Source organism: Drosophila sulfurigaster, chromosome 2R, assembly GCF_023558435.1.
Source record: "Drosophila sulfurigaster albostrigata strain 15112-1811.04 chromosome 2R, ASM2355843v2, whole genome shotgun sequence".
Lineage (NCBI taxonomy): Eukaryota > Metazoa > Arthropoda > Insecta > Diptera > Drosophilidae > Drosophila > Drosophila sulfurigaster.
The window spans coordinates 4,183,404-4,326,146 of record NC_084882.1 but is presented as its reverse complement, the minus strand read 5'-3'; the positions used below and the strand labels follow the sequence as shown (position 1 = coordinate 4,326,146).

The 142,743-nt window shown below is 38.5% G+C and overlaps 9 protein-coding genes across 13 annotated transcripts; 6 read left to right on the top strand and 3 right to left on the bottom strand.

Moving 5' to 3' along the window:
• Positions 1-2,947: 2,947 nt before the first annotated feature.
• LOC133836227 (protein SEC13 homolog) lies at positions 2,948-4,447 on the bottom strand. Its single transcript, XM_062266592.1, has 2 exons — positions 4,061-4,447; positions 2,948-3,804 (listed from the first exon to the last, which is right to left on the bottom strand). Exons 1-2 carry the CDS (start codon positions 4,345-4,347, stop codon positions 3,039-3,041), a joined length of 1,053 nt encoding a protein of 350 aa, XP_062122576.1. The 5' UTR covers positions 4,348-4,447; the 3' UTR covers positions 2,948-3,038.
• Positions 4,448-5,294: 847 nt separating this feature from the next.
• On the top strand, positions 5,295-6,237 carry LOC133836229 (ATP synthase-coupling factor 6, mitochondrial). Its single transcript, XM_062266594.1, has 3 exons — positions 5,295-5,433; positions 5,651-5,802; positions 5,864-6,237. The coding sequence occupies exons 2-3, from the start codon at positions 5,651-5,653 to the stop codon at positions 6,030-6,032; spliced, it is 321 nt and encodes a 106-aa protein (XP_062122578.1). The 5' UTR covers positions 5,295-5,433; the 3' UTR covers positions 6,033-6,237.
• Positions 6,238-6,400: 163 nt separating this feature from the next.
• On the top strand, positions 6,401-10,633 carry LOC133838216 (uncharacterized). Of its 4 annotated transcripts, none has more exons than XM_062269235.1 (5): positions 6,401-7,238; positions 9,247-9,424; positions 9,494-9,628; positions 10,143-10,294; positions 10,364-10,633. In XM_062269235.1, the coding sequence occupies exons 1-5, from the start codon at positions 7,147-7,149 to the stop codon at positions 10,596-10,598; spliced, it is 792 nt and encodes a 263-aa protein (XP_062125219.1). In that variant the 5' UTR covers positions 6,401-7,146; the 3' UTR covers positions 10,599-10,633. The 4 variants fall into 4 exon arrangements, with proteins under 4 accessions (XP_062125219.1, XP_062125221.1, XP_062125220.1 ...); XM_062269237.1 differs by having other exon boundaries at positions 6,403-7,238; positions 9,286-9,424; positions 9,476-9,628; XM_062269236.1 differs by having other exon boundaries at positions 6,403-7,238; positions 9,280-9,424; positions 9,476-9,628.
• Positions 10,634-23,679: 13,046 nt separating this feature from the next.
• Positions 23,680-25,334, bottom strand: LOC133835752 (uncharacterized). Its single transcript, XM_062265805.1, has 3 exons — positions 24,972-25,334; positions 24,732-24,904; positions 23,680-24,653 (listed from the first exon to the last, which is right to left on the bottom strand). The coding sequence occupies exons 1-3, from the start codon at positions 25,202-25,204 to the stop codon at positions 24,082-24,084; spliced, it is 978 nt and encodes a 325-aa protein (XP_062121789.1). The 5' UTR covers positions 25,205-25,334; the 3' UTR covers positions 23,680-24,081.
• A 2,530-nt stretch (positions 25,335-27,864) lies between these two features.
• Positions 27,865-28,564, top strand: LOC133835753 (mediator of RNA polymerase II transcription subunit 21). The gene is made up of 2 exons (XM_062265806.1): positions 27,865-28,011; positions 28,069-28,564. Exons 1-2 carry the CDS (start codon positions 27,970-27,972, stop codon positions 28,453-28,455), a joined length of 429 nt encoding a protein of 142 aa, XP_062121790.1. The 5' UTR covers positions 27,865-27,969; the 3' UTR covers positions 28,456-28,564.
• LOC133835751 (histone-lysine N-methyltransferase SETD1) lies at positions 28,511-35,022 on the bottom strand. The gene is made up of 6 exons (XM_062265804.1): positions 34,736-35,022; positions 34,259-34,623; positions 33,944-34,193; positions 30,098-33,876; positions 29,400-30,033; positions 28,511-29,328 (listed from the first exon to the last, which is right to left on the bottom strand). Exons 2-6 carry the CDS (start codon positions 34,573-34,575, stop codon positions 29,155-29,157), a joined length of 5,154 nt encoding a protein of 1,717 aa, XP_062121788.1. The 5' UTR covers positions 34,576-34,623; positions 34,736-35,022; the 3' UTR covers positions 28,511-29,154.
• A 316-nt stretch (positions 35,023-35,338) lies between these two features.
• Positions 35,339-36,110, top strand: LOC133835755 (cytochrome b-c1 complex subunit 6, mitochondrial). Of its 2 annotated transcripts, none has more exons than XM_062265807.1 (3): positions 35,339-35,493; positions 35,698-35,795; positions 35,866-36,110. In XM_062265807.1, the coding sequence occupies exons 1-3, from the start codon at positions 35,424-35,426 to the stop codon at positions 36,037-36,039; spliced, it is 342 nt and encodes a 113-aa protein (XP_062121791.1). In that variant the 5' UTR covers positions 35,339-35,423; the 3' UTR covers positions 36,040-36,110. The 2 variants fall into 2 exon arrangements, with proteins under 2 accessions (XP_062121791.1, XP_062121792.1); XM_062265808.1 differs by having other exon boundaries at positions 35,457-35,552.
• Positions 36,111-38,820: 2,710 nt separating this feature from the next.
• On the top strand, positions 38,821-75,897 carry LOC133837564 (uncharacterized). The gene is made up of 2 exons (XM_062268368.1): positions 38,821-39,199; positions 75,165-75,897. Exon 2 carries the CDS (start codon positions 75,166-75,168, stop codon positions 75,769-75,771), a length of 606 nt encoding a protein of 201 aa, XP_062124352.1. The 5' UTR covers positions 38,821-39,199; position 75,165; the 3' UTR covers positions 75,772-75,897.
• LOC133839460 (uncharacterized) lies at positions 63,788-70,925 on the top strand. Its single transcript, XM_062271044.1, has 3 exons — positions 63,788-63,931; positions 68,711-69,748; positions 69,780-70,925. The coding sequence occupies exons 1-3, from the start codon at positions 63,788-63,790 to the stop codon at positions 70,920-70,922; spliced, it is 2,325 nt and encodes a 774-aa protein (XP_062127028.1). The 3' UTR covers positions 70,923-70,925.
• Positions 75,898-142,743: the final 66,846 nt, after the last annotated feature.

The following is a 142,743-nucleotide window of genomic DNA, read 5'->3' as shown; positions in this document are numbered from 1 at the left end:
TTGTCAGCCAAAGCAACTAAGACCCTAGTAAGTAGGCGTTTTGGTCATACAAAAATATTTCTTTAATAACTTCCACAATTCTTATATGATAGCAACCAACTTTTCAGGAATCACTATTGTTATTATTGTCTTAACCAAAATTCGCAGCTTTAAAATTACGCTTTTATTCGATTTTATTGATTTATACTGTCGAAAAAATTAAAGCTCTATCTCTTATAGTCTATGAGATCCAGTGTTTCATACGGACAGACGGTCAGACAGACAGACGGGCATGGCTATCGTCTCAACTGTTGACACTGATTAAGAATACATATACTCTAGCATTCAGTTAACTAAAATATCGATTTCATAGTGAACTATTAATCGCAACTTTTCAGTAAATGGCAAAATACAAAATAAAAGGCTTTAAGTAAAATATAAATGTAAAATTGCTAAAATAGCTAACAAAAATAAAAAGTTGCTAGATTTGTAGCTAATAGCATTTTCAAAAAAGTTGCAAATATTTTGAAAAGTTGCTAGATCTAGCAACTAAATTGCTAAACTGGCAACACTGCTAGTAAGTAGGCGTTTTTGCCCATACAAAAGTATTTATACCCGCTACCCATAGGGTAGAAGGGTATTATAACTTTGTGCCGGCAGGAAATGTATGTAACAGGTAGAAGGTATAGTAGTTATTGTATGTACCAAAATTCGTAACTCTAGCTTTAAAATTAGTCTTGTTATTCGATTTTTTTGATTTGCGGGGGCGGAAGTGGGCGTGGCAAAAATTTGAAACAAACTTGATCTGCGTGCAAACATAACAAATGCTGTCGAATGCTATCTCTTATAGTCTCTGAGATCCACTATTTCATACGGACTGACGGACAGACACACAAATGGACAGACGGACATGGCTAGATCGTCTCCGCTGTTGATGCTGATCAAGAATATATATACTTTATAGGGTCGGAGATGCCTCCTTCTACCTGTTACATACCTTTCCTGCCGGCACAAAGTTATAATACACTTCTACCCTATGGGTAGCGGGTATACAAATTAATAGCAGTAGTTATTTTAAAGCTTTGGTCGCGATGATTGATGCTTACAGTTATAACATGGGACATTGGCCATGTATGTAAGAAGTTATTTATAAATATATTTCAAAGTATATCTGAATATTTCAGCATTTTTTGGTATAGTTAAACGATAATATTACACTGTTTTATTTTTATTGAAATTAAGTGGCGGGTATTTCGAATCAAGTTTGTTTTAGATCGTTCTCATGCCCTCTTTCGCGGCCACTAATAGACGAAGGTCGAATAGCGAGTATAATAAAGAAGCTATAGTAGCGGTTTTACATACTATAATAACTACAGTCTTTATGATTTCGTTGTGATCAGATGAAAATCTAAGATATTATTTAATTGAAATTGTATATGACATCAAACATCAACTGCAGTTGGGGAGTTGACAGTCAGGTATCATTAAATACAAAACAAGTAAGTAAACTACCCTCGACTGTGAGTTACCCGCTACCCATTTTGAATAAAAGCAAAATATTGCGGTATTAATCTCAAAATATACCAAAATAACCACAAAATACAAAAATGTACCGAATTGTATATTTGGTATATTGATATGGTACTACATTCAAAATATACTATAGAGTGCAAAATATACCAGATTGTCTGCTAAATCAAATAGGACCCCTGTAAGTACTTCGACAATTTTTATCTGATCGCAACCAAATTTTCTCAAATACTATAGTTGTTATTCCATATACCAAAATTCGACTCTATCTTTAAAATTACAATTCTTATTTGAGTTTTGTCGATGTGCGGGGGCGGATACAATACTTTGAAACAAACTTGCGTGCAAACATAATAAATACCGTCAATCAGACAGACGGACGCACAGTCGGTATGACTGTGACTAACTCTCTGAGACTGTAAGAAATAGAGATATAATTTTTTTCGTCAGCACTTGTTATGGTTGCAGGCAGATCAAGTTTGTTTCAAAGTTTTTCCACGCCCACTTCCGCCCCGCAAATCCCCAAAAATCGAATAACAAGTGTAATTATATAGCGAATTTCGGCACATTCAATAAAATCCAAATCATTCCTGAAAGTATAGTTGCCATCAGATTAAAAATGTGGAAGATATTAAAGAAAAACTTTTGTATGGCGAAAACGTCTCATGCAGTGGGATCTTAGTTGATTTGGCTGAGAATTTGGTATATTTGCTTCTATATTTTGAATGTAGAACTGTATCAAAACACATTAAATATCCGCCGGTATATTTGTAGTATTTTCGCGGTATATTAATTTGATATATTATAAAATTAATAGCATAATATTTTGCTCTTATTCAAAATGGGTAGAGCTGGTATCTCTTCTTATTTGTTTTATATGGAGGTTCACGGAAAAAACACAATTTCGAATCCGTTGAAAAGATTATGCATATTATATTCGACATCATTAACGTGTTCTACTTTTCTGCGGCACGTGTTTCGTATTTACTCAATGTTAGTATATTGCTTTCTGCTCAATGATTTGAAATCACAAGGAGTAGGGCAATTTGAGTGCTTAAGAGGAAATTAGCATTTGATGCAGTATTATTTTAATTTGACGTTAGATGTAGGCTAATCACCGCCGATATGCAATAATCGGATTTTTATACAAAATTACAAGAAAATAAACATGCGGGCCCAATACTATATTTCCATAATTGGATATTTTTTCATCGACTCACGGAGCTGAAAATTGATTTACTGCCACTATATCTAATAGTAAGAGATCAGCAGCGGCCACACACTTGCACTCGCCACGAAAATATATAGCGACATTGCTCCTTTATTTTGTTGTTCTGGTCGGCAATTTCGAGATCGTTTTTGGCCAATATCGATAACTCACCAATAATATGTTTAAAAAACATATTTTGTTTTTACAAATATAATATTTGAACACAAATTTAATTTATAAACATGTTTTTAATTTGTTAGAAATATTGACCAACTATTGAAAAACGGACTGTGGCATAAACATATTTTGTAAAATGATTTTAGTTTGACAGTTGCGAGTTTGATAAATGAGAATTCGACAAATTCGAACTATGGTCGGAATCTGATGACCCATGCAGATGTGCCGGTTGTTGTGGTTGTTGGGGATGTAAATTGTGCGATTGCTTCGATTGAATAGCTGCACCCGATTCATAATTAATGCGTATCCATTGTCCCTCGCTGTTTTCTTTCCATAGTGATACATTGTTGTCCCCGCCGGTCACTGCCAAAACGTTGCCAGTTGTGGACCAGGAAATACTCCAGACAGCATCATCGAACGTATGTAAAATGCATGATGTCCACTGTGACAAATCGGTATTACTGCTCCAAATGATCACGTGTCGGTCTTGAGATGCTGAGGCTATTTGCAGGCGAGGCAAACCTATTGATGGTGCCCATGCAACATCACGGACCCAGTCAGAATGAGCTTCAAGACGATGCTCTTCAGTCCATCGATCATTGTCTTCTCGCCAAATTTTGATGAGGTTATCGCAACCACCGCTGACCAAGCGTTTTACCAACGTAGTGCGAGAAGTAACTCGTTGATCAAATGCCGGATCTGGTGTCTGAGCCGGACACCAAGAAATAGCATTTACTCCAATGGTATGTGCATTTGGTATTTTCTTAGCATCCCAAGCCCAATACTCAGTGTTGCATGTTACCACTGAAATGGAACCATCCGAACTTGCACAAGCAAGAATTAAGCCATATTCGGGAGGTGCAAAATCCACTGAGTTTACAGAAGAATCGTGATTGTTATATTCGTATCTGTAATGTGGCAATGTAAGCATCAAATAAATAACAAGTGTGTAAAAGTGACACGACGTCCTAGTGCAAGAAACTAACAAAATTGATCATTCATTAGGGAATAGTAATAGTCTAACAAAGTAGATACTTTGTAAAATTAACAAAGAGGCAATCAACTCCAGCCCCAATAATGGAACTTAAATATGTAAGTATGATAAGTACTCTTATCTACATAAATGTAAATGTCTACATATACATGCTCACATGCAATACTCACAGTTTGGTCCAGTCTCTGGGTGTTGTTGATTTCCATATAATTACTTTACGATCATAAGAACAGGAAGCCAATATATTACCGAATTTGGGATGAGCCCATGCTACTTGCCACACTGGACCCTGATGGCCTTTAAGCTCAGCCAGGGACTTATTATTTTTACGCGAATGAAAAATTCGAACGCTTCCATCTGACGAACATGTTGCCAGTAATAGACCATAAAAGTCCAGGGCTGCATGGTGTACCATGTCCTCATGCTCAGTGTCTATCTCCTGTAGCAAACTCACCATGCTGCCTTCAATTAGTTTAAATGAAAGGAAACTTAAAATAATCTTTTTTCGCCCCGGTGTGTTTGACGTGGAAAATAAGTTGAGAGCAGGGTGACCAAACTTAAATTTAAATAATATGGTATTTTATACACAATAATATCCCAACTAAAACCCGATTTTTATCATAAAATTGGGCTCGACAAAAAATAAATGTTTTTATTTCAAAATCAATGTTAATAAATTATTTTATATTCGCATTATTCGTACTTACTTATGATGCAAATATGAACTTTAAAGTCGTGAAATCAAACATGCCAATATAGTTTGTGTAAATCAGATGATTTCCATCGATATCGCACATTTTTCGATAAATATACCAAACTATTAGCCAAAATAGGTCACCTATTCAGATTCATTACCGCACACACATCCGCTTAGGGAATGAAAAGGCGGAAGGTTCTACTTTTCCGAAATTTTTAATGATGTAGCCCTGTCTAAGCATAGTATTAGTAACCACTATTACATTTCGCTTCTTACTAATTTGCTAAAACATTTGCTTCTTGAAAAATTCAGTAGTGACAGTTCTATGATGACAATATCCCAAAAATAATATTTGCAATTGGTTTGGACATTTTTTTTTGAATTTTTAATCCCTAAGACTCCTGCAACTAACCATGTCTAATGCAATTTGTTCTTCACGTATGTAAATATGGGTTCTCAATTTTTAAAATTTTTAAAATTACAAAAAAAATTGTTAAGCATATCGATACTCAGATACTTTAATATATGTGGATCTCAATCAGCAGTTCCACATACGATAAAATATACAACCAATTATTCCGCAGTCATACCGGCAAAGTGAAGAAAAGCATACAGATATTCAAAAATAACGTTTTAGTTCGCTTTTTTTATAAAAGAATCGACTAAGTTGATTTTAAATTGAAACGTGTCCAGCACTGTTTTTAATGCCAGAAATACGTATTCGGAACTGGATTCGAGTTTGTTGGGAATTTTTTTTTTTGGGATTTTCGTGATTGTCGCAGCATTGTCACATTGTAACACTAGGCAATTTACGATAAATTCTTATAACTAATATAAAATCGTAAGGTAAAATTGAGAATTAAAGTAATCTGATAAACTTTATTATACTGATTGAAATTTATGTCGGAGAAATATAATAATGCGTGTAATTTTTATTATTAAGCGTTGCATTAAAAACAGTCATTACATAACCTTTTTAAGGTTATCAAACTATTTGGACGACAGCAAAAATTCGCACAATTGGATATCGAATTAAATTATAATAAAATTCACTTATTTACAGATGCTGTCACAGTCAATTTTAACAGGTGTACGCGTCCTGCGCACTGAAGCCCGTCGCAACATTGCCATAGTCGCACCAGCGCTAAATAAGGCATCCGATCCCATTCAGCAGTTGTTTCTAGACAAAGTTAGGGAATATAAGCAAAAGAGCGCGTAAGTTGTCAGGTGTCAGTGCAATAGCAATATCTAAGGTCTGTAATTTAACGTATTGCAGTGGCGGAAAACTGGTAGATTCCAATCCAGATATCGAGCGCGAATTAAAAAATGAGCTGGAGCGCGTAGCCAAGCAGTATGGAAGTGATGGCAAGACCGATATGCTGAAATTCCCCGACTTCAAGTTCCCCGACGTCAAGATCGATCCCATTACACAAGGCGCCAACTGAACAGCAAAAATCAATTTTTTTTGTTGTCATATAAAAAATTGTTTTAAATAGAGGATGCATCTATGATGAACCCCAGTCAAAATAACTGTCAAAATAAAACATAAAAACTAGATTGGTGAGACAAAAATGACCGACGAGTTGTGATTATATTTATATGTGGGTAATTCTGTAGAGAAAATGTGTGTGGCACTATTTAAAGTAAAAACATACAAAAACATTTTTTTTTTTATTTTGAATTAAAATGAAACACATAGATTTTGATTAGCACTTTAATTAGAGCTAAGATAGATTTTAGCTATAAGAACACCTTTATTTATTTGAAATATCATTTCAGTTTGCGATTTTTTCACTGTAAAACAGATAAATTTCTGATTCACGGCTTGAGCACTTGAATGATACTCATACATACATTACATAGTCAAGCTTTCGTCGTTAATTGTCGATAAAGCTCGAAATCAAGATCTACATGTGTGTCATAAATTATACGACACTCGGTCTCTCTATCTGTATAAATCTTGACATTCGCTAGTTTCATTTCAACCGCTCCACCGAACGCTTCGAAGATAGATTGATTTTCAAAAGCTCAGTCAATGCAATAAAATAGGAAGTGTAATTATCAATCATATTAACTATAGGGGTTTTAAATGCGATTTGCATAAAAGTGTTATTTTGCATTTTAATTGGGCGCTGCTGTTAAACTGTACTACAGGGAATTCAATTAAATATCGCAAGATAATGAATTAGTGTTTAAGTATGTACATACATCCATACAATACTATGCATAAGCATGACTTTCCTTTAAAAATACTTCGATTTCGTGGTTTGCATGCAAATTACGCTAATATTTTGTTTATCAGCTACATGCATATACATACATATACTATATAAATACAACGAAATATTTAAAAATGAATTACAAGACCGTAACAGAATTTTCAGAAAACATTCACATATTTGACAACAATTATATAAATAATTGAATATAAACCAATGTTTTTTTTTAACTTCAGCCTGCTTTACGTGTACCCTTAAATAAATACATCTAAATTGACGTTCTATTATTCTGTAAGATAAAAATTTCAAAGGTCGTCAAAAAATCAACATTCACACCAGAATGTATGTAACTACAATAATAATTGATGTTTGCTTACTCGCAATGGCCATCGTAATGACAACATGCGAAAATATTCCATTAAAGACAAAAAGGTAAAAATATATTTTCTGTTTCTTGAAATGTACCTCATTTATATTTTGATGGTTTTAGTTGAGACTATAAAAATTAGAATATGTATTTAAAAAAACGAGTTATTTGCTTATTTTATTTTTGTTACAATTTGAGCGTTCTGATTTATTTATTTTATTTTTTTAAATAATTGTGATTTGCATTATTAAAGTTAGTCTATAGCTCATTTTAATGTAAACATTTATAAAAACCAGTGGAACTATATATACAAAGATTAAGTAAACATACATACAACTATATGTAAAATCTTATAAGGGTTCATATAGCTTTTGATAAATAATTTTAATTTGTATTTAAATATTTAATATTAAATCTAGTTTTTTTAGTTTCATTTTCATTGAATTACTACTTTTATACCCGCTACCCATAGGGTATTAGAACTGTGTCCATGTGATCTCGACTGTGAGATACCCGCTACCCATTTTTAATAAAAGCAAAATATTGTATTATTTTAAAAATATACCGAAAATACTAAAAATACAAAATGATATGTTTGGTTTCTTCTATGGGTAGCGGGTATAAAAATTGATATTTTTTAAATAATTTTGATAGGGCTATATGATGAGGCAGTTGAATTTATGCATAGATATAGATATAGATATATATATATAGATATAGATATAGGTATAGATATAGATATAGATTAGAGGTCTGCACGAATGCACTCAAAAGTTTCGGTTATTTGAGTACTCTAAGCTTAAGTCACAATTCGGCGCGCCAAACCGGTTTCAACAAAGTGAATTGCGCATTGGTAAGGGTTGTTTTCGTTAAATGCAGAATGAGTGAAAATCAAACCAATGCGTAATGGATAGAATGAGTGAATGCAGAGTAAATGTTTCGAGTATTCGAATGAAAGATATAGATATAGATATAGATATAGATATAGATATAGATATAGATATAGATATAGATATAGATATAGATATAGATATAGATATAGATATAGATATAGATATAGATATAGATATAGATATAGATATAGATATAGATATAGATATAGATATAGATATAGATATAGATATAGATATAGATATAGATATAGATATAGATATAGATATAGATATAGATATAGATATAGATATAGATATAGATATAGATATAGATATAGATATAGACTTTCCTTGAAAGCTGCACTTCGTACCTTGCGGTTTTGCATGAATTAATTAGCCGCCAGCTCATTTTGAAAATTACTGATATTAACACCTACCCCCTTATTGGCAAGGGTGTCCGCGATCTCATTATGTTAATTGGCGTTATGATTGGAGCGTACACTCCAGGCCACTTCTGTAGCCTTGCTCCTGCTTACTAGGAGCTTGTTGGAGTGTTTGGAGACCGGGTTGGGGCAGTACACAACCTCACCCACTCATTTAGCCATCCTCGAACCATCAGTGAAAATGTTGAGAGCTTTTGGAATAAAGAGCCAACAGCACGGTTCCATATATACCAAATTAACAGATGCTTTTGCGGATTCAAACTGGATATCTTGTGTCGAGACAATTGAGAAATATGCGCTACTCCGTTGCTCGTCTTTCGTGGTGATAATTATTTTTCGGTTTTTTACGCAATATAGGAATCGAATTTTTACATCGTTCGAGCGTTTTTTTTATACCCGCTAGAAGGGATTTATAACTATGTGTCTCAAGCAACTTTATCTATCAGACAGAAGGAGGCATCCCTGATCCCATAAAGTATACATACATGTTATTTGAGCGACAACAGCCAAGACGATTTAGCCTTGGGTTAATTTTAATACTTTTTACATACATACGTTCCCGTACTTCAATTGAATTATTATAATGAGCCTACAGGTTGTCAAAATAAAAGATTTTCACACTAAGGTGAATTAATTGGCGGAGCAAATTCGAATGTTGAAATGTTGCAGAAGAACTCTTACTCAGTCAGGAAAAGTAGTACTTACATATATTCTATTATATATATATTTAACTAATTGTATTGCTATTTATCTTTTAGAATACGGCGTGACGATCAAAATATTACTTCAAGCATTAGCAAATTTTTGGAGGATGACATTGGGTGGACGAATATCAATGCCGAAGTCGATGTGGTTACACCAATGGTTTTATTACATCTTCAGAAACTGGGTATAGAGCATTTAGAGCTCCCAGACATGAGGGAAAGCATTTCCATTGTAAGTTAATTTATATAATTTATAGTCCATACACTGATCATTGTTTTTAAGATGCCTTTTTTCATAAAGTATGAGGCTGGCCTGCATTTAAGTAATGGAATTGTCTATAATCTAGCAGGCATACAAAGGTATAACAATGCGTTTATGACATATGAGGGCAAGTCGTTTTTAACTCGATTTTATTTAAAAATTGATAAACTTCAGGTAAGTTATTACAATTTTTATTGCATTATTTAAAAAGTAACTTCAGTCAGTTGCGATTTGAGCTCTCAGTACACAGCTTGAAAACGACACATCTTAGGATCACTTAGTGCGACCGTAATTTTATCATTCCGTTTTCGTGTTAACAGCAGATGTAAAAAGGGCATAAGCTTGTCCTATTCAAGTAGCGAGTTGGGTATTGCGTTGAGTTGCAGATAAAGTGACAATAATATAGTAGCTGCAGTGACGCATGAATATAAAATAAGCAAGAAAGTCACAATCCAATTTTCAAAGACCCTTTACGTTTCACTGAATATACACCTACATGAACAGCAAAAATGTTAGTTTAAATATTTAAATGTGTTTCCACGATCAGACAGACTGTCGCACATGGCTCAATTTGATAAACTTTACAGCTCCGTATAATTGATTCCTACACAGCCTTGGTGTTTATATTACCGAGTACACTTGACTTTACCTTATTACTGGAATGTTATTAATAAATTTTTCTTTGCAGTTTGAGTACAATTTACAACTAAAGGTTATGGCCATTGAAGGGTACGGAAAAGTGATAGGCTCATTAGACGACACAATCATTTATGCTGAGTTGGCTGTTAATGTTATCAATTCGAAGCTTCATCTTTATGATTTTCGAATAATTGAATTCAGGTTGTGTATATTAAAAATTTCAATAGAAAAAAATGTTATATACATATATGTAATTTTTCTCAACGACAGTAATATACATGTTCAATTGAATCAAGCTAGATTGATACGAGACTTAACTGGACTGATTTTGAGCCCCATTACAAATCTTTTCAAAAATCGAATTACAACATCGATTGCTGATGGCCTGAAGGAACAAATGCAGGCAGTCATGGATGATTTTAATAACGAAGATCCTTTGGAACTAAGAAAATTTACTAAAAAATTATTGTCTGGTATTGCAGGCGATTCCGTAAAAAGTGGATAATAATAGTAATAAAATAATTTACTTTAAACAATTTACTACATTCGTCTTCATTTTTTTAAAATCATTAATATACTAGCTGTTACCTATAGAATCTAGTTTATCATCATAAATCATAATCATCATACAATTAATTTTGCATCGGTCATCGTAGGGGAGTAGCAATCGATCCAGCTTGATAATAAAGTTTTTCCAGAATTTTCCTGAATCTATCGAATACTCTATGGTTCTGATATAAACATGGGAACATAGCCCGTATAATTGTTAATGTGCGAAACAGGCAAACTCCAAATGTATTCCGTCAACTTCAAACAATCCAAACGATTTAATTAGGGTCATTGCAAATTAATGGTAATCTTGGGAATATTGGTATTCTATTGTTGCCTCAATGACTTGTGTTAAAAGATTTTTCGCAGCACGTTCTGTTTAGTTTTACGTTTTGCTTAAAATACGAAGATCTTTTTCAACAACAGTTGGTCGAGGAATACTGGAAAAGAAAAAAAATCCCTCGATAACATACATATTTTGGTCTTATGGCAATTGTACTTTCATCTCAAATAATAATCTTAGCCATTGTGTTTTTTGTGGTTTTGATGATGTGTATGCTTTATCTTAATTTCAATGCAGAATGTGCTGTTCGCTAGTGCTGCAAAAACATCGAGGTTTGGCACCATCGAGGTTTCCGATGTTTTAAAAAAAAAACATCGATAGTATCGATGTTTAGAACAATTTTTTTGTAATTATTTGATATACAAGTTTAAAATCTTAAATAAAAGCGAGTTTTTTTTCTAAACCAAAACAAATAATAAATTTAATTCAACGAATAGTAAGCAAATCAAAAATAACAAATAAACAAAATAATAATAACAGCCTTCAAGGCCAAAAGCTCTGCTTTGAGATCTGTTGAGATCGTTGGACTTATAATAAATGTTAATAGTTATAATAATTATTCGATTATCCATTGATTTTTGCTAAGAAACACTATTTTATCCACATTTGAGGGCTTAAGGGATGCCCTTTTTATTTGAAATTATAATTCCAGCTTTGCTGAAAATCCCAAACCTGCTTCGCGCGCTTTTAGTAAATTTTGTGATGGTAATCCATTCAAACAAAACATCGATAGCGCAAAAAAACATCGATGTTTTCTTTAAAAAATAAAAACATCGATAGTATCGATAGTGTGCCGATGTTTTTGCAGCACTACTGTTCGCCCGTAGCAGAGTCGCAGCTATTTCAGACGATTTCAACGCAGCAATATTTCACGATTTTAACCCCGCCAAAATCAATGGTATTAACATCATTTTTTGCGGTTCTTCCGAAAGTATTTAATAAATGCAAATTTAATTCATCAAATAAATTCCATCATATCCACTGTTCACAATTGCTGATTTAATTGTGCCGCCATTTGTAATGGCCTTGACAAACATAAGACATGTCATCTCTATACTTAGCCCACAAATTTGTTGCATTCGAGGGAAAAATGTCTATACTATAATCGCAAACAATGTACAAATTTAATGCAGAATACTTAAGCGTATCATCCCAGAGCAAAATGTTCTCAAGTTAATGTAATAATTGACATGCCTCAAGTTAAGTCGCACACATCAAACGATGTTGGACCTCGAGCATTCACCAACAAAAACCGCAAGTAATAGCTTTCATCGTTACTTTGGCTTCTGAAGCAAATTGGGGTTTCTTATTTACGAAGCTGAAACGATTTCGAAGAGACATTACTTGTGTAATAGCGTGGCATGTCACCACACATCAAAATGCGATTGAGATGGAATTTGATAATGTTACTGGTCGTGCTGCTCTGTCTGCCGCGTGCAATTCATCGTACAACACGTTGACGATTACTGATATCCAAGTTGCATCGTTATTATTAACAGCGACCCATCTGGTACCGTGATATTTCAACATTTGCATTGGTTACACCGAAGACATCCATATCGCTACCTTTGTTAACATACTTACATATATATGTACTTTATCGATTTCACAGAGTTACTATATTCCACGTTGACGAGAGTCTCAAAAGCTTTGGACAATATTTTCGAGTATGGCACAATGATATAAAACAAAAGTGCGTTTTAATGGAAATGGGCCTCCTTCAGCACTATATGACATTGAAAAAAATTTAGCGGCTTGTCTGTTGTTTTGATAGTGTGAGTAAGGGACATCTTACTGTGGATTTTTGCACGACAAGAGTCGATCTCCTGTTGTTCTACAGCGTTAAGCTGTTGCCTGGACAGGGCGTCCGCAACAAGGTTCTCTTTGCCAAACTTCTAAAAAAAATTGCATTCGGATTTGATATCGATACCGCAAATTCTAGAGGTTGATGGTTGGTAAAGATGTCTTGTCCTGTCTTGATTGCCGAAATTAGGAAAATGTCCAAATAATAACAAAAAGCTCTCTTTCGTTCGTAGCATTATTGACTTTTCTGTCCATCAATGTTCTTGAAATTATTGTAATTGGACGCCCCTCTTGAGACAGCACAGCGCCAATACCGTACGCTGAAGCATCGGTCGTTAGCAGAGCTGCCAATTTGGATTTTTCCCGTCAAAACTGGCATTTTTTGAAGGCTAACTGCGGGAAAATTTTGTGAATTGCGGGAAATGTGAAAAACGGGAATTCTGACTTTTTTAGAGATTCAGTTGGCTTTTTCCCAACCAAAAGTACAAAAAGTACAAAATATGGAAATACGCTAATGTTATCACTCGCTTAATGTTTCCATTTCAATTCGATCAAGTGGGCCAACATTAGCAACACAAACAAATTTTGGTTTGAGGTGCTACACTTTAAAGATTCTGGTGAAAACTGCAGATTTTTTGAGTTGGCAGTTGTGGCCATCCAAATATTGTGTTTGCCTTGGTCATACGCGGAAATAGCCAGGTTAACCTAATTAAATCCAAATTAAGGAATGCATTCTAAGCATAAGGTGAAGTGTTAATTTCAAGCAAAAGATATACTCTATTAATATTTATTTTAATATAGAGAAACGGATTGCGAAGGTTGGGAAAATGCTGCGTCGACTTTGAAGTGCCTGTAAAATATCTGCAGAAGATATTAAATTATTTTTTGCAACCTTTTAATGGAAAATTCTACTTGACCATTATTTGACTTCGAAGTGCTTGCAACAGCAAGCGGTATCTGAAATGAGTCTGTGTTCGCAACACTTAATTTGCATCGAAGTTATATTTGAATAGCACTCTTAAATTTACGATGTATTTGTATTCATCAGCATTTACCGTGTTTATTTTATAATGGTTGAATTAAATTAAATTAATATGTCATACGCAAATGAGACAGACTAAGAAGATAACGATAAAATAATGGAAATCTTTATCTTTTAAACAAAAATGAACTTAGTAAATTGTTATTTTTGTAGACATTTTTTCTCTTTTTTGATACATTTGTTTTTAGCTTTTTTTTTTATTTTTTTTAATAATTTTTTTAAGCTTTTCTCTCCATTCCTTCCGTCAAAAACAGCTTTTTTTGCTGGTCAAAAGTTGGCAGCACTGGTCGTTAGATCGAATGGCTTCTTGTAGTCAGGATGTAATTCGCTCTTTGTTGCGTGTAGCTAAACTGTACTACTATATTCCGTGACCTATACTTACTGACATTGAAAATGTCCGAGATAGGTCTTGCTATTGCCGCGAAGTCTTTGATAAAACATCTGTAATAGCTTGCATGACCCAAGAATGGAATGATCTAGAATACTGTATTCGGCTCCGGAAACCAACCCAAGAAAGGTCACGCTCTTCTTAAAAAAAAGTGATTTTTCTACTGACACCCTCATATTTTCCTCTATTAGGCTTTTCTAGCGTCGAGAAAAATCGGACTGTGCCCAAGTTCCCCAAGTGGAAAAGAATTTGCTCAACTTCTGTAACCCATTTGAGCTGCCCTGAGACTAAGCAAAATGCTGCCCCTGCCTTTGTTAACAAGTCAAGGCCTATTATTTCTGTTTGTGCCAAAGATTGAGTGAATTGTGAAGGGATGCTTCCCTTCCCTGCTACTCTTCGTCTGATGACAGGTATCAGAGACATAGCTGCTGTTCGCATCGTCATAGACCTGCGCCTCTGCACTGGAGGCAGCATTGGCATATGCCTTATTCTTAAGCGGGAGCCTGGGTGGTCTGTAGGACCTTAGCGACAGAAGGGTCAAACTCCAACCTATTATTCTGTTGTTTACCACTTTACTGGTCTGTATATTTGCTGGTTTTAGTGTGTCTACTATAGAGCGGATTTTATATTTCAGTTTGTTAAGACTGTTTCTCCTGCTATCGACCATGAGCTTTACAAAATATATCTTGAGCAAGAGTAGGCGCCAAAAGCAAGTCTTCGGAAAAACACGCAATACATCATTACCTAATTTTTCACAGAGGATCTTTGCTCGGGCGGGTTGATTTGACATATTAGCTTTATTGGTCAAAAGTGTAAGTTTTTGCTATACTTCGTTATAATACTGAAGCAGAAGCAGCCCCCTTCTCACTTAACTCTTGCTCAATAAGATGGATTGGCCGTTTGTCATTGTAATTGAAGCCAAGGCTATTAATTATCGCATCAAAGTTTAGCATTGAAAGAAGATAACAAAGAATTCGCAGTGCAATGTATCTTCACTTTTAAAGTTTATTGAAACAATGTCGTTTGTTTTATTTAAAGACTCCTTATTTTTAAATAATAAATATAATAATAAATTTTTAAATTATGCAAATTATGCAATTATCAATGATTGGTGTACAATGATTTGGTTTATTAACTACAGAAGACCGAAGTAAAGCCTATGTTGCATGAATGAGAAGTATATCAGAACTGAATTAAAATTGCTTAAGCTAAATGAAGAGTAACAATATTGGGGATCATGCCATTATATGAACAATAAGACGTAGTCGGCAAACCGACCAAGCATATTTATGCTACAACAATGCTATCCGACTACAGCGCCCAGAGCACATTGGGATGAAATGCCTTTATTTTGGCCAAAACCTAAAAGTTCGTGGTAATATATTAATAATGTTACTATTCAAGCTACGAAAAGATCATAGACATCGAAAATATTTTATTGGTATTTTAATGTGCAGTCCTCGTTTCCACCAGCCGTTGAAAGTCAGCTGTTCTTGCCACGTGGTGCGTGCAAGCTTGCTGACTAGTCAAGTTTCTTAATTTTGGCGTTCTCGTATTTTTAAACAGTTTGACCAATTAAAATACCTTAAATTGGAAATATTTGTATAAGTGTTTAATTATATGTGCTTTTATATTGTCATGTTTTTAATGAAATACGTAAGCAGTAGTTTTGTTGGTTCTAACCTTAAAATATTTGTGTTTCGTGGAGCATATCTAGCAAAATACAACAGGATTCAAATAACAACTTATGTGGAAGTATGAGTTATTATGTGAATATTCAGATAGCATTTAAATAATTTGAGGGAATTTGCGGGGGGGGGTTAAATATTTCAATAGATGCAAGCAAGGTTGCTATTCGTCGAGGTGACTTACTAGAAGTTTGGCTGGATAAAAATCGCAATATCAGCGCTACTTTTGACTGGGTTTGCGTCGATGTAATTCCAAATGATTCCGAAAAACGATTTGAAGGTGATTAAAAACAAAAAAAAAAATAAATAAATTAAAAAAAAAATAAAATAAAAAAAATTCGAAATTCACAAATAATAAAAGCAGTAAATTCTCTAAGTTTCAACTTTCTAGCTTTACAATTACGGTTATGACCAAAATAAAGGCATTTCATCCCAATGTGCAGCGGTCGCAGTGAGAATGGTGAAAAAGCATTTGGAAACTGTCAGCATTTCGTTAGAAATCTGGTGAAAGTGAGCATGAAATATGTGTATTGACAAATGCTCTTAACTAAAGAGTGTAAGAGATGTTGGCCAAGAACGGACTAAAATCATTTCCAATCTCAGAATCTCATAAACTAAAGAGGGTAAGGGATCTGGTGGTGCTTTCTAAGCATATGTTACATACTAAAGTGCGATTAGCACGATCACATATTTGATCGACCGCGACGACCTAAGTCAGGTCGCCTTCTCGCTATCGCAAATTGTAATTAAACACGGTAGGAAATTTCTCGCTTCCTTAGCACCACTTACTGACATCAAATGCAATGCAATAAAAGTTCATTTTAATGTACATTTAATTTGGAACACTTTTCTTTGGGAAAACATATGACTATTTTTAGGATTCTTCCGGCAATTATTCGTACCTTTTAAGCATTCCATAGACATCCATGAACATTACAAAGCTAAGTTAAGATAAATCGGTTTAGAGTTTTTAATACATATATATACATATTATATATCTATATCTTTTATATATATATGTATATGTTTATACAGATAAATTTGTTATATAATAATCAAATCTTAAATATACTATGTTCCACTCCTTCTTGAAGAATATTAAACGCTGTTTAGACTGAACTGCATCATTGAAATTTCCGTTAAGTAGAACCAGTGCAATTTGCAAGAGAGGGACAGCTAATAGAGCCGCGTCATTCATCATGCGGCCCAAAAAATTAAAGTAAATAAACAGAGTATGAAGAAAATCGACAAGGAGATTAATTTGACCACTTCGTACTGAAATATAATCGTTGCAGAGCGAGTTACTTATTATAATATAAAACGGAAGAGTGAATTGATGAATAATAAATAAAATGTATACATATGTATATGTACCTATACTTTTTGAATGCCCTCCGTGTCGCATAATTTATTGAATTTTATTTTCAGTCGATTAGTTTCTATTGCTATTGTTATTCTTCTTCTTACTGTCTGAGTTTGTTTACTTTTTGATACTTAAGCAGATGTTCGCGTAATGCAATTTTGTTTTTGCATCGTAAAACTGAATAAAAAAAGACACTTGATCTAAATAGAGTCTGAATTATCGGTAATATATTAAAAAAAAGTATATTTGGCCTCACGATATATTATAACATTTAAAATATACCATAATGAAATTAAGCCCTCTTCCTATGCTGCTTAAGCAGCAAGCAAAGTCAGGAGGGCTCTAAATTATGTGTCCAAAAAGAGCCGACTTTAAGAGTGTTTTCTGAGTAGGCATTTTCTGAGCAAATTTGGGAGTTGCTACACATAGGCTCAAAAAGATCTCATAAGTGTGAGCATATTCGGAGCTGCGGTAAGCAAGTACCGCTTAAAATAACGGTGTGCAGATCGCTTATCGCAAAATGTTCGAAAATTGACAATTTTAGTTAGTTTGAACATTGAAGTGTAAGTCTGACGTGCTTAAAAAAGTTTAACAGAGTGCTTAAAATTAAGTAAAAGAAAGTGTTTCAACTGAAATTTAAATGACAAAATGTATATATGGGCTAAAATTTAAGATATAATTTGTAAGATTTCCATATTTTTAATATAATAATACACATATGCATAGAATTTTGTTACGCACTGTTTGTCCTCCCTGGGGCCGCGCCGGCTGGCTCATCGGTACTCAGGTGGAGTTCCATCCCTGGCCTGCAGTCCGCACAATCGATAACTCCACCGACACAAAAAAGCTGCTTAAAGATAGAAGAAACGCATCACTAACAAAACAGCGCGATTGAAAATTGCGCTAAACAAAAGGAAATGCAAAAATAAACTATTCACGACGTAAGTACAAAGAAAAACAATAATAAATACACTCACTGATCCATTTTATATTTGAATAGGGCCCAGTTGGACCCCGGCGACCCACCCTGCTTGAGATGGCCACATCGACGTCATCTTCCTTGCGTTGGCCACCACATCAGTGGCTGCTCCTCATCCGGCGTAGTGCTGCGGAATTCCCCTCCCCTCCATGATGAGAAACTCACTCAACCATGTTCAAGGTATTACAATTATATTCTTCAAGAATTTTCCTTAAATACTAACATATAATAAATTTATTTTTTTATTTACAGATATTTATAGATAACAAAGTACCAAATAACGAAGTAGGAACGGAGCGAAGCAACAAATAGCCACAACGGCGTAAAGGACAACTTCTATGCGTCGCGCTTTCAGGAGATTGGCATATATATTTATTTATAATTTTATATACGCACGTTTGTATGCATTTGCATACCTTTACTTACATCGCTTAATCAGCTATATTGACCTGTCTGAAAGCTCTTGGGATAGGTTAAGGGGCGATATGGGTGAGGTGAGAAAAATGCATGTATGTAAATTCATAAAGTAAATATATATATATCTCGCCGCGAATAATTTGTAATTAGTTATGTATGTGTTGTAATGTGTTTTGTCGTCCCTACTCTGTCATTTTTCCAAGAAAATAAATTTAAATTTACTTTTATTTAATTTGGAATTCACTTTACAAAGTTTATAATTTACTGATTAATAAATATGAGCACATCAAAAAGAAAAAAAATATAGAGATCTCGAAAAAAAAGGAATTAATTGCTGATCACGTTTGTACAGTTTAGAATTGTTGATCGAACAATCCGCTACCACGGATAATGGCGATTGGAACGAGGATAGGCCTGGCACTGACTCACCAGTCGGGCTCCTCCTCCTGCCTCAGCGTTGGTGGCTTCGACTCGCTCGCTATCCCACGTCGTCGATGCTGCTCCCGTCAAAGCGCCGTGTGCCTTCTCACGGCGACGGTTGCGCGCGCTTGTCCAGCGGTGATGCTCTGGTCGTGGCTGTTGTTGCAGTGGTTGTTGCTGTCGTTGTTGTTGCAGTTGTTTGTTACAGTTGATATTGCTGCTGTTATTGGTGTTGTTGTTGTTTTTGCAGTGGCTGTGCTGTTATTGTTGTTGTTGTTGCTGCTGCTTCTGTTGTTGTTGTTGTTTTTGCAGTGGTTGTTGCAATTGCTTGTTTCGCTCGTACGTCTGAATGAGACAACAACATCTGCACTCAACTGCTCCACTGTATACAAATGCAGTTTCTCGCAGACCGTTTTTAACTTGCACGATACATTTACTACACTAGTAGTACACTAGTATATAGTGCTTTTACAGGCACCGAAAAGCCACAAATCCGACATTTTTTTTGCAACAAAATTCAGTGATTTTTTCTCGGTGGACCATCTCCAACCTCGATCAAGAATCAACATATTTTTTATATAATGATACATATATACATAGAATTTAAGAATTAATTTTTAAGATTTTTGGAATTTTCCGTATACTTTTTGAGAAAAATAAATTTGAAATTACTTCAAAAAAATGTTTCAATTAAGTGTCTGAAATAAACCTTTTTCGTGGAGATTTAAGTGCCTAAAAATTAAAAATTTTTATGAGTATTTTCTGAGCGTTATCAATGCTTGATTAGCACATATTTCTGTGTCAAAAAAGAGTCATATTAGACTCAGAAATTGACCTCTTAAAGTATGACCGTTTTCACGGGAAAAAACGCTCTGTCCGGACTCTTTTTTTGGGCACTTTATGATATAAAATGCTCATAAAAAACTATCAGAAAACGCTCAAATTGCTTGCTGGGATTATGGTAAAATTATTTATGTATGTTGTAGTGGTTTTCCATTTGAGGTGCGAAGTCATTCTTTAGCCCTGTGTATCGATAGAACCCTAGACAACGATAATCAAGAAGCTCAAATGAACAGATCATCGATGATTTTTGGTTTATTTGAACTGAACGAGAGAGGATTTTCAATCTGTAAAGAAAAAGTAGTCGTTGACTGAGATACATAAGACGAGTGACGCTAATATTTATTTAAATACATATTTATGTAAACACTGCTTATACCAAAATCGCAAAACTCAAACAGCAGGTTAAGTAACATAAAAAACAACCAGGAAGAAGAATATCGAACGGAATACAATCCAGCCAAATTGAGCAATCTAATAAATTGTGCGACCCATAGGGCATCCAAAAAATATTAGTTTAAATAAATTTCGTTTGTTATTCTAATTAATTGACTATACTTCTTCACACTATGCATCATATTACAATACTCGATCTGCAACGATCATATTCTTGTACATAGTGCTCAGATTGATTTAATCGATAAACTAAACAGATAGCCTTTTCAAAATTATTGTCGCATCATTAAATATGCAGCTCCATCAGTCGTCCCTCTCCTACACACAACCGTTTATAGAATGACTCGGCGGAAGGTTCTATTTAACGGAAATTTTCAATAATGCAGTCTAGTCTAAACAGGATAGGTGGAGAGTAATATAGTCATACCGACAACAAAACGACGTTTCGTTTACTTGGCTTTAAAACATTCGATAACATAGTTGATATCTTTGAACAAAAACCTAAACTCATCATCATCATATAATTTCTTTCAAACTTCAAATTTATATATTGAATATTTGTTGGCTACGAATAACCGATTGCTTTTTTTTATTTGCTTCAAAAAAGTTAAACTATCCTAGAATACTCTCATTACGAACTTAGTAAGGAGAGCATCACATTTGATGTAATGGCATATCAAAACTTAAAACGCTCTTTTCTCGAAACACGGTTTTAAAATTGGCACGCATCATAACTCGAAAAATGTTCAACATTTTCGATTAAAATATCGACTATATGTTTAGAACCCGGATACGTAGAGATTGTCGTATGTACATATATATTTTTAGTTGCTAGCCAAAGGCCAAAGCAGCTAGCACTAGTAAATCTACGCTGGGTTATAAATTGACTTATAATCTAAGCCTTATAATAGATAAATAGTTGATCAAAAACTGCCCTCATTTGTTCACCTTTTTATTAAAACATTTGGCAAAACGACAAAAATCAATATTTTTAAAAGTTTAGGACATTCTCTAGCTCTATTGATCTGAATCTGTAAATAAAGATAAATCTTCCCGTCTGTTGATGCTTCTCAAGATGATCTACATATGTACATACATATGATGTAGTACATATATACATACATACTATATACATACATATGTATGTATATCGATTTTATCATTATTTTTTTGCATAAACATGCATATGAACAAATAAAGTATAAAATATACATATGTACATATGTATGTATACTAATAGCCACTTTATGTTCTTTGAAATAGTGAAATTCCCATGTATACATATAAATATTAATAATAATATATACATACATATGTATGAGTACGCACTCACATATGATTTCTTTAGAATGCCTCATGTATTATTTGGTAAGTGACTTTAGTCAACAATTCGTGCTGGGTCTAAACAGTCGTGCATGTTTCTTTATATCGTACATTCATATGTATGTAGATTCGAGTGATTACGTCTTAAATGTATATGTATGTACATACATAGACATACATAAATATAAAGATGTTTATATACATGCATTAGTGTGAGACGCTATATACATTTTTATACGTACAATGCATAACATATTATAAAAATAGACGTCAGTTTCAAAACAAATTGAGTCAATGGCTTTAGTACATACACATTTTCCATTAAATGGTAGTGCAGTGCTGGAAACTGCTGAGGGCAATGGCCATGCGGATGCAGATCAAGAAAATATTCCCTACCATGCACGTGAGAATGCACTACCTTTTAGCTATGGAAGCGTTCCCTTGGGATTCGATACCAATGAATTAAATCATGTAGTCGATATTGTAGAAGATAACGTTATCCTAGAAGCATATCCAAGGAGTCATTCGATAACCAAAACACGTCAACGTCCCAGTATAGCTACATCGTGTCCATTGCTGCGAAAGACGCCTACCCGAGAGGAGTTCGAAGAGATGCTTCTGGAGCGAAAAATGCAAAACGTGGAGAATAAAAAAGATCTAAATAAAATGATATATGTGAATGAAAAAGCTTTGAATGATCCAAAAGAAAATCAGGTTCAATTATTCGATCCAGCAGAAATATCTACCAATGGTAGTGATTTAAACCTACAATTGATTGAAAGAAAAATTTCAGAGGCACCAACTGCTCAGAGATCGAACGGATTTGAACGCTGTGTGAGCCCATATCCATTACCCTTACAAGATATGAGCATTCTTGATGAGACCATTAATACCAAAGAGGTTGAGCCGCATTTAGTGAAATTTGCCAAAGACTCATCTGAATTTTGGTACAAACCCAATATTTCTAGAGAAGAAGCTGTGGATTTATTACGCAACGCGACACCTGGAACATTTCTTATTCGTAATTCAACAACATACCCAAATGCATTTGGTCTTGTGCTACGTGTCGCCAAGCCTCCTCCGGGTGTGGTTACTGGACCTGGATATGGGGATGAACTGGTTCGACATTTCCTATTAGAGCCAACAACGAGGGGAGTTCATCTAATGGGGTGCAGGACTGAACCAATATTTTCATCTCTATCCGCTTTTGTGTATGAACACTCTGTTAAACAAATGTCTCTACCTTGTTCGCTTGTAATCCCCGATCAGGATATTTTGCCAACTAATAATCAAGAAATTATATTTAAGCACAAACAGCTTATGGCGCAAGGTGCTGCTTGCAATGTACTCTACTTGTATCAGAGTGAAATGGAGTCGCTTACTGGGAATGACGCAGTTAAAAAATCTGTCTTTCAGATGCTTTCTGAGTCAAAACGACCAATTCCTTTGGAAGTGCATTTCAAGATATCTGCCGAGGGAATTACCTTAACAGATAATTCTCGCAAGGAATTTTTTCGTCGACATTATCCCGCGAGAAACATATCATACTTTGGTATGGATCCCAATAATCATCTGTGGAGTGTTACTGCATTCGATGAGGGATTGCCGCGCTCGGTTCATAAATCAATATTTGCCTTTATAGCTAGACCTATGACGGGTACCAAAGACAATCAGTGTCATATCTTTTGTGATTTGACTTTACGGCAGCCAGCTTCAGCCATTGTTTCATTTGCTCACAAAGTTTTGAGCCTTCCTAATTTCAATAGCAAAATGTTGTAATTATTTATTTGGAATGTTTAATAATTCCTGAAAACGAATTGATCCGCATGTAATGTCCAATCTGGCCAAACAACTTCTTTTGATATACCGTTGCGTAGATATTGTAATTCTAGCGTGAATCAAAAAACTGATACAGTAAAGATTTCTATTCAATATAAATAAGTGCAATATAAATAACATTTTATTATATCGTTGTCAATAACTTAGCCGTTTATTAACTAATTGGTTCAATGTTTATATATATTCTGGTATCACATAATCAAATTATATGAAAGCAACTCTACAAAATAAAAGTCTTTTTGCTTACTTATCACTAAATTCTAATTAATAAAGTTAAGCTTATGTCGGAGTGCGCGCGAGAAGCCATGCGATAATATTGGGCGAAAACGAGTGATAAACCAATGCACATACATATTTTCATATGCTATCACTCGAAAGATGTCAAAGTGAGAAGCGATGCGATCACAGTTTGCCATTTTCTAGTTTCTCTGATCGCGCGCACTTTGACATCGGCCTTAAGTGCAGATGCATACCATAGATGTACAATAAAGATATCGATTCGATGTATACAATAATTACTGTTTTTTACTAACTACAAATAAAAAAATGCGCAGGAATACTAATAGGTAAGAGAGGTAAACATTTCTAAAAGAAGTATTTAAATGTTTGTGTTTTCTTTAACACGTGTGACCCGTTTTGTGCGAGGTGGTGGAATTGGTGTAATGGAAATTTGTAAGTTTGACAAGTGATCCCCCCTGCTGTTATCTTTAGATTTTCCAATATCATCGATTGATAAAATAGTATTAAAGGCTTTGGTAGGGCTTTGAATAACTCTAGACGAATTAACTTCATCTTTCTTGCATAACTTTCTTAATAAGAATTGCTTCCATTCTGCAACCCTATGTGGATAATTTTTATAGACAACCCATATTAAAATGCCAATAAAAAGTAATATTAGTGCAAGGCAGGTAATGAAGATTTCCGGGCTAACACTAACATTGTTAGCATCAACTTGATCTTTCTTGGGACTTTGATGATGTGTAGTAATCCGAGTGGTGGGTCGAGCAGGACGAATTGGAAGACGTGCATCTGTAGTTATTGCTATATCTGAACATGATCGAAACTCTTCTTGGGGACCGCAACCAACTGCTCCATTGCCATCGTCACAAATGCCCCAATTATTTCCGGCTACATAACGCCATTGCAAAACACATTGATTGCATAAGATTTCTGAAATGAAGAAGATACATTTGCACATTTAAATGGCATAAATGATGAACATAGTAAGTATTAATAGAAAAAAAATACCAGGCAATTGAGCTTTAATTTCATAAATGCGACTGCCATTTCGAGGATAGAATCGAGTATCTAAGTCTGTTGTACTCCGCACTAAAGGTGAGCCGCTAATTATCTCTAGCAAATTTTCATCAAGACATGACTGCTTAGCGCTTGGCTTTGGACACAACCTAAACTCGAAGTATCTACAAAGAATAATTCATAAATTAAAATTTTTTTTTTTGAATCTGAAATATTGTTATGATTACTTACCCCATGTGACTAGCCGTCAATTCCACGCGAATTGTTATTTCTGAGCTTGGAAAATAGCTTCGAACAATTACAGCCTGCCCCCCATTGACCTCCATTTTCATGGGGTCGTGGCTCAGGTAAGTCCCATGCATCTCCACACTCTCCGCATTTCCCACCATTTCGCTTCCACTGACGGGTGAAGCCTCCGCAGTATAATTCATGATCATTATAATCTGGTGGTGTTTGAAACCCATACCGCCAAGCCGACGCTCGGCTTGGAGGTTCTATAAGTCTTCCATGAGCATCCACGAGACAATTATAGCTTAAGAAAACAATATGCAATAAGAGAAAACATAGGTGTGTCTTCGACCTGATGTGGTCAATGCTGCGAGAAGGGACTCGAACGATCATCCCTCCAACTATAAAAAAATAAAAAGATACAGTATAATTACGAAATAATTAAATCTTACTATGTGGATATTTTTAAAAGTTGATTCACTCATTTCAGAACAAATGAAAACAAAAATTCAACAAAACTGGTTCAACACACAAACATTAAAAATGTATTATGTACATATTTCCGCAAATGGAAGAACCCGTCTGTCTGCTAAACAAAAAGGCTTTTTTTGTGGTATTGAAAGAGGATATACATATGTACATACATATATATGTATGTACCTATTAAAAGATGGTATTACTGATACAAAAACAAAAGAAAATAATTATATAAAATTATTAAAATTTACTTTTGCTTTCATTGTTCACTTTCACCTAAGCTACTATGTATAATATTAACAGTACATACTCAAATATTCATTATACTATTATTATTATATGTATGTAGATTTACTTATGCATATGTATGTATGTATATACATTGCATGTACTTACATACCACGATTAGGTTTTTTTATGCAAATACATATGACTAATGTTATAATAATATTTAATCCTCCAATTTTAAAGTAAATACATAAATGAATATAAATACCTAACATATGTACATATATATTTTATAAAATAAAAGAGCATATTAAGCAGTTATGTATATTTGTATGCATACATACATAAATCTATATGTACATATGTACATACAAAAACGCTAAAAGAGATACTCACTCGATTTTAACAGCCAATTGGAATAAGCACCTCGATAGAGCTGTGAAACCTCCTAATTCTTGAAGATACTTTAGCTAGTATGTATTTCATAAATTGGGCTATCAAAATGTGTGGTAGGCACCATCAGCCGCTTAATACAAAGTAGATCAGTTCAACAAATTTGACTTTCACTACCCAGATCTTAATTAACTGAAGTTATCACATTTCACAAAATTCATTTTTGGTCTTCAGACCTCGAAGCACAAACCAATACTAAGCAAGCCGGGAGTCAAGCGTACGAGTTTCAAATAATTTTTTGGCTCTTGGAGCTGTTGAACTGGTTTGGAGAAATTTTTATAACTGCTGAAGAGCATTGTGACGCTCGGCTGAATGAGTGAGCTAGAAAGTTGTACATACGTACATATGAACATATACATACATACATACGAAACTATCTTCATATGCACTCAGATTGTGAGCTTCATATTGAGAGTGGTCATGGTTGCAAGCCCAAGGAAGGAACCAAAAGTTAAATAATCATTTATTTTGCGCTTCCAAAAGAGCTGGGCTTAGATAACTTTTAATATGGCCGACATAACATCTCCTATTTTAGTCATACACATTATTTGGCAATTAAAAATGTAAGTTTTATTTTATTAGGAATATTGTGCCTTGATCAAATAAGCTAAGACAGTTGCCAAGTAACAGTCAAACACATATAATAAAAACAGAAGAGAACATAGTAATTGAATAAACCGAATGGAACAGAATACAGTCGCAGAAAATTAAGAAGCGGGTATTCCACTACCGAGCAAAGAAGGCTGTAGCTATCTTGCTATATCAACATTCTATGCCCTCAAGTAGTCTTCTTACTTATTTCTATGTACTTAATATATGTATGTACACAGTATGCACTCAAGTGGTCTAAACGACATAATTGTGATGATTGTGGTAAAATCGTTTTCTATATCAAGCGAAAGTAGCTTTTTCGTTATTAAAATATGTCTACTAAACAGCCTATGAACAAGGAGGAAACAAAATGAATCGAATTAAAAGTATATATCAATTTTATTTATTATTCATCAATTGACTCTACTTACATATGTATTTCCGTTTTACATCATAATTAGCAACTCGCTCTGCAACGATCATGTTTCTATAACAAGGTGCCTATTTGATTGTCTTGTCTAATTTCTTTAAACATTTTCTTATGTCTATTTCCTTTAATTTTTACGACTTTGGTTTTTTTTTTAAGAATTGCCAAACAATTTTAAATAATTTTAAGGCGCCAAAATTTGCAAATGAAATACTAACTGATTTCTATCGATATTGCTCTATGTCGATAAATATACCAAAATATTAGCCAAAATACGGCTACATTTTGCCAAATGATCAATGATGCAGCTCGAATACCGGTTTCTATGATACACTTCAGTGTAAACAGCTATAGAGTTGGCACGGAAATGGTAGAAACAAAAATATATGGCTACGATTGCACTATCGACACTATTGACATTTTTTTTTTATAGTAGGTTGTTTATCTTTTCGCTTATGGAACTGCTAATTTGATATCCATATACATTTAATAGGAGTATCGATACGTCTAACATATTTTTTTGTACTGGGAACTGCGGAACTAAACAATTCTGAAGTTTATGAGAATTGTGAATAATAATTAAATTTGTAATTATTATATTAACGGTTGTGAAACAATTCATTCTTACAATTTATTTTAATTTTAATGTTAATGGTGAAAGTAAGGTGTAAACACAAATATACAGAAAGTAACTATCGGTAATGTCTGAAAACATCAACTCTAACTGAAATAGATAACAATCGATACTCTCGATAGCACGAACTCTGTATTTAGTTGAGAACTTTTATTTACAATTCATAGTAGTTCAAAGTAAGGTGATTAGTGATGGCGGACAGACTAACCCAATTGCAAGATACTGTAAACCAAGTATGTAATACATTTAAAACAATAAGTGTTTGTAAAACGTGCTGTTTTTTAATTTAGCAAGCTGAGCACTTTTGCAATGCTATTGGTGTCATTCAACAAACTTCGTACCCAAGCAAATTTGCAAATTTTGATAGAACAGGCTCCCAGACGCCAATTCAAAACTCGCCACAGGAGGATTACGCGCAACTTTTTGCTCAACTGATTGCGCGTTGTGCTAAGGACATTGATACGCTAATTGAGTCTTTACCTAATGAAGACAGTTCAATCGAACTGCAAAACTCAAGTCTTAAACGGCTAGAAATTGAAAACCAAGAAACTGCTGAGCAACTTGAGCATGTCGTTTCAAAGGGAGAACTTTTGCTTGAAAAAATCCAGAGTGCCTTGGGAGACATTGCGCAGGCCCAATTGGATATGCAAATTACATTGAAGCCTAGTTCGCAATAAACATTTGATATATTTTTTAATTGTCTAATTAAATTCTTAATTGTTTTAAAACATGTAAGACATTAACACAAAACATACAAAATATAACTTTAATGGGTTGTCATTCTCATTATCAAATGTAATTTTTCTCAAAATATATAAAATCCCTAAAACAACATCAAGACTGAATGCGATCCAATATATAGTATAATGTGCTAGTCTTATATGCGACACTAACGTTTGGTACCCATGCGTGCAGCTGCAAATTTTGAATAAATAAAAAATGTAATGTCGTAAATGAATCTCTGTAACTTGCAGTTAAAAAATAATAATATAAGAATATTGATTTTGTATAGAAATAATGTACAGAATTTGTTTTATTTAACTTAACAATATACAGATAATGGGCATTTTATGGTAAATTATACATTTTAATATATAATAATAATCTATATTAGTATATGTACAAGCCACAAGGAATACTATTACAATAAATATTTGGAAAGGACCGAAAAAATTATTATATTGTGAACGAAGCATTACAAATAAAAGTGATACACTATTTCGACGAAGTGAATCGTTTAGTTCTTGGGGTAGTGAATTAGATACACAAATTTTCATTTACTTTTTTAAAAAAAAGAAATTGTATTATATGTAATGGTACATATTTAATAATAATATCGCAACCAACAAAATGACTTATACACTCTGTAATTAGTCTTAGTTAAGTGTACCCCTACAGCCTTGAGCACCACATAAACAAGGGATTTTTTCCTCCTCCAATGGAAATTTGTAGTCATACGTAATTTCTTCATTGATTCCAATGGGTTGCTTTGAATATATAACTATTTTTTTTTCAGACTCTATAGTAATGACTTTAGCGTAACAGTTTGGCTGAAATCCAAAACAAAAAAAATGTTGGCAATTAGATTATTTTTGATTTGATGAGTATGCCGGATACTTACATTGCAGCTGTGATTTATAAATCTTGCTAAATTTCCGCATTTTGTGGCATCGATAATAGTTTCCATATCGATTCGGAATAAATATGAACTGCCAATGCCAATCGCTTCGTATTTGGTCTCTCTAAGATCAGCAACAACTGGACGAATCATTTGTCCTACGTATTCAATGACCATTTCATCAGCAGCTATCGGTTCCATGGCAAATAATCCCCAGTCATGAATAGCCGATTTGGCAAATTTAAGTTGTTTTTTACGGAATTTTAGTTGATTGAATTTTAACAGCTCAGACTCGCCCATTGATCCAAAAGCCGTCAATAGACGTCTTTGATTTGAGCGTGCTTCACGTGAAATTCCTTGCATTTTTGATATCAATTTGTTGTGGTGATGATTCGTTAACGCCGTTGGCTCGTCGCAACGATCATCATTTTGAGAATCATATGTGTTTGCCTTAGTATGATGATATTTGTGTTTAGCTTTTTCTCGTACGTCCAACTTATAGAAGCCTTCAGTACGAGCACATCCAGTTTTGTGGCGCATTAGTTCGTCTTCTTTCCGACGTTTCTTGTTTGGAGGTGGCCAGAATGCTCTGTCCGTACTACAATGATTGACCCAATGAGTATTGTTTAAAAAGGTACTGAAATTGAAAATGAGTAGTTCTGATTATTCGTGCTAAAAACAATTAAAAAAAAAACACTTACGCGTATGGTTCCTTTTGCAAATGCTCACTATAACTCATTTTTATGTATTTAATATCCTCAAAATCTATGCCTTTTGTGAGGAATGTGTACAATATGACCATCTCGTCATTTTGATCTCGCGTTTTAAACATTTCACATGGCACAAACTTGGCAGTTTGACGGGCCAAGTCAGAAAGTGTTGTTTTCATACTGCCATCCGTATCCACCTTTTTATTCGTTTGTCGCCCTGTAATTTCCTTTCTTTTTTTTTGAGCACGAGCAGAGTCTTTACGTGGCCTTCCTGGACCTGGCCGCGAAATGTGGGCTGTAACTTCTGCCTTTTTAATCTTGGCTTCAACATTACGGGCTGAGTCGGTTTGTGCTTGAGGTGGTAATGAATAACAATGCTCAAGAGCAACTTGACTGGCCTGTGAAGCCTGACTCGAGCCACTGTCCGAAGAAGAAGCAGGTGATTGTTTGCCATTTATATGTTGCAAACTTTTCGATTGAGCTGAATTTAAATCTTTAGTTCCGTTTTCACCGTCGAGTTCAGCATTTCTTATATGGTCTTGTCTACACAAGCTATCGCAGTTTTTGTCAGTATCAGTATCTCGCAGCTTCTTTGTATAGATTGTCAATACATCGTCTTCCAAATCTATTTTTAATTTCGCTCCTGGTGTTGGAGGTAGTTTCGAAATATCTGGTGTTGGGGGCATTTCCATTGATGACATCTTCATGTCAACCTCAAGTTTTAGATCCATACTTAACGAGGGAGGATTTTGATCCTTAGCATTTTTCTTTTGCTCTTCTAAAAATTCTCTTTCGATTTGTGCCATATACTCTGTGTTTCTGCGCCTCTTCTCTTGATATTCGCGTTCTTCCTCACTGTCACTATAAATACGATCGTATTCAAAAAGAGGTTTTTGTGCTTGTGCGGATATAGCGTTTGAGTTTGGTACGGTTTCCTCGTTGTAATCGGGTGGTGGAACTGGAGCAGGTGAGCGACGGAACTCATTATCGATTTTATCATCGGTCTTGCTGGCTATGGCAATTTCGTCGATGCCAAAACAACTATCTTTGCTAATATCTTCAAGATCTGATGGTATAGCTGACATTACATTCGATACGGAAGTAATTAATCGTAGTTTTTCCGTATTTGGATCATTTTCATCATCATCGGTGTCGGAATATATATCAATTTTTTTCATTCGACTTCGCTTTGCAGTTTGAATTCGATTATTGGGTTGGTTATTATCTTCATCTGAGTCGGAATAATCATTTTGCAAATTGCCGTCAACATTTTTTAAATTTTGGATACGCTTTTTTGATAGTTTGTCCCTTTCATTTGAATGGGATAATGATGGAAAATCATCATCGAAGCTTTCATCATCGCTGCTTTTATCGATTTCAGTGCCGCCAGCAATTTCGTCCACATCATTTTCAGCATCGCTATTTGATGACGATGATGTGGATGATGAAAAAAAACTTGAGGCACTTCCTTTTCTCTTCAAACGTATACTGGATTGCGACAAGCGCAATTTATTTGAATTTCTTTGCAAAGTTCGCCCTTTTAAATTCATATTTTGAGCATCAGAATTGCCAATATTTGAATCTTCTTTTTCGGAATCAGATCGTTGGACCATTTCTTCTTGATCACTAAGGTCTCTTTCCAATTTATCTGGAACAGGACTAGGATGTTTTGGAACTCGTCGAAACGATGGCAATTTTGGCATAGCTGCACGGATTCCAATACTAGAAAATGATTGATAATCTTGTATCTCCCGTTGAGTATTATTGATTATTGTGTTGATATTAGGCGGCTTCTCATTAGCAACACGCGTGTCAAGTTGATTATTAGTGATACTAGGTGTAACCGAATCAGCAGCACCTGTAGTGGTTGGTAAGAGTTTTGAACGCGCTTTCTCCGTTTTATCATCCCACCAAGATTCGAAATTTTTAAAAGCCGTCATTTCAATCATACGCTTGTTTACATCTCTCTTTAGGATTTGCTTGAGCTCCTCTACTATGAAATTCGTGACTTTTTTCACATTTTGTTTGAATTCATCATTTTGATCCGGATGCGTATAACCATAAGTTTGCACATAGGGATCTAAATGAAAGGCATCAGCAGTACTTACTACTCCAGGTAGGTATGATGATGATTGCATGTAAGCGGCCGTATTTGAGAAATACTTGCCAGTTAATCCCGACGCAGTTGGGTAATGTCCATATCCTCCATATGCGGAATGGTGATAATAACTACAATTGTTCTGATTTGAATTTGTTTCAGTGTATCCAACAGCAAGCATTACTTTAGTATTTTGCTGATTTGTTGGTTCTTCTGTTGGCTTCTTTGTAGTGTCCTCATGCGACGATAAGCTAGACAAAGACATATTATCATCATTATTATCAACGTTCCCTTCAGATTTATGTATGAGAGTTTTAACAACTACTATATCCTTTTTAATCAAAATATCGTCGTCACTCGATATATCACTAGCGCCATTCTGCAGAACCATCACATTTTTCTCAAAAATCTTTTTTGTGTTTGTGTGTGAACTATTCGAATCACACTGCTGTGACTCCACAGCCTCAATTTGTTCTTCAACTTTTGTTTTATCCGTTTCAGAATCACTGCTATCCATTTGAAGAAATGGTGGTGCATTTCCGAAGGTCTTCCCTTTGAATATCAAAGCAATGCGCGTGTCCAAATCGACGTTTTCTGTATTTACATCGGATTCCCCTAATGTCTCTTGATTGTGAGTTGTTGCACTGTTATTTAAACGTTTTGGAGACATAGATTTTATAACATCCGACTCCGATGAATATGAGTTTTCCTTTGTGTGAAATGAGAATGACAACGCTTGTGATGGCTGCGGCAGTGGTTCATCCCAATTCTCTTCTTCCTCTGGAGGTGGAGGAGGTGGCGGCGCAGGATTTGAATCTGGCTGGGGTGCCAAGGGCCATCTTCTCATCGTCATCGAGCTTGTCCATGATTGATTGTTGTCAGGTAAAGCAAAACAATATTGACTATATCCATAATTATCAGACGCGATTGAATTTGATGCCGAAATGCTAGAATAATAGTGTTGATTCTTATAGGCGCTATTTGTATCTTCTGTAAATTCACTACTTGCGTAGCGTTTATTGCGATCCTTTTCGCCGTCAATGGCGAAAGATCGATCACGATCTCGTTCGCGGTAATCACATTCCTTTGATGAACTTAAGCGATGATCTCTTCTCTCCCGCATTCGATCCCTCGACCGATCTCTCGATCTATTGTGATCTCGAAACTTATCCCGTCCCTTTGATCGAGAATAATCGTATGTCCTTGCGTCTCGTTCCCGTTCACGATCTCTCTCTTTGTCTCTTTTGTATAATCGTTCCCTGCCGTTTGATGACTCTGGACTTCGTTCACGTGACCGTCTAGCAAAGAAATGTCGACCATGACGCGAACTGCTGCTATATTTATTCGCAGTTCGTATAACACGTTCTCGGTCATAAGCTCTATCTACGGAATGTAATGTGCGATCGTTGAACAATCGTTCTCGTTCCCGATCCCTATGTCGCTGATCTCCATCGATTTCACCTGCAAAACCGTCATTCCTTTTAAATGCATTGTAGCTACTTCCACATATAACATTTGCATCGTTCTTTTCAACATATTCAAGATCCTTTGATGATAAAACAGCTTGTGTTGCGTCAATGTGAGATCTTGTTTGATTGTTGGGAGGATTCGTTAAATTTTCAATCGATTTCTTCAAGATAGCGCCAAATGGATCGCAGAATACATTTAATATCTGTGTGTTGGTGAGAAACGGAGATAGTTCATAACTGATGCGCCTAACTGAATTCTGCAAAACTTACTTTTCCCATCACCGACTTTTGATTGTATTTCTCGACAAATTGTCGAGCTCCCTTAGTGCTCTCAAAAACAATTCGTGCAATGCCCAAATGCTTGTTTGTAGTCGGATGATGATATATAATGATTTCATCGGTGGATCCGCATTTGTCTAAAAGGCTGGACAGAAACTGTTTATCGATATTATCGTTGAGATTGATTACCGTCACTTCAATAGCTGGTGGCTGGCCAACATAATCCGCATCTATTACAAAGCTGTGAACAACAATATAAAATTAGATGACGGAAAAAAATGAAAAGTTGCAACTATTAATAAATACCGTGGTACAATCAACATTATGGGCTCGACGGGCTTAGCTCTAATCCGAATAAGAGGATTCCGAGGATCTCGGGGAGTGATTGTCGGATATGTGGGATCTCCAGGAACCATACCATCGTAGCGATATAGTTTAGAGCCACATTTTAGAAGTTGTGGATCCGCCAGCAGTTTAAAGTTGCGATGCATTCGTGTCTGAAATCCTGTCCCGCCAGCATCCCTATAGCCTTGAATACTAACTTGTGCCTGCTGATCACCAGACGTAGGCTCCCGCTCTCGCTCTCCGTTCGTGAAATACAAGGTATTGTTACTGGATTCCATAGCTTAGTTGTTCTGTGGCCACGTTTACGAAATGTATCGAAAGTGTTCCTACAGATAGAAAAAAAAATGTTGTAATTGCATTCCTAAACGAACTGAACGCTTACTGTGCACAATTGAATTGAGTAAATCAAATCAACGCTCCAGACAATTCTACACTTACTTTTGTTAAAGACTGAAGACGATGTTGGCGGACGACACACACTATGGACACAGTATGTGTGTATTGAAGAGAGATGCATGCGGTGATATAAAATCAAGTTATTTCAGTTTCCTTCTAAAGATTGCGACATTCCAATTGTTGGAAATCGTTTGGAAATCCTAAACAACGCTCATTGTAATTATGCCATCAAAAGATTCAAGAAATCCCAAATTATAACAACATATAAAGCACTTTGTCAGTCCAATAAAAAATACACAGAAAAAACGAGGTCTAATCAGTGTGACCGTCTTTAGATGTTTCAATATACTGTTTTTATTAAACAAGTCTACCTAATATACAGTGCCTACCTAGTAATATTTTATTGAGTTTTATTTAAAAAAAAATTGAGGGTAAAAAGGTATATTCTTCACTTAAGTTATGCATCAAAATTAAAAAAAAAAAAAATAATATATGTAAAACAAAAATGATGTAAACAAAATTAAAGTTAATACCAGCATGAGATTTATTTTAGTATACCGGTATATCGTAAATTTGCATCCCTTTTATTTTAGTAGATGTTTAGCACAGTTTAGTAAACATTTTATTTTGTATTAGATTATTTTTAAGTTTCTGTAAATATCGTTGTATGTAATCGTCTAATGACGGCGTGCTAAAATTATTGGCTTGGGAGAAGTGCCTATTATTGCAAATGCTACTGTCTGGCAACGCTACTAGTATTCGATCCGTCGTGGTTGCATCACAGCTACTATTCACTAAAGGTTTTAATTTGTTTCTCCTTAATTTCTTACTAGTCCGCATTTTCTAACATGTCATTACGGTTTGCATTGCTTTTATTAGCATTTTTTATTCATCTTCTTATCCTTAAATGTCAAAAATTATAAACTTACACATGCGTATTTGTACGCATAATAAAACAGTACATTCGAATTTGCCTAGAGTGTTAATATAAATTACATTTGCAGCTGACAAGAAAATGGCATTCTGGAAATCTTTCGGACTTCCCGTTGTGAGGGCAGATGACGAGGAAGCGGAATTAGTTGACCCGCAAAGTGCGCTTAGAGTAAGTACTTATTTGGGCAGACGGTGAACTAACTTTATTTTCAATTTTCACCACATTTTTTTTTGCATAGGAATCTTGCCAAACTAAGGGTCACATTGAATCCTTGTACAACAAATACCAGGAATGCAATGATCGCGTGAACGGCCGCTCAAAAACAACAGAAACCTGTGTTGAGGAACTTTTCGACTATGTCGCCGAGTTGGATCATTGTGTGGCGCACAGTCTTTTCAGCAAGCTGAAGTAGATAAACAATACATATGTGTACATACTTATGTATTCATTTTAATGAGTAAAATTGTTACTGATATCAGTTAACCAATTTTTGTTTTGGTCGGTTGTACATTAGGAAATATTTACTAAGCAATATAACCATTTTTCTTTATATTCTTATTATTATTCATTGAAGCATTTTGAAGTCGGCCTTGCATCGCAAATTAAACTTAAACTTAAGATGACAAAACTCCAACGTAATTTAGGTGAAACTTATCGTCAGTTTTTTAAGCATGAATGAAAACTAATAGAGATCAACATCGGATGAAAAGGAATGTGTTAACAGCTGTTTGCAGAGGGTCGGAGAACGCTCCTGCCTGCTACAAACATCTCCTGTCAGCCAAGCTAGTCAAATAAAACAATTTCTTTATTTAAAAGATTGAAATTACTGAAGAACGTTATAATACACTACATTTTTTGTTTTGACTTAGTACAAAGTGTAAACAAAAAATATAATTTAAATTATAACAAGTAAGAAAGCTACAGTCGAGTGTACTCGACTGTGAGATACCCGCTACCCATTTTGAATAAAAGAAATATATTTTGCGATATTTTCTCAAAATATACCAACTATACTGCAAAAATACTAAAAATATACCACATGGTATATTTGGTATATCGACATAGTACTGTATTCGAAATATACCATAGACGGCACAATATACCAGATTGTCAGTCAAAGCAACTAAGACCCCTAGTAAGTAGGCGTTTTTGCCCATACAAAAGTATTTCTTTAATAACTTCGACAATTTTTATCTGATCGCAACCAAATTTTTAGAAATCATAACTACTATAGTAGTTATTATATATATATATATAGTTATTATATATATATATATATTATATATATACCAAAATTCGGAACTCTAACTTTAAAATTACGCTTGTTATTCGATTTTTTTGATTTGCGGGGGCGGAAGTGGGCGTGGCAAAAATTTTAAACAAACTTGATCTGCGTGCAAACATAACAAATGCTGTCGAAAAAAATTATAGCTCTATCTCTTATAGTCTCTGAGATCCAGTGTTTCATACGGACAGACACACAGACGGACAGACACACAGACGGACATGGCATCGTCTCGGCTATTGACGCTGATCAAGAATATATATACTTTATAGGGTCGGAGATGCCTCCTTCTACCTGTTACATACATTTCCTGCCGGCACAAAGTTATAATAACCTTCTACCCTATAGGTAGCGGGTATAAAAACTTTTTTGCAAAATTTTTGTAGGAAATCGTTTTACTGTATTTTCGGTATATTTTGAGAATAATACCGCAATATTTTGCTTTTATTGAAAATGGGTAGGTGGTATCTCACAGTCGAGTGTGCTCGACTATCTTGGATAAGACGGTTTGGAACACAAGATTATTTCATCAGCCGCAATCCAACCTTCCAACTTGAGCAGCATTTTCCTGGCGTGGCATATTTCAAGTTGAATGCCAAGCAAAGCTGGAAAGCTTGAAAAAATTCACCAATTTTAGCAAAAATGTACCACCAATCTTTTTTCGGTATTTTTTAATACTATATTTTGTTAACGTTTTTTTAAATTATCTTTTATTATTTCATATTTCATTTTTTTTTTTCAAATTATAGTATAGTATTTACTATATAGAAGAAAACAAAAACAGAACTTCTATTTAATCAATTATACTTTTCAAACATAAATAAATCAAAAACAGAACTTTCACTCGAATAATAATGAATCAAATTTTATACTATCTTAGTTAATTTTTAAAAATGAACAGTCTTTTGTAGACCAAACATAGTGAAGGTCTTTACAATCAATCAATTCCTTGCAATACAATTATGTTATTTAGTGTCTTAAATTCAAATTTATTTGGCAATTTAGAAATTTATAAGAAATTTAAAAAAACTTTCGTTCTGCAGCACCAGACATCAAGTTGTTTATGAATTCTATTAAGCTCCTAAAAAGCGGTTCGTCAACACCTTTTTCTTACTTTCAATGTCTGTCCAAAATTTACGAATATCTTTTTATTTTCCCTGATTTAAAGAGTTGGTTCCATTGGGATATTATATCAGGATCACCATTGTATAAATTTTCAAAGGTTTTTATTAGAGGTACTATGGAAAGTTCTTCTTCGCTTAGAAATTTGGCTGAATCACAAATTGAGATTCACAATATATAACTGTTTACGTAGTGATGGACCTTACATTGGCGCATACATATTTTCTCAATTGACACGAAACATCGCAAATCGACTGTATGCGATATTTTCCAGTGCTAGTCATGGTTTAATTTCTAACTGATACAAAATTTATGTCTGGTGGAACAGAACCATTTGTTAAAAAAAATATGTGTGACCATATTTTATGAAAAATTTAAATACTAGACTAGGCAACAAAAGCGCCAAGGTATGAAAATAGAAAAGTAAAAATTTTATTTTGCTTTTTTTTTTATATTTTAGATGAGCCAAAATTTTTGCCAAAATACTCATAAAAATCTTGCAATTTAAGAAAAATTTCCATTTTAGAAATGCGCGTGCTGTTTTTTGAATTGTTCGCCAACTCGTGCTTTGAACAGCTGACATTTCAGAGCGGCCATATTGAGAAATTTACCGTTGCCCATATTTTTCGGTTCGTGCCAATAGAAACCCCGAAACGGGACTTTGAAAAACCTAAAAAAAACTGAGTGTAGTGGAAATAGGCTATTAGATATCGTTTGTGCCAGCAGTGTTGGGGGGGTTATCGATATAACGCATGCCGAAATTAGGTGATATGAATGGTAACTCAAGGGAAGGGAGGGAGTTTTACGTTGCTCCTCCTGTTAAAGATGAGAGTAAAGGAGAACGTCAATTTTTTTCACTGGAGATTTGGAATGTGGATTTTTCTTGATCGCGGAGTTGATTTGACAACGAGGTTGGAACGGTTCAAAAAAATAGTGCTGTTCGATTTCCTTTGCTGGTTGAAACGCGCGTTTTCTTTTTTAAAATCACCCAACGGCAACAATCGCCGCTGGACAGAAGCCCGAGTGCAGACAACCGTCGCAGTGAGGCGACGCACAGGACAGTAGCAACGACGAGCGACGAGGGACGGAGCACCACCAGCCGGAGCAACACCAACAAACGTCAGACGACGCAGCCAACGCTGAGCCAGGAGTAGGAGCCCGACTGGTGAGTCAGTGCGGCGACACCAGGCCCACTCCGAGATCACTTTTCATGCGACATATTCCTTGCAATGCATTCATTAGTGGTAGCAGATTGATCGATCGAGCTCGAATTGTCGTTGACCATAAACTGAAACAATAACAAATTTGGCATTACGCTGACTGCCTATTTTGGGGTTTGAGAACTTTATTTGTCTGCTGACCGTTTCGCTGTGCTTACTTACTACTCGTTAATTTATGATTCGTATTATAACTAGAGTATTCGATTATTACAAAATGAATCAACGCATCAAAAATGATAATGATTAAGAAAGCTAACATACAGTCAAGTGTACTCGACTGTGAGATACCCGCTACCCATTTTGAATAAAAGCAATATATTTTACGGTATTATTCTCTAAATATACCAAATATACTACAAAAATACTACAAATATACCGAATGGTATATCGATATAGCACCGCGCTCAAAATATGTATACCATAGATGGCACAATATACCAGATTATCAGCCAAAGCAACTGAGACCCCTAGTAAGTAGGCATTTTTGCCCATACAAAAGTATTTCTTTAATAATGTTTATCTGATCGCAACCAAATTTTCAGGAATCATAACTACTACAATTATTATTGTATATACCAAAATTAACTCTAGCTTTAAAATTACGCTTGTTATTCGATTTTTTTGATTTGTGGAGGCGGAAGTGGGCGTGGTAAAAATTTGAGACAAACTTGATCTGTGTGCAAACAACAAAGGCTGTCGAGAATTATTGCTCTATCTCTTATAGTCTCTGAGATCTAGGTGTTCATACGGACAGACGGACAGACAGACAGACACACAGACGGACATGGCTAGATCGTCTCGGCTGTTGATGCTGATCAAGAATATATATACTTTATAGGGTCGGAGATGCCTCCTTCTACCTGTTACATACATTTCCTGCCGGCACAAAGTTATAATACCCTATGGGTAGCGGGTATATCTACTTGAAAAGAACAGAAAACAAAATTAAAAACTCACCTAAAAATCTAAATACAAACGTTAATTAAAAAATTAAAGTAAATCGCTGTTTTGTTGTAGAACGGCAGAGTAGGGGTTAAACAAAAAATTATTCAGATCAGCATTTTGCATCTAAACAGGTGCGCGCTGTGTATATTTATTTATAAAGATATATGTATATTGTAGTATCATCATATCGCCCCTTCACCATGAGCTCTTAGGTAGGTTAAGGTTGACAATTAAGCGACTTACATACATATATATACATACACTTAACTATGTGTAAGTTAAGGCCACACATTACCAAAACCCATAGCCATGCATCGCCAGTGCCAATGCACTCCAATGTTTAAGTTAGTTCTAATCCAACTCCTGAATAAAGCACTTGGCTTTTTTTAAAAACAAAAATCTAATCAATTTTTGTTAATTGGTGCCCGATCAGGGCGTCATCGCGATGCGAGAAAATTGCCCGAAGGTCAAGTTGTTAAAGTGAGAGCGCCACAATTAGTTGCTATTTAACAACCGTGTGTCACCGAGGAACCTTAGTCGCTGTCGCCACAGGATAAAAAGGATTAAATACAAATAAAACTGTGAAAAGAAAGCAAAACAAGCAAAGTAAATAACATAACGAAAAAAGAAAATGAAAATTGAATTTAATAAAAAAAATATAAAATTAAAAGTGAAACAAAAGCAATATTTGCAAGCGAAAAATTCACAATATATAAAATTCAATATATATAACTATAACGTATTAAACACACGATAAAACTAAACTAGTTTTAAGAACAAAAGATCAACTAAAGTAAAACGATAACAAAATATACGACCCTCATAACCCTCATAACAAACTTCAATCTTGCGATTCCTACCGGACCCTCGAAGATAGAAGGAGCAAACCAGCCACTGAATTTAAATACAAATAAAAATATTATACACTGTCTCAATTAGAAACACATAAACCTAACCATAAGCCACATCTCACCTTCATCGATATCATCAATCGTGCTAAGCGTATTTTTCCTCTTCGGAAGCAATGGCAGGGTTAGGTATTGCAGGCACTAGTCGACAGAGAGCTGTTCCGACCATGGTTAGCACACCTATAGCCACTCCAGAGTTAAGGGATGTTATAAGAACCTTGATAACTGACATCCTTCAGGGAGGTCAAGTCATTAGACAAGCTTTAGGACTAGAGGCAGAGGAACCATTAACCGACATACCATACGTAAGCCCCACACAGAATTGTGAGTTAGAGAAAGTACCAGACGTAACGCGTCTAATCAAGGAATTTTCGGGAGACAGAACTTCTTTCGGATCTTGAAAGAAAAATGTCGACAGAATTATGGCCATGTTCGCAGGACAAGAGCTGATGCATAGATACTTAGTTACGTTAGCTGTACGTATGTAGTAGGCGAAGCGGAAACTGTGTTGGAATCATACAACACCCCCTTGAATTGGAAATCCATTTCCAAATGATTAACAGAACACTACGCGGATAAGCGAGATCTAAAGACTCTCGAATACCAATTGTTCTCGTTAACTCAAGGCAGATTGTCCATTATGGAATATTACCAATCAGTGTACCACCAACTATCCTTGATACTCAATCAAGTTGGCGTACAAGAAGATTATGCAGACTCCATAAGAGCTTTGACGAATAGTTACCGAGGCAAAGCCCTTGATACTTTCGCCGTTAAGGAACCTCGAGACCTTAGCAACGCATTGCATCTGTATAACCTACTTGACAATCAGGATCACAGAAATGCTTTCTTGCCAAAAGGTAGGCATCCATCGCCACCTATACCACCTAGGCAATTTACAAGTCAAACGTGTGCTAAGCATATAGCGATCAAACCGATGCATAACAACAATCAGAGTCAATGGCGAAATTTCGATCCAAGACCTTGTTATGCACTGCCTCCCGCTAACAAGACTAACAAGCAAGACACTTTTCTCAACTATCACAACAGCAGTTTTAGTATAGACCACTATACTCAGTGCCTCCGCGCACACTAGTTCCAAAACTAGAACCAAGACCAATACCAATGGAAGTCGATGGTTCAATCCATTCAGCAAGGGTAAAATATATGAATCGCCCACAACAAGATTTTACCGCTGGTAAACGTCCCCCTCCACCTTCGGGACCACCACTAAAATTCCAACGACATATCAATACAGGAGACCCAACAGAACAGTACACTGAAGAGCAAAATTACATTGACTACCCAACAGAATAAGAATTGAATGCAGACGCATATGATAACAACAGTGGTGAACAAGAATATTACGCATGCATGGAATCAGCAGGCTTCTCAGACTCATATGATGATATGGAACAAACCTGTCATGACACCGAAATAGGAACGACAGACTTGTCTGATGTCAATTTTTTTAGTCTAAACCGTTCCTCACTTCCATATTATCAATGTAGAACGAGGGATGGAAGGCACCTTAATTTTGTAATAGATACCGGCTCCAATCAGAACTACATTCAACCTTCGTTAATAGATTCCACCTGTTTCGTCTTCACGATATTCCAATCCGATTCTTTTTACTACCAACTCTAAAAACCTTCCATGCTATGCTTGGCAACGATACCATGAAACAACTTAACGTTGTTATTAATGTGAGAAACGACATTCTTAGAGTAAATGGTGACAGACAATTTCGCATCCAGCAACTTCCAGCTCAATCAATAAATAACATTAAAATCCGTACTGACCATATGTCCGAAAAAAAAGGACAATAATAAACAAATTGGCCGCAAATTACGGAACGCTTTTTTGCAGAGCCAAACGAAATATTGGCATACTCCACTAAAGTAGTCGGAGAAATTCGAACTACGTCAGATAAGCCAATTCACACCAAACACTATCTATACCCTATGTCGCTCAAACAAAGAAGTTGAAAAGCAGCTTCAAGAGATGTTAGACGACGGTATAATCAGACCTTCTAGATCCCTGTACAATGCCCAATTTGGGTTGTATCAAAGAAAGCAGACGCTTCTGGGAAAAGAAAATACAGAATTGTAATTGATTACCGTAAGCTAAACGCTGAAACATTTTCTGACCGATACCCAATTCCTGAGATAGGAGAAATCATCGCGCAGTTAGGGAGCAATAAGTTCTTCACAGTGCTCGACCTAAAGAGCGGGTTTCATCAAATTCTGTTAAAAGAACAAGACATTGAAAAGATAGCATTTGCAGGAAAGTTCGAAATCACTCGCCTTCCTTTCGGGCTTAAAAATTCACCATCCATCTTCCAAAGAGCTCCAGACGACATTCCAAGAGATCATATCGGGAAGATCTGTTATGTTTATATAGATGACATAATCATCTTTAACAAAACAGAGGAGGAACATGCAAACCATTTAGGACAAGTCTTTTTAACGCTGCAAAACGCGAACATGAAAGTCAAAATGGATAAGTGCGTATTTTTTAAGAAAGAATTCAATTTCTTGGGATTCACAAGGTTAAGGCTATTTCCGAGTTCCCTATACCCAATTCTCTAAAAGAATTAAGATCATTCTTAGGTTTGTCTGGATATTACTGACGTTTCATAAGAGACTATGCGAAACTAGCAAAGCCTCTTACCTCACTTCTCAGACGAATAGGCGGTCGAGTCTCAACAAGAATATCCGATAAAGATTCAGATTCAGCTAAATCAAGAGGCTATTTTAGCTTTCAACAAACTTAAAGTATCTCTTAGTTCAGCAGATATTATCCTTAGCTATCCAACACCGGTAAGACATGAGATAAACAGTCTATCCTCCTTAGCAACGGTCCATAGTGACGATAGCTCTTCCCATAACCTGATATATTCCGTAGAAAGTCCCATCAATGTTTTCAAAAACCAGTTATTCTTACTAACTGATAATACTCCATCATACAATTTCGAAATCCCATTTCTGACTTATCATAGACACATAGTAAAAAGACCATCTTACACAGAGAAAGATACTGAATGGAATTTACACTTCCGAAAATATCATTGGAAAGATTCAAAATTTGTATCCATTACATTTTATTTCTTATAGAATCCGATTCGCACGGGGTATAGTAGAATACGTTTATTCAGAAAGCAGGCAAAATGATTTAATAGTACAGGAACATAAAAGAGCGCATCGCAACGCTAAAGAAAATAAGGAAGAAATCCTCAGAAAATTATTTTTCCCCCAAATGAATAAAAAAGTAATTGCAATAGCCACGACATGCTTAACATGTAAGGAATCGAAATATGATAGAAATCATCCGAAAGGCGCTATACAATCCACTACAATTCCGCTATACCCCGGACAATTGATCCATATTGACATTACGGAAAAACTCAATGTCCTGACAGGCATCGACAAATTTCCCAAATATGCTCAAGTGAAGGTTCTGAAATCCAGAGCTTCCCAAGACATAATGATTCCATTGAGGGATGTTTATAGCGTTTGGGATACCTAAAGTAGTCGTAATGGACAATGAAAGAGCCTTAAATTCAGCATCCATCAAATGTTGGAAAACCAACTAAACATATCTATTTTCACGACACCGCTGTATTCTTCTACTAGTAATGGACAAATAGAACGATTCCATTCTATACTAACCGAAATTCTTAGATGTCTTAAGAAAGACCATGACGAACTTACCCTCACAGACCTACTGTTCAACGCAACCCAAGAATACAACCAATCAATACATTCGATAGCTAAAGAAAAACCCATTGAAACATTTTTTAGAAGTAATATAACCAACACTCCAGAATCAATAGAAAAGAAAAGGGAAGAAATTAGAAGCAAAATCAAAGGTACACAAATATCCGATCTAAATTACCAAAATGCTAGCAAAAACATCCCCAAATCATATGCAATAGGAGAAGAAGTTTACGACAAAATCAACAAAAGATTAGACTCCAAAATTTCCTCGAGATATAAAAAAGAAATAGTTGCAGAAAATGGTAACTCTACCATTAAAACGAAATCAGGGAAAATAGTTCACAAAAATAATTTGAAAAATTAATTCATATTTACAGTTTGTTGTTTTTACCGTCATGCCTCGTAGCGGCGACCATTTTAGACTACACCAACTCACAGCTGGTAACCATCAAAATTGGGCCCGCAGCTATTCAGAGCAGTTCATTCAAAATATTACATGTTTTCAACATTTACAAATATGAAAAAGCATTACAAATTCTTGAAAACTCCATCAACTCATCTCTTCCGTATCACCTCACTCCATTCATTAACCTCGAATTAACACAAATAAGAGACGGTTTAAATAGGTTAAGACCAAATAACATAAGAACACGAAGGTCAATAAATATGCTCGGCTCCGCCTGGAAATGGTTAGCCGGAAGCCCAGATCACGAGATCATTCTAAATAAAATGAACGAACAATTAAAAAATAATAATAAGCAAGTAGTAATAAACATCCTTTTTAGCGACAAAATTAAAGAAATCCGAGAAAACCCAAACGCCATACTAAAATTAACAAAAGAAAGTCAATCAACCAATAATATCGAAATAGAAACTCTAAAATATAAATTGAAAATTTATAAGAAGAACTTAGAAATATGATTTATGCAGTTAATTCCATTCTACTACCAACTATTAAAATTCAATTCATTGAAATGTTAGTGAAAAATTCACAGAAATTAAAGTAGCTTCAAATGGAAAAGACATTCTTTATATTATCAGTCTGCCCACAATAGAAGATAACCTTTGTCAAAGAATATTAATAAAATCAATAAAAAAAAAGAAAATGTAGGTAATAAAATCAAGTTCGGCTTATTAATTCAATGTAATGAAACAATATTTGGAATCAAAAAAATTTGCGAAACAATTAATGATAAGTCAATAAGTCAATTTAAAATACCTAAGTAATAATACCTGCGAAGCTGCACTCCTGCAAATAAACAACCTAGCTGTCTGCGAATAAAAAGTCAACATATCCCGGAACACGAAGAAATTCTACCCGGAATCATCTTTGATGGAACGATCAACCTTGTCCAAACCAAAAATGCATCGATCACAATAAAATAAACCTCTTATACAAACACCTTACCACCTATGCTACAAATCGTTGTCAACAAGAGCAAGATAGAACAAGTCTTACCGCTGGAAATGGTGAAGGAACTCAACTTCAACAACACTGCAAAAATCCAGCTTATGAAGGAAGACCAAGAGATAAATACAATCACCAACATTAGTATTTACATCTTCTTGCCGATGTCCATAATCATACTGGCAATTCGAGCTCTAAAATCAAGATCAGCGAAAGTAATCATCAACCCAGTAAACCATCCACCAACAAATCAAAGTCAAGTTCAACTGGCGGCCGAGGACGTCCGTTTAAAGGGGGAGGAGTAAAGGCCACACATTACCAAAGCCCATAGCAATGCACCGCCAGTGCCAATGCACTCCAATGCACCGAAACAACACACGCTCCGATTCAGCATAAGACACCGTGGAAGCAACGACCAAACCAACGGCGCACCTGCACATAACCGTAGCCACGTGTGCCTCGTCATCAGAAACCATCTACAATGCCCAGCACCTCGCGTAACGCCCAAACCATGGGACCGAGTCTCGGACACCCAACACCCAGCGCGACAACCGCAGCGGCTTCATCCGACGGCGACAGCGACGAACCACAAGAAGTCAGCAGCAGAGCTTTATTTTTAATAATTTAGATTGTTTAAGTTAGTTCTAATCCAACTCCTGAATATAGCACTTGGCTTTTTTAAAAACAAAAACTAATCAATTTTTGTTAATTTGTATATATTAAAAACATAAATACCCATATTCTTGTTTCCGCTACTGTCACATATAATATGTTACTATATACAAGTTGTCCCATACTCCGTTGTTGCTTCTTTGCTTTGTCCACCTTGTTTTTGTTTTGTTTCGAATCCTGTCCCGTGTTGCCGTAATGAAATCCAAAAAATGTAAATTAAAGTGTGAGTTTTCTCGTCATGGAGGGGAAGGGAATTCCACAGCACTACACCGGATGAGGAGCAGCCAATGAAGTAGTGGACGACGCCGATGTGGCCATCTCAGGCAGGGTGGGTACGCCGGGGTCCAAAAGTGGCCCTATTCAAACATAAGAAGGATCAGTAAGTTGTATATTATTGTCGTTTTCTTTGTACTTACCGTTGTCAATAGTTTGTTTTATATTTCCTTTTGTTTAGCACATCTTTCAATTGCGCGGCAGCTGTTTTGTATTGTTAGTGATGAGTTTTTCTGTTTTAATGCAGCTGTTTGGTATCGATGGAGTTATCGATTGTGCGGACTGCGGGCCAGGGATGGAACTCCCCCTGAGTACCGATGAGCCAGCCGCCACGGTCCCAGGGAAAATAACCAGTCCGTAACAATATAATCCCAATCTTTGAAATTTTAATTCGAGAAAAAAAATTAAAAATATATTTCCAAAGATGCGGCGTATGTCCTTTTGTCAAGTAAAATTTTGATCATCTGATGGCTTATGTGGACCGAGGTAGTAACCCATAATTGCGCAGATCTGATCAGGATTCCATTTGGTGACAGGATCCAAATCTTATTGTCATTTCTTTGAAACAGAATCTGTTCATGTTGTGGTTCATGGGCGTGTGTCAGTCTTACTTATGTAGTAGAGAGTTTGCAACGTTCCATCGTAGCCTGGTGGCAAGTTGCCACTGGCAACTACGAACAAATCCTGTGATAAAACTGTGATATTAGGTTAGCATTGTTGTCTATGTAGTTTCTCTTTGTTGTTTAGGTTTACTATTTGTTCCGTTTCCATTTGAGTGGCGGTGGATGTGTGCTGACCTGATGGTTTGTTATCACCATAGACGACAGGTGACCCAGATCGATACAGGATCGATTCTGCGCCGCACCTGCCACACAGCAGTAGTACTCAAAAGCGAGACAGAATTAAAATAGATTTCCGGTAGTGCTCCTTGGATGCCATCCATCACGAGAGTGATGGTATTTTTTTTTTTTTTTAGGACTTTGCTTTTATTTATTGAATTTTCTCCTTAATTTTGAGACTAACAATAAGTTTACGAATCTTAACATTAAAATTTAGCTAACAGTGTGTTAAGACTGCATTCTGGTTGCGCGTCCCTCAAGTCGGTCGCTGGGTAGTTAAGTCATTGCGAAGAAGTCGTGATTGGTTGCTCAACCTTGTTAGACCTCTCGCCAGGTGGTTAGGATGCAACAGTAGCTTGGTAAAGTACTTTTCCTTCTGTTCTGCGATCACTTCTTTGACAGGAGGGATGTTTAAGTCGTTGTATGTTTTCGTTGCGAACGTACCATAGTGCCCCTGTGATGGTTCTCAAGATCTTCGACTGAGCTCGCTGGATTATGTCAATATTACTATTGCTGACATTCCCCCATTACTGGGAGCCGTACATCCATATTGGTTTAAGTACCGAGTTATACAGCAGGTCTGTAGACTTTCAACGTTTTATTTTGGGTGCACGAGTTACCACCACTGCTTCTTCCCCTACCTCTGTCTCGCCTCCGCCCAACAAACCGCCACAAGCGACCCATATGGGTCACTCGGTATGTTAACATTATTGCAACATTGTTGACATCCGCTGGATATGCTGATCCACGTCTGGACTATTTTGCCGACTAAGCGGAATAGCCCAACGGCAGCGATCAAGCCAGCTGCCTTTCGAAATCTGCCGACGATGCAGATTCCGATTCCATTTATTCCATGTATCCATGTACCCTAGAACCTAAGCGACTGTATTATAAAGAATTATTCTCAAAAGGCAATTCAACCAAGAAGGTTTATTCTTATTTGAAAACTCAAGCTTTCACCAACATTGGGACTCAAATACCATAACTTGGGACCAAATACCATAACTGGCGCAGCCGCATTTCGAACTTCTCCCGGAGGATGAGGATACCAATATTATTTCTAATGTAAGATAGTTGTTAACATAATGTTTAAAAAAAAAAAGAAAGGAAGAAAAGAAAAGAAACGATGTGCAAAAAGAAAAATGTATACATAACATAATAATGAATTAAAAATGTTGGACAGTGAGTACGGAAATATCAAGTTGTAATAAATGCCAAATAGTGAACCCTAAACAAAAATAAGTGAAACAAAGTTGTATATGTATGTGTAAAGTGTAATTGTGAGTGTGCCAACAATTTGGTTTGATCATTTAGTGCAAATGTTCGAATCAAACTTCTTGTTGGATCCGATACGGTCTGACGCAGGTTCAGGGCGAACATGTGTCGACAGTTGGTGTGATACAGCGTGTTGTGAGGTTGGTGTTGGCTCAAAATCACAACAAGTGCACAGCCATTTAGGGCAAATGGTTTGAGCTACTCGATGTCGTGTGTTGGAGTTGCTACTGCAGGTTCAGGGCGAACATGTATTACGCCGCTCCAACGCAACGACTGCGGAAAAGTTATTCAGTGCGAATATGCTAATTCTGTATGATGTTGCATGTTCAGTGCGAACATGAGGGAACACAAAAGATAGAAAAACACGATCGATGTGTAACACGTATGTAGATTTGTTCTAACCCGATACTCGACATGTTTGAAGCCAGATGGTCTGTAGGCAAATCAAACATGCTCGCTGGTCTGTCGCTGGTATGTGACAGCGTTGTTTGTATGCTGTGAATCATGTTTGATTAGCAATGTACACACATATGCACTTACGCGTTGGCGATAGATGAGCGGCTATAAAAAAAAAATTTTTTCTGAAACCAAATCATAATAAAAAGGGAATATGTATACATACATACATATATGACGAATAATAAACATACTTATTTATACCCAAACGAAACAATCAATATAAAACTAATTTATATTGCTTTATTTTTAGTAAATGAAAAAACACAACAACACTACATTACCGGTCTATCACACAGCACCTAATTGTACTAAACACAATTCGCAATTATAACAAATATTCACTGAACTTTAAGGCTTATACTAATTTGATATTTAATTCCAGAATCCGACTCATTGTCCAAATAAAAAACGGCGAGTAAGCCATTAAGTTAATAAACTAAGCTACTTTTAAGCCACATACACACACACACACACTCACAAACTTTTATAGATAGATATATTAAAAGTTCAGTACTCGGACACCCTTTTTATTTAATGTCGACGATAAAAGGCAAACTGTTACCTAGTAACAGGACCAGAGCTACGAGTAACTTGCCTGAGAATAGTGCACCAAATTCCAATCAGGACTTATTACCTAGGGCACCTAGTGACACTTCTAATATGAACTCTTCCTCCAGTTCCCCTTCCCCTAACCAGAACATGACAATTGACCGACCAGCCGACATTTTCCAATCCTTGAGAGTCCCGGACCAAATTAGATTTTTGAAGGCTTTTGACGGTAAACCCGAGGATCTTAACGATTTCATATCTAATGTAGAAGAAATTCTACTGTTCATCAGGGGGGCTGATCAGACCCCCTAAGGACAAATGCTCCTCAGGGCAATTAGGAACAAGATTGAAGGGAAAGCCAACGACATTTTGAAGGAGGTAGGAACTACTCTGAACTGGGACGACATTAAAGAAACATTACTAATTCACTGTGCGGACAAGAGAGATGAGTCAACCCTAATGTGCGAACTGCACGGATTGGCTCAAAAGAACCTCTCTATTCAAAACCTTTATGACCAGATTTCAAGCTGTAATGCAGCACTCCATAGGTTAGCGGAAAACGAAGAGTCCGAACCATTATTAGTTAAGACTAAAAAACAAATGTTTTCCAGTGCAAGTCTGCACGTATTTTTGACGGGCCTTAGAGGTCCGCTTGGAGGCACGATTAGGTCTATGAGAATCTCAGAGAAGCTTATAGATTGGCAATTAAGGAAAGGGATATTTACCTTAGACAGAGACAAGACAATTCTGGAAAGCGGAATTGGAATAGTGCCAATCCAGCTTCAGACACTAACACAAACAATAACCAAATTAGAAAGTGGAAACATAATCAACAGGGAAATAACCAAGACAATCAACAGGGAAACAATCAATACGGATATAATCAACAGGGAAATAATCAGTACAAACACAATAGACAGGGAAATAATAATAACCAACAGGGTAATAATCAGAACAGAAATGGCCAACAGGGATACAACAATAGCAACCCTTTTAATCAGAAGAATCATTCTAATACCAGGGCAATTCAAGGTCCTCCTACTCCCACAACACCGTCAGGAAACGTAAACTCACATTTTACCGAACAACAAAAATACGAGCTGCACAACATTAACGAAGGAGCAAATTATCAAGGACCGGCCTCGATCCACAATCAGGGTACTTAAACAAAAATAAATATGGCCCTATACTTCCCTACGTAGTTATCAATTTGAATAACAAACCTTTACGTTTTCTGGTAGACACAGGATCCTCCGTCTCTTTTATTAACCCTGATTTAATCCCTATAACAGAAAACATAGAATTGACCAATCCCGTCATAATAAAGACAGTTATTAATACACACAAACTACACAAAGGTCGATGTTCCACTATTCAAAGAATTCAAACACCACCAACGCTTCTCCATGATTTTATTTCACTTCCATGATTTCTTCCATGGCTTGATAGGCATGGACATACTCTCACCAATTAACGCCGTTCTCAACCTGCCTGAATCAAGTCTCCAAACTACACTATGCAAATTACAGATTTTTCAAGAAAGAAACCCCGCTACCAAAGTTCACATAATAATTTTCTAAGGTCGTGTTATCTTTACCTGTAAATTTGACTAACGACACTTTCTTCTGTGAGGATCTTCAAATTAATAACAACTTGATAATTTCCGGTGGCCTTTATGAAGCCAAAGATAATAATAGCTTGATGGAGTAAACTATGCCGACCACAAACAGAACTTTGTACTAGATTCACATTTAAAAGTCGATCAATATCATAGAGATCATTTTTAGAATTTGATCCTAAAACCAAATCAAAGACAATCCAACCACAAAATGTAAAAGACGAATCAATGTGCATTAAATGCGATCATTTAAATGCCGAAGAAGACTCTGCTCTAAGGAAGCTTTGCAAAAAATTTGCTAATCTCTTCCATACTGAAATCCAAAAACTTTCTTTTACAAACCACATTAAACACCAAATCAAAACCACAGACGACATTCCTATCTATAATAGACCGTTTAGATACAGTAGTGCCCAAAAATCGAATGACCTTACAAAGAAGAAATGGAGATTGGTCATAGACTATAGAAAGCTTAACGAGAAGACCATAAAGGATAAATATCCAATCCCGAATATTAACGAAACAGACAGAATCGGTCGAGCAAAATATTTCACGGCTCTTGATTTAGCAAGTGGTTACCACCAAATTGAAATGGAGCCAAAAGACTCACATAAAACAGCATTCACGGCAGAAGGAGGTCACTACGAGTTCATAAGAATACCATTTGGGCTTACTAACGCCCCAGCTACCTTTCAACGAATTATGGATAATATTCTAGCCGATCTCAAGGGCAAATGCTGTTTAGTATATTTAGACGATATAATTGTCTTCTCATCATCATTGCAAGAACACATAAATGATTTACATAAAGTACTCTCTTAAACTTCAACCGGACAAATCCGATTTTTTCCGTAAGGAAATCGAATATTTGGGACACGTAGTCACGAATGAGGGGATAAAACCTAACCCAAAGAAAATTCACGCGATTAAAGCGTTTCCAATTCCCAAAACCAAGAAGGAAATTAAATCATTCTTAGGCCTCTTAGGTTGTTATAGGAAATTCATTAGGGACTTTGCTTCAATCACCAAACCTTTGACACAGCAACTAAAAGGAAAGACAATGGTCAAGATAGATGAAGAATACATCCGAGCTTTTGAAAAATGCAAAATCTTACTTCGCAATGACCCAATCTTACGATACCCTGATTTTACAAAACCATTTGTACTAACAACTGATGCCAGCAACGTGGCAATCGGGGCAGTACTATCGCAGGGCCAAACAGGAATAGAACGACCCGTATCATTTGCTAGTAGAACACTGTCCGACACAGAGAGAAATTACTCTACAGTGAAAAAGGAAATGTTAGCCATCATCTGGGCGACAAAATACTTCAGACCATACCTGTTCGGCAATAAATTCAAAATCAAGACGGACCACCGACCCTTGACATGGTTAATTAACTTTAAAGAACCCAATTCCAAGTTAGTTCGTTGAAAACTCCAACTTTTAGAATATGACAATGAAGTGGAATACAAAAAGGGAGCTGAAAACGTAGTGGCTGACGCATTAAGTCGCGTCGAAACTAACGTCCACGACTTGACGCCCATAAACAACCAGGACATTAAAAGCTCCAATTCCCCCCTGAACGAATTCAATTTACAAATTATACTCAAAATAGGACCCAAACCAAACAAACTCACACAGTCAATATTCAAGAACAAAATTAGGAAAACCTTCACCGAAAAAGAATTTACAGAAGAGACTATGGTCAAAATTTTCAAAGATCAAATCACCCCGCATAAGACCTACGCTATCATGACGAATAACGACATATTCCACATTTTCAATCAAACATATACAAAATATTTTGCGAATTCAGGGTTATACAGAATAGCTAGGTGTAACGTACTACTAAAAGATTTAACTACGACAGAGGAGCAAGACACTCTTATCAAAGAATATCACTCTCGCACAAACCACAGAGGTATAGATGAAACACAACCAACTTAAACGACAAGCGTACTTCCCATATATGAAACAGAAAATTGCCAAAATTATAAATGACTGTGACATTTGCCAGTCCTTAAAATACGACAGACAGCCCCAGAAAAACAAATTCCAGGTGACCGAAACACCGGAACTATCATTATCCATTCTCCATATCGACTTGTATACCATAAACGGAAAGACTATTTTAACCATAATCGACAAATTCTCTAGATTCGCTAGTGGATATACAGTGCCAGCTAGGGATTGTCTAAATATTGTAAAGGCTCATACCAACTTTTTGAATACATTCGGCATACCCAAAAAAAATAGTACACGACCAAGGAGCCGAATTTTCTGGGAAGATTTTTTAAAGACTTCTGTTCTCAATACAACATAGATACACACATTACTTCTTTCCAACAGTCTTCAAGGGAAAAACTAGAAATCAATCATGATGATATTTTGAACGAAACTTTTATAACTTATAACAACAGCATACACTCAGCTACGAAACTGACACCTCACGATCTCTTTACTGGAACAACACACACATTCCTAAGGGAAATAGAATTCAACAACGAACATGACTTTTTAAAGGAATTAAACGAATTTAGTGCCAAACTATACCCAGAAATAGCACTAAAGGCCCAAGAAAGGGTCAAAATTAGGACAGACAAACTCAACTTGGACAGGGAAGACCCTATTCCTGTAGAACAAGATGACATAATATTTAGGAAAGAAAACAGAAGGAACAAACTAACACCCAGGTTTTCTCAACATAAAGTGTCAGAAGACAATGGGGCAACAATTACTACCACTAAAGGGCAAAAATTACACAAAGACAAGATTAAGAGAAGAACTAAGAAGAAAAGTGACTAATTTAATCCACCCATTTCCTCAAACTAACTTTTCAGGATGAGCCTGTTTTCGGCCCAAGAATTCCAGAGGCAAAGGTAATACGTTCCTTCCGAACTTTAGCGCACACAATAGATTTAAACGATTTCATAAAAAATATTAAGAAAATTGAAGAAAATATTAAGATTACAATGCATATGACTTTTTCCAAAGAATTAATTGCATCTTTACAAATAAAATTAAACAATTATACGATAGGATTCATTCTATTCAACCAAATATCAGGAAGAAACGAGGAGCCATAAATGGTCTCGGTAGTTTGGTTAAGATCATTACGGGCAATATGGATGCCTTGGATGAAATTAAAATCAACAACAAATTCTAAGAAATTGGAGGAATAGAATATAATTAGAGTAATACCATTAAGAATCAACTTATTATTAATAACAATATAATCGATAGATTTAAGAGTATTACTGAACATATAAACAATGAACAAAACACTTTTGTAAACAATTTTAAAGATAACGTATATACTAAGCTAACACAAGAACACAGAGAAATGCACATGTTACAACATTTTAATCGCATGGGCTATAGTATAGACGTTTTAAGTAATCACCTGAATAATATTGTCGAAAGTCTTCTCTTAGCTAAATTACAGATCATTCCTAAATTTATTTTGAGTCCATTCGAAGTTCAAATAATTAAAGACATTCTTTCGGAACAAAACATTAACATAGAAAATGAGGAGCACATTTACAGGCTCATCAACTTGGAAACAACTAATGAAAACAATAAAATCATTTTTAAAATTAAAGTACCGATATTCGAAAAAGAAGTCTATACCCTAGCTCACATGGTCCCATTACCCTTAAATAATACACAATTTGTAATACTTCCTAAGTTTTTATTGTTCAATCCAAAATTTAAATTTATGTACTTAGAATCTAAATGTCCTAAAATTCATAATTTGTACTTTTGTAATAATGCGGAGTTTGGGCGGACGAGTAATGGAGACTGCATCAGGAAAATTTTGGAGGGATGGCCTGCTACCTGCGACATGCAAGAATCTGGAAACGACGAAAATATAATCGAGCCGGAAATTGGACACATTATCATCATGAACGCCATGAACGTCAACATTAACTCTTCGTGCGGTCCTTATACGACTATCAACGGCACAGCGATTATTAGCTACAAAAACTGCACCATAGAGATAAATAATATCACCTATGACGATTCCGAAGTTAATATCCTTGAGGATGTGAAGATCTCCTTACCCAACCCAAGCCTAATACAGGTTAAGAATAACACAACGAAACTTAATCTACGTCACTTGCAGCTGAAAAATCTGAACAACACTCAAGAAATTTTAGAAGTCAAGGAGGCAACAACAAGTCATCTAATCTCTCTGTACACATGGCTAGGAATAGCTAGCGTACTGGTAATCATCATATGTCTGCTAAAAAGAAGAGCCATAATTTTTTCGTTCCGGCCGTTCCTTCGTTCTGACCGTCACTATATTCCAGGGGGGAGAGGAGTTACCGCCACTGCTTCTTCCCCTACCTCTGTCTCGCCTCCGCCCAACAAACCGCCACGAGCGACCCATATGGGTCACTCGGTATGTTAACATTATTGCAACATTGTTGACATCCGCTGGATATGCTGATCCACGTCTGGACTATTTTGCCGACTAAGCGGAATAGCCCAACGGCAGCGATCAAGCCAGCTGCCTTTCGAAATCTGCCGACGATGCAGATTCCGATTCCATTTATTCCATGTACCCATGTAACCTAGAACCTAAGCGACTGTATAATAAAGAATTATTCTCAAAAGGCAATTCAACCAAGAAGGTTTATTCTTATTTGAAAACTCAAGCTTTCACCAACATTGGGACTCAAATACCATAACTTGGGACCAAATAAGCATGTTCCGTGCTTTTCCTTAGGTATGTGTTTAACCGAGGCAAAACACATTTTTCAAAGAGTTTAGATAAGCATGAAAGTAGGCTTATAGGTCTATATGACATGGGGATTGTGTAGTCTTTTCCCGGCTTTACTATCATTATTATAATTGGTCGCAGCCCGGGGATTTTTTCGGATTCAGTTGATTTTTGATGATGCTAACGATTTCATTTGGGCAAAACTCGATTCGTTCATGTTGAAGCTGAGACTCATATGGGAAAGTCGGCAAAGTAAACGCACTCGTGGCAGGATTTGGTTGGAATACATTTTTAAGGTGGTTGGCAAACGTGCTGGCTCTGTCTGCATCGCTGCGCGCCCAGCCTCCTGTGGGATTTCTAATAGGCATCACAGTTTCTTTCGGTGAGCTCAGAGTTGTGTGAGCTTTCCATAGTGAGATTTTTGTACTAGAAGTACACAATTGCTCTATGTAGTGGCGGTGGAAATATGCTTCTTCTTGCTGTAGAGCTTTAGTACGTTCACGTGAGGCATGTCTTAAACTTTGCTTAGTAGATGGCGATCTGTTGAATTGCCACTGACGACGTAAGCGTCGCTTTTCGAGGACGAGCTTCTCGATTTGTAGATTTGTCTTCTTTCGATTTATAGTTTGAGGTGTTGAAGCTCGGGCTGCAGAGACAAGTACAGACTCCAGTGAATTAACAAAGCTGTCTACGTCGGCTTCATTCTTGAGATGAGGACTTAGCTCAATGTGTGAGCTAATATACTTTCTGTACTTAATCCTATTGGTTTTCTGTGAGGTCAATTTTAATGATTGTTCCAATGCTACTGGATGTCGGAGTAGAATAAACAGGATAGGTGAGTGACCAGATGAAAGATCCGAAAGGCATTCGGCGCATATCAGATTTTTGGAAAGTTTTTGGTAATCGCAAAGTCTATTCAATCGGGCAGTTTCTTTGGGTCTGCCGGTCAGTATGTTGGTGTGCCAGAAGAAACATAGTCGAGCTTGTTCTTGGCGTTGATAATTACATTGTAGAGCTGATTTCCTTTTGGAGTCACGAGACGAGATCCCCAGTGTGTGTGCTTGGATTTGTAGTCTCCTGCTGCTATGAAGTGGTCTCTTAGTGAGTTGAAAAACTGCATAAACTCATCTTCAGCTATAGTGAAGCGAGGGGGCAGTATACGGCGGCTAGTGTAAGTTGGTTGCCAGTATTTAATTGTATATTTATAGATGCCTGTAGGTAGTTTTTAGCAAATTTGTTATGATAGTGGTGCTTAATACGGCTTCTGATTAGAATTCCAGTCTGTAGAACGAATATCCTCGTAGTTGAAAATTGTATTTGTTTGTAAGGTGTGTTTCTGAAAGCACCATTAGGTCGATTTGGTTGTCGAGCAAGAATTGAGCTAACTCAAGTTTGTGCTGCGAAACATCGTTAGCGTTCCACGTAGATATCCGTAGGGAAGTCATTATTTGGATTGTTGTGAAACCAGCATTTGAATCGATAGATTTTGGTTTCGCATTAAATCTTGCATAATTGTGCGCATAAATGACATAAATTCCGTAAGGCTTTGTTGTAGGCTCCATATCATAGCTTCGATGTTGTTTTTTGGCTGCTGCGGCGATTGATGCTGCTGAGCCGAGTTCGGTTCTTGGTATGCTGATTGCAGAAATAAACTTTTTGAGGCAGGGGTAGCCGGTCCTGATTTTAAAGCGCTTGCGTATGTCACACTTTTTTTTCAGAGTTTATGGGTTTTATTGAGGATCTGGCTGCAGTCGGGAAGAAGACTTCAGGGTTTGATCTGTAGACTTTCAACGTTTTATTTTGGGTGCGGGCAGTAATTCCTCTCTGATGAATGCGGCTTTTCAGATCCTTATAAACTGGGCAACCTCTATAGTTAGCAGTGTGATTGCCACCGCAGTTGCCGCAGTTTTTCGAGTTGCAGTCATCTTTACTCGCTGGGCAGAGTGCGGAGTCATGAAGCTCTCCACAAACTACACTCACCGGGCGCAGTTTACAGTATGACCTTGTATGGCCATACTCTTGGCAATTCGCACATTATACCGGACCATTGCGTTTGTGCGGTTCCTCAACTGTAATTCGGCGATGCAGCAGGAACTAAAGATTGTTATTATTTATTTTCTGGTTCGAGCTAAACTTTAAAGAGTGGCTGCGGCTTTCTATCCCTGTTAAGGATGTTGAAGACTGTCTTTGCGCTGAATCCCTTCTCTTGTAGCGCCTTTGTTATCTCTGCAGGTGTTACTTCGGATTCGATGCCCTTAAGTACGAGTTGCAGGCCCTTGCTGCTTTTTAGCTGATACGTGTAAAAGTTCTTTTTATTATCGTTAAGATATTTCGATAATACTTTGTAATTATCTTCAGATTTCATTTGAACTTTTGTTTCCTGAATATTGCCCATCATGTGGAAGCCCTTTATGTGGAAGTTATCCTTGCCAATAAGCTCAATAATTTTGTTAACAAGACCATTGGAACTTTTTTCTTGCATGTAAATAGGCGGAGGCTTTGGCTTCCTTTTCTCGATTTCAGTAGATTCGGCCGCCTCAACCTCATTGGGGTCTGCCAAGATTTTAAATCGGTTTGAGTTCATATCCGTTTCTATTGTAGCTAGGCTAGCATTGCCTCGGGTTATTTTGTGTTTAGAATTTAGGGGGCTCGTCTTCCTTTTGATTTAAATGTAGCGATCCATACCAGTCTGCACAGCGCAGCGGCAGACTTATTAATGTTTGCGCTGCTAGCTGATGATGTCGTTAAACGCGCTGTCGATACAGTTACTGTACGGTACTGGTTACTGCGCTCTTAGGTTGCAGAGACATCGATGGTAGCGAGGGAGAGCAAGAGCGCGCTCTATTCCTCTCTACGTCTAAGAATTCGGTCAAGTTGGGGGTAATTGACCGCACTTGATCAGAGCTTGCATAAGGCTGATGTCAGAGTGCGCGCGAGAAGCGAAGCGAAGCGATGCGAGAAGCGATGAGCAAAGCGAGAAGATGTCAGAGTGAGAGCTTTGCGAGAGCGATCTACATTGTTCTATTTTTCAGTTATTAATATGATGGTGATGGATTTGGACGAAGATTTTTTTGCTTGAAGTGCAACATTTAACTTTGTTTTAAAAAAAAGTGGCATCCATCCGCTTAGCTGCAGTAGAAACGAAAAAGGAGAGTTCAAAAATTTATATAATGACTTGAGAAACCACCCAGAAAAGTTTTTTAACTATTCAAGGATGTCTATTTCAACTTTTGACTATATATTAAATAAAATTAGTAGTCGGCTGGAGAAGCGTTGGCCAAATTTTGAAAATAAGCGGTAATTAAATCACAGAATGCAACAAAACAATCGTACGCTCTGAGAGAGTTGAAGCGATAAAGCAGGTTGCAAACTGCTCTCTCGCTTTGCTCTCGCTTTCTCGCTTGAACTCGCAACTCGCTTCGCTCTCACTCTGACATCTTTCGAGCGATTGCATATGAAAAAGGTTGCAATGGTTTATCGCTCGTTCTCGCCCAATATTATCGCATCGCTTCTCGCGCGCACTCTGACATCAGCCTTACTTTCAATTGCTTTAAAAGAGAAGTACGCGTTGTTTCTTTGTTGTGAGAGCCGTCTCTTGTCTTGCTCACGGTGACGTTGTGCACGAATGTCGTTTTGACTCATTGTAATCGAGATTGATTTAGTTAGAGTTTTAATTGTTGTGATTTATATTAACTAATTAATCAATCAATTTAAATATTAGCGATTTCATCGCAAAGAGCTTCTTCTCACGTTATTGTATATTTATTAACCCAGTCACTGCACTTTTTTGATTTTATTGAATATTTTTCCCGGAGCCCAATAAATACACGTTTGCATGCGACGACAGTCCAAATGGTTCCTGACAAATGGCTCAGAACAAATCTTGTACATGAGTGAATTACCTCCCGTTGTCAAGGCTAGTTTCGAATATGTTCTAGCTGCCAAGGCCAAGGTTTTTGTGAATCCAAACGGATCGCTGCCATACAACACGGCCGTTGTTGCCACAATTAGAACTACGAATGAGACGCCTATTTACACCAAGCTTTACCCATATCCCATGGGTGTAGCTGACTTTGTTGCCAAGGAGATGGAACAACTCCTCAAAGACGGCATCGTCAGAAAATCTAGATCACCTTACAACAAAAATCTAGATCACCTTACAACAAACCAACTGTGGGTAGTAGACAAAAAGGGCTTGGATGAATTTGGGGAAAAACAAGTAAGAAAGTTACAGTCGAGTGTGCTCGACTGTGAGATACCCGCTACCCATTTTTAATAAGGGCAAAATATTGCGGTATTATTTTCAAAATATACCGAAAATACTAAAAAAAATGCTAAAAATGTACCAAATGGTATGCTTGGAATATCGACACAGCACACCATTCAAAATATACCATAGACGGCACAATGTACCAGATTGTCGGCCAAAGCAACTAAGTAGGCGTTTTTGCCCATACAAAAGTATTTCTTTAATAACTTCGACAATTTTTATCTGATCGCAGCCAAATTTTCAGGAATCATAAATATAATATAATTATATTATTATATAATATATATATATATACCAAAATTCACAATTCTAGCTTTAAATTTATGCTTGTTATTCGATTTTTTTGATTTGCGGAGGCGGAAGTGGGCGTGGCAAAAATTTGAAACAAACTTGATCTGCGTGCAAGCATAACAAATGCTGTCGAAAATTATAGCTCTATCTCTTATAGTCTCTGAGATCTAGGTGTTCATACGGACAGACGGACATGGCTATATCGTCTCGGCTGTTGACGCTGATCAAGAATATATATACTTTATAGGGTCGGGGATGCCTCCTTCTAGCTGTTACATACATTTCTTGCCGGCACAACGTTATAATACCCTTCTACCCTATAGGTAGCGGGTATAAAAAGATTAGTTGTCGACTTTAGGAAATTAAATGAACAAACGATTATTGACAAATACCCCACGCCGGATATATCCATGATTTTAGCAAATCTCGACAAGGCAAAACACTTGGACTTAAAATCCGGTTATCACCAGATAGTCTTAGCAGAAAAGGATCGTGAAGACTTAATTTTCTGTAAACGGGGGGAAGTACGAATTCTGTCGACTTCCTTTTGGATTAAAAAATGCAGCTACCTTTTTTTAGATGATGTACACCGACTGAGTTCTGAGAACTTAGCTCGAATTCAATAATTGTTATTTTTGGAACGCTGACCACTTTCATCATCATATGCCCTCTCACCTTCCTCAAGCAACGGCAGAGAAGAGTCAGAGATGCCCAAAAGCTAACCCAGGTAATTGCGAGCATTGCCATAGCCGAGGACGGCAATGTCCTGAGAGGGGAGCAGTTAACCAGTAACCATGGGCCCCCGCGCGTTGTATGTTTGTGACAACACAAATATGCGTAAGCATAACCATCGGTCACGCGGCTTACATCCGCCGCTGTTTGCATTCCCTTGAATATTGCATAAGCAGTGGTCGGTCAGAGAATACATAGGCAAGTGCTGTTATGTTTACGTCGATGACGTAATTGTTTTTTCAGAGAACGAAAATGACCATGTGAAACACGTTGATGATGTCTTAGGGAATCTGTTAGATGCCAACATGAGAGTGGCCCAAGAGAAGACTCAATTTTAAAAAAACCTTGAGTATCTTGGTTTTATTGTCACAGAAAATGGTGCAAAAACTGACCCTGAAAAAATAAAGGCTATAGAGGAATAAGTGGAACCTAAGAATTTGTTCGCTGTTAGGTCCTTTTTGGGTCTCGCCAGTTATTATAGATTCTTTGTACAGGATAGCGAGGCTGTTATCCGATATTTTAAAAAAGTCAGCAAGCACCGATCGAGGAAAATACCTGTTGAACTGAATGAGGCGCAAAGACACTCGTACGAAAAATTAAGTAACATTTTGGCGTCAGAAGACGTCAGTAACATGACGTTACCCTGATTTCAAAGCACCGTTTGACTTAACAACGGACGCTTCAAGTCATGGCATTGGGGAAGTTCTATCACAAAATGGGCGTCCGATAACGATGACTACGCGACAAACGAGTGGGAGTTACTTGCAATTGTTCCCGAACACAGTATATAAGATATATGGCATCGGCTACCTTCGGCGGCAGCGACAAACCAGAAGAAGTCATTCCAGAAACAGAAGCCTTTTTTTTTTTATAATTTAGATTGTTTAAGTTAATTCATCCAACTCCTAAAGCACTTGGCTTTTTTTTAAAAACAAAAATCTAATCAATTTTTTTTAATTGGCGCCCGAGCAGGGACCCGTTCATCTCGTCGCGATATAATTCCCCGAAGGTCAAGTTGTTAAAGTGAGAGCGCCTCTGTAGTATGTGTATATATCGAGGGTACACTGTACCAAAACATAAATAATATTAAACAGCAACTCTTCGTTGCAAAACAATTTAACAGCAACACTTTGTTGCTTTACGTAAACATTCCAACTCTAGAGTGCGTGAAATATGATCACCCACTACTGAGCTACGCTAAGTCAGCGATCTCACGCTGACCGCCAGTAGCATGCACAATGCGCATATAAGTTGACAAGCAACACTTCCAAACATCAAACGAGATGCCCTCGCATGCGCGGTTCGACAACTTATGACCCGCGCGTATAAGTTTCATGTGTCACAATTCTTGCTTGTGCAACGACGCATTTATAGAAGGAACTGCATGCCTGTACTTTTCCGCTGTCGATTCTTAACTTTAGGCTTAAATGTTTATTTTATAAGAATTTAGTTTTGAATACAGCGCTCTTTAGATAACCCGCTTCAATAAATATTCACTCCGTCACTTAGCCGTAAAACAACTTGTTTCATTGTCTGAGCTCGAGGCCAGCAATAAGGGGTACAGTCTACCCCTCATCCTAATCTTCAACAATCACAGGATTGGGAGGATAACAACTCAGTACTCCACAACCTAATCTTCAACAAGACGGAACAGGAAACTGAGTAAATGGCGCCTAATGGATTTTATTTTAAGACCCTCAAAGAATCGTGTATGTGCACTGTGGTTAATTAATTATCTCGAGTTGATTGTCTAAACTAAAAGATATTCGTACAAGTAAAATAGCTTGTGAGCATTTTTCTGATCTTGGCAACTGTGTAACCAGTTCCTTTATGTTAATAGACGGTATGCCCATGAGTTGGGCATATAAAGAAATTAAAGAAGAGTTTGACAGTGACGGCAGTGAAGAGTTAGGCTTTTGTCCGCAACCGGTAGTGAACAACGAACCTGAATTGAATCCCGAACAACTACAGGCATTAGTGAATCACACTGTTAGTGCTGCGCTCGCTGATTAAGAGCTGCGTTTAGGGCAGCAGTTTGCTGAAGAGCTGTTCGCAGTAAAATCACAAGTAATTGAGCTGCAAATAGTGGCACCGAATATTGAAACATATGAAAAAGTGGTAATAGACACAAACGTCAAGTGCGATGTGAGACTTGACATAGTGTAATCTGAAGGAGTAGAAGACGAATATGTTATGTGACCTGGACGCATACGAAATTTTCAGACGATACAAGGGTAGCGAGGCCCATTACAAGGCCGTCGCGATACTACGCAACAAAGTGTGCGGAACGGCCAGCTCGATTTTGACATCCCACAATACAGTTCTAAATATCGATGCGAGCATCGCACGATTAGACTGTACGTACGCAGACAAAACGTCTCTACGCGTAGTCAGACCTAGGCTTAATGGAGTACTATGACGAGGTTTAAAGAAAGCTAACATTGGTCACCAACAAGATTGTGATGACACACGATGAGTAAGCTGCCACCATCCTCAACAGAAGCAATGCTCTACACGCATTCATGTCAGGTCTGAACAGATCTTTGAAAGCGTTCGTGTTGCCGGCTCAGCCAAAAGATTTGCCATCGTCATTGGCCTTGGCTCGTGAAGCTGAGAATAGCATAGAAAAAATCATGTTTGCTGCCCCTTATGCGAAGACAATTACAGACAGGAGTCACCCCTATGAAAACAGTAGGCAGGGGAATCGTCAACAAATAAAGCTTAACAAAGGCCAAAAAAAGAGCCCCACTACGTAGGGAAACACTCCCATAATAAGGCCCAAGACACAAATACCAAAGACGGCCAAACGTCTCAGCCTCAACCCATGGATATTGATTCCTCAGTGTCACACTTTCGGCAGCCAACCAGCTGGGGCAAAACCCAGAGTGCTGCAAACGTTGGTGCAACGCAGAAAAGACTCAACTCGTCAGAACGGATGTCGAGTCAAAGGCGTCAACATGTAGACAACATAATGCAACAAAACACCAATAGTGAGCAACAGTATGCGGGTTAAAAAACGTAACTACAGTCGGCACCCCATTCACTGTGAATTCTATACATGGATCCAGTGAAATGAGTAAGAAGTGTTCAATGAAAATTCTTGAATAGAATGCCATATTCTTCATTTTAGATACCCTCGACGCATTTGACGCCATCATAGGTTTCGATCTGCTAACACTAAATTTGAAAAACAATTGCTTAAGCTACGGGAATAAGAATGAGCCACTGAAATTTCACTAGTCAGTGACATAATTATACCTGTTGATGCCAGATGACTGCAGGTGTGACCACTCAGGACAGCTGACAGTGCACTGTGTGGTCGCGATCGCAAGTTATCGATAGCGACAAAAGCTGGTATACTGTGCGTGTGACCGTGTCATACGCGCAGCCACACTGATCTAGGTTTCCTCTTGTGATGGTCACCCTGCCCTTTTTAGTGCTTTTTGCTATTCCGCCTCTTATGTTCAAATTTTCGCAAGCACATGACAAGTATTTCTACAAGTGTCTCAATAAAAAGTTCTGAAAAGTTAAAAAAGTAACTACAAGTTCTACAATTAAAAGTGAAAGTGCCGGATTTTGGATAGCTCGACCCCAGCATCAGCATTGCACAGTGGTTCCGCTTGTAGGGAAGCGCGGCCAAAAATGCTTTTAATGGCATTAGAGGGCTGAAAGTTTTACCAAGCTTCGTAAATAGTGTTTGTAGTTGAAAAAATCCGCCAACCAATGAACCGCAAACAATAAAATTTAAGAAATAATTAAACAATAACAATTTATGAGCCATTTAAGTACTAAACAAAATGTACAATGGTTGTAACTTCAAAATTATACAAAAATTTTAGGATGTCTCCTCAAGCAAGCTATTAACTGAGGGAAATAATTTTAAGTTGTCCTTTTTTTCAATATTTCTCTGCCCAGTAATATATGGGTCGGACCGTAAAAGCAAATAATTCAATATGTCTGTATTTGTAAGTATTCGTGACATTTTGCGGGTATGATTCAGTCTGCATTTCTTTATTTCTTTGTTGTTCGCCTCTGCAGCTTCCTCCGAGAGCTCTCCAATTGAAACAATTGCGTGCTCTATAATAGCAGATCCGTGAATAAGCACCTTGTGAACCGTCGCAGGCAAATAGTACCAGGGATACTCCTTGATTAACCCTTTCGCAGTATCGAGGGCATATTCATTAAATTTGAGTACATTGATTTTGTGTCCCGATGCCAAAGCTTGCAGTAAGGTGGAACAACGATGAATCAAATTTTCATTAAGGCCTGTAATTTCTGCAGACAACCGAGGATTCGAAAAAAAATTTTCTCGCTACATTGCCATCATTGGATGTTCCTTTGCCACCATCTCTAGGCTGGTCCACTATTAAGCCCATTTTATCTCGAAAATCCCGTTGAACTTCTCTCTTTCTTTCTAAAACTTTTTGTTTTTTGTTGTGGCCCTCTGGCTTGCCACACTTTTATGACTAACTTATAAGAAAGGTGAAGAAAGTATTCAAAGAATCTTATTTTTGCATGCAGTGGAGATAATCCAAACTCGAAATATTTTGTTGATACCTTTTTGTCCAAACATTCATTCAAATTGTTCATCTCCGTTGGCTTTGCTTCGCAAATATAACATTTAGTGGAATGCGATTCACTTAAAGCGTTACAAATTTTTCCATCTACCATAGTTAATTGTAAGCTATGCTCAACGAATATTTTTCTCTTTTGGACACATAGTTCTGTAGGTATTAGAAAATTTATTTTCTCCTTAAAGTATTTCTCCTCTGATTTTAATACTTCGGTAGTCTCCTTTTTAAACTGGAATCGAATTGATCTGCAATAACGAGTTGACGAAGGCCGAGGGTTTTTCCAAATTTCTCTGTGATCAATTTTTGAAATAAGTTGAAGAGGCACGTAAGATGTAACGAATAAACTTTTGTCGTCTACATCATTATTGGAAAACATTTGCTTGTACTCGCTATGGCCCGTACTTCCATCAAATCCCCATTTTCCAATTAATAACAGATGAGCAACAGAATCATCTGCAATTGTTTCAATAACATTAGATTGAAGCTCAAGTATGCTCGAGGCTGTGTTATTTAACAAGCTTTGAAGTTCGACTTCTGCGTAGGATTCGTCTACAGATATGTTGTCAGGATATCTTTTCTTTTTAGAGCTTAAAATGCATTGATAGCTAGGAAAAAAATCGAATAATATTTTGCTGTTTACAAAATTCCGAATCAACAAGTATTGGTGCTTGGTCATTCCAGTCTCCATTAAAAGAGAAATTACTTCTGTGGGATCCGCTGGCAATACATTTTGGGTTTGGTTTTCGTTGCGTAATGCAGAGACAGCGGTCTCATCAATTTCGACCAGCTGAGCTATACGCCGACGCTTAGTCCTCGTTGAAGACTCCATAAAATTTAATTTTTGACGTCCGCGTGGAGCACTTTCCGCATTTTCTTGGGGTACATTTTTTGTATTTTTCAATAAAATTGTCTGCTTTATAGTCAGCCAATCAGACTCATATTGTAAAATAGAAGATTTCTTACGTTTATAACGCATCCAAAAATCAACAATTTTTTTGCAAATATACTCAATTGGTTGAATACAAGCATTCAGTTCATCTCTAAAGCCGTTGTTTATCAAATCTTGTTGGACATCAGCAATTACTTGTCGTAATTTTCCAGTGTGTGTGCCTTTTTTGGAGCACCATATATTAAAAATATGTAGGCGTGCGAACACACACTGACTTATGTCGCCTATGAAATTAAAAGTTAAAAACAAAAATTTTTCAATATTACGAAGTTTTATACACAATGTAAACCACAAGAAAAGACGAAGACAAACACACAAAACAAACACAGGGGCTCTGCTGGACAGGTTTGACCTTGAAGAAATAAAAGGTTGCGTTAGATTGTTAATTGTTTCACACACATCGGCAAGTTTCTGCAGATGACTTAAACACTTTTATTAAGTAAAAACTCTGATTAATACAATGAACATAATATCTATAGGGGAATCGGGGGGGGGGAACACAACTAAAACTTTAGGTAAACATAAAAAATACGTTCACAAAATACACAAAAAATATTAAATCGAATTTGTTAATTTCACTAAAAAATTTGTTGGATTTATTTAATTCTTAATATATACATTTAAAGTAAATACCTTCAACTTCAAAATGCATTTTGAATAATGAAAATCGGATCACTATGACAAACGTTTGACCACTTTGAATCGCAATTTTGTTTTGTAAAAATTCTTGCTTAGTACAGCTGCACTGCAAAAATGTACACATGATTACGCTTTGCATTCTATTTTTAGAAAGTCCCGTTAGATTTCCAGACAAAACCAGTTTGCCATCAAGAAGTTTGAACATTTTAGAGACAATTTGCGTGCAATTTTTTTCTATTCTTTGTTATCACTTTTTTTGATTTTTGGCCTCTTGCGGAACCACTGTGCATTGGTTGTTTTGTTTCAAGATAAGTAATACACTTTTTTTCCATCCATACATTTTGTGCAAGTGTCGTGTTCGCGCCATATTCTTTTTCCTTGTACCTTATATATATGTGACACAGCAGTCCATTAGTCCATTATTACACATATAAAATATATATATTATCACATACATACACGTACACTTCCGTACACGACCCATATACACTCCGTATATGTTCCTTATATATTGATACCATATATTCAAGTCCATTATTACACATATAATATATATATACTGTCACATACATACACGTACACTCCCCCTACACGATACATATATAGTGGGGTAGCAGAGCTTCAAATCGTAGAGGTAGAGCACTAGTGGACGCGATGTACATGCTAGACCTGGTTCTGTTGAACGACGGACTCAGGCCGACTTTTGACAACGACAGAGGCTCATCATATATCGACGTTAGCTTTGTTAGCAGATCTATAGCAGCGAATGCCAATTGGAAGGTCCTGGACGACGTTACGCTGAGTGACCATGCGTTAATTACCTTTAAGATACAATTAACGAGTGGGACGAATAGACTGCTGAGGAGGCAAATGGGTCGTGCTTGGGACACGAAAAGAATTGACAATGCAATGCTAAAATACACTATTGACGAACTGGAGAATCCAGTAGGTCAAGCGGAGACTATGGTGGCGAATCTGAACTTGCTACTGGAAAAAACATGCGATGCAACAATGCCGCGAAGAAAAACCAGCCGCAAGAATAAGCCCCCGGTATACTGGTGGTGTGACACACTGGGGAATATGAGGGCAGAATGCCACTCAGCGAGAAGAAGGGCGCAGCGGGCGAGAGGACGCGACAACCATCCACAGCTGATCGAACAGTACAAACTAGTCCGAGCTGCACTACAAAAAGAAATAGCAAAAGCTAAGGCAGGAGCGTTTAAGGAGCTACTCACGAGCCTAGACGAGGACCCATGGGGAATGGCGTACAAGATAGTCTATAAAAGGATCAAAGTAACAGGAGGGAAAGGACAATTAGAGCCAGAAATTATGGCCAGAATTGTCGAGGAGCTATTCCCGAAGCAGACCACCCTCTGGCAACCAGCACAGATAACGACTGGTGAGCAGTTCCCGAGGATAACACCGGAGGAAGTAGTCTCGGCCGCTAAGAGGATCAAGCCCTCCAGGGCCCCTGGGCTGGACGGAATACCAGGAGGGGTGATTAAAGCCATAGCTGAAGCCAAGCCCGAGATCTTTTGCAATACATTCCAACAATGCATTGCTGAGGGAATGTTCCCTACACGCTGGAAGAACCAAAGACTGGTACTCATCCCGAAAGGGAAAGGAGCCTCGACCAATACTGCTGGCGGATATCGCCCAAAGCTACGAAGTTACAGCAGGCGTTCCTCAAGGGTCGGTCCTTGGCCCGATCCTGTGGAACATAATGTACAATGGGATAATTAAAATAACTAAACCAAGAGATACAGAGCTACATTGCTTCGCAGACGACGTGGCAATCACTGCAGTTGCAAAAACGCTCCCTGAATTGCAAACAAGCTGTAATGACACCATAAGGGCAGCTACAGGATGGCTTAAGAGCGTAGGCCTCAAAATTGCAGCACAAAAGACGGAGGTGGTACTGCTAAGCAGTAGGAAAGCGGTGGAGAAGCTGCAGATAACAGTAGACGGTGTCCACTTGGAGTCGGCAAACTCATTAAAATACCTGGGAGTCCTAATCGACCATAGGCTTAGCTTTAGCGAGCATATGAAATATGCCAGCAGGAAAGCGGCTATGGCAACCACGGTTCTGGCTAGGCTAATGCCGAATACGGGTGGTCCCAAGATGCCGGCGAGGAGACTACTGGTATCAGTAGCGAAGGCGACACTGCTATACGCAGCTCCAATCTGGAAGAGCGTAACAGAGAGAACATCCTATCTCAAAGAGGCACGAGCAGTATACCGGACAATGGCCCTAAGACTCATCAGAGGGTTCAGGACCATATCCGAAGATGCGGCACTTGTACTCCCTTGCATTCCGCCCATCGATTTGGAGATCAAGGCTCTGGCGGCAATGCGCGAAGGGGTCAGTAAAACTAGCGCCAATGAACGATTGTTGGTGGACTGGCAGACCAGATGGCATGAGTCACAAAAGGGACGCTGGACACAATATCTAATCCCGGACGTCGCAGCCTGGATTAGATGTAAGCATAAGGAGCTGGACTACCACCTAGTACAGTTTCTTACGAACCACGGCTGCTTCCGTGGATATCTAGCGAGGTTCAAACACGTCGATACCCCTCAATGCGTGTACTGCGAGGACGAGGAAGAGACTGCAGAACACGTACTCTGCAAGTGCCACAGATTCTCAGACGAGCGAGAGGAACTGACTAGAATGACAGGCTCCCAAATGAGACCGAGGGAACTGATCAAGACTATGATGGCGGATACAAACTCCTGGAAGGCGGGCCATGGCATTATCATTAAGATAATGAGACGAGTCCGTGCCGACGAGATGACAAACCGAGAAGGCAGACAATAAAAATGCGCCTGGTGCCCGGTCGTCGGCGGGAAAGAATACCACCCCAGCCCAGTCTGCTTGTCGTAAAAGGCGACTTAAGACAACCGAGGAACCGCAAACAGCGTTGCAATAGAAGGAGTGCATAGGAGCACTTATCCTGCTCACCGAAGTACTACCATTATTGACACGTCCCGGTGAGCGGACACAAAGGACAGAGGAGCAGGCGGAGGTTTTTAGTGCGTAAGAATCGCACATACCCTTCTACTGGAGTAGAAGGGATCTTTCAGAAGATTTTCCTACCGTGGTGCATACCAAAAAAAAACGATACATATACACTCCGTATATGGTCCTTATATATTGATTAATATATTCAAATCCGTTATTACACGTACAATATATATATTGTCATATGCATTTCCGTATATGTATATGAACAGCAGCAATCACACCGAGTAATAAAGATTCACTCTGACAGTCGAAGTTCCTCTCCATTTTGTGCTTGCTTTCGGCTGTCCGCTTTATCGTGAGACTTTGTTGAGAGAAAGACTCTAAAGTGACTGCCGAAGCATAGTATGTCGAAAAGTCAAAAGAGTGACAAGGACTCGAAACTTTCATTAAAACCACCGGCCACAGCTCGTCGCCTGTCGTCCACTTCGCCCGCTCCTTCGGGGTCCAAATCCGGCACCCCTGCCCCTTCACTGCTATGAAGTGTATGAGCGGTGTCTCGAATATGTTAAGGGGCAAATTACCCAAGTTTCCGGGTCCACCAGGAGTGAAGCATCCGCTCCTCCTGTGTACTCCAGTGGCTGCCGGCTCCCTCCAGTCGACACCGAAGTCTTCCGTGGGGATTACTTGCGGTGGCCGACCTTCCGTGACCTTTTCACGGCCATCTATGTCAACAATCCGAGGTTGACTCCGGTTGAGAAGCTTTTCCATTTGAATTCGAAGACCGCAGATGAGGCCAATGAAATCGTAGCCAAATTTCCGCTGACGAACGATGGTTTCGCGTCGGCTTGGGGTGCTCTCTGCGAACGATTCGAGAACAAGCGCTTATTAATAACAAGCCAGTTAAAAATCCTGTTCAACCTGTCCACGGTTACTCAAGAGTCGGGGGCAGCTATCAAGGAGCTGTAGAGCTCGATTCAATGTTGCTTGACCGCTCTTGAGCATTCAGACATTTCCGTCTGTAGCCCGTTCGCAGATTGCATCCTCGTATTCCTCTGCTCGTCCAAACTCCCCAAGCTCACACTCTCGTTGTGGGAGCAATCTTTGGTGGACAAAGCGAAAATTCCCGCATGGCAGGATATGAGCACGTTCCTCAATGAGCGCTATCGTACGCTCGAAGCGATTGAGGACGTGAAACAGACTGCCAACTCACAGAACGCGACTGCAGGACCATCCCGTCCGCAGAATTCCAAGCGAGTCAACTCCTTTGAGGCCCGAGTCACTCCGAAAGGCAAATCGTGTGACTTGTGCTCAAAGGAGAATCACCCTGTCCGGGAGTGTCCGCGTTTTTTTGCAAATGTCGGTCAATGAGCGAATGACATACATCAAACAGAAAAGTCTCTGTTTAAAATCTTTCGCGAGAGGTCACCAACTCCGAGAGTGTACGAGTGCGCACAATTGCTTTACATGCAAAGGGCGGCACAACACTCTTCTTCATCGGGGCGACAGAGCCCACAATGGTGCCTCTTCATCTTCCAATATGCAGTCCACTCCGAATCCAACGGCAACAAATGTGCAAAATTTCTTTGTCAATACCGCTCAGAACGTCCTTCTCGGCACGGCGGTCGTCAATGTATGCCACTTGGGCACCACATACACCGCACGTGCGCTAATCGATTCCGGTTCCGAAGCGACCTTCATTTCTGAGCGTCTGTTCCAACGCATCAAGTTGCCATTCCAGTCCATACGAGCCCAAGCTTCCGGGCTAAATCACGCAGTTGCGGCCCAATCGCAGAGGGAAGTGCTTTCGCTAATTGCTAAGCTTTTCGACCCAGCCGGGTGACTGGCCCTTTTCGTTATCCGAGCCAAGATCTTCATGCAGGAGATCTGACTGAAAACGCTCGAATGGGACGAACATTTATCTGCGGATCTTTTACTCCAATGCAAGGAGTACCTGCAGAGCTATCCTGCTTTGGGAAAGATCCGGATTCCAAGATGGGTCCAATTCCAGACACGAGTGAAGCTCCAGTACCACGGATTCTGTGATGCTTCAGAAAAGGCGTATGGAGCGGCGATGTATGTCCGTGTGGAGACGGCGAACAAGGTTTCCACACTTCTCCTCACTGCGAAGACAAAGGTGGCTCCTGTCAAGTCTCTCTCAGTGCCACGTTTGGAACTTTGTGGCGCAGTCCTGTTGGCTGAGTTATCTGCAGCCCTCCTTCTGAATCTGCCGGCAGAAAGTTTCCAGACTTTCTTTTGGACTGATTCAACAATTGTTCTCGCCTGGTTGAACAAGTCACCCTGCAGATGGACAACCTTTGTGGCCAATCGTGTGGCCAAAATCGTCCAAGCCAGCGACGCCAAGAACTGGTCGCATGTGCGATCCGAGCACAATCCGGCAGATCTTGCAAGCCGAGGTGTCCTGCCACAAGAATTGATTCGTAATCCTTTGTGGTGGCATGGACCAGAGTGGCTTCATCTCCCGTCGGATCAATGGCCAACATCTCCAAGTCCCATTCCGGAGACTCTGCTGGAGCAGCGGATTAAGTGTAACATCGCTAAGTTACCTCCTACTCCTGATTTCCTGAGTACGTTCTCCGAGTTTGGAAAAGCGCTGCGCACATCTGCCTATGTTCTCAGATTCATCGAGAGAAGTCGGAAATTGGCAGTTCCAAGCTCTACCGTGGTCCAAGCGGATGAGCTGTCACGGATCCAAGAGCGGTTAATCGTCATGACTAAACGACAAACTTTTTCACAAGAATACCACTGTCTGCAGTCCAAGCAGCAGGTTCCTTCTTCAAGTTCAATCCGAAACTTGAACCCTTTTTTTCGATGGCAGGGGGATTCTCCGGGCCTGTAGGCGTCTGAGGGCGTCCCAATCGCTGCGTTATGATGAGAGTCATCCAATCATACTCTCGTATTCCTCGTCCTTTGCACGACTATTGGTTCGTTTCACCCATCGTATATCCTTACATAGGGGTAAGCAAGTCGTCATGCGGCTGATCCGTTCCAGATTCTGGATTCCAAAATTGAAGATCCTCGTCATATTCACCATCAACTCTTGCAAGGTTTGCGTGATCTATAAGAAGAGATTGCAGACCCAAATGATGGGGGGACTTGCCCAAGGAAAGGGCGTCCTACTCGACACCTTTCACGAACACTGGAGTCGACTTCGCCGGCCCATTCGAAGTAAAAAATTACACTGGCTGAGCCTGCCTCATCACCAAAGGGTATGTCTGCGTCTTCGTGTGCTTCAGCACGAAGGCGATCCACTGGAGGCAACATCGGATCTCACGACGGAGAAATTCCTGGCCGCATTCTCCCGTTTCATCGCACGGCGCGGGTGTCTACACCAAATGTACTCGGACAACGGGAAAACCTTCGTTGGAGCTGACAAGGTGATCTCCAACGACTTCTTGGAAGCGACAACGGAGTGCATCATCGCACAACACGCACACAAGAGCCTATCCTGGCACTTTAACCCGCCGGGCGCCCCGCATATGGGTGGATTATGGGAAGCCGGCGTAAAGATTTTTAAAGCACTCTTTTACAAGGCGACCTCCACCGCGAAGTATACGTTCGAAGAGTTGTCCACTCTTCTCGCTAAGATCGAAGCCTGCCTGAATTCGAGGCCGATTTCCTCTATGTCCGAGGACCCTTCGAACTTACTAGCGCTCACTCCTGGCCATTTCCTTTTCACCAACATTTTTGTTTCCGTTGGAAAGATGAGTACCTGAAGGAGCTGCACAAACGAACGAAATGGCAATCCTCTACACGGAACCCTTGGATCGGTGACATGGTCGTCATAAAATAAGACAACCTTCCCTCAAACGAGTGACGCCTAGGACGGGTGCTGACGACGTGTCCAGGCACCGATACCAAGGTCCGAGTTGTAGATGTGCTCACGGCGCGGGGTACTATCCGAAGATAGCAAGACTAACCCCTCCACGTCAGAAGGACTGAAGGACGAATAACCTCCTGTTCTGTATTCCGTATCGTCGTCCTGTGTTGTCCTATGTTGTCCTGTTCCATGTGTCATTGACAATGCAAAGAGGCTACTACAATAATCATTTGTTTCTTTTGTTTCATTTCATGTAGTATGCCATCACATACATCCACCCACCAGAACCGCCCCGCTGGCACCAACTCTTTCCGGTGTCGCGTGTGCCGTGGGATCCACCCACTCCGGAAGTGTCAGCGATTCCTTAGGCTGGCAGCAGAGAAACGGTTGAGAGCTGTACTCATTAACAAGTACTGCTCCAACTGTTTGGCCCACCAACACTCCGGGCAATCCTGCCGCAGCGCGGGAAGTTGCAGGGTGTGTCATGGGGACCACCACACGCTGCTGCACTTTAAGGAGGCACGCGGCGCTCGCCCCAATCGTCAGCGACGAGGCGACGACCAACCGGGCTTGACCCGGTCCCGAACCCCAACACGGCCACGGTTCCGAGCCCAAGCACGGCCACATTCCCGAACTCCAGCACGGTCAGGTTCCCGCTCGCTGTCTCCCCCATCGACCGACCTCACCTACGCCCGAGGGGCCTTTCCGACGTCGTTCGCGTCCTTGCTGCAGGACAAGGCTGTGAGCATCCTTCCAACGGCCAACATCCTAATCGACACCGGATGTAAGACATTTGAGATGCGAGCGCTGATCGACCCGTGCACGGCGACCAGCCGTATCAGCGCATCATTGGCAACGGCCTAAAGGCTATCCGTCACCCGCGTTGGTACGGAAGGCGTCTGCACGGCGATCATCCGCTCGCGGACATCCGAGTTCCGTCGAAAGGTGCTGCTGCAGGTGGATTCTCAACTCTGCTGCCGCACCCCCCTCCGAACTTGGAGCAGTTCCGCAACATTACGCTCGCCGACGAACGCTGGTTCCAGCCATCGATGGTGTCCCTGGTGCTCGGCACTGATGTGTATTCTCACATCATCCAACCTGGCCTCCTGTCGAGCACCAACGGTTTGCCAATGGCCCAGAATTCCACATTGGGTTGGATTCTGTCCGGTCCATATGGACAATGATACCGTTTGAAACTCATTGCAAGGGGGGGAGGATGTTGATGCCAGATGACTGCAGGTGTGACCACTCAGGACAGCTGACAGTGCACTGTGTGGTCGCGATCGCAAGTTATCGATAGCGACAAAAGCTGGTATACTGTGCGTGTGACCGTGTCATACGCGCAGCCACACTGATCTAGATTTCCTCTTGTGATGGTCACCCTGCCCTTTTTAGTGCTTTTTGCTATTCCGCCTCTTATGTTCAAATTTCCGCAAGCACATGACAAGTATTTCTACAAGTGTCTCAATAAAAAGTTCTGAAAAGTTAAAAAAGTAACTACAAGTTCTACAATTAAAAGTGAAAGTGCCGGATTTTGGATAGCTCGACCCCAGCATCAGCATTGGTTGTTTTGTTTCAAGATAAGTAATACACTTTTTTTCCATCCATACATTTTGTGCAAGTGTCGTGTTCGCGCCATATTCTTTTTCCTTGTACCTTATATATATGTGACACAGCATATGTATAAGTACATAAGCGTTCTACCGGCATTTTCTCCGCCATCTTTTCTACTTTGTGTATACTTTGCACAGTATATATATATATATATCCTTATATGTATATGTATGTGTAAGTATCTATACAGTTTAAAAGAATTCGCTTATATTTTCCGATTTGGCCGCTGTTGTGTGTACTTTGCTACTTTTCTGTCGTTTCGCGTTTGTCTGTTTTCTTGACACACTCCAGTGTATGCAACCTCTTCGTGTTATTTTACTCTAAATAACAAGAAAGTTGCACTTTATTAAAAACAAACGCGCGTAGATCCACATATACATACGACATATATACATCCACATACAACACACATACATACACGTACACTTCCATAAACGACACTTACACACATATACACTCCGTATATGTTCCTTATATATTGATACTATATATTCAAGTCCATTATTACACATATAATATATATATACTGTCACATACATACACGTACACTCCCGTTTACAATACATATACACTCCGTATATGCTCCTTATATATTGATTAATATATTCAAATCCGTTATTACACGTACAATATATATATTGTCATATGCATTTCCGTATATGTATATGAGCAGCAGCAATCACACCGAGTAATAAAGATTCACGCTGCTGTTTGTGTTTTATTTAAACAATTTTGTTTTTTTCAACAGCGATTTTTTTTCCTCGTCTGTTTTCTTGTGTCGGCCTTGCTCACTATCCTGTGACAGCCGAAGTTCCTCTCCATTTTGTGCTTGCTTTCGGCTGTCCGCTTTATCGTGAGTCTTTGTTGAGAGAAAGACTCTAAAGTGACTGCCGAAGCATAGTATGTCGAAAAGTCAAAAGAGTGACAAGGACTCGAAACTTTCATTAAAACCACCGGCCACAGCTCGTCGCCTGTCGTCCACTTCGCCCGCTCCTTCGGGGTCCAAATCCGGCACCCCTGCCGCTCAACTCCGATTCAAAGTCGATCGTCCGTCGCCGTCTGCTTCTGCAAAGACTCCGTCGTTGCCTAAATCCTAAACTGCTCCACATAGTCGATCAACTACCCGTTCCGTCCAAGCTAAATTTAGTAAAACCCGTACGCTGGCTCTCAACAACTTCGTCGCCGTCTCTGACAGACTGGTGCAATTCGAGAGTCGGGTCAGAGGGCCTGCAGCCGAAGATGACAATGTACACACGTACGAGATCCGTTGTGACCGGCTGCAAGGCCTCTGGGACAATGTCGAGGCCGCCTATTCCACATGCGCTGATGCACTGCATCGAGACGGCGACAATGAAGGCATACAGGCCATGGAGGCGAAATACGATCACTGCTATGAAGTGTATGAGCGGTGTCTCGCCCATGTTAAGGGGCAAATTACCCAAGTTTCCGGGTCCACCAGGAGTGAAGCATCCGCTCCTCCTGTGTACTCCAGTGGCTGTCGGCTCCCTCCAGTCGACACCGAAGTATTCCGTGGGGATTACTTGCGGTGGCTGACCTTCCGTGACCTTTTCACGGCCATCTATGTCAACAATCCGAGGTTGACTTCGGTTGAGAAGCTTTTCCATTTGAATTCAAAGACCGCAGATGAGGCCAATGAAATCGTAGCCAAATTTCCGCTGACGAACGATGGTTTCGCGTCGGCTAGGGGTGCTCTCTGCGAACGATTCGAGAACAAGCGCTTATTAATAACAAGCCAGTTAAAAATCCTGTTCAACCTGTCCACTGTTACTCAAGAGTCGGGGGCAGCTATCAAGGAGCTGCAGAGCACGATTCAACGTTGCTTGACCGCTCTTGAGCATTCAGACATTTCCGTCTGTAGCCCGTTCGCAGATTGCATCCTCGTATTCCTCTGCTCGTCCAAACTCCCCAAGCTCACAATCTCGTTGTGGGAGCAATCTTTGGCGGACAAAGCGAAAATTCCCGCATGGCAGGATATGAGCACGTTCCTCAATGAGCGCTATCGTACGCTCGAAGCGATTGAGGACGTGAAACAGACTGCCAACTCACAGAACGCGACTGCAGGACCATCCCGTCCGCAGAATTCCAAGCGAGTCAACTCCTTTGAGGCCCGAGTCACTCCGAAAGGCAAATCGTGTGACTTGTGCTCAAAGGAGAATCACCCTGTCCGGGAGTGTCCGCGTTTTTTTGCAAATGTCGGTCAATGAGCGAATGACATACATCAAACAGAAAAGTCTCTGTTTAAAATCTTTCGCGAGAGGTCACCAACTCCGAGAGTGTACGAGTGCGCACAATTGCTTTATATGCAAAGGGCGGCACAACACTCTTCTTCATCGGGGCGACAGTGCCCACAATGGTGCCTCTTCATCTTCCAATATGCAGTCCACTCCGAATCCAACGGCAACAAATGTGCAAAATTTCTTTGTCAATACCGCTCAGAACGTCCTTCTCGGCACGGCGGTCGTCAATGTATGCCACTTGGGCACCACATACACCGCACGTGCGCTAATCGATTCCGGTTCCGAAGCGACCTTCATTTCTGAGCGTCTGTTCCAACGCATCAAGTTACCATTCCAGTCCATGCGAGCCCAAGTTTCTGGGCTAAATCACGCAGTTGCGGCCCAATCGCAGAGGTTATGTCACTTCAGCATTGGTTCTCCAACGAATCCAAGGCTCCATATCGAGACTTCGGCATTCATATTTCCACAGTTGGCAGGCAAACTGCCCTCCTTCGATATGCCGCAAAGTTTCCTAAGGGATCTACCAGCGATCGAACTGGCAGATCCACATTTCTACAAGAGCGCTCAGATTGATATTCTAATTGGCGCGGATATCCTTCCGTCAATCATCTTGAGCGGTTCCCGGCCAAACATTTGTGGCTCACTCCTTGGGCAAGAAACCGTGATTGGCTGGATTCTCACCGGCCCCGTCTCCCAGAATGTGTCGACAACTGTCTCTGCGTTTTCGACACGAGTCGCCCTCCAAGCAGATGAACAGCTCGACAGCCTACTTTCCAAATTTTGGGAGGTGGAGAATATTCCAGCGAAGCTGATAAAGGAGTCAGACTTCGTTTGCTAAGAAAACTTCGTTGCTACTTCTCGTAGCAAATATGGCAGATATCGGGTGACTCTTCCATTCCGGAAGCCCGATGGCATTGAACTGGGTCATTCCAGATCTGGCGCTGGCTCAATTCCTCAAGAACGAGAATTGTTTGTCAAGAAACGATTCTCTAAAGGAACAATACAATGCCGTTCTCCAAGAGTACGTAGACTTGGGTCATATCACACCCATATCGCCTCCGGCGATCGTCACGACTCCTAATTTCTATCTGCCTCACCATGCCGTACTCAAACCAGATAGCACCACGACGAAGGTGCGGGTCGTTTTAAATGCTTCTTGTCCATCCTCAAATGGCAAGAGTCTGAATGATATCCTTCATTCAGGGCCCATTTTCCAATCGGATCTCACGTTGCAGATCCTCAGATGGCGATACTATCGATATGTGTTCAATGCGGACATAACGAAGATGTATCGCCAAATCCTCATGGACTCGAAGCACACACTGTTCCAACGAATTCTGTTTCGTACGTCGGACGGTGAGATCCGTGACTTCGACTTGAACACAGTGACATTCGGTGTTAACTGTGCGCCTTTCCTGGCTCTACGAGTCCTCCAGCAACTTGCTGAAGACATACGCTTGGAGTATCCTCTCGCAAGCCGAGTCATTTCCAACAACATACGTGGACGACGTCCTGGCGGGGACACACACGAAAGAAAAGGCCATCCGGACCATTGCGGAAGTGTGTGCAGCCCTGGACAGCGCTGGCTTTCCGCTGAGGAAGTGGACGTCGAACTATAAGAGCGTGCTGAAGGACATTCCAAAGGACCATCTACTTCGAGAAGATTTCCTCGAACTCGAGGACTCCAGTACGGCGAAAACTCTGGGCATCAGGTGGCAAGCTCACGATGACGAGTTCTTCTTCATGCCACCAGAAGTTGCCCATCAGGACTCCTACACGAAGAGGGAAGTGCTTTCCCAAATTGCTAAGCTTTTCGACCCAGCCGGGTGACTTGCCCTTTTCGTTATCCGAGCCAAGATCTTCATGCAGGAGATTTGACTGAAAACGCTCGAATGGGACGAACATTTACCCGCGGAAGGAGTACTCCAATGGAAGGAGTACCTGCAGAGCTATCCTGCTCTGGGAAAGATCCGGATTCCAAGATGGGTCCAATTCCAGACACTAGTTAAGCTCCAGTATCACGGATTCTGTGATGCTTCAGAAAGGGCGTATGGAGCGGCGATGTATGTCCGTGTGGAGACGGCGAACAAGGTTTCCACACTTCTCCTCACTGCGAAGACAAAGGTGGCTCCTGTTAAATCTCTCTCTTAGTGCCACGTTTGGAACTTTGTGGCGCAGTCCTGTTGGCTGAGTTATCTGCAGCCCTCCTTCTGAATCTGCCGGCAGAAAGTTTCCAGACTTTCTTTTGGACTGATTCAACAATTGTTCTCGCCTGGTTGAACAAGTCACCCTGCAGATGGACAACCTTTGTGGCCAATCGTGTGGCCAAAATCGTCCAAGCCAGCGACGCCAAGAACTGGTCGCATGTGCGATCCGAGCACAATCCGGCAGATCTTGCAAGCCGAGGTGTCCTGCCACAAGAATTGATTCGTAATCCTTTGTGGTGGCATGGACCAGAGTGGCTTCATCTCCCGTCGGATCAATGGCCAACATCTCCAAGTCCCATTCCGGAGACTCTGCTGGAGCAGCGGATTAAGTGTAACATCGCTAAGTTACCTCCTACTCCTGATTTCCTGAGTACGTTCTCCGAGTTTGGAAAAGCGCTGCGCACATCTGCCTATGTTCTCAGATTCATCGAGAGAAGTCGGAAATTGGCAGTTCCAAGCTCTACCGTGGTCCAAGCGGATGAGCTGTCACGGATCAAGAGCGGTTAATCGTCATGACTAAACGACAAACTTTTTCACAAGAATACCACTGTCTGCAGTCCAAGCAGCAGGTTCCTTCTTCAAGTTCAATCCGAAACTTGAACCCTTTTTTCGATGGCAGGGGGATTCTCCGGGCCTGTAGGCGTCTGAGGGCGTCCCAATCGCTGCGTTATGATGAGAGTCATCCAATCATACTCTCGTATTCCTCGTCCTTTGCACGACTATTGGTTCGTTTCACCCATCGTATATCCTTACATAGGGGTAACCAAGTCGTCATGCGGCTGATCCGTTCCAGATTCTGGATTCCAAAATTGAAGATCCTCGTCATATTCACCATCAACTCTTGCAAGGTTTGCGTGATCTATAAGAAGAGATTGCAGACCCAAATGATGGGGGACTTGCCCAAGGAAAGGGCGTCCTACTCGACACCTTTCACGAACACTGGAGTCGACTTCGCCGGCCCATTCGAAGTAAAAAATTACACTGGCTGAGCCTGCCTCATCACCAAAGGGTATGTCTGCGTCTTCGTGTGCTTCAGCACGAAGGCGATCCACTTGGAGGCAACATCGGATCTCACGACGGAGAAATTCCTGGCCGCATTCTCCCGTTTCATCGCACGGCGCGGGTGTCTACACCAAATGTACTCGGACAACGGGAAAACCTTCGTTGGAGCTGACAAGGTGATCTCCAACGACTTCTTGGAAGCGACAACGGAGTGCATCATCGCACAACACGCACACAAGAGCCTATCCTGGCACTTTAACCCGCCGGGCGCCCCGCATATGGGTGGATTATGGGAAGCCGGCGTAAAGATTTTTAAAGCACTCTTTTACAAGGCGACCTCCACCGCGAAGTATACGTTCGAAGAGTTGTCCACTCTTCTCGCTAAGATCGAAGTCTGCCTGAATTCGAGGCCGATTTCCTCTATGTCCGAGGAACCTTCGAACTTACTAGCGCTCACTCCTGGCCATTTCCTTTTCACCAACATTTTTGTTTCCGTTGGAAAGATGAGTACCTGAAGGAGCTGCACAAACGAACGAAATGGCAATCCCCTACACGGAACCCTTGGATCGGTGACATGGTCGTCATAAAATAAGACGACCTTCCCTCAAACGAGTGACGCCTAGGACGGGTGCTGACGACGTGTCCAGGCACCGATACCAAGGTCCGAGTTGTAGATGTGCTCACGGCGCGGGGTACTATCCGAAGATAGCAAGACTAACCCCTCCACGTCAGAAGGACTGAAGGACGAATAACCTCCTGTTCTGTATTCCGTATCGTCGTCCTGTGTTGTCCTATGTTGTCCTGTTCCATGTGTCATTGACAATGCAAAGAGGCTACTACAATAATTATTTGTTTCTTTTGTTTCTTTTCATGTAGTATGCCATGACATACATCCACCCATCAGAACCGCCCCGCTGGCACCAACTCATTCCGGTGTCGCGTGTGCCGTGGGATCCACCCACTCCGGAAGTGTCAGCGATTCCTTAGGCTGGCAGCAGAGAAACGGTTGAGAGCTGTACTCATTAACAAATACTGCTCCAACTGTTTGGCCCATCAACACTCCGGGCAATCCTGCCGCAGCGCGGGAAGTTGCAGGGTGTGTCATGGGGACCACCACACGCTGCTGCACTTTAAGGAGGCACGCGGCGCTCGCCCCAATCGTCAGCGACGAGGCGACGACCAACCGGGCTTGACCCGGTCCCGAACCCTAACACGGCCACGGTTCCGAGCCCAAGCACGGCCACGTTCCCGAACTCCAGCACGGTCAGGTTCCCGCTCGCTGTCTCCCCCATCGACCGACCTCACCTACGCCCGAGGGGCCTTTCCGACGTCGTTCGCGTCCTTGCTGCAGGACAAGGCTGTGAGCATCCTTCCAACGGCCAACATCCTAATCGACACCGGATGTAAGACATTTGAGATGCGAGCGCTGATCGACCCGTGCAGCCGTATCAGCGCATCATTGGCAACGGCCTAAAGGCTATCCGTCACCCGCGTTGGTACGGAAGGCGTCTGCACGGCGATCATCCGCTCGCGGACATCCGAGTTCCGTCGAAAGGTGCTGCTGCAGGTGGATTCTCAACTCTGCTGCCGCACCCCCCTCCGAACTTGGAGCAGTTCCGCAACATTACGCTCGCCGACGAACGCTGGTTCCAGCCATCGATGGTGTCCCTGGTGCTCGGCACTGATGTGTATTCTCACATCATCCAACCTGGCCTCCTGTCGAGCACCAACGGTTTGCCAATGGCCCAGAATTCCACATTGGGTTGGATTCTGTCCGGTCCATATGGACAATGATACCGTTTGAAACTCATTGCAAGGGGGGGAGGATGTTGATGCCAGATGACTGCAGGTGTGACCACTCAGGACAGCTAACAGTGCACTGTGTGGTCGCGATCGCAAGTTATCGATAGCGACAAAAGCTGGTATACTGTGCGTGTGACCGTGTCATACGCGCAGCCACACTGATCTAGATTTCCTCTTGTGATGGTCACCCTGCCCTTTTTAGTGCTTTTTGCTATTCCGCCTCTTATGTTCAAATTTTCGCAAGCACATGACAAGTATTTCTACAAGTGTCTCAATAAAAAGTTCTGAAAAGTTAAAAAAGTAACTACAAGTTCTACAATTAAAAGTGAAAGTGTTTTTATTTTGATTGGCAATCATCCCCCCTACAAACAGTACCCGAAAACGTAAAAGATGAGTTTAGGCGAATGATAATAAAAAGAATAAAAGCATTTTCGACCTCTAACGAGGCATTGCCGTACAATACGGGTGTCATTGCCACAATTCGTACCGAGGATAACCGGTATATTCAAAACTCTACCCATATCCAAATGGTGTGTCGGATTTCGTCAATAACGAAATCTCACAACTACTTTAAGGCGGTATCACCAGACCGTCAAAATCTGCATACAACAGCTCAGCCTGGTTTGTCGACAAAAAAGGGTTCCACGCCGAAGGCAACAAAAACAAACGACTCGTAATCGACTTTAGAAAGTTAAACGATCGAAATGTTGCCGACCGCTACCCAATGCCAAGTATCCTAATGATTTTAGCGAATCTGGGTAAAGCAAAATTTTTCTCAACTCTGGACTTAAAGTCCGGGTATCACCAGATATACCTAGCAGAAAAAATCGAGAAAAATCATCGTTCTCTGTGAACGGTGGAATATACGAATTCTGCCGATTGCTCTTTGGGTTGAAGAGTGCAGGGAGCATCTTCCAAAGAGCAATTGATTACGTCTTGAGGGAATAAATAGGAAAACTACGTTTATGATGTAATAATATTTTCAGAAAATTAAGAGGATCATAAGCGGCACATTGACATAATACTGCTACGCCTGCTCGGAGAAAACATGAGAGTAGCAAAAGAGAAAACTCAGTTTTTCAAAAACAGCGTCGAATATCTCAGCTTTATTGTAACCAGCGACGGTGCCAAGACGGACCCTGAAAAGATCAAAGCGATTCAAGAGTATGTCGAATCGACGAACCTACATATAATATATGCGCTAAAATCATTTATAGGGTATTCGTAAAAGACTTCGACTCAATAGCTAGGCCATTGACCAACATTCGAACGGCTAAGGAACATTTTGGCATCAGAAGATGTCATACTAATATATTCTGATTTCAAAAAACCTTTCGATTTGACCACTGACGTTTCTGCAAATGGCATTGGAGCTTCTAGAAATCGTGTGGGCACTCGGTGAATTGCAGAATTATCTATATGGTACCAGAGAGCTCCGCATCTACAAGTGGATGTTATCCACACAGCCTCAGACGAGGTGTGCCAAACTATCAGAAACAAGATAGTAAAGGCACAAAAGACCAACTTCGTAGGTGCAACCCGGACAGACAAAATATGGTTTTTGATGTGGGCGAAACAGTCAACAAGAGACTAGGTAACAAACTATCACCTTTATGTTCCGTACAAGTCGATTTAGGGACAACGGTGCTTATTAGAGGGAGGGTGGTCCATAAAGACAACCTTAGGTAGTTATCATCGATTAACCAACCAATAATTCTAATAAGAATCTATCTTTAAGGTCCATCATGATAGTTTTTTACCCTGTTGTTAACAACAACGTAAGCTCGGATTACCTACTTCTCCAACGCGAACCCTATCGTCGATGGTAGTATTCTAGTGTGGGAGCAACTTAGTTATGTAAGACACTTGAGTAGACAGCTAGCAAGCCTTAGTGTAAGAAAACAAGAAAACATTCTAATAAAGACCCTGAACAAGAACAGTCCAATCTTTTAATTCTACATGGCGACCGTAACTTCGTGTTCGGAGCCTGAAGTAAAAAAAAAAAAAAAAAAAGAACTTATGCAGTGCATATGTAAACAATTCAAACGTACGAAAATGCTTAACGTAAACCAGTGAAAGAAACATCTTCTATACAATTGCTCGATGAACAACAATAAACAACTATAACTAAAACTGAAGAGGATAAAGGAGGAAACAACAACAACTGGAACAAAAATTAACGAAAAGGTGAGTGAGTAGAGTGTAAATGGCAATTATATTCACTCGAGGCCATCACACCGTGGAAGGCAACAGCAAGGCTACAGGCCATGCTTGACCTTTATCAGCAACAGCTGAAACAGATAAAAGAAAACCCTACACCACATACTCATTCAGTGAATATTAAAAATATAAAAGTTGTTAACGACAAATCAATAACAAAATCTCAACCACCGCCAGCAAAGAAGATACCAGCCCTGAGGAAGACATGCCCAAACGACTGCGAGGGACCACTAAGCTCATCGCATTGTGAGAACACCTGTGCAGCCAGCACCGGTGGCCCTACGGGGAAGAAGTAGCAGCCTGTGCAGCCAGCACCGACTATGTGTAGCGCAACAAGCTACACCCGGAAAGTGATCCGACAGCGCTTCTAAGAGCGCCCACCGATAGCAGCGATTTTTTTTTTCATTCTTGCACTGCGATGCATAAAATTTAATTATAAAATATAAAATTGAGCGGAAGAATATCTGCCCAATTAGAGTGCAGCCTGTAAAGCTATACAAACACTAGGCAGGATATACTATATGTAATAGTAAACAGAAACAAAAAAGAATATAAGAATAGATGAGGAGTAAATTTAGTGAGGAAATAGGTGACAATTGTAACTATAATTATAACACTAACAAAGCAATAATGGGTTTAGTAAACGTTAAGTCAGTGGATTCCAATGCTAACGTAATAAATAAAGTCGAACCAAATAATATTGATTTGGAATTCGTAAATATAATGCTATTAATAATTGTTTGACACAACGTGTGCCAGTTGTTTCTATAAATTGTACAAGCTCCATAATAAATTTTTGAGAAAAAGATCCATGAGCCAACCAAATGACTTAGACAAAATTTAAAAAAAAAAAGAGAACAAAGTACACAAACAACAACTATTAATGATGCACATAATAAAATGTCATTAAATAAGTAACTATAAGAAAATTAAGTAAAAGAAAGAAAATTTGGAACAAAATATATATATGTATATATATATGTGTATACAAATATGAATACAGAAAGAGCCATAAGAAAAACATATGAAAGGGACCCAGATTTCAATAGAAGAATTCAGCAGTTAGTATCTGCAACCCCTGTTAGTGTGTACGAGCTAGAAACCCTTTACATAGACACATTTAACTGTCATGTCTCACCATTATTTCACTGCGACGCAACCCAAAAAGGAATAGTACTAACAACCATAATATATGAACACAGAGACAAGTTAAATCAAGATCATTGGTCTCAAGTATCAAAGTTTTTGATCAGACTAAAATCCAATCTAACATCTATTAGAGAAAGGTTCAAACTACAATACCAAATATTCTTAATACTTCAATAACAATTGAAGCTGGTGACGAACCAGAGTCAAAAGAAGTTATTTACCAACAAGATTTAGAAGAAGAAGATTTAACAAATTTAACAATCCCTGCTGTTATCACACTGGGTTCTAAAGATATTTTATCTGAAAGTGAAGAAAGTACTGATAAGAGTCTTATAATGGTTGACACAGCCGCTGCCCAGAGGGCATATATTAGGGAAATTGCACAAGCAGTCCCAGAATTTGACGGAAATAAAAACCGTCTTGAAAAATTCTTAACGGCATTAAGACTTGTCAACCTAACAAAGGGAACCTATGAGGAAATTGCCATAGAATTGATTAAATCAAAAATAACTGGCACAACCCTCAACAAAATAAACAAGTAAGTAAAGTTGCAGTCGAGTGTGCTCGACTGTGAGATACCCGCTACCCAGTTTTAATAAAGGCAAAATATTGCGATATCATTTTCAAAATATACCGAAAATACTAAAAAAATATTAAAAATATACCGAATGGTATGTTTGGTATATCGATACAACACACCATTCAACTAAGACCCCTAGTAAGTAGGCGTTTTTGGCCATTCAAAAGTATTTCTTTAATAACTTCCACAATTTTTATCTGATCGCAACCAAATTTTCATAACTACTATAGTAATTATTGTATATACCAAAATTCGCAACTCTAGCTTTAAAATTACGCTTGTTATTCGATTTTTTTGATTTGCGGGAGCGGAAGTGGGCGTGGCAAAATTTTGAAACAAACTTGATCTGCGTGCAAACATAACAAATGCTATCGGAAAAAAAATTATAGCTCTATCTCTTATAGTCTCTGAGATCTAGGTGTTCATACGGACAGACACACAGACGGACAGACGGACATGGCTAGATCGTCTCGGCTGTTGACGCTGATCAAGAATATATATACTTCATAGGGTCGGAGATGCCTCCTTCTACGTGTTACATTTCCTGTCTGCACAAAGTTATAATACCCTTCTACCCTATGGGTAGCGGGTATAAAAATTAAACCACAATAGATGGAATCCTTGCAAAACTAAAAGCCGTAGTTGTCGGTGAAGCACCCGCCAACATAAGGGCGAAAATGAGCAAAAGGCAAACAGCCACTCAGTTCACAAATGAACTAGAAAATCTGCGACAGCTTCTTGAAGCTGCTTATATTGACCAAGGCATACCATCTGAAAATGCGGACATGCTCAGCACTACAGAAGCCGTTAAAACAATGATTAGTAAAACTAGTCACGAAAGTGTTAGAACCGTTTTGGAGTCTGGTATTTTCACTACCTTGGATGCTGCCGTTAGTGCATACATCCGCACTAGTACAAGACTTACTGGTAGTGCGAATACAGTGATGTACTCCAAACGAGGAAATAACAACTACCGCGGTAGTAACAATCGTGGTAACTATTGTGGTGGAGGCAATGGTCACTACCAAAACAGGGCTTATAATCAAAATAATAACTACGGTAATCAAAACAACAATTCCCGTAGAGGCGGAGGAAATGGAAACAATAATTCCAATCGAGGCCGAAACAATAACAACAATGACAATACAAACAATTTTAGAGTTGCCCAGAATAATTCGAGAAACTCTCAACCTTCAGATGTTCAGCAGTAGGAAATTATGCGGTTCATACCATCAATCTTAGTTTAAATATATTTGTAGACTTTTACAATGTAAAGACGAATAAAAAGCTTGTATTTTTAATAGAGACTGGAGACATATCTCTGTTACGATATTACACGATTTTCACTTAGTAAATTTGCACTTCGTAAAACCATGTGATGGAATAATAAGCATTGACTTCATCAAGAAATTCAATTGCCAGTTAGATTTCAAACCAAATGAAGATTGGCTCATAATGAGACCACATAATTTGAATTCCCCAATTTATGTTCCAATAACATACAGTTCTGGAAAAATTTCCATTGTCCGAAAGATTCATCTATCATCAGATGAAGAAAGTATATTAATACCTAATCAGGAAATTCAACATGGCAATTATGTTGCGAACACGGTCGCAACAACCAAAAATGCATTTGTCCGATTACTGAATACAACCAGTAATGATCAACTAGTAAATATTTACAGTTTAAAATATGAACCACTTTCGAAAATCCAGAAAATAGAGAAAAAACTGTCTTATCTCAATTAGCTAAAAATTTTCCACCACAGTTCAAAAACAAATTGAATAATTTATGCACCCAGTTTAGTGACGTATTCGGACTCGAAACCGAATCAATCACTACCAATAATTTCTACAAGCAAAAGTTAAGATTTTAAGGATGATGAACCAGTTTACATAAAGAATTATAGAAGTCCACATAGTCAGAAAGACGAAATTAATATACAGGTACAAAAATTAATAGACAATAAAATAGTAGAACCGTCTGTATCAGCCTATAACAGCCCACTGTTATTAGTTCCGAAGAAATCACTTCCCGGATCTGATAAGAAACAAGTAAAAAAGCTACAGTCGAGTGTACTCGACTGTGAGATACCCGCTACCCATTTTGAATAAAAGCAATATATTTTGCGGTATATTTCTCAAAATATACCAAATATACTACAAAAATACTAAAAAATATACCAAATGGTATATGTGGTATATCGATATAGTACCGCACTCAAAATATACCATAGACGGCACAATATACCAGATTGTCAGACAAAGTAACTAAGACCCCAGTACTATAAGTAGGCGTTGCCCATACAAAAGAATTTCTTTAATAACTTCGACAATTTTATCTGATCGCAACCAAATGTTCCGGAATCATAACTACTATAGTAATTATTGTATATACCAAAATTCGACTAGCTTTAAAATTACGCTTGTTATTCGATTTTTTGATTTGCGGGGGCGGAAGCGTGGCAAAAATTTGAAACAAACTTGATCTGCGTGCAAACATAACAAATGCTGTCGAAAAAAATAGTTCTATCTCTTATAGTCTCTGAGATCCAGTGTTTCATACGGACGGACGGACAGACACACAGACACACAGACGGACAGACGGACAGACGGACAGACGGACATGGCTATATCGTCTCGGCTGTTGACGCTGATGAAGAATATATATACTTTATAGGGTCGGAGACTTCAACCTGTTACATACATTTCCTGCCGGCACAAAGTTATAATACCCTTCTAAGTATAAAATGGCGATTAGTAATTGACAATCGTCAGATTAATAAAAAACTGTTGTCGGATAAATTCCCGCTAGCTAGAAATGATGATATTTTAGATCAACTAGGAAGAACGAAATATTTCTCATGTCTGGCTTTCATTAAATTGAACTTGAAAAAGGTTCAAGAGATATAACGTAATTTTCAACGAGCAATAGTTCGTATCGTTTCACACGATTACCTTTCGGTTTAAAAATAGCGCCTAATTCATTTCAGAGGATGATGACTATTGCATTCTCAGGATTAGAACCTTCACAAGCATTCCTTTATATGGATGACTTAATAGTTATAGGTTGTTCCGAAAAACAAATGCTTAAAAATTTAACTGATGTTTTTGAGAAATGTAGGGAATACAATCTTAAGTTACATCCTGAAAAATGCTCATTTTTCATGCATGAAGTCATCTTTTTGGGACATAAATGCACTGATAAAGGAATCTTGCCAGACGACAAAAAATACGACGTCATTAAGAATTACCCAGTCCCTCATGATGCGGACAGCGCTAAAAGATTTGTTGCATTTTGCAATTACTATAGACGTTTTATCAAAAATTTGGCCGACTATGCTCGTCACATAACAAGATTATGTAAAAAAGATGTTAAATTCGAATGGACAACTGATTGCCAGAATGCCTTCGAACATCTTAAATCGGCACTAGTAAATCCGAATTTATTACAATACCCAGATTTCAGCAAAGAATTTTGCATAATAACAGATGCAAGTAAGCAAGCGTGTGGAGCAGTTTTAACTCAAAACAAAAATGGACTTCAACTTCCAGTTGCTTATGTACAACAGAACAAGAATTGACAGCAATTCATTGGGCAATAACTTATTTCAAACCATATGTTTATGGTAGACACTTCACTGTCAAGACTGATCATAGACCTTTAACTTACCTGTTTTCAATGACTAATCCAAGCTCCAAGCTAACGCGCATGCGACTTGAGCTGGAAGAATACAATTTCACTGTGGAATATCTGAAGGGAAAAGACAACTATGTATGTATGTAGTCACTAAAGTCACTACAAGATATCAGAATAGACAGAAAATCCGCGCGGAAAATAAAGAAAAAGAATTGCCTACGCAATCTTTAGATTTAGCTTCTAGGCCCAACGTATATGAAGTCATAAACAATAACGAAGTACGTAAAGTAGTGTTATGTTTATTCAAACATGTCAGAAAAATTATTGCAAGATTCGATGTTAGCGATTTATATACCAATGGTATTCTAGACTTAGGTCAATTTTTCCAAAGGCTTGAACTGCAAGCCGGTATAAATGAAATCAGCCAAGTCAAAGTGGCACCGTGGGAAAATATCTTTGAATTTACTTCAATAGATAATTTCAAATGAATGGGCAATAAAATATTAAAAACACTAAGAGTAACGCTACTCAACCCGGTGACCATAATAAATAAACAAAAATATAAAGAAGCTATTCTGTCTAATTTCCATGACGATCCCATACAAGGAGGTCATACTGGTATTTCAAAAACCTTAGCAAAAATTAAAAGACATTATTTTTGGAAAAATATGACTCGTGATATCTCAGAGTACATACGAAAATGTCAGAAATGCCAGAAAGCTAAAGTAACTAAACATAGCAAGATCCCATTAACAATAACAGATACTATACACCTATAAATGTTTTCGACAGAGTGAACACTGTTGGTCCGCTACCAAAATCAGAAAATGGTAACGAGCATGCAGTCACTTTAATTTGTGACCTAACTAAGTATTTAGTTGCCATACCTGTACCAAACAAGAACGCTAATACTGTCGCTAAGCAATATTTGAATCTTTTATTCTGAAGTACGGTCCAATGAAGACGTTCTTTACTGACATGGGAACAGAATACAAGAATTCAATTATAGACAATTTGTGCAAGTACTTAAATATTAAAAATAATACGTCTACAGCACACCACCACTAGACAGTTAGAACAATAGAGAGAAGTCATAGAACTTTTAATGAATACATACGATCTTATATATCGGTTGATAAAATTGATTGGGACGTATGGATTCAATACTTTGTTTTTTGTTTCAACACGACCCCCTCTATGGCGCATAATTATTGTCCATATAAGCTAGTATTCGGTAAACCAAGTAATTTACCAAGACAAAACTGCTGCTCTGCCGCAGCGCCGACAGCCTTAGGCTGATGTCAGAGTGCGAGCGAGAAGCGATGCGATAATATTGGGCGAGAACGAGCGATAAACCACTGCAACCTTTTTCATATGCCATCGCTCGAAAGATGTCAGAGTTAGAGTGAAGCGAGTTGCGAGTTCAAGCGAGAAAGCGAGAGCTAAGCGAGAGAGCAGTTTGCAACCTGCTTTATCGTTTCAACTCTCTCAAAGCGTACGATTGTTTTGTTGCATTCTGTGATTTAATTACCGCTTATTTTCAAAATTTGGCCAACGCTTCTCCAGCCGACTACTAATTTTATTTAATATATAGTCAAAAGTCGAAATAGACATCCTTGAATAGTTAAAAAACTTTTCTGGGTGGTTTCTCAAGTCATTATATAAATTTTTGAACTCTCCTTTTCGTTTCTACTGCAGTTAAGCGGGTGGACTCCACTTATTTTTAAAACAAAGTTAAATGTTGCACTTGAAGCAAAAAAATCTTCTTCCGAATCTATCACCATCATATTAATAACTGAAAAAAAGAACAATGTAGCTCGCTCTCGCAAAGCTCTCACTCTGACATCTTCTCGCTTTGCTCATCGCTTCTCGCATCGCTTCGCTTCGCTTCTCGCGCGCACTCTGACATTAGCCTTAGTGTAAGAAAACAATAAAACATTCTAATAAAGACTCTGAACAAGAACAGTCCAATCTTTTAATTCTAAAATAAAAGTTAACACACAAAACATTTCGAAACTCAAACGACAAATCCCACAAGTCCAATATGCAGACTCAGCGTCTGACCAACTTTCTGCACGCGCCGAGTGCACCTGCAAATATTCCAAGAAGACCCAAAACCAAATTGCCCAACACATGGCGCCCGAGCAGGAACCGGAAAGTTCGCGTATCGATAGTGCAAAACTGTATCTAAGTGCGCCAAAGAACATTTTCGGTCAAATCGCGTTACGATAGAGCAAAACCGTTTCTAAGTGCGTGAAAACGAATTGTGCATAGACAGAGCAAAACAGTTTATAAGTGCGCGATTTAAACAAGTTATTATCCCAATAGAGACTCGTGATCATCAATCACTGGGAAATAACAATCAGCCAAGCGGTCATTAATTTGACGAAGTGCAACTAAGCCAAACGGACATTAAGTTGGCCAAGTGCGACCAATTTGCAGCAATTAAATTTGCAAAATTTTCACGACTATTAAATTAGTCAGTTGAAGGAACAGTTCAAACAATCTCGGCAATTAAGTTAGCTAACATAAACCCGTACCAAAGCCATTAAGTTAGCTAGTGTAAAGGGTGAGATTGTGAGAGCTGCATCGGTGGACCACATATTCTGCAAGATCCGTTCTCAGAATACTCTCCAGGAGGTATGGATCACGGAGCCCCAGTAGCAGCTGCAAAAGGAACAACCCCGTCCCATCGGAAAAGGTGGCCACAACATTGCTAATATAAGTTAGAAACAAGAAATTTTAGAAACAAGAAGGAAAAACCAAAAGCAAAAATTGAAAACATAAAGCAAAGTGCAAAAAACACAAGACTCAAAGACTCATATTGAATATAAGAAATCAAAAGCAAATTAATAAAACAAAAGCAGAATTAAAAAAAAAAATATATATATATATAAGAACAAGAAACAAATCATTGCAAAGCATACAAGACTCAAAAGAGTCTATAGTAAAAGAGTACATAAATAAGTGTAAAATGATAAATCAAACAAAAAGATCACAATGGTGATATAACTTATTCCAACTTTGTGATTCCCAAGGGACCCTCCAAGGTAGAAGGAAAAAACTATGCACTGGTTATAAACTTATAATATAAAACAAAAAAAAAAGAGAAAAAAGAAAAAGAATGCAAAAATATAAAGCGTTTAAATTTGTTCTTATCGCATATGGCCAATCGTAATAACTTAATTCGACCCCCCATACTAGATCCAGAAGAAATAGAACAAGTGAACGAAGCACAAAGACAGCGTTCAATCGAGAGACAAAACAATAGGTATTTAGAGCATCAACAAAACATCAACAGACAGAACCGCTCTAATAGCCGCTATAAGCGAAATATTAGCCGAACAATTGCCAAAATTATTAAGACAACATACCAATCCTGTAGAAGATTTTCTAAGTCCCCAAGATCATGTTATTGCCCCAGAACATCAAAGAAATTTGACAGATCTTGACGGATTACCCGACATAGCAAGAGGTTTGCATGAGTTTAGCAGAAATCCCGAAGAATTTAGCTCATGGAAAAACAGCTTTAAGCGTGTCTTACAAGCATATGTATAACTCATACCAAGGTACGCCCAAATATCATAATACACACTATACGAGACAAGATAACGAAAAGTGCAGACCAAGCTTTTGAAGCATATAAGGTGCCGCTTAACTTGGATGCCATGTTTAGATGTCTTTCGTTACATTACGCAGATAAACGAGATATAGCCACCCTAGAATATGAAATGACTACATTAGTACAAGATCCTAATCAATCAGTGGAAGATTTCCACAAAGATGTATACAGACACTTGACCCTAATATTAAATAAAACGAGTAGCTTGGATATTGACAGAAACGGAGAAGCAATGTTGACGAAATTATACAGAGGCGCTAGACACTTTCATTCGAGGGCTACAAGGTGACTTGCTTCCGCACTACATCTCTGCTTACCGCACTACATCTCTGCTTAAAAATGAAAAATCAAACCTTTAGGTCGAAATACGCCACTTTTAAAGGACATCCGACACATTTTAGAAACACAAGTGGTAAACCCATACCAGCCCCACGAAATGTCATCTTCTCAAATAGGCAACCACCGCTATAACGAGCTTTGGATAACATACTTCATGAACATATTGGCAAGATATGTTTCATTTATATAGACGATATCATCATATTTAGTAAAGATGATGAATCCCATTACAGGAACTTGGAGGTCATTTTTGAACTTTACAAGATGCCAACATGAAATGTCAGTTAGACAAATGCGAGTTCATGAAGAATAAAGTCGAATTTCTAGGTTTTGTAATTTTCGATAAAGGCATCGAAACAAATCCAAATAAAGTCGCAGCGATAGCTAACTATCCCTGCCCTAAAACACTAAAAGAGCTGAGATCTTTTCTTGGACTCTCCGGCTACTACCGAAGATTTATACAAAGTTATGCTAAGTTACGTCTCTTTTAAGAGGGGAAGATAGACACGTATCCAAAAACAAGTAATCAAAAAAACCAATTACACTTGACTCTAAAGCATTGAAGGCCTTTCAAAAACTACGAAGTTGTAATCCTTCGCTATCCAGATTTTACTAATGAATTTCACTTGACAACGGACGCATCTAATTACGCAATAGGAGCAGTCCTATCGCAGAACAACTAACCAATTTCGTTCCTCTCGAGAACACTATCGAAAGCAGAAGAAAACTATGCAGCTAACGAAAAAAAAATGTTGGACATCATCTGGTCACTGAAAGCTCTCAAAAATTATTTATATGGGAAAGCGAAAGTCAAAATATTCACCGACCATCAACCCCTAACACATTCCTTGAGCAGTTGGAACGGAAATGCAAGAATCAAAAGATGGAAATCTTACTTAGAAGAATATGACTACGAAATATTCTACAAACCAGGAAAGAAGAACGTCGTAGCTGACGCACTCTCGAGAATATCAACTGTTCAAATCAATTCCATAGCCTCAACTCAGCATAGTGCGGAAAGCTCAAGTCACGAACTAATACCCAGTATGGAAGTTTTCAAGAACCAAATATTTCTTAACAAATTAGATAAATCCGACTGCATATTCTCTATGGAATGGTACCCACGTTACATCGACACGAAATATACAAAAAAGAATTTAACGAAAAGAATTAATTGAAACTCTTAAAAAATACCTCAACTCTTCGGTTATAAATTGCATCCAAACAACTGAGGATATAATGAGAAAAATACAACTATTATATCCTAAATATTTCAAAAACGTCAAAACCCGTCAATGACTGAAGACCTCACCAACGAATCTAGACAAGAGGAGGAAATCCTCAAAATCCACAATAGAGCACACAACAGTGCCGAAGAAAACAAGATTCAATTAGCAGAAAAATTATATTTCCCCAAAATAAAACAAAAAATATGTTGCTTATTATACAATCTTAAGTTACATCCTGAAAAATGCTCATTTTTCATGCATGAAGTCATCTTTTTGGGACATAAATGCACTGATAAAGGAATCTTGCCAGACGACAAAAAATACGACGTCATTAAGAATTACCCAGTCCCTCATGATGCGGACAGCGCTAAAAGATTTGTTGCATTTTGCAATTACTATAGACGTTTTATCAAAAATTTGGCCGACTATGCTCGTCACATAACAAGATTATGTAAAAAAGATGTTAAATTCGAATGGACAACTGATTGCCAGAATGCCTTCGAACATCTTAAATCGGCACTAGTAAATCCGAATTTATTACAATACCCAGATTTCAGCAAAGAATTTTGCATAATAACAGATGCAAGTAAGCAAGCGTGTGGAGCAGTTTTAACTCAAAACAAAAAATGGACTTCAACTTCCAGTTGCTTATGTACAACAGAACAAGAATTGACAGCAATTCATTGGGCAATAACTTATTTCAAACCATATGTTTATGGTAGACACTTCACTGTCAAGACTGATCATAGACCTTTAACTTACCTGTTTTCAATGACTAATCCAAGCTCCAAGCTAACGCGCATGCGACTTGAGCTGGAAGAATACAATTTCACTGTGGAATATCTGAAGGGAAAAGACAACTATGTATGTATGTAGTCACTAAAGTCACTACAAGATATCAGAATAGACAGAAAATCCGCGCGGAAAATAAAGAAAAAAGAATTGCCTACGCAATCTTTAGATTTAGCTTCTAGGCCCAACGTATATGAAGTCATAAACAATAACGAAGTACGTAAAGTAGTGTTATGTTTATTCAAACATGTCAGAAAAATTATTGCAAGATTCGATGTTAGCGATTTATATACCAATGGTATTCTAGACTTAGGTCAATTTTTCCAAAGGCTTGAACTGCAAGCCGGTATAAATGAAATCAGCCAAGTCAAAGTGGCACCGTGGGAAAATATCTTTGAATTTACTTCAATAGATAATTTCAAATGAATGGGCAATAAAATATTAAAAACACTAAGAGTAACGCTACTCAACCCGGTGACCATAATAAATAAACAAAAATATAAAGAAGCTATTCTGTCTAATTTCCATGACGATCCCATACAAGGAGGTCATACTGGTATTTCAAAAACCTTAGCAAAAATTAAAAGACATTATTTTTGGAAAAATATGACTCGTGATATCTCAGAGTACATACGAAAATGTCAGAAATGCCAGAAAGCTAAAGTAACTAAACATAGCAAGATCCCATTAACAATAACAGATACTATACACCTATAAATGTTTTCGACAGAGTGAACACTGTTGGTCCGCTACCAAAATCAGAAAATGGTAACGAGCATGCAGTCACTTTAATTTGTGACCTAACTAAGTATTTAGTTGCCATACCTGTACCAAACAAGAACGCTAATACTGTCGCTAAGCAATATTTGAATCTTTTATTCTGAAGTACGGTCCAATGAAGACGTTCTTTACTGACATGGGAACAGAATACAAGAATTCAATTATAGACAATTTGTGCAAGTACTTAAATATTAAAAATAATACGTCTACAGCACACCACCACTAGACAGTTAGAACAATAGAGAGAAGTCATAGAACTTTTAATGAATACATACGATCTTATATATCGGTTGATAAAATTGATTGGGACGTATGGATTCAATACTTTGTTTTTTTGTTTCAACACGACCCCCTCTATGGCACATAATTATTGTCCATATAAGCTAGTATTCGGTAAACCAAGTAATTTACCAAGACAAAACTGCTGCTCTGCCGCAGCGCCGACAGCCTTAGGCTGATGTCAGAGTGCGAGCGAGAAGCGATGCGATAATATTGGGCGAGAACGAGCGATAAACCACTGCAACCTTTTTTTCATATGCCATCGCTCGAAAGATGTCAGAGTTAGAGTGAAGCGAGTTGCGAGTTCAAGCGAGAAAGCGAGAGCTAAGCGAGAGAGCAGTTTGCAACCTGCTTTATCGTTTCAACTCTCTCAAAGCGTACGATTGTTTTGTTGCATTCTGTGATTTAATTACCGTTTATTTTCAAAATTTGGCCAACGCTTCTCCAGCCGACTACTAATTTTATTTAATATATAGTCAAAAGTCGAAATAGACATCCTTGAATAGTTAAAAAACTTTTCTGGGTAGTTTCTCAAGTCATTATATAAATTTTTGAACTCTCCTTTTTCGTTTCTACTGCAGTTAAGCGGGTGGACTCCACTTATTTTTAAAACAAAGTTAAATGTTGCACTTGAAGCAAAAAAATCTTCTTCCGAATCTATCACCATCATATTAATAACTGAAAAAAAAAGAACAATGTAGCTCGCTCTCGCAAAGCTCTCACTCTGACATCTTCTCGCTTTGCTCATCGCTTCTCGCATCGCTTCGCTTCGCTTCTCGCGCGCACTCTGACATTAGCCTTAGTGTAAGAAAACAATAAAACATTCTAATAAAGACTCTGAACAAGAACAGTCCAATCTTTTAATTCTAAAATAAAAGTTAACACACAAAACATTTCGAAACTCAAACGACAAATCCCACAAGTCCAATATGCAGACTCAGCGTCTGACCAACTTTCTGCACGCGCCGAGTGCACCTGCAAATATTCCAAGAAGACCCAAAACCAAATTGCCCAACACATGGCGCCCGAGCAGGAACCGGAAAGTTCGCGTATCGATAGTGCAAAACTGTATCTAAGTGCGCCAAAGAACATTTTCGGTCAAATCGCGTTACGATAGAGCAAAACCGTTTCTAAGTGCGTGAAAACGAATTGTGCATAGACAGAGCAAAACAGTTTATAAGTGCGCGATTTAAACAAGTTATTATCCCAATAGAGACTCGTGATCATCAATCACTGGGAAATAACAATCAGCCAAGCGGTCATTAATTTGACGAAGTGCAACTAAGCCAAACGGACATTAAGTTGGCCAAGTGCGACCAATTTGCAGCAATTAAATTTGCAAAATTTTCACGACTATTAAATTAGTCAGTTGAAGGAACAGTTCAAACAATCTCGGCAATTAAGTTAGCTAACATAAACCCGTACCAAAGCCATTAAGTTAGCTAGTGTAAAGGGTGAGATTGTGAGAGCTGCATCGGTGGACCACATATTCTGCAAGATCCGTTCTCAGAATACTCTCCAGGAGGTATGGATCACGGAGCCCCAGTAGCAGCTGCAAAAGGAACAACCCCGTCCCATCGGAAAAGGTGGCCACAACATTGCTAATATAAGTTAGAAACAAGAAATTTTAGAAACAAGAAGGAAAAACCAAAAGCAAAAATTAAAAACATAAAGCAAAGTGCAAAAAAACACAAGACTCAAAGACTCATATTGAATATAAGAAATCAAAAGCAAATTAATAAAACAAAAGCAGAATTTAAAAAAAAAATATATATATATAAGAACAAGAAACAAATCATTGCAAAGCATACAAGACTCAAAAGAGTCTATAGTAAAAGAGTACATAAATAAGTGTAAAATGATAAATCAAACAAAAAGATCACAATGGTGATATAACTTATTCCAACTTTGTGATTCCCAAGGGGACCCTCCAAGGTAGAAGGAAAAAACTATGCACTGGTTATAAACTTATAATATAAAACAAAAAAAAAAAGAGAAAAAAGAAAAAGAATGCAAAAATATAAAGCGTTTAAATTTGTTCTTATCGCATATGGCCAATCGTAATAACTTAATTCGACCCCCCCATACTAGATCCAGAAGAAATAGAACAAGTGAACGAAGCACAAAGACAGCGTTCAATCGAGAGACAAAACAATAGGTATTTAGAGCATCAACAAAACATCAACAGACAGAACCGCTCTAATAGCCGCTATAAGCGAAATATTAGCCGAACAATTGCCAAAATTATTAAGACAACATACCAATCCTGTAGAAGATTTTCTAAGTCCCCAAGATCATGTTATTGCCCCAGAACATCAAAGAAATTTGACAGATCTTGACGGATTACCCGACATAGCAAGAGGTTTGCATGAGTTTAGCAGAAATCCCGAAGAATTTAGCTCATGGAAAAACAGCTTTAAGCGTGTCTTACAAGCATATGTATAACTCATACCAAGGTACGCCCAAATATCATAATACACACTATACGAGACAAGATAACGAAAAGTGCAGACCAAGCTTTTGAAGCATATAAGGTGCCGCTTAACTTGGATGCCATGTTTAGATGTCTTTCGTTACATTACGCAGATAAACGAGATATAGCCACCCTAGAATATGAAATGACTACATTAGTACAAGATCCTAATCAATCAGTGGAAGATTTCCACAAAGATGTATACAGACACTTGACCCTAATATTAAATAAAACGAGTAGCTTGGATATTGACAGAAACGGAGAAGCAATGTTGACGAAATTATACAGAGGCGCTAGACACTTTCATTCGAGGGCTACAAGGTGACTTGCTTCCGCACTACATCTCTGCTTACCGCACTACATCTCTGCTTAAAAATGAAAAATCAAACCTTTAGGTCGAAATACGCCACTTTTAAAGGACATCCGACACATTTTAGAAACACAAGTGGTAAACCCATACCAGCCCCACGAAATGTCATCTTCTCAAATAGGCAACCACCGCTATAACGAGCTTTGGATAACATACTTCATGAACATATTGGCAAGATATGTTTCATTTATATAGACGATATCATCATATTTAGTAAAGATGATGAATCCCATTACAGGAACTTGGAGGTCATTTTTGAACTTTACAAGATGCCAACATGAAATGTCAGTTAGACAAATGCGAGTTCATGAAGAATAAAGTCGAATTTCTAGGTTTTGTAATTTTCGATAAAGGCATCGAAACAAATCCAAATAAAGTCGCAGCGATAGCTAACTATCCCTGCCCTAAAACACTAAAAGAGCTGAGATCTTTTCTTGGACTCTCCGGCTACTACCGAAGATTTATACAAAGTTATGCTAAGTTACGTCTCTTTTAAGAGGGGAAGATAGACACGTATCCAAAACAAGTAATCAAAAAAACCAATTACACTTGACTCTAAAGCATTGAAGGCCTTTCAAAAACTACGAAGTTGTAATCCTTCGCTATCCAGATTTTACTAATGAATTTCACTTGACAACGGACGCATCTAATTACGCAATAGGAGCAGTCCTATCGCAGAACAACTAACCAATTTCGTTCCTCTCGAGAACACTATCGAAAGCAGAAGAAAACTATGCAGCTAACGAAAAAAAAATGTTGGACATCATCTGGTCACTGAAAGCTCTCAAAAATTATTTATATGGGAAAGCGAAAGTCAAAATATTCACCGACCATCAACCCCTAACACATTCCTTGAGCAGTTGGAACGGAAATGCAAGAATCAAAAGATGGAAATCTTACTTAGAAGAATATGACTACGAAATATTCTACAAACCAGGAAAGAAGAACGTCGTAGCTGACGCACTCTCGAGAATATCAACTGTTCAAATCAATTCCATAGCCTCAACTCAGCATAGTGCGGAAAGCTCAAGTCACGAACTAATACCCAGTATGGAAGTTTTCAAGAACCAAATATTTCTTAACAAATTAGATAAATCCGACTGCATATTCTCTATGGAATGGTACCCACGTTACATCGACACGAAATATACAAAAAAGAATTTAACGAAAAAGAATTAATTGAAACTCTTAAAAAATACCTCAACTCTTCGGTTATAAATTGCATCCAAACAACTGAGGATATAATGAGAAAAATACAACTATTATATCCTAAATATTTCAAAAACGTCAAAACCCGTCAATGACTGAAGACCTCACCAACGAATCTAGACAAGAGGAGGAAATCCTCAAAATCCACAATAGAGCACACAACAGTGCCGAAGAAAACAAGATTCAATTAGCAGAAAAATTATATTTCCCCAAAATAAAACAAAAAATATGTTGCTTATTATACAATCTTAAGTTACATCCTGAAAAATGCTCATTTTTCATGCATGAAGTCATCTTTTTGGGACATAAATGCACTGATAAAGGAATCTTGCCAGACGACAAAAATACGACGTCATTAAGAATTACCCAGTCCCTCATGATGCGGACAGCGCTAAAAGATTTGTTGCATTTTGCAATTACTATAGACGTTTTATCAAAAATTTGGCCGACTATGCTCGTCACATAACAAGATTATGTAAAAAAGATGTTAAATTCGAATGGACAACTGATTGCCAGAATGCCTTCGAACATCTTAAATCGGCACTAGTAAATCCGAATTTATTACAATACCCAGATTTCAGCAAAGAATTTTGCATAATAACAGATGCAAGTAAGCAAGCGTGTGGAGCAGTTTTAACTCAAAACAAAAATGGACTTCAACTTCCAGTTGCTTATGTACAACAGAACAAGAATTGACAGCAATTCATTGGGCAATAACTTATTTCAAACCATATGTTTATGGTAGACACTTCACTGTCAAGACTGATCATAGACCTTTAACTTACCTGTTTTCAATGACTAATCCAAGCTCCAAGCTAACGCGCATGCGACTTGAGCTGGAAGAATACAATTTCACTGTGGAATATCTGAAGGGAAAAGACAACTATGTATGTATGTAGTCACTAAAGTCACTACAAGATATCAGAATAGACAGAAAATCCGCGCGGAAAATAAAGAAAAAGAATTGCCTACGCAATCTTTAGATTTAGCTTCTAGGCCCAACGTATATGAAGTCATAAACAATAACGAAGTACGTAAAGTAGTGTTATGTTTATTCAAACATGTCAGAAAAATTATTGCAAGATTCGATGTTAGCGATTTATATACCAATGGTATTCACTTAGGTCAATTTTTCCAAAGGCAATGCAAGTATAAATGAAATCAGCCAAGTAGTGGCAGGAAAAATCTTTAATTTATATAGATAATTTCAAATGAATGGGCAATAAAATATAAAAACACAGCTACTCAACCCGGTGACCATAATAAATAAACAAAAATATAAAGAAGCTATTCTGTCTAATTTCCATGACGATCCCATACAAGGAGGTCATACTGGTATTTCAAAAACCTTAGCAAAAATTAAAAGACATTATTTTTGGAAAAATATGACTCGTGATATCTCAGAGTACATACGAAAATGTCAGAAATGCCAGAAAGCTAAAGTAACTAAACATAGCAAGATCCCATTAACAATAACAGATACTATACACCTATAAATGTTTTCGACAGAGTGAACACTGTTGGTCCGCTACCAAAATCAGAAAATGGTAACGAGCATGCAGTCACTTTAATTTGTGACCTAACTAAGTATTTAGTTGCCATACCTGTACCAAACAAGAACGCTTACTGTCGCTAAGCAATATTTGAATCTTTTATTCTGAAGTACGGTCCAATGAAGACGTTCTTTACTGACATTACAAGAATTCAATTATAGACAATTTGTGCAAGTACTTAAATATTAAAAATAATACGTCTACAGCACACCACCACTAGACAGTTAGAACAATAGAGAGAAGTCATAGAACTTTTAATGAATACATACGATCTTATATATCGGTTGATAAAATTGATTGGGACGTATGGATTCAATACTTTGTTTTTGTTTCAACACATGGCGCATAATTATTGTCATATAAGCTAGTATCGGTAAACCAAGTAATTTACCAAGACAAAACTTGCTCTAAGGCTGATGTCAGAGTTGATAATATTGGGCGAGAACGAGCGATAAACCAGCAACCTTTTTATATGCCAGAAAATGTCAGAGTTAGAGTCTCAACTCAAGGTCTACTCTCTGTAAATTCTGTGATTTAATTACCGCTTATTTTCAAAATTTGGCCAACGCTTCTCCAGCCGACTACTAATTTTATTTAATATATAGTCAAAAGTCGAAATAGACATCCTTGAATAGTTAAAAACTTTTCTGGGTGGTTTATCAAGTCATTATATAAATTTTTGAACTCTCCTTTTCGTTTCTACTTAAGCGGGTGGACTCCACTTATTTTTAAAACAAAGTTAAATGTTGCACTTGAAGCAAAAATCTTCTTCCGAATCTATCACCATCATATTAATAAAGATTTTCGCCACCATATAAGAGTACGGTTAATGGACAAGTAGAAAGGTTCCATTCGACACTTTCCGAAGTGATGAGATGCTTACAGAAAGAAAATCACCATAGAACCTTTGAAGAACTCCTAGATAGAGCCATATACGAATATAACTACTCTTTCCACTCCACAACCAAAAAGCGACCATTAGAGGTATTCTTCGGAAGGAGAGTCACGACAAACCCAGACCAGTATGAACAGGCTAGACAAGACAATATTGACAAACTCAAGATAGCACAAAATAAAGATTAACACAACAAAATCAGAAACAAAATAATAACTTATGAGCCATGACAAGAAGTATATGTAAAAGTAAACACTCGTTTAGGTTCAAAACTTTCCCCTAGATTCAAGAAATAATTCGTTAGAGAAGATAAAAATACAAACATTTTAACAGAATCTGGAAAAATCGTACAAAAAAGTAACATCAAATCATAATATTCCCAGGGTATTTCAATAATCTTATCAGTAATAATAATCAACAGATCATAGTTAAAACACAACTAAAGCAAAGAATTAATTAATTAATTACGTCTATATCGAACTCCCTAACGAATTCAATACAAAAAGTAGTTCTCTCAGAAACGAGGTAGCCATTAGTCTTCGCAAAAAATTCGATAGCAAATATGCCACTCAGTGGGCCAAATTAAACATAACAAATACTCTTTTACTAAACGATAATAAAATAACTGAAAAAGTAAAAATACTTAGAAAAAGCAACATGCCACCATTATCAATCTAAGAGATACTGCAATTTTCCGATATATCAATGCTTCATAATAGAACTACACTTTGTACATTGTCAAAATTCCTAAGTTAAAAGAAATTGAATATCAAGATATTTTGTTATAATCAATAGTCAAAAATAACGTAATTGTACACTTAGAAATAAGTCAATTATTTTGTATAATGAAATAGTATAAGGCATACCAAAAAAAATTGTAGAACGTACATAAAAAGTTTGCGAAAAGAAAAAGAATATCATCGATTTAAGCCAAACACATTGTATTCCGAAATTAGTTAAGGGAGAGAGAGCACTGTGCAGTTTCAGCAACGCGGAACAATGGTCTAATTCTTCTCAATAACTTCAACGGCAATTTGGTCTGGAGTGGAACCGAAAACCATCTAGAAGGGTCTTTTTTAATCCATATAGAAATCTGTTAATTTATTGTCCCCACAAGCAACCAGATAAATAAGAACACTTTGATTTTATGTTTTATGAACCGCACAAACTCGCTGTCAAAACTGAAGTGACGCTAATTAGACGCGTGCACAAAAGTGAAGGAATGTGTGAGAGGGACGACCAGAAGGCTCCGTTGCCGTTGCCTCTTGAGATCCCTTTCCACCAATACATACACAATATATGTAATGCGCGAATATCAATATGACTCTTGCACTTGTATGTATTTACATACGTATTTTTCAACACGCCACCTCAAGAGTTACATTGATATATAAAGAATAGTTGACAGACGAGTATTGTGCTTATTTATTTTAATTAGTTTGTTCATATAGTTTCTTTTCTTTTTCTTCTTCTGGGGATTACAATTAGATCCAGCATTTGCTGCAAAGAGTTGGGGAAACCCAGTAAAACCCAACCAGATCTATACAAATAAAAAATAACCAAAAATTAAGTTTACATAGAGAAAAAAACAAAATATACAAATATTCAAATATTCAAGATTATTGGATTAAGGAACTTCAGTTGCTTAAAGCTATTCGTAGTTATTCAATACTAAAGTAAGTGGACCCTTTTTTTTTTAAATTAATATTTAGTCCATGACAACAGTTTCGGTTAGGTTTGCTGTTATTCAAAAAGTCCCATCTGGGCTCTCAAAATACTGAATCTGGCGGATGGTAACGGCTTCGTCAAGATGTCAGCGAGTTGGAGATCTGTGGAAATATACTTTACAGAAATTAGTTTCTTTTCAATTTGTTCCCTAGTAAAATGATATTTAATGTCTATATGCTTCGTTCTTTTGTGGCAGGTAGGATTGTTGGCAATACTAATACAGCCTTGGTTATCTTCAAAAATAACTATTGGACCATTTAATTCTAGATTAATTTCTTTTATTAAAGACTTAAGCCATAGGGCTTCTCTAACACCTTCAAATAAGGCCATGTATTCTGCCTCAGTAGATGATGCAGCAACAGATTTTTGCTTCATGGTGCTCCATGAAATCAAACAGCTCTCAAACATCTTAAATAGGTATCCAGTAGTACTTCTTCTGTCCGTTTCATTCCCGGCCCAGTCAGAGTCTACATATCCTATCAGAATATTTTTAAAATCAACATTTTTCTTGAATGTGAGCTTCAAATCAACCGAGCCCTTTAGATATCTAAGAACTCTTTTCAGGCATTGCCATAGTTCCTTATTGTTGTTGTTTGTATACCTACTCAGAATACTTATTGAAGTGCTTAAATCTGGTCGTGTACATAACATAATGTACATCAAACAGCCAATCAAATTTCTACTTGGTGCATCATATGATTCCTCTGATTGAAGAGCCTCATAGTCTAATTTGCTTTGAAGTGGGGTGCTAACTGCATTACAATCCTCCATATTATATTTTCTCAAAACATTTATGATGTATGCTGACTGGCTAAGACATATCTGACTGTTTGTTCTATCAATTTTATACCAATAAAATGACGAATTTCTCGTAAATCAGTCATCTTAAATTTATCTTGAAGGTACGATTTAAAATTAGACATAGTTTCAGATTCTTTTGTAGCAATTACCACATCGTCAACATATAACAAAATATATATATTCCTTGAAATATCTCCCTTCTTTAAAATGTAAATACAACGGTCAACTGCTAGATTTTCAAATCCAACATTTTTCAATACATTTTCAAATACTTCAAACCAGCATCTAGCGGCTTGCTTAAGACCATATATAGCTTTATTTAGTTTACAAACTTGATTCTCAGAAAATTGGTTTAAGCCTTTTGGAATATTCATGTAGATTTCATCCTTTAGAGTTCCATTTAGAAATGCAGTTTTAACGTCCATATGATGGACAAGTAAATCATATTGATTTGAAAGAGCTAAAAGAAATCTGAAACTTGAGATTCGTGCAACTGGTGCAAATGTCTCATCATAGTCAGTCATATACTCTTGAGTAAAACCCCGCGCTACAAGCCTTGCTTTGTACTTTACTAAGTTTCCGAACTCATCTTGTTTTATACTAAATACCCACTTACAATCAACTATGTTTTTATTATTTGGTTTTTGCACTAAGGACCAAGTATTATTTTCAAAATGGGAGTTGAGTTCATCTTTTATGGCTTCTTCCCATAGAGATCTGTCATCACGAAACTTAATTTCGTCAAAATTAACTGGAATATCATTCAAGCATATTTGAGTATTCATAAGACATTTCTCTAAGAATCGATATGATAATTTTGGTTTACCTCTAAGTCTTTCACTGCGTCTGATTTCTTCATCATTTTCAATTTCTTTTAATTTATCACCAGTTACAACTGGATCGGCATTCTTAAGATTTGTGGAATTTTCATTGAGTTGTAAATTTAATCCAGAATCAACAGATTCAATCTCTTCCTCCAAAGGAAAATCCAACTCTTTACTTTCTCTATTTAAAGAGTCAATATTTGGTTCAACATTATTACTTTGAACCACAGATTCTTCTCCATGTAAAACTCTAGATTTTAACATGTTAATCTCATCCACCACAACATCTCTAGCTGTCATAAATTTTCTTGATTCCTCATTCCACAATTTATACCCATTTGGTTCATACCCGACAAGTATAGTTTTGATTGACTTTTCATCAAACTTTCGTTTTCTCACTTTATTTAGTGCATACACTGTCGAACCAAATATCTTGAGATACTTTAATACAGGCTTTTATTATGCCACATTTCATACGGTGTTTTACTTATATTCTGCAACGCTCTGCTTAGGGATCTGTTAATTAAGTATGTTGCCGTTAAAACAGCCTCACCCCAAAAACATTTATCAAGTTTAGCACAAGAAATCATAGAGCGAGCCTTCTCGGTGATTGTCCGAATCATCCGTTCTGATACACCATTTAATTGTGGAGTATGAGGAACCGTCAAATGATAGCTGATGCCTTTTTCAACACAGAAATCACGCATTTCATTAGAAAGGTATTCCCTACCATTATCAATATACAAGTTAACAACTTTTAAGTTAAAATGAGCCTCACTTTTAGCCACAAAATCTTTGAAAAGAAAAAACGTCCGACTTATATGTTACCAAATACGTCACACAGTAATGTGTATACTGATCAATAAAAACTACATAATAGTTTTTATTATCTATAGTTTGTGGTGTAATTGGACCACAAACATCAGAGTGGATTACAAATAGTGGTCGTTGGATATTGTCTTTGTTCTTCAATTTTTCAAATTTTAATCTAGACTGCTTGCCACTTACACAAGCTTCACATAATTCATGATTTGACTCAACATTGTTTAAAAGATTATTATCTTCAAAGAGACCTTTTCGTTTTATTTCCAAAAATTTTCCTACACTTATATGGCCCAATCGTTCATGCCACAATCGATACTCAGCACTATTTGGGATTCTAGACGTAAATACCTTACTGTTCAATTTAAATTTTATTATTATTATTTTATTGTACTCACAGAATCCAGCAAAAACCAATACTCCGTTTTTCGAAACTCTTATGCCTTCAGGGTTGAACTCTATGGTCATCCCGGCATCCTGCATCTTTTTGACCGAGAGCAGATTGTGAGGAATGTCCTTACAATACAGTACGTTTTGTAGGGTGATTTTGTTTCCAGTGCTGGTGAGATTAAGCACTCCTTTGGCTGTAGCATGAATATATTCTCCGCGTTTGGCAATCTCTATAGCCACATTCGATTGCAAACGCTCATAGTCGGAGAATAAAGCTGCGTCATTTATGAGATGATCCGATGCTCCTGAGTCTAGGATAAACTCAACCTCATCCGTGCTCGGGCTTGATGTTGCATTTGTCATCATAAAAGCGAAACTACGCTCCGGCTGTGCCACCACTGCTGCCGCTGCTGTTGTTGCTGCTGTTGTTGTTGCTGCCATTTGAGCCTGCCTTTCCTTTCCACCACTTTCAATTGAATTGTGATTTCCCTGTCTTTTAAAAAAGAAGCAGTCCTTCTTGAAATGACCTGGTCTTCCGCAATAAAAGCATTTGGTTTTTGGCTTAACAAAGGGTTTGACTGGTTTCTTTCCAAATTTCGCACCTACTTTATTGTGAGACTTATCTTTAAACTCCTTTTTGCCTATTGCCTGCAGCACTTTGTGGCTAGTATCCTTGCTCAAATTCTGAAGCTTTATCTCCTGATCAAGAAGTCGTGTTTTTACATAAGCTAAGGTTAAGTTACTTTCAGGTAAAGTCTCAATCGCAGTTGTAATTCCATCGTAACTGGGTGGAAGAGAGAAGAGTAGATGGGAAATTTTATCCATTTCGTCTAGCTTTGCTCCTGATGCGATGAGTTCTGTTATAAAGTCATCGAAGAAATAGAAGTGATTAAGGAGTGAAGCATCACCTTTTAACTTAAGCCCCAAAAGTTTCTTACGAAGTGATAGTTGCGATGCTAGGCTCTTTCTTTCGTAAATGGCATCTAAATTCGCAAAAATCTGCCTGGCTCCATTCCATTCATTGCTAGCAAAAGCTAAAAACGAATCACTTAAATACTCAATGATCAAGTTTTTTGCAGCTCTTTCAGCCTTTTGTTTTCTTCGTTCACTTCGAAATTTATTTCATCAATTACTTTCAACAAATCATGCTCCTCCAAAAGAGCTCTAACTCTGAACTTCCAAATAGAGTACTTTTCACCATCAAATGGTTTTATGTTTCTTTTACCCTTATCCATCGTTTTCCAACACAGCAACGCTTCCTAGCAAACAACCTTTTAGCAACACAACACAGTCTAGCAACACAGTCCAGCAACACAGTTTAGCAACAAAGTCTGGCAGCACAGTTCAGCAACACGAAAACGGTATCACAAAAAGTGCAAGAAGAGAACTTATGGTGAAATTCAAATCACGTGTTTTTTTAATCTTTATGCGGCGATTCGTCTTGGCTTCTTCCTGGAAATATGTGGAAAAAAATTTTATGCGGCGAATTGGTCGCAGCGTCGTATATTGTGAAATTAATAAGTTATATTGTGCAATTTCTATCACACAATATTCAAACACTTTCAGCAATTATATTTCGATGCTGACTGCAAACGTAGTACATATGCATGTGAATGCATACATATATACACACAAATATTCACATATATGCTTTCACTTTTTATTCACTTTTATTTTCTTTTTTATTTTAAACAATCAAAGCATTCCTATTATTAATCCGTTGCAATTGTGTCTGGGCCCATAACCTATAGAAATCTGTTAATTTATTGTCCCCACAAGCAACCAGATAAATAAGAACACTTTGATTTTATGTTTTATGAACCGCACAAACTCGCTGTCAAAACTGAAGTGACGCTAATTAGACGCGTGCACAAAAGTGAAGGAATGTGTGAGAGGGACGACCAGAAGGCTCCGTTGCCGTTGCCTCTTGAGATCCCTTTCCACCAATACATACACAATATATGTAATGCGCGAATATCAATATGACTCTTGCACTTGTATGTATTTACATACGTATTTTTCAACAATCCACCATGCAAATCAAAGAACGGCTATTTAACGCTCTTCAGCATCATACTGATAACGGCTTTAAGACTTCACGCTTGCAGCCGGACGAAAAATACCATTACTCTTCAACTTGGACCAACACCAGCTCCGTCAAAAACGTTGGAGTCATCAATCATCAAGCAAGAGGATTTACAGAAAGCCCCTCTGTCTCAATTCAACAACATCCCATATCTTTGAAAAAAAGATAGCTTGAGGACAATCACGAATTAGAGGGGGAAAGAGTTAACACACAAAACATTTCGAAACTCAAACGACAAATCCCACAAGTCCAATATGCAGGCTCAGCGTCTGATCAACTTCCTGCACGCGCCGAGTGCACCTGCAAATATGCCAAGAAAACCCAAAACCAAGTTGCCCAACACATCCGCCACATGCCGGTGCAAGCAATTCCGGGAACATCAAGCATTGCACCCAATTCATCAACCAAAGCAGTGCTGTCAACGCCGCTGCTGAAACTCACAGCTTTACATAGGCCTAGCTTTAGAATTAATTTGTAGTCTCTAATTTGACTTAATAAAGTAAGGTTCTGACAAGAACCTTAAATCAAATATTTGTTTGTTATTATTTGTAACCAAATAATTAACTTATATGTATGTAGAGCACTGTAGTATGTGCATATATCGAGGGTACACTGTACCAACAACTAAACAGCAACACTAAGTTGCATTGCGTAAATAAGTAAACTCAAGTGGACGTGAAATACGATCACCCACTTATGCTGCACGCGAAGACAGCATTCAAGCTAAGTCAGCATTCCCACGCTGACCGCTTGCAATATATATATGCCCATAAGACTCTCTCTCCCGAACATAGTATATAAGATATATGCAGCTGTTCTTCTGCCGCTGCCAACGGCAACGCAGTTGCATTCCACCATTATGTACTTAGGCTAAGCCAACCGAATTATATCAATAAAAGAGCATTTACCATTTGACTACAGATGAGCACTGACGTTCTGCTACTATATTCATGACAATGAACATATTACATGGCGAAGAGCTAAGGCTCTTCGGATCATTTTTTAAAACAAAACAAACAAAAAAAAAAATAAATAAATGCGATATAATCAAAAGGCAAATAATGATATAAACGTTTATTAATTCAACAATTTTCTTGCTGCAGTGAAATGATGAAAACACACAATACACAAATCCTATGTTAAAACATCAAACAAACAAAAGTCGTGCAAGCAAAAAGTGAAAAGTCCACAAAAACTATATAACGTAGTCGAGTCAAGTGAAAAAAAAGTTAACAAAACTATGATGTGCACATCCGCACACTATAGCAACGTAGGAGTAGCAGACGAGCTACAAAAGAAATCCAAGAAGCTACAATAGCGAATGACCACCAGGTCGACGTTTCAACACCCTGCTCCTGTCGAGCAAAGGGACTTGCCAATCCTCTAAGAGGCAATAGAGGCAGATCCAGCCGCGGGACCAAAGCCCTTGACCATAGAGGAATACAAGGCAAGGACAGCAGCGAGGGAGCAGCCACCTAAGAAGAAGCGAGGTGGCTGCCGGGTAAAATTGCTCAGCTTAAGAAAACATCGAAGTTGCTGAAGACGGCAACCAACGAGGAAGACCGACAGCGCTACAAGGAGCGCCTTGCAGCCCTCAACATTCAACTTCGCGGTGCGAAGTAAAGCGGTGAGCTGCTTTAAAAGTCATAGCCCCAACCGCCCCAATATTATTAATGTTGCCAATGCGGTTTCCGCTGCAAGAACAAAAAACAACAATTACTAACTTACTAACTTACTTATTCACAACTAACACATTATACTCAGTCTTAAACTTAATATAAGAAGAAAACATTGTAAACTTGCTAATTTGCAATTTATGTGTAATGAATTCATTCATTAATTAGGGAAATGGTAAAGAGTTTTAATGTAAACAAAACAAAAGAAGATAATAATTGTCAATTATTCAAGATATATCTATGTCTTAATCTTTAACTAAAATTTTTTTTCACAATGAGAGGCACTCAGTCAAAAGCGGACGATAACACCACAAATGTTATAAATACAGTACAAGTCGTGGATACAACTCCACACTTAAACGCACTGTATGTGCTACTTTTGATTTTAGTAATAATATCAGCCCTTAACCTAACACTGAAGATATATCTTCTTCATAAGAGATCGTTGAGAAAGACTTACAAGAGTCGATCCAACGATTTAAAATGTACAACAAATGGCTAAATCTAGCAACAGCCATAAAAAATTAGAGATGCTTTTGATAAATCGTATAAATGCATAAAATGTACATACATGGAATGGCTAAATCTAGCAACAGCCATAAACAATATTAGAGATGCTTTTGATAAATCGTATAAATGCATCAACAAAAACGCTCTGATAAAAACTCAGACGCTTATTTATCACGTAAAGGTATTGATAACGCAATACAACGCGTTATAAAACCTTATATTGTTTCATACGGACGGACGGACAGACACACAGACAGACAGACACACAGACACAAAACAGAAAAACTCACTGAAGAACATAAAGCTCAATGCTTAAAAGTTCTCAGTTCATTCAGTAAAAGACTACATAATAATAGTGTTAGACACAGTATTATAATAGAAGTACCAACCGAAATATCCAAAATAGCGGAATTCGACGAAAGCCAGCTAAAAGAACTGGACGAGCCCCAACCGCAAGAGGATTTGGATACCGAAAGCGATATCGAATTTATAGAAGAGATAAAAACAAATATATTACAACCAGCAATAATAAACATGTCCAATACAGTGGAAGCTCAGAGAGCATAGCTGAATTCGATGGTAAGAAACTCCATCTAAACAGGTTTGTTGACGGATCTAACTAAAGGAGATCAGGAAGCTTTAGCCGTAGAGGTCATCAAGACCAGATTTATTGGACCATTGACGTATAAAGTCGAACGTGCGACATCAATACAATCAATAATTAACATATTGCAGGCAAACGTAAAAGGCGAATCACTTGACGTTATAAAAGCCCAACAACAAGGCAAAACCGTGTCCCAGTACGCTACGGAAATAGACAACATGCGTAAGCAGCTTGAAGCAGCTTACATAGACGGCGGATTAGACGCTATCGGTAATGATCAAAAACTGAGCTAATGAGTCACTCAAAATGATCTTAATAGCGGGTACATTTAGTACATTCAATGACGCAATGGAAAAATATATACATTGCAGTACAGAAATTTTATTTTTTATTTTTATTTTGGACGTTGATGTACTAATGGCAGTACCATCAAGTGGCCCAGCGATACCAAGCACGGGCTTGTTGACGCGCGGACAAAACAAAATAAATTTGTGAACAGCATGCATTACACGAAAACCGCGAAATATTAAAAGACGCTGGACAGCTAATTAAATTAGATTAAAAATATGTTAGAATATATGTATAATATTATAATAACAATAACAATTAATTAATCGATAAATAAGCTAATTAGGTTTTAAGCAAAGGAATAGATTTACTAGAGCAAACTACGTTATTGAGATTATTATAGTTCACGCACAGAATACGGAAGGGATTATGGCAAGCAAAGTTAGTAGATCTACGTGAAATGAGAAGAGGAAGAAAATTCCTAGTGATCCTGACAGGAACTGCAAAACTAATTTGTCTTAACAGCTCCAAAGAGTCTATTTCACCATTAATTAGTCTCTGTATGAAAACAGCACCTTGCATAGTTCTACGGATAGTTACGCATAGTTCTTCAGAAAGAGAAGGAAGGTTTAGTAATAAAAGTCTACTGCGATACGGTGGTAATCTAATATTAGGATTTCCAATTTAAACTACGAAGAGCAAATAACAAGAATTGTTTCTGCACCGATTTAATCCTATCTTGATAAACCCTATACTGGGGATTCCAGACAAGAGATCCGTACTCAAGGATAGGACGAACCAGTGAGACGTACAAAGTCTTAGTGATGTAGGGATCATTGAACTCTTTCGACCAGCGTTTTATAAATCCCAGAACACCAATGGCCCTATTTACAGCAGATAGAATATGTTTATCAAATTTTAGCTTCGCATCAAGCAGAACCCCCAAGTCATTCACACCTTGAGAGATGTAACATATTTACTCTGCACCAAGATTCTAGACGATTAAGGTCACATTGTAACAGTGACATCGCAAGACTATCATTAAATGTCAGGCAAAGCTTAACGTCATCGGCCTACATAAGTACACGGGAATGCTTAATAACAGAAGGAAGATCATTTATGAACAAAGTGAACAATAGAGGACCCAAATGACTGTCCTGGGGCACACCAGAAGTGACTTGGACACATTTAGATACAAAACCATTATAATAAACATTTTGAATTCTGTTGGAAAGGTATGAGGAAATCCACTCAATTAGGCTATGAGGAAACCCTAAAACATTAAGCTTATACAGTAAGAGGTGATGATTAACAGAGTGAAAAGCCTTACTAAAATCGGTGTAAATGACATCCGTTTGCATTTTATTCTCGAATCCTTTAATTACAATAGATGAGAACTCCAATAAGTTAGTAGATGTGGATCTAGACTTCACAAACCCATGTTGGTAAGGTGAAATTATAGATTTACACAGATGTTGCAGTTGAGAAGTTATAATTTTTTCAAATGCTTTCGGAATCGCAGACAATTTAGATATACTGCGATAATTTTGAACTTTAGATTTGCTCCCTTTTTTTAGGATAGGTATAATGTATGATTTTTTCCAGATTTTAGGAAAAGAACATGAGCTAACGGATAATTCAAACAATTCAGAAAGCGGTTTACAGATACTACCAGCACAATACCTTAGCGCACAACTAGGTACTCCATCCGGACCTGCCGAAAAAACAGGTTTTATAGCCAATAGTTCCGTTAAAATATAGCTTTCAGTAATTAATGGACCAAAAATACAATTATATGAATTTAACTGATAAGGATAAGTACGTAGACAAAGAAAGTTGGGACCAATCAGTTTGAGCTATAAGCAGAGCAAGTTTCTCAAAATCAGTTTTCCGAAAACAACGAGAAAGCTCACCACAACGTACACTCGACTCTGATGCAATAAATGGGAGCTCCAACATAATTTCCAAAGTGGGATGGTAAGGGTCTTCAGGGGAAGATATAGGAGATATTCTCGATAGAATACATGAATCTGGGTCTAAAACAAAAATAAGGTCTAGAGACCTGTTTAAGCAATTTGGAATACCATTAATCTGATACAATGATACCCCGAAGAGACTATCAATAAAAACATGGGATACAGAGAGGGAAAGTTCATTTAGATTCTTGGTGGAATGCCATGACACCGCAGCAATATTAAAATCACCAAGGACTAAAAAGTGATCACGATCAGAAAGCATATTAGAAATGCTATTAATAATAGAAAAATGTGCTAAATATAAAGCATCATCTGAAGCAGGGGGATATATGAGCAAGAAATAAAAATGTTAAAACTACCAAAGGATAATCTAACAGCCTCTAGCTCAATATCAGAAGTGTGATCAATCAATTCTGAATTTAATTAAGCATCTACTGCAATTAAAACCCCACCACCGCGACGTACCTTGCGATCACGTCTGTATACGGAAAATCTACTAGAAAAGATTTCCGTATCAAGGATGTCATTTTTTAACCATGTTTCAGTTAAGGCAATGACATTGAAAGGGAAAGATACACTATTTATATATAAGTCAGTAAGTTTACTACAAATACCTCTTACATTCTGATAGCCAAGAAGTAAAGAGGATGTTAGTTTTATACCCGCTACCCATAGGGTAGAAGGGTATTATAACTTTGTGCCGGCAGGAAATGTATGTAACAGGTAGAAGGAGGCATCTCCGACCCTATAAAGTATATATATTCTTGATCAGCGTCAACAGCCGAGACGATATAGCCATGTCCGTCTGTCCGTCTGTCCGTCTGTGTGTCTGTCCGTCTGTCCGTCTGTCCGTATGAACACCTAGATCTCAGAGACTATAAGAGATAGAGCTATAATTTTTTCGACAGCATTTGTTATGTTTGCACGCAGATCAAGTTTGTTTCAAATTTTTGCCACGCCCACATCCGCCCCGCAAATAAAAACGAATAACAAGCGTAATTTTAAAGCTAGAATTGCGAATTTTGGTATATACAATATCTACTATAGTAGTTATGATTCCTGAAAATTTGGTTGCGATGAGATAAAAATTTTCGAAGTTATTAAAGAAATACTTTTGTATGGGCAAAAACGCTTACTTACTAGGGTCTGAGTTGCTTTGGCTGACAATCTGGTATATTGCGCCGTCTATGGTATATTTTGAATGCGGTACTATGTCGATATACCAAATATACCATTTGGTATATTTTTAGTATTTTTGCAGTATATTCGGTATATTTTGAGAAAATACCGCAAAATATGTTTTTATTCAAAAGGTATCTCACAGTCGAGTACACTCGACTGTAGCTTTCTTACTTGTTTGAACTGACAGACATAGAAGAAGGCTTTGAAATAGAATTAGGAAGAGAAACCGGAGACCAATTTTTCTTTTTAGCAACAAATTCTTTAACTAATTGGTGTTCCGGCCAAAACTTTTTACTGCACATCATGCTAAATTGTTCAGCGGGAACACTTATTTTAAAAGATGAAATCTCCCGTTCGTACGAGAAATTAAATTTATCCACTTTAACCCTGGCTTGAGATTTGGACTTAATACAAGCCCGAACATCATCAGATGTCGTATCAGGGAAAAGCCTTCAAACGAAAATCTGCTTAAGAGGTGGCACTGCAACTAATGTGTTGCGGACAACTGAGGTAGGAGCTGGAGTCGATTTTTTCATCGTTACAGCACTAACGATCTCAACAGAGGATGGTGATGGTTGAATTTCTTTAACCGTCTCCATCTCAGTCGACAACAAAACCGAAGCCGGAGCAGGAGACTCCAATCTTAATAACGTAATGTCATGATGTGGAACATCCAGAGCTACCGAAGGTTGAGGGGACGGAGAACTAAATGACATTAATTCCCCAGCAGGTGGTACACATAAACTTGGAACATCAACTGGGACAGAAAGCTCGATTGGGGTAATCGACAGACGCGTATTGGCCTTTTTACGCTTCGGAGACTCGGTCAAGAGCTTCATATTCTTAAACCCACAATCCAAGGCAGAAAAGCTATCGCCTAAGCTGCCATAATTTTGATAGAATGAAAAAGCAAGTTAAAAATACTTGTATAATCAAACGGATGGCGATAAATTTGTTGAAGTTGGGTAAAATATGTTTTTTAAAAATTAATTTATTTAATTTAATTACTTATGTGTTAACATTTTATAAAAAACAAGTAAGAAAGTGTAACGTGTAACGAAGCAAGTTCGCTGAAGGAAGCCGGTGTAAATGTAGCGCCATGAAAGGCGTACGCGATCGCTACGGCTGTTGTCTGGTCGGATGGGTGTGGGCAAGAAAAATATCCTTTCCGCTACGTGCTTCCATGGATTAATTATACTATTAGAAAATTCGCGTACTTAAGGAAGGGGGAAAATGGGGAAGAGACATACAAGGGCAGTAAACAAAAGAGTTAGAAGAAAACTAGAGGAAAGACAAGTTAGGGATCTACCTTCGACTTGGAGCACTTCTCCTTTACGTTGCACTCATTGGTGCAGACGCCCACCCTACCATGATCCTGCAAGGCCAATGTAAAAATCAATTTAAATGACAGGATCCCTTGGAGAAGCTCCTCGTTACTCAACCCTCCCCATACAAACGCTGCATGGTTCCAAATTTGAAAACTTACTCGCACATACTAAACATTATAACAAATTTATTTAAATTAAGAAACATAAAGAGAAGGCAAATAAGGTAACAAAAGAAAACATGGACGGAATAAGAACGTTGAAATATTAAAGCTAATTTAGATCTATTTCATAAATACTTAAAAACTAAATAAATAGATAAATAGAATAAATATGAATAATAGGAATAAATAGCTTATATTTCATTTTGCAATTTTCTTTAAATATGGAGCGCTAATTTATTCATAGTTTTTAATCGATATAAAAAAAAACTATTTAATTAATGACCCATATCATAGTAGGGCAATGGACCAACGGCAAAGGCTCATCGCTAAGAAACTTAAGGTTTCTCAGGAGTTGCCAGCAAAACAAAAAAAACAACAAACTTCTTTCAGACTATTATAAACTTTGCATTCAACAGATTCAATGCAAAAAGCTCTAATGCGTATAGTATTTAAATAAAAGTTATGCATAAGAAAAGCTCACCTACATCATTCTCCAGCGACGAAAGATCTTTCACAGCCGGTGATATGTGTGTGTGCGTTGTTATTTTGTTGTTGTTTCAGCTGTGGAGCAAAAGTTTAAAGCCCTGACAAAAGCTTTACGCTAGCATGGTGATCTGAGCTTTTATGCCAGATGTTCCATTGTTTTGGTAAACAAATATGACTTAATTTCTAAAATTGCAAATCTTGACAGAAAACATAAATATTGACGGACAAGTTATATGTAGGACAACTTATTGTAACTCATGAAGTTTATTTAACTCTGATACATAGTATGTTATACCACGTAAACATAAGTAAATTTACAACACAGTTTGTTATTCAACATATATACATGTACGCAACCAATACATTAAATGAACAAAATATAATACAAAAACGCACTAATTAAATGGCAGAAGGCCCAAAAGATATAACGTAGATATACATTAACTAACAAAGCAAAACATCTATAGGCGCGGACATCAGCTGCGCCAACTCTCTCTGGGTTGTGCTACGACACTTTCGCAGGTGGTCGCACGGTCACTAGCACCAATCCAACATCCGTGGTGATGCTGGCGTCCTCCTTGCTAGTCCTCTCAGGGACAAATCTCAACGGAATTTCAGGTGGCGGCTGCGCAGTATCGCTGCAAAACGCTCCTCCTAATTCCTGCCAGACGCAGAGCTTGCCTTTCGCTGGTAGCTATCAGCTGATCCGCTGTAGCTTTCGAAGCGATCGTGCGAAAGCTTTCAAAGCTTTCGCGCAAACTTTGGCTGCCGGGTGACGATGTGGCGTGGATGTAAATTGTTTGGGTGGCTTAAATTAACGCCTACACCAACAACATCCAAAAGAAAATTTTTACACTGCGTGCCGTCTGATTTGAAGAGAAAAATCGGAGCGTTAATATGATATTTGTAAATGTTACATTTGCCGTCAGTAATATTTACCCTGCCTTATTGGACGGCACCATATAAAACTCCAAAAATTCTATCCGCCTGTCGCCTGTTGGCTGCTGGCCAAAATGGGGGAGGTGATTTCACTCAAATATGTATATATTATATTTTTCTTCTTTTTTCTTTCCCGCACTGTTCACTATTTATTTATGTATGTCACTTTTGTCTTATTTTTGCCGATATATGTATATAATATATTTTTCTCTAGTTTCTGAGAACTGCCATAAAAAAAATCAACAGGTGACTTGCGAGAGAATGACTAGCACGAATCAATCATCTAAGCCTTGTCAAACGGACATTAAACTTTGATGCATTCTTATCTTCCCATTCTTTGCCATTCGCTGCCTTAAGATGCATCTATCGCGTAAATCTTTTTGCAATGTTGCTAAACCCCACACACAGAGGGCGCTAATTACTATTTCCTAACAAAATACATATATCCTACAAGTTTATACTAACACTAAACAATTATTATACATCTAACATTTAACTAACAAAAATTGGGTTATTAACATATATAAACATAACTTTAATAAATATACTACATTAACTACTTTTCTACAAAAAAGCGCTGACGTTTTCCAATAAAAAAACTTTGCCTACTTTTAGGCCCACCAAATAAATGTTGGCGGTCCAAGCGACCACTACAATCCCCCCTGCCAAAATCACACTTTGGGGTCATCACTCCAAAGAGTGATACTCGCTTGGACTAATTTCCTGGCTACCCGATTTATTGTTTTATATCTTTAGCATGATATTTTCCAATGAATCGCCCTTGGGTATCTTCTAACTCGTAATAACTATTGCCAAGCTTACGCTTAATACGAGATTTTACAAAAGTTGGGGCCAGTTTTGCATTAAAGCCTTTTGCAAAATTACTTTGCTGAAAATTACGCCTATAAACTTCTTGACCAACTCTAAAATCTACTTCGCGACTTCTAAGATTGTACTGCTTTTCGTTTTGTTCGTGCTGCCGTTGTATACTCTGCTGTGCAGTTTTCCTTATTATATCAAAGGAATCTTCTCGATCAAAACTAACTGTACGGTCTTCTAGAAGTTCTAAATTTCGTAGAAGAGGATAGGTATTACCATTAACTATCATGTGTTGTCCAAAAGCAACACGATAGGGACTGTCATTAATTGCTGAATGTCTGCTGGACCGTAATGCGCAACTGATATGGCTAAGTTGCTCATCCCAATTTGTTTGATCGGGTCTAACGTAAGCCTTGATTGCAGCAATTACTGATCGATTTACGCGCTCTGACGCATTAGCTTGCGGAGCGTGTACAGCCGTATAAAAATGTTGCACATTATATTTGGTGAGCAAAGCCTTGAATTTATGTGACTTAAATTGGACACCGTTATCTGATACAATGGTTTCAGGTACACCAAAACAATGAAATATATCCTCTTCCATGAAGCGAAGAATAGCATCAGTGGTGAATTTTTTTACAGGTTTTAAAAATGGGTATTTGGACAAATGATCTAACACTACGAATATACCAACATTTCCGGACTTACTTCGAGGATAGGGTCCCAAGAAATCAATAAAAATCTTTTGAAATACTCGCTGCGTTTCCTTTACTGGAGCTAATGGTGGACGTAACGAACGATTGGGATGTTTGGTACATTTGCACACCACACAACCGTTTACAAATGACTTGACATCACACACTAAATTTGGCCAATAATAATATCGCCAAATTTTTTCCAACATTTTATTGATTCCACAATGAGACGCTAAAGGAGGCTCATGACTTTGTTTTAATACCTCTATCACAAGAGCTTTTGGAACCCACAACTTCCAATGCAAATCATCAGCGACTTGATCGCCGGACGCGTGCTCTGCACGACGATAAATATATTTATCGATGACTTTAACGTCAGGTAGCTGAGACGGGGTTGTTTTTATTTTGTCCCTAAGCTCTTGGTACTCTTTTGCCTCGAACTGCTCAGACTGTAAATCTATCAAGGTATCCACACCTAAGGATGACAAATCTTCAGTGTGCACACGTGATAAAGCGTCGGGAACAATGTTCTGGCTGCCTTTGCGATGAACGATCTTAAAAGCAAAACCTTGCAGCTTGAGTGCCCAGCGAGCCAATCTGGAGCTTAAGTCTGTTTGAGACATGAGCCACTTCAATGAAGCATGATCGGTATGAATGGCAAATTCATGCCCTTCAACATATGCTCGAAATTTTTTTACGCACATGATCGCTGCCAAACACTCCTTCTCAGTGACTGAATAATTTCTCTGACATCGATTCAATTTACGAGACATAAATGCGATTGGAACGTCATTACCATCCTTATCTTTCTGCATCAATACTCCACCAACACCTGAGTGACTGGCATCACAATGTATCTCAAATGGTGCAGAAAAATCAGGACTATGGAGTACAGGTGCCATACATAGTTGCTCTTTCAAATTCTCAAAAGCCTTTTGCGCTTCGTCGGACCAAGTAAATGATTTCCGCTGCTTAAGGGTATCTGAAATTGGAGCAGCAATTTCTGCATAATTTTTTATGAACTTGTGGTACCACCCAGTGGTTCCTAAAAACCTTCGCACCTGCTTGCACGATCGCGGAACAGGAAACTCACGAATGGCTGCCACTTTATCGGGATCCGTTTGGATTGTACCATGACCAATAACATGTCCTAAATATTTAACCTCTTTCAGACAGAATTTGCTTTTCTCCACATTTATGGTGAGTCCGGCTTGAGTTAACCTATCGGCTAAAGCTCTCAACACTGAGACGTGTTAGTCAAATGACTCCGAAATTACCAGCAAATCGTCTAGATAAATGAATATTTCATTTCTCAGATCTGGTGGAATAACTTTGTCCATCAATTTCGACATCGTCTGTGGAGCATTGGATAGCCCAAACGGCATAACCGTAAAATGATACAGTGGTCTTCCCGGCACTGTAAATGCGGTTTTCTCGCGCGCTCTTGGAGTTAGCGGAATCTGCCAATACGCATCCTTCAAGTCGATACTTGAGATAAATTTCGCCTTTGGCAACCTACTCAAGATGCCCTCAATGAGAGGCATGGGATACGCATTTTTGACTGTTATGTCATTCACCTTGCGACTATCTAAACAAAGGCGAACCTTGCCTGGCTTGCGTACAATAACAACTGGAGAGGACCAAGGACTTTCGGATTCCTCAATCACACCAAGTGCTAACATTCTGTCAAGCTCATCATACATTAGTTTTCGATGGCCGGTGACACTGCATAATGGCGTTGTTTAATTGGTTTCGACTCGGTCACCTCTATGTCGTGCATAAGCCAGTTCGTCTTGCCTAAACCTTTTTCAGCAAATGACGGAAATACCTTAATAGCGGATACTAATTCCTTTTGCTGCAAATCAGTCAAAGGTATTTGTAATGGGTCATCGAAATTTAACGCTGCTAATCTGTGTGCACTTGCTTTATTCATTAAAAACAATGGCAAGAGATTAAAACTTCGCCAAAAATCGATGCCTAAATATAACTCTTGAGTTAATGACGGTACGATATACACCCATATTCTTTTTGATTCACCACGAAAACAGATAGACGTGTTAATTCGCTAATATTTTGGCTTTGGCCATCTGCAGTTCGTACAGCTGCACGTATCGGTTTAAAACCAATGTGCGTTTCTGCCAATTCTTGCGCAAATCTGCCACCAATGCAATGAACCACTCATGGTTCTGTCAAATATGATGACATCAGCATATGGCCGCAAATCTTTACAACTATTTACCACAGATGCCAATAGTGCTCTGCGAGTATCTTTATTTAACTTACTGAAGGTCTTTTTACGTTTTTGGTCGCGTGGCCGTGCTTTTACATGTTCGTGAACTTTCGACAAAGTCTGCTGCTCACGTTTGTGTAAGGGAATCGCTGGGATGTGGAGAAAGTCCGGGATATTTTCAGGAGTCGTTACACGATCAACTACTAAGTATTGGTCGCTTTCGATATTAGTTTGCGTGCACCTGTCAATGGTGCACGAGACCACCCGTTTTTTGACGCAGAACTTATACATTTTCTGCAAGATGGCCTGTACGTATCAGCATCACCACACCCATAGCAAAACACAGTGCGCTCGGCTTTGCAGTCTTGGTAGTGGTGACCTGGCTTTCGACAATTCCAGCAGGATATAATCACCGCCTCAACAGCAAATGATTCATCCTCTTCCCTGTCAGAGCCAGTAGCCAATTCCGCCTGCACTGAGACTTCATTAATCTGCGGGCGTGGACCAAAACGTCGTGTAACTGGTGTTGATCTTGTCGTACTTAGCAAAAATCTCTCTCGCTTCCGTACGAATTGCCGCAATTGCACTACATTATTGATTGGGACATACAATAACTCGTGCTGGACTTCGATTAAAAGATTGGCTCGCAGCACCTCTAACAATGACTGTTCAGACATGGGCTGTTCGAGCCTATCAGCCAGATTAACAATCGCCTCATAAAAATTGTCAAATGTTTCATTTGGCTTTTGTTTGCGATGTGAGATAGCAGTTCTCATTTCCAGGTCCGTTCGTCCGTCTGAAAACTGCGTTCTGAGCGCTATACTCAAATCAATCCACCGCACACGCGTTACACTACGGTGATACCTCCAAAACCACTCGCTTGCACTACCTTCAAAAAGATTGCTTGCATACCGAGCTAGCATTTCAAAATCACCACCTAGTGTCTGATTTGTTAGCGCTTCGACGCGATAAAGAAAATCCTCTACAGTCATGGACGAATGACCAGAAAAGCGTACCTTCCAGTTATAAATGGTCTGACTAATTCTATCAGGCCGTAAGTTGTGCATCTCTCGAAACTCTGCATGCGGCGCCACCATCTCGGGCACTGGATTTCGTCTATCCACCCCATCTCTGTTAGAGATTCCAAACAGCTGCTCAAATGATTGATGCTGCTGTTGCCTGGCTGGAGACGATTGCCTAGGAGCAGAGTGAACTTGATCATTTCCACCGTGAGCCACTGAATTAAACGACAACCTGTGGAAGCCATCTTCGATCGCTTTCGACAACACATGCGTCTGCTGCGTCAGAGCGGCTGCCACCGCCTCAGCGATGCTTTGCTGCAAGCTAAACATTGGTTGCACAACTGGTGCTGGCCCGGCAACCAATGCTGGGTTATCGTTCAAATTCTGCTGTACTGGTTCTGGTATACCTGTCTGTATACTATTGCTAGAACCTGCGACTAACAGATCTTGCGCTACTGTCCTGCTCTTGGACTTTGATCGAGTTTGTATGCCTGAACTCTGAGCTGCACTTAGTTCTTCTGCCAGACTCAAAGTTGATTTGCTTAAAGCCGTCTTACAAATTGGACACACTTTACTATTTCCCGTCGCAGTACTGAAGCACACATGATGGAAATAGTGATTACATCCGGTTGCTAGCAGTTGAGCTGGATACTCTACTTCTTTTGAGCATACACAACAGAAAGTTTCTCCCGCCATTCTTTGATATAGCGGGTTAGACTTTTCACTAACGGGTCTGGCCATCTTGAATATTTATAAATTGCTTACAAAAAAAATAACTTATGAAACACAAAACAATATTAAATAAATAAACAATACTTGAATTCAAACTCGAACAAAAAATATACCAATATAACATGAATAAATTTGGAACCATGCAACACTTATCGAAGGAAGAGTTGCTAACTAATAGTCGAAAGTAGATACTGAAAACAAAGAAAATAGGGAATCTGAAAAATTGCTCCAGATATAGCTGCAAGATAAGTAGTTCGAAACCACTTACTTGTTCCAAGCGAATATCTAGAAACAATATCCAACTACAGCAAGATTTCGGTTGCATCACTACCACTTGCACTCGTATCCACGCTAACGAAAGGTAACGACCACTTTGGTTCGCTGACAATGACTTTTCCACATCTCTTGTTTTCGCCATACAGCTCGTTTGAAGCTAGTATTTCTCTCGAAAGACAAGTTACACTGCAGCTTTCGTCATGAACATTCTGCACACTTTGCCTAAAGTTTGATTGCAACCATCAGGCATCCAAGCTCAAGATATTCACAACAAGGAAAAGGAATAGGAATGAGTGAAAAAAGGATAGATGTAAGGGTATTTCAATATTTCAATATATTTTTTTTTTTTTCGAAAACAGGCTAGCTAACATACAACAATACAATAAAACAATTACGCTAACCTGGCCTCACGTTTGGGCGCCAAATAATATAATTAAACTGTAACGTGTAACGAAGCAAGTTCGCTGAAGGAAGCCGGTGTAAATGTAGCGCCATGAAAGGCGTACGCGATCGCTACGGCTGTTGTCTGGTCGGATGGGTGTGGGCAAGAAAAATATCCTTTCCGCTACGTGCTTCCATGGATTAATTATACTATTAGAAAATTCGCGTACTTAAGGAAGGGGGAAAATGGGGAAGAGACATACAAGGGCAGTAAACAAAAGAGTTAGAAGAAAACTAGAGGAAAGACAAGTTAGGGATCTACCTTCGACTTGGAGCACTTCTCCTTTACGTTGCACTCATTGGTGCAGACGCCCACCCTACCATGATCCTGCAAGGCCAATGTAAAAATCAATTTAAATGACAGGATCCCTTGGAGAAGCTCCTCGTTACTCAACCCTCCCCATACAAACGCTGCATGGTTCCAAATTTGAAAACTTACTCGCACATACTAAACATTATAACAAATTTATTTAAATTAAGAAACATAAAGAGAAGGCAAATAAGGTAACAAAAGAAAACATGGACGGAATAAGAACGTTGAAATATTAAAGCTAATTTAGATCTATTTCATAAATACTTAAAAACTAAATAAATAGATAAATAGAATAAATATGAATAATAGGAATAAATAGCTTATATTTCATTTTGCAATTTTCTTTAAATATGGAGCGCTAATTTATTCATAGTTTTTAATCGATATAAAAAAAAACTATTTAATTAATGACCCATATCATAGTAGGGCAATGGACCAACGGCAAAGGCTCATCGCTAAGAAACTTAAGGTTTCTCAGGAGTTGCCAGCAAAACAAAAAAAACAACAAACTTCTTTCAGACTATAAACTTTGCATTCAACAGATTCAATGCAAAAAGCTCTAATGCGTATAGTATTTAAATAAAAAGTTATGCATAAGAAAAGCTCACCTACATCATTCTCCAGCGACGAAAGATCTTTCACAGCCGGTGATATGTGTGTGTGCGTTGTTATTTTTGTTGTTGTTTCAGCTGTGGAGCAAAAGTTTAAAGCCCTGACAAAAGCTTTACGCTAGCATGGTGATCTGAGCTTTTATGCCAGATGTTCCATTGTTTTGGTAAACAAATATGACTTAATTTCTAAAATTGCAAATCTTGACAGAAAACATAAATATTGACGGACAAGTTATATGTAGGACAACTTATTGTAACTCATGAAGTTTATTTAACTCTGATACATAGTATGTTATACCACGTAAACATAAGTAAATTTACAACACAGTTTGTTATTCAACATATATACATGTACGCAACCAATACATTAAATGAACAAAATATAATACAAAAACGCACTAATTAAATGGCAGAAGGCCCAAAAGATATAACGTAGATATACATTAACTAACAAAGCAAAACATCTATAGGCGCGGACATCAGCTGCGCCAACTCTCTCTGGGTTGTGCTACGACACTTTCGCAGGTGGTCGCACGGTCACTAGCACCAATCCAACATCCGTGGTGATGCTGGCGTCCTCCTTGCTAGTCCTCTCAGGGACAAATCTCAACGGAATTTCAGGTGGCGGCTGCGCAGTATCGCTGCAAAACGCTCCTCCTAATTCCTGCCAGACGCAGAGCTTGCCTTTCGCTGGTAGCTATCAGCTGATCCGCTGTAGCTTTCGAAGCGATCGTGCGAAAGCTTTCAAAGCTTTCGCGCAAACTTTTGGCTGCCGGGTGACGATGTGGCGTGGATGTAAATTGTTTGGGTGGCTTAAATTAACGCCTACACCAACAACATCCAAAAGAAAATTTTTACACTGCGTGCCGTCTGATTTTAAGAGAAAAATCAGAGCGTTAATATGATATTTGTAAATGTTACATTTGCCGTCAGTAATATTTACCCTGCCTTATTGGACGGCACCATATAAAACTCCAAAAATTCTATCCGCCTGTCGCCTGTTGGCTGCTGGCCGAAATGGGGGAGGTGATTTCACTCAAATATGTATATATTATATTTTTCTTCTTTTTTCTTTCCCGCACTGTTCACTATTTATTTATGTATGTCACTTTTGTCTTATTTTTGGCGATATATGTATATAATATATTTTTTCTCTAGTTTCTGAGAACTGCCATAAAAAAAATCAACAGGTGACTTGCGAGAGAATGACTAGCACGAATCAATCATCTAAGCCTTGTCAAACGGACATTAAACTTTGATGCATTCTTATCTTCCCATTCTTTGCCATTCGCTGCCTTAAGATGCATCTATCGCGTAAATCTTTTTGCAATGTTGCTAAACCCCCACACACAGAGGGCGCTAATTAATATTTCCTAACAAAATACATATATCCTACAAGTTTATACTAACACTAAACAATTATTATACATCTAACATTTAACTAACAAAAATTGGGTTATTAACATATATAAACATAACTTTAATAAATATACTACATTAACTACTTTTTCTACAAAAAAAAAAGCGCTGACGTTTTCCAATAAAAAAACTTTGCCTACTTTTAGGCCCACCAAATAAATGTTGGCGGTCCAAGCGACCACTACAATCCCCCCTGCCAAAATCACACTTTGGGGTCATCACTCCAAAGAGTGATACTCGCTTGGACTAATTTCCTGGCTACCCGATTTATTATTTTATATCTTTAGCATGATATTTTCCAATGAATCGCCCTTGGGTATCTTCTAACTCGTAATAACTATTGCCAAGCTTACGCTTAATACGAGATTTTACAAAAGTTGGGGCCAGTTTTGCATTAAAGCCTTTTGCAAAATTACTTTGCTGAAAATTACGCCTATAAACTTCTTGACCAACTCTAAAATCTACTTCGCGACTTCTAAGATTGTACTGCTTTTCGTTTTGTTCGTGCTGCCGTTGGATACTCTGTTGTGCAGTTTTCCTTATTATATCAAAGGAATCTTCTCGATTAAAACTAACTGTACGGTCTTCTAGAAGTTCTAAATTTCGTAGAAGAGGATAGGTATTACCATTAACTATCATGTGTTGTCCAAAAGCAACACGATAGGGACTGTCATTAATTGCTGAATGTCTGCTGGACCGTAATGCGCAACTGATATGGCTAAGTTGCTCATCCCAATTTGTTTGATCGGGTCTAGCGTAAGCCTTGATTGCAGCAATTACTGATCGATTTACGCGCTCTGACGCATTAGCTTGCGGAGCGTGTACAGCCGTATAAAAATGTTGCACATTATATTTGGTGAGCAAAGCCTTGAATTTATGTGACTTAAATTGGACACCGTTATCTGATACAATGGTTTCAGGTACACCAAAACAATGAAATATATCCTCTTCCATGAAGCGAAGAATAGCATCAGTGGTGAATTTTTTTACAGGTTTTAAAATGGGTATTTGGACAAATGATCTAACACTACGAATATACCAACATTTCCGGACTTACTTCGAGGATAGGGTCCCAAGAAATCAATAAAAATCTTTTGAAATATTCGCTGCGTTTCCTTTACTGGAGCTAATGGTGGACGTAACGAACGATTGGGATGTTTGGTACATTTGCACACCACACAACCGTTTACAAATGACTTGACATCACACACTAAATTTGGCCAATAATAATATCGCCAAATTTTTCCAACATTTTATTGATTCCACAATGAGACGCTAAAGGAGGCTCATGACTTTGTTTTAATACCTCTATCACAAGAGCTTTTGGAACCCACAACTTCCAATGCAAATCATCAGCGACTTGATCGCCGGACGCGTGCTCTGCACGACGATAAATATATTTATCGATGACTTTAACGTCAGGTAGCTGAGACGGGGTTGTTTTTATTTTGTCCCTAAGCTCTTGGTACTCTTTTGCCTCGAACTGCTCAGACTGTAAATCTATCAAGGTATCCACACCTAAGGATGACAAATCTTCAGTGTGCACACGTGATAAAGCGTCGGGAACAATGTTCTGGCTGCCTTTGCGATGAACGATCTTAAAAGCAAAACCTTGCAGCTTGAGTGCCCAGCGAGCCAATCTGGAGCTTAAGTCTGTTTGAGACATGAGCCACTTCAATGAAGCATGATCGGTATGAATGGCAAATTCATGCCCTTCAACATATGCTCGAAATTTTTTTACGCACATGATCGCTGCCAAACACTCCTTCTCAGTGACTGAATAATTTCTCTGACATCGATTCAATTTACGAGACATAAATGCGATTGGAACGTCATTACCATCCTTATCTTTCTGCATCAATACTCCACCAACACCTGAGTGACTGGCATCACAATGTATCTCAAATGGTGTAGAAAAATCAGGACTATGGAGTACAGGTGCCATACATAGTTGCTCTTTCAAATTCTCAAAAGCCTTTTGCGCTTCGTCGGACCAAGTAAATGATTTCCGCTGCTTAAGGGTATCTGAAATTGGAGCAGCAATTTCTGCATAATTTTTTATGAACTTGTGGTACCACCCAGTGGTTCCTAAAAACCTTCGCACCTGCTTGCACGATCGCGGAACAGGAAACTCACGAATGGCTGCCACTTTATCGGGATCCGTTTGGATTGTACCATGACCAATAACATGTCCTAAATATTTAACCTCTTTCAGACAGAATTTGCTTTTCTCCACATTTATGGTGAGTCCGGCTTGAGTTAACCTATCGGCTAAAGCTCTCAACACTGAGACGTGTTTGTCAAATGACTCCGAAATTACCAGCAAATCGTCTAGATAAATGAATATTTCATTTCTCAGATCTGGTGGAATAACTTTGTCCATCAATTTCGACATCGTCTGTGGAGCATTGGATAGCCCAAACGGCATAACCGTAAAATGATACAGTGGTCTTCCCGGCACTGTAAATGCGGTTTTCTCGCGCGCTCTTGGAGTTAGCGGAATCTGCCAATACGCATCCTTCAAGTCGATACTTGAGATAAATTTCGCCTTTGGCAACCTACTCAAGATGCCGTCAATGAGAGGCATGGGATACGCATTTTTGACTGTTATGTCATTCACCTTGCGACTATCTAAACAAAGGCGAACCTTGCCTGGCTTGCGTACAATAACAACTGGAGAGGACCAAGGACTTTCGGATTCCTCAATCACACCAAGTGCTAACATTCTGTCAAGCTCATCATACATTAGTTTTTCGATGGCCGGTGACACTGCATAATGGCGTTGTTTAATTGGTTTCGACTCGGTCACCTCTATGTCGTGCATAAGCCAGTTCGTCTTGCCTAAACCTTTTTCAGCAAATGACGGAAATACCTTAATAGCGGATACTAATTCCTTTTGCTGCAAATCAGTCAAAGGTATTTGTAATGGGTCATCGAAATTTAACGCTGCTAACCTGTGTGCACTTGCTTTATTCATTAAAAACAATGGCAAGAGATTAAAACTTCGCCAAAAATCGATGCCTAAATATAACTCTTGAGTTAATGACGGTACGATATACACCCATATTCTTTTTGATTCACCACGAAAACAGATAGACGTGTTAATTCGACCTACTATATTTTGGCTTTGGCCATCTGCAGTTCGTACAGCTGCACGTATCGGTTTAAAACCAATGTGCGTTTCTGTCAATTCTTGCGCAAATCTGCCACCAATGCAGCTTATAGAGGCACCAGTGTCCATCAAACCACTCATGGTTCTGTCAAATATGATGACATCAGCATATTGCCGCAAATCCTTACAACTATTTACCACAGATGCCAATAGTGCTCTGCGAGTATCTTTATTTAACTTACTGAAGGTCTTTTTACGTTTTTGGTCGCGTGGCCGTGCTTTTACATGTTCGTGAACTTTCGACAAAGTCTGCTGCTCACGTTTGTGTAAGGGAATCGCTGGGATGTGGAGAAAGTCCGGGATATTTTCAGGAGTCGTTACACGATCAACTACTCCGTATTGGTCGCTTTCGATATTAGTTTGCGTGCACCTGTCAATGGTGCACGAGACCACCCGTTTTTTGACGCAGAACTTATACATTTTCTGCAAGATGGCCTGTACGTATCAGCATCACCACACCCATAGCAAAACACAGTGCGCTCGGCTTTGCAGTCTTGGTAGTGGTGACCTGGCTTTCGACAATTCCAGCAGGATATAATCACCGCCTCAACAGCAAATGATTCATCCTCTTCCCTGTCAGAGCCAGTAGCCAATTCCGCCTGCACTGAGACTTCATTAATCTGCGGGCGTGGACCAAAACGTCGTGTAACTGGTGTTGATCTTGTCGTACTTAGCAAAAATCTCTCTCGCTTCCGTACGAATTGCCGCAATTGCACTACATTATTGATTGGGACATACAATAACTCGTGCTGGACTTCGATTAAAAGATTGGCTCGCAGCACCTCTAACAATGACTGTTCAGACATGGGCTGTTCGAGCCTATCAGCCAGATTAACAATCGCCTCATAAAATTGTCAAATGTTTCATTTGGCTTTTGTTTGCGATGTGAGATAGCAGTTCTAATTTCCAGGTCCGTTCGTCCGTCTGAAAACTGCGTTCTGAGCGCTATACTCAAATCAATCCACCGCACACGCGTTACACTACGGTGATACCTCCAAAACCACTCGCTTGCACTACCTTCAAAAAGATTGCTTGCATACCGAGCTAGCATTTCAAAATCACCACCTAGTGTCTGATTTGTTAGCGCTTCGACGCGATAAAGAAAATCCTCTACAGTCATGGACGAATGACCAGAAAAGCGTACCTTCCAGTTATAAATGGTCTGACTAATTCTATCAGGCCGTAAGTTGTGCATCTCTCGAAACTCTGCATGCGGCGCCACCATCTCGGGCACTGGATTTCGTCTATCCACCCCATCTCTGTTAGAGATTCCAAACAGCTGCTCAAATGATTGATGCTGCTGTTGCCTGGCTGGAGACGATTGCCTAGGAGGAGAGTGAACTTGATCATTTCCACCGTGAGCCACTGAATTAAACGACAACCTGTGGAAGCCATCTTCGATCGCTTTCGACAACACATGCGTCTGCTGCGTCAGAGCGGCTGCCACCGCCTCAGCGATGCTTTGCTGCAAGCTAAACATTGGTTGCACAACTGGTGCTGGCCCGGCAAACAATGCTGGGTTATCGTTCAAATTCTGCTGTACTGGTTCTGGTATACCTGTCTGTATACTATTGCTAGAACCTGCGACTAACAGATCTTGCGCTACTGTCCTGCTCTTGGACTTTGATCGAGTTTGTATGCCTGAACTCTGAGCTGCACTTAGTTCTTCTGCCAGACTCAAAGTTGATTTGCTTAAAGCCGTCTTACAAATTGGACACACTTTACTATTTCCCGTCGCAGTACTGAAGCACACATGATGGAAATAGTGATTACATCCGGTTGCTAGCAGTTGAGCTGGATACTCTACTTCTTTTGAGCATACACAACAGAAAGTTTCTCCCGCCATTCTTTGATATAGCGGGTTAGACTTTTCACTAACGGGTCTGGCCATCTTGAATATTTATAAATTGCTTACAAAAAAAAATATCTTATGAAACACAAAAAAATATTAAATAAATAAACAATACTTGAATTCAAACTCGAACAAAAAATATACCAATATAACATGAATAAATTTGGAACCATGCAACACTTATCGAAGGAAGAGTTGCTAACTAATAGTCGAAAGTAGATACTGAAAACAAAGAAAATAGGGAATCTGAAAAATTGCTCCAGATATAGCTGCAAGATAAGTAGTTCGAAACCACTTACTTGTTCCAAGCGAATATCTAGAAACAATATCCAACTACAGCAAGATTTCGGTTGCATCACTACCACTTGCACTCGTATCCACGCAAAAGCTAACGACCATGTTTGTGTGTAGTGATCAACACAAAATCAAAAAGCGGAAGAACTCCATTGTTTACGTTGCATTGATTGCTATGTTTCTGTCTAGCGGCAAGTTGCAGTTTTATCCGCAAGAAGACTTGGCTCCAGCTAAGACTCCACATAAGCACCAATACACTTTGGTTCGCTGACAATGTTTTCTCTCTTGTTTTCGCCATACAGCTCGTTTGAAGCTAGTATTTCTCTCGAAAGACAAGTTACACTGCAGCTTTCGTCATGAACATTCTGCACACTTTGCCTAAAGTTTGATTGCAACCATCAGGCATCCAAGCTCAAGATATTCACAACAAGGAAAAGGAATAGGAATGAGTGAAAAAAGGATAGATGTAAGGGTATTTCAATATTTCAATATATTTTTTTTTCGAAAACAGGCTAGCTAACATACAACAATACAATAAAACAATTACGCTAACCTGGCCTCACGTTTGGGCGCCAAATAATATAATTAAACTGTAACGTGTAACGAAGCAAGTTCGCTGAAGGAAGCCGGTGTAAATGTAGCGCCATGAAAGGCGTACGCGATCGCTACGGCTGTTGTCTGGTCGGATGGGTGTGGGCAAGAAAAATATCCTTTCCGCTACGTGCTTCCATGGATTAATTATACTATTAGAAAATTCGCGTACTTAAGGAAGGGGGAAAATGGGGAAGAGACATACAAGGGCAGTAAACAAAAAGTTAGAAGAAAACTAGAGGAAAGACAAGTTAGATCTACCTTCGACTTGGAGCACTTCTCCTTTACGTTGCACTCATTGGTGCAGACGCCCACTCTACCATGATCCTGCAAGGCCAATGTAAAAATCAATTTAAATGACAGGATCCCTTGGAGAAGCTCCTCGTTACTCAACCCTCCCCATACAAACGCTGCATGGTTCCAAATTTGAAAACTTACTCGCACATACTAAACATTATAACAAATTTATTTAAATTAAGAAACATAAAGAGAAGGCAAATAAGGTAACAAAAGAAAACATGGACGGAATAAGAACGTTGAAATATTAAAGCTAATTTAGATCTATTTCATAAATACTTAAAAACTAAATAAATAGATAAATAGAATAAATATGAATAATAGGAATAAATAGCTTATATTTCATTTTGCAATTTTCTTTAAATATGGAGCGCTAATTTATTCATAGTTTTTAATCGATATAAAAAACTATTTAATTAATGACCCATATCATAGTAGGGCAATGGACCAACGGCAAAGGCTCATCGCTAAGAAACTTAAGGTTTCTCAGGAGTTGCCAGCAAAACAAAAAAAACAACAAACTTCTTTCAGACTATAAACTTTGCATTCAACAGATTCAATGCAAAAGCTCTAATGCGTATAGTATTTAAATAAAAAGTTGTGCATAAGAAAAGCTCACCTACATCATTCTCCAGCGACGAAAGATCTTTCACAGCCGGTGATATGTGTGTGTGCGTTGTTATTTTTGTTGTTGTTTCAGCTGTGGAGCAAAAGTTTAAAGCCCTGACAAAAGCTTTACGCTAGCATGGTGATCTGAGCTTTTATGCCAGATGTTCCATTGTTTTGGTAAACAAATATGACTTAATTTCTAAAATTGCAAATTTTGACAGAAAACATAAATATTGACGGACAAGTTATATGTAGGACAACTTATTGTAACTCATGAAGTTTATTTAACTCTGATACATAGTATGTTATACCACGTAAACATAAGTAAATTTACAACACAGTTTGTTATTCAACATATATACATGTACGCAACCAATACATTAAATGAACAAAATATAATACAAAAACGCACTAATTAAATGGCAGAAGGCCCAAAAGATATAACGTAGATATACATTAACTAACAAAGCAAAACATCTATAGGCGCGGACATCAGCTGCGCCAACTCTCTCTGGGTTGTGCTACGACACTTTCGCAGGTGGTCGCACGGTCACTAGCACCAATCCAACATCCGTGGTGATGCTGGCGTCCTCCTTGCTAGTCCTCTCAGGGACAAATCTCAACGGAATTTCAGGTGGCGGCTGCGCAGTATCGCTGCAAAACGCTCCTCCTAATTCCTGCCAGACGCAGAGCTTGCCTTTCGCTGGTAGCTATCAGCTGATCCGCTGTAGCTTTCGAAGCGATCGTGCGAAAGCTTTCAAAGCTTTCGCGCAAACTTTTGGCTGCCGGGTGACGATGTGGCGTGGATGTAAATTGTTTGGGTGGCTTAAATTAACGCCTACACCAACAACATCCAAAAGAAAATTTTACACTGCGTGCCGTCTGATTTTAAGAGAAAAATCAGAGCGTTAATATGATATTTGTAAATGTTACATTTGCCGTCAGTAATATTTACCCTGCCTTATTGGACGGCACCATATAAAACTCCAAAAATTCTATCCGCCTGTCGCCTGTTGGCTGCTGGCCGAAATGGGGGAGGTGATTTCACTCAAATATGTATATATTATATTTTTCTTCTTTTTTCTTTCCCGCACTGTTCACTATTTATTTATGTATGTCACTTTTGTCTTATTTTTGGCGATATATGTATATAATATATTTTTTCTCTAGTTTCTGAGAACTGCCATAAAAAAAATCAACAGGTGACTTGCGAGAGAATGACTAACACGAATTAATCATCTAAGCCTTGTCAAACGGACATTAAACTTTGATGCATTCTTATCTTCCCATTCTTTGCCATTCGCTGCCTTAAGATGCATCTATCGCGTAAATCTTTTTGCAATGTTGCTAAACCCCCACACACAGAGGGCGCTAATTAATATTTCCTAACAAAATACATATATCCTACAAGTTTATACTAACACTAAACAATTATTATACATCTAACATTTAACTAACAAAAATTGGGTTATTAACATATATAAACATAACTTTAATAAATATACTACATTAACTACTTTTTCTACAAAAAAGCGCTGACGTTTTCCAATAAAAAAACTTTGCCTACTTTTAGGCCCACCAAATAAATGTTGGCGGTCCAAGCGACCACTACAAAAGCTACAGTCGAGTATACTCGATACTCAATATATTTTGCGGTATGATTCTCAAAATGTACCAAATATACTGCAAAAATACTAAAAATATACCAAATGGTATATGTGGTATATCGGTGTAGTACCGCATTCAAAATATACCTTAGACGGCACAATATACCAGATTGTCAGCCAAAGCAACTAAGATCCATAGTAAGTATGCGTTTTTGCCCGTACAAAAGTATTTCTTTAATAACTTCCACAATTTTTATCTGATCGCAACCAAATTCTCAGAAATCATAACTACTATAGTTATTATTGTATATACCGAAATTCGCAACTCTAGCTTTTAAATTACGCTTGTTATTCGATTTTTTTATTTGCGGGGGCGGAAGTGGGCGTGCCAAAAATTTGAAACAAACTTGATCTGCGTGCAAATATAACAAATGATGTCGAAAAAATTATAGCTCTATCTCTTATAGTCTCTGAGATCTAGGTGTTCATACGGACAGACACACAGACGGACAGACGGACATGGATAGATCGTCTCGGCTGTTGACGCTGATCAAGAATATATATACTTTATAGGGTCGGAGATGCCTCCTTATACCTGTTACATACATTTCCTGCCGGCACAAAGTTATAATACCCTTCTACCTATGGGTAGCGGGTATAAAATGTTGGAATAACCGGAATGAAATCTATTAAAAGGTGGCATCCCCATTTTTGTGGGATGATTGCCGTTCAACTGATTTTTAAAGAAAGTTTGAAATCTTTCTTTGCAAAAGACAAAAAGCAAATATATTTCATTCAGGGAAGCATAAATCCACTATGCACGATAAAAATATCCTTATGTGAGTTCTATCCACTCAGGAAATGACATACAAAAGATATTTTTCGCGTTGTTTACTTTAACCAAAACACAAGTCAGCTGTTTTAGCAGTAAAATGAAACGTTCCGATAGCAAAACGATGACCAAAAACGTGTGAAAACCGGAGCACCTAAAACGAAAATCTCGGTTTTGGTCCCAAAACGAAAAGCGAAAGTGAAAACCGGAGCATGCCTGTATGACATTTGAACAACACCATTAGAAAATGATAATAGAACCAAAGAAAATCTTTGAGATTTCCTAAACAGTTTAATACAGTACTAACTAATTTATGCACCGAATTTAGCGATATATTTGGTTTAGAAACAGAACCAATATCAGCTAACAATTTTACAAACAACAAGTACGAAAGTTACAGTCGAGTGTGCTCGACTGTGAGCTACCCGCTACCCGTTTTAATCAAGGAAAAATATTAAAATACAAAAAATACTAAAAATATGCCAAATGGTATGTTTGGTATATCGATATAGTACACCATTCAAAATATACCATAGACGGCACAATATACCAGATTGTCGGCCAAAGCAACTCAGACCCCTAGTAAGTAGGCGTTTATGCCCATACAAGAGTATTTCTTTAATAACTTCCACAATTATTATCTGATCGCAAACAATTCTCAGGAATCATAACTGTAGAAGTTACGTTTGGCTGGGTGTGTGTGTATGTATTGAAAGAACAAGATCGCCGAGCACGTCTGCTATCTACGAAATTTTATTTGCGACTGACATCGTTAAGTTATCGTTACAATCGGTTAGTGTTACATAAATCGATATACGCACGCAATGAATCGAACACATAGAGTTTCAATACCCTTCCTCATTGCGAGCACGTTTACAACTACTATTTACTTCAAATTCATTTTATTAGTAAATTCTGTATGTTTGAGTTTCTGCGGATTCTTGGTTAAAATGTCGGCAATCATCAAATCTGTAGAAACGTATTTCAATGTTACATGCCCTTCCTTAACGACGTCTCTTACGAAGTGGTGGCGAATATCAATATGCTTAGTCCTAGCATGATGGACTGGATTCTTCGCCAATTGCTGTGCACTCAAGTTGTCACCATACAAAAAGGTTGGAGTGCTTTCATCACCGCAGCCAATCTCTATAAATAGTCGCCTCAATGCAACTGGTTCCTTGCAAGCGGCTGACAAAGCCATGTATTCAGCCTCCGTGCTGCTGAGTGCCACGCTATGCTGCTTCTCGGATTTCCATGAAATCGCTCCTCCGGCCAGATAGAACACGTATCCGGTATACGAACGTCTATCCGTGTGATCACCTCCCCAGTCGGCGTCAACGTATCCAACAAGCGCCTGCTCGCACTTCTTATAGTGAAGCTTTAACACACTTGTTGATGCCAGGTATCTTAAAACGTGATTAACACCTGCCATGTGTTCGCTATGTGGATCCTGATTGCGTTGTGCCAACTTTGCTACAGAATGCAAAATGTCCGGCCTTGTAGTCAATGCTACCCACATCAGCTCACCGATGATTGATTGATACTCCTTGGCATCCACTTTACGACAGTCCTTACTATCGCAAGCTACCTGGTGCCCAGCCTGTAAAGGCGTTGCTGTAGACCTGCAGCTCTCTATTCTATGTCGCTTCAGCAACTCCTGAATATACTGCGTCTGACTTAGGGTGATTTCGCCTAATTCACCTTTTCTGCCGATCTCCATTCCAAGAAATTGATGCAATGGACCCTTGTCCACACACTCGAACGCCTCTGAGATCTTGGTCTTGATTGCTTTCAACTCATCTATATCCTGGCATGCAATAATCAGATCATCTACGTACACCAATATTAACGTTAGATGTTCTCCGTTATTCTTCTTGTATAGACATGGTTCGTTGTCACAAGAGATGAAACCAATTCCTGTTAAGACTCCATCCAGCTTGGACTTCCACTCCCTTCCAGATTGTTTTAAGCCATATATGGCCTTCTTTAGACGTAAAACTTGCTTGGAATCGCATTGACCGGGGTATCCTTCAGGTCTTTTCATGTAAACTGTATCCGTTAAAGTGCTGTTGAGGTACGCCGTGCAAACATCCATCTGATGTAAATGCAACTTTAACTCTGCAGCTAGAGCTAAAACAATCCGCATACTCTCTAATCTACAAACAGGCGAGATTGTCTCGTTATAATTAACGCCATACTGCTGTGAGCAACCTTTTGCCACCAGCCTTGCTTTGTAGCGCTCTACTTCACCACTTGGTCCTCTTTTAACGGTATACACCCATTTACAGTTGATCGCTCGCTGCCCTTTTGGCAACTCCGCCACTTCCCAGGTTTCGTTTACCAACAGTGACTTGTGCTCTTTATCCATGGCCTCACGCCAAAGCTCCTCCAATGGCCTCCTCGTAGGTTTCGGGGATGGGGATCTCGCCAGCAGTCGCAGCTCCAAGTAGATTAAACTGCTTACGAGGTCGCCCACGCATGCCCGTGCGAACTATCCTTGGCCGTCCAGGACCTACACGCACGTCTTTCTCTGCGCTGAGGAACTCATCGCTGCCATCACTATTTTTTTATGCCGACGTTAGCCTCGTCGTCTACACCATCGCCATCAGCGATCTGATCCTCGGATCCTTGAATGCCCATTGGCATATCAAATATAATCCAAGCCTCTCGATTCTGCTCAGTATCGCCAAGTTCGCTAAACAGCACGTCCCTCTTTTCGACCACTTGCCCTGTGCTTGGGTCGTAAAGCCTGTATGCTTTGGCAGTCCTGGAATAACCCACCATGCGGTATTCCTTGCCCTTAGCGTCGAACTTATTTTTTCTGTGGCCTTTCTCCAAAGCTACTGCAAAAGAACCAAAAACTTTCAAATGTGAAATTGAAGGTTTTTTTTACCGTTCCACGCTTCCATTGGCGTCATGTTCTTCAGTGCGCTAGTTGGTGAACGATTTCGCAAATACACCGCTGTGTATACTGCCTCTCCCCACAGTGAAATCTTCATTCCAGACTGTACCAGCAAGCATCGTGACATCTCAACTAATGTCCGATTTGCCCTCTCCGCAACTCCGTTCTGCTGCGGTGTGTACGGCACCGTCAGTTGCCGTGCTATGCCATTCGCCTTCAAGTACTCGTCAAAAACTTTGTTTACATACTCGCGGCCGTTGTCGCTGCGAATGCATTTTATATTCTTGCCAGTTTGCCGTTCAACAAGTTGTTTGAATTCAACGAACTTCGTGAACACTTCGTCTTTGCCTATTATGAAGTACACAAACATGCGCCGTGACTTGTCATCGATGAACGTCAAGAAGTATCGATTGCCGCCTATCGATTGTGTATCGAATGGCCCGCAAACATCAGTGTGAACTAGTTCCAATACTTCGCTCGCCCTCTGTTCAGATGACTTCGATAGCATATGCTTTGGAACTTCTGAGTATGTATTTTACTCAGCATGCATGTTTCACATGACCCATTGGATGTGAAGCTTGTTCCTTCCAGTCCACGCACCATGTTGTCTTTTTCTCTAGATCCTCCAAGCTACGATAGTTGAGATGACCGTACCGCTTGTGCCATAAAGATCCATCAATTTTAGCAGCGCATAAAGATCCAAAACACTTGCTTGTTTTGCCTTCAAAAACGTATAAGCTGCCAACTTTCTTTACGAGCAAGATGCACTCTCCTTTCTGTATGATCTTCGCCTGATGTTCACCGAAATGTACTACATTGCCATTAGCCACAGTTTGACTAACCGACATGAAATTTCCCTTCATCTCTGGCACATACAATACGTTGTTCATAACAATCGTATATCGATCTGTCTTCAGCTTTACTTGACCTATTCCTTTCGCAACTAGGAAACCGTCACCAGCTAGACCTATCCTCTCGGAGTGCTCTTCCAACTTTGTGAACATGCTCTTTTCGCAACACATATGGCTTGTTGCTCCGCTGTCTACGCACCACTTTGATCGTTCGAAAAAAATGAGCGTCAGCTGCACACAGCAAACTACAATTTTTTATTGTCTTCTTTGCTCGTGCTTTCCTTCGTTTCCTTTTGCACGCATTCGCTTCGACATTCTGCTTTCTTGTGACCACGCTTGCCACACTTAAAGCAAATTACGTTTTTCGCCGAATTCCTCTTTATACCGTTGTTCTTATTTGTAACGGTGAATGCCTTTTCGTTGTTGCTTTGCGGTTCTGCCTGCGCTTTGCGCTCT

Coding starts and splice junctions, on each gene's coding strand:
- LOC133838216 (XM_062269234.1), top strand. CDS start 7,147: ATGTATGTAACTACAATAATAATTGATGTTTGCTTACTCGCAATGGCC. Junction 9,425..9,475: donor TGAGGGAAAGCATTTCCATT/GTAAGTTAATTT, acceptor ATTGTTTTTAAG/ATGCCTTTTTTCATAAAGTA. Junction 10,295..10,363: donor TTTCGAATAATTGAATTCAG/GTTGTGTATATT, acceptor TCTCAACGACAG/TAATATACATGTTCAATTGA.
- LOC133839460 (XM_062271044.1), top strand. CDS start 63,788: ATGCCCATGAGTTGGGCATATAAAGAAATTAAAGAAGAGTTTGACAGT. Junction 63,932..68,710: donor AGGCATTAGTGAATCACACT/GTTAGTGCTGCG, acceptor ATACATATATAG/TGGGGTAGCAGAGCTTCAAA. Junction 69,749..69,779: donor GAGCCTCGACCAATACTGCT/GGCGGATATCGC, acceptor TACGAAGTTACA/GCAGGCGTTCCTCAAGGGTC.
- LOC133836229 (XM_062266594.1), top strand. CDS start 5,651: ATGCTGTCACAGTCAATTTTAACAGGTGTACGCGTCCTGCGCACTGAA. Junction 5,803..5,863: donor GAATATAAGCAAAAGAGCGC/GTAAGTTGTCAG, acceptor AACGTATTGCAG/TGGCGGAAAACTGGTAGATT.
- LOC133835751 (XM_062265804.1), bottom strand. CDS start 34,575: ATGGAATCCAGTAACAATACCTTGTATTTCACGAACGGAGAGCGAGAG. Junction 34,194..34,258: donor ATAATGTTGATTGTACCACG/GTATTTATTAAT, acceptor TGTTGTTCACAG/CTTTGTAATAGATGCGGATT. Junction 29,329..29,399: donor TTATAAATCACAGCTGCAAT/GTAAGTATCCGG, acceptor TTTGGATTTCAG/CCAAACTGTTACGCTAAAGT.
- LOC133835752 (XM_062265805.1), bottom strand. CDS start 25,204: ATGGGTTTCAAACACCACCAGATTATAATGATCATGAATTATACTGCG. Junction 24,905..24,971: donor TTGACGGCTAGTCACATGGG/GTAAGTAATCAT, acceptor TATTCTTTGTAG/ATACTTCGAGTTTAGGTTGT. Junction 24,654..24,731: donor AATTAAAGCTCAATTGCCTG/GTATTTTTTTTC, acceptor TCTTCATTTCAG/AAATCTTATGCAATCAATGT.
- LOC133835755 (XM_062265807.1), top strand. CDS start 35,424: ATGCTACTGTCTGGCAACGCTACTAGTATTCGATCCGTCGTGGTTGCA. Junction 35,494..35,697: donor ACAGCTACTATTCACTAAAG/GTTTTAATTTGT, acceptor TTACATTTGCAG/CTGACAAGAAAATGGCATTC. Junction 35,796..35,865: donor ACCCGCAAAGTGCGCTTAGA/GTAAGTACTTAT, acceptor TTTTTTGCATAG/GAATCTTGCCAAACTAAGGG.
- LOC133837564 (XM_062268368.1), top strand. CDS start 75,166: ATGCCATCACATACATCCACCCACCAGAACCGCCCCGCTGGCACCAAC.
- LOC133836227 (XM_062266592.1), bottom strand. CDS start 4,347: ATGGTGAGTTTGCTACAGGAGATAGACACTGAGCATGAGGACATGGTA. Junction 3,805..4,060: donor CCCAGAGACTGGACCAAACT/GTGAGTATTGCA, acceptor GCCACATTACAG/ATACGAATATAACAATCACG.
- LOC133835753 (XM_062265806.1), top strand. CDS start 27,970: ATGGCGGACAGACTAACCCAATTGCAAGATACTGTAAACCAA. Junction 28,012..28,068: donor TGCAAGATACTGTAAACCAA/GTATGTAATACA, acceptor TTTTTAATTTAG/CAAGCTGAGCACTTTTGCAA.